Source organism: Canis lupus, chromosome 17 (genome assembly GCF_011100685.1).
Source record: "Canis lupus familiaris isolate Mischka breed German Shepherd chromosome 17, alternate assembly UU_Cfam_GSD_1.0, whole genome shotgun sequence".
NCBI lineage: Eukaryota > Metazoa > Chordata > Mammalia > Carnivora > Canidae > Canis > Canis lupus.
In genome coordinates this window covers 37,357,113-37,489,576 of record NC_049238.1, presented here as the reverse complement: position 1 = coordinate 37,489,576, position 132,464 = coordinate 37,357,113, and the positions used below count along the sequence as shown (strand labels likewise).

The window sequence follows — 132,464 nt, the reverse complement described above, 5'->3', positions numbered from 1 at the left end:
TCTGCACCTCTCTCTTGGCCAGGGCTAAGGGCTGGGTGGAGTGGAAGCCAGAAGCTCCACCTGGTGGTCATCGGGCCTTCCTTTTGCCTGCTGCTGAGAATGTGTGAGCACCCCCCAGGTTCTCCTCCGATGGATCATTCCTTCGCAGCCAGACCAACTGACGACAGCTTGACAGACATTCCCAAGGGCCCCTGCGGCTCCTGGGGAGTGAGCTCCAGCCCTGCCCCCGGGCAGAGCAAGGCAGTATTGCTGGGGACCCACTTCCCTCCCTCGACAGCCCCTGCCAAGCCAGGTATGCGGCCTGCAGCCCCAGCCCACAGCAACCGAAGAGTCCCTGTGGCAACCCCCCCGAAGCCAGCATGGAGGTGCCCTTTCCGGCCCCCCGCAGCCCTTGCCCCCAAAGCCTGACTGTAAATACTGTAAATGAAGCTCTGTTTGGGTCAAGCTTCCCTCTTTCCACCCCCAGACTTTGGCCTCTCAGTGAATTGTCTCCCTGCCATGTCGGGCTTCTCTCCTTGATGCTTCTTCCTTTTTTTTAAAGACAACCCACCATTACCACATAACTCAATAAACCATTACTCTTCGTCTCAGGCTTTGCAGTCAGCTGGGGAAGGAAGCACCCTGGGTCTGGGCTTTCTCCAGAGAACCTCAGAGCCCAGTGGCCCATGAGCTCACTTTGGGGGGTGGAGAGTTGAAGGGCCTTCTGCTGCCCAGGAGCCCTGACTTAGCATCCTCTCTCTCCCTCTGTTAACAGCACAGCCGGGCAGCCACTTATCCTAAGCTTTGATTTCCACTGTGAATGAATGCGAGGATAAAATGAGCACATGGCACGTGCCGGGCCAATCAGAGACTCCCCACAAGTAGTTGCTCTTGTTATTCACAGGAAGCCAGAGAATCAGTGGGGAGGATTGGTGAAGGTTCTGGGAACACTATACTCTGGAGCCCACTTACCAGCTCCCATGTCCCCTGTGCTGTGAGAGGGGGAGGGGAGGAGACGCTTCCTGGGCTCTACTGTGTGCCAGGCTCAGTGTGAAGGGCCTCGCATAAATTAAGGTGGGATTAGCCCCATTTTGCATTTGAGGAAACTGAGGCTCAGACAGAATGAAACAACTTGCCCAAGGTGGGGGAAGTGCTGGATTCAATCAAGTCCTCTTGGAAAGACTGAGCAAGAGGCCAGGAAAGGCCGAGGGAACCTGCAGGGACATCAGATGATCCCTGTGTAAGAAATTCTGGAGAACAGGGGTCACATAAAATGGTGGCCACAAGGGCTCTGCCCCCATCAGGGCACTTGGCCTGTTGGCACTCCCCCTCCCCCCGCCCTGCGTGGGGTGCAGTGGGAACAAGGGGCGGGGCTCTGGAGCAGGGCGCCCAGGTGAATGCTAACAGCAGGGCAGATGACTGAGATGGAGTCAGATGAAGAGAGGACTCCTCACCCACCGGGCATTCCCTGGTGACTAGGGAGGGCTGAGGAGGAGAGATAGGGCTTTTACCCCACCCCTGGTCCTCCCTAAAGAGAGGCCAGGGATGCTCACTGACCATGGCACGAGAGTAGAGCCATGAGACTGTCCCACAGAGAAAACCTGTCTCTTCTCTTCCGAGGGGATCTAAGATGAGCCTCATTTTCCAGTAATAGCACTTCCTTCCAGCTACAAGCATGGGAGCAGGACTGAATCCCATCGTATCTGAAACGCCTTGTCATCCAAACTCTCAGTCCCCGAATGCCCTAAGATAGCCCCCAACCTGGTTTGGGAGCAACAATTACTGCCCCCGCCAACCATCCAAGATCACTTTGAGAGGCATGGTGCCCCAGGGAGCCTGCAGAGCGATTTTTCATTTGCAGCGAAAACCCTCTCTGGGAACACTTGGTGCCCTTGGCAGGCCTTCTCCACGGGAGCTGTGCTTTTGCCCAGGGTGACCATGGTTCAAGACTCCCCTTCCTTTCTCTGAGGTGGAGTGAGCATCCCAGGGCACTCTGCTTAAAGTAGGTGTTGGTATGTGGTGTGGGCTGAGGGCAGTGTGTCCTGGCCGGTGCCTATCCAGACATTCAATCCACGGTCAAACCATGGTCCACCTTTGGGGTTCGGAAAATACAGTCCTCTATGTGTTGGGGAAAAGCAATGATTTGAAGTGCCCCAGCATGGGGGCGCTGTTGAGAGCAGTTGGGGAGGCATAGGCAGGGCGCAGCAAAGGGCTATGAGGAGAGTAGGGAGATGTGTTGGAATGTGGGAGGCACTGTGGGGAGCTGCGTGACAGGTGGTTGGTTTACCTTGTGGCAAAGTCTCTGTGGAGGCTTGTGGGAGCAGAGCATCTGGGGAGGAGAATTTGGGACGAGGCATGCACAGGCCTGTGCATCCCAAGGCATAGAGGGGGCCCAGCCTCACCCACCCTGCAGAGCCACTGGAGTAATCCCCATCACAGCCTGTGTGGGGAGGCCTCCTCAGCTTTCCAGGCAGCAATCCCTGCTCCTGCTCCAGCATCTTCACCCATCCCCTTCAGTGACCCCCGTCCTCCATATCCCACCCCTCCTAGCTCGGCCAGGCCAGCCTAGGGTCCTGGTAGCTCACAGAGTATGAGCCGGCCAGGCAGCCCTGTAGGTGACTCAAACCACGGGGGCCACAAGGTGGAGTAGAATCCATCTTTCTAAGGTGGGCCAGAGCTGTTGTGACCACCTGGCCCCTACCACACAGCCTGCAGGGGTGGAGATGGGGAAAGTGGGGAGTCCTGTCTCCAAGGTCAACCCTGGGCTGGTTCCAACCTCCCCACCCCCTACCTTCTCCAATATTCTTGCCGTGAGCTGTTACTAAAGAGAGTGTATGTTCCGTGGGGGCACACACTCCACCCTGGAGACAAGCACAGACAAGAGGAGTTAGCAGCCACAGTCTACAGAAAGAAATAGGAGACCAGGGAAGTTGAGGTGCTTACTAAGGTGGCCCTTCTGCTTGCCCTCCCCATCTGCCTGCTTCCTTCCTCAAATGCACACACCTTTTCAGGTGTGTACACACCTCGGTCCTCATTAGGCAATTCCTGATGTCCTTTTCCTTTGGGGTGGGAGCAAAGGAAAGGCCCAGAGACTTCCATGCCCCTTGTTAGTGGGAATGAGCTTCAGGTACAGAGGGAAGCCAGTGGGGATTGGGGCTCCTTCACTCCTTACTTTACTGCCCCCCCCTCTTCTTCCTTCATCCTCAAAAGATGTACTAACCTTCACATGGACTTAGTTTCTAGTTATAAAGCTCATTCACATCAATTTTTGTCGGTGATTCTGGACATCGGCCCCATTTTGCACTTGGAGAAACTGAGAAGAAAAGATCACCTGACTTTCTCAAGGTCATTCAGAGGAGCAGGGACCACAGCCCCACCCCTAATCCAAGGCCAGCTCTGCATCCTAATCTAAGGCCTGGATGCCTGGGTGTGGCCAGGCCTCCGCAGAGACCTCAGGCAGCTTTGACTGTGTAGGGAGGAACAGAAGGTCCACGACCGCCTAGGGCATGGCCACGCACTCCCAGATGGAAGTCAGGCTACAGGTGGAGAAGGCATGCAGGGCCAGGTTGATCCTGCTCCCCCTCTGTCCCTGGGCCTGAGTTTCTCCTCAGGCCATCCCTTGGCAGCTGTCCTCCTACCTTTAGGGTCACAAAGCATTTCCACCTGTAAGGGATCTGATTGTTCTCTGCCGGTGCTCAGGTTTACGTGTCACGCTCCACAGGGAGTGAGCAAGCTGGGTGACCAGGGTGCCCCAGGGTGGCTGTGATTCTGGTGGAGAACCCTGTGTCCCCCCACCTCTTTCACCTCTTTGTCCTGACACTTGCCATCTCTTAGCCTCTGTCCTTTCCCTCCTCCGTGGGGTCCAAAGCAATCGTTCCTTTGCCCACCCCCACCCCTACCCCTTTGGTGTCTGCAAAGTTGTGGACACGTGAGAGGCGGCCCTGAGTCCTGCTCCCCTAATGCCAGAATGCTTTCCTCCTCTCTCCATCGCCTCATCTTTTGGCTCCTTGTTCATGACCTTCTTCCATTCCTCTTCTGTTCCTCTTGCTCTTTGGGGCACTCGGGGACATCGGCACAGAGGCCCTGTCTCCCAAAGGCCCATATACCTGCCCGCTGCCCCCCCCCCCCCCCCCCCCCCCCGACTCCTGCAGTTGCACCACCCCCCTGCAGCCCCACCGCCACATGTCAGCGACCCTGGGGACAGAACCAGCTGCCCGGCCGTCTAAGGAGCCCAGGGACGCAGGCAAGGCGAGTCCCCTCCTGGCCAGCATCCTCGGCCGCCGGCAGGCACCCTTTCTCCTGCTCTGGAGGAGAAGCAGCCGCAGAGGGGCCGCGGAGAGGCCGCCCAGGGATTTGGGGCGGGACCGGGCCGGGCGGCAGGGACGCAGGGGCTCGGCGAGGGGAGAAGGGACAAGGGAGGCCGGGCCCAGCTCCCCCGCAGCTGCGCCTGGTGGCAGCTGGCCAGGCTGTGGAGTGAAGCGCTGCCTGCGGCTCTCGCAGGGAAATGTGATTTCCCCTTGAGTGAAGCGGACTGTGCAGTGTGGAAATTGGCTCTTTTCTGAGCGAGCGCGGCTGTTGTGGAGTCGGGGCGGGCTGGGGCCCGCGGGAGGCCGCGCTGGCCCCTGGAGTGAGCCGGGAGCAGCCATGTGCTGAGAACTCATTAGGGATAAATCAAACCAGTACCAGCATGAAGCCAACACCCGCCCCCCCCTCCCCTCCCCTCCCCTCCCCCTCCCGCCGAGACCCCCACTCCCTCCTCCTCCTCCTCCTCCTCCTCCGCGGCCCGGGCACCCTCCCCCACGCCAGGGAGCCGAGCCCACTGCACACGGACCGTCACGCGCAGCACAGGGGCGCGCAGCCTGCCGCGCTCCAGGAGCCACCCGCGCCCCCCACCCGCACCCCCACCCCCACCCCCGCCCCGTTCATTTGCAAATAAATCTTTTTGTTGGTTTGGTTTTTGTTTGTTTGCTTTGGGGAAGGGGCGTTGGTTGCAAGCTTAACTTACATACAGCCCCCACTTTGCCCCGAGTGTGGACGGCCTTTCAAACCACTGTCATCTTCCCACCACCGTCACCTCCTTTTTTTCAGGGCTGCCCCTGCCATTCTGAAAGGCCCCCGGCCCCCAGCCAAGTTGGTTCCCCCACCAGGTATGTGTGTGTCCCCACCCCCCGGAGATGAGAGCACCCTGGGGGCACAGCCGAGGGAGTGTGGCCAGAAGCTTCCTTGGGTGGGATCTGTTTACTACAGTACCCCCCACCCCACTCCCAGGGGACTTCACTGCAACAGGACACACATGGTCCAGAAAGGGGTGAGCTTGGTCTGAATGGAAACTCATTTCCCCACCAAAGGAAGAAGGGAAGAGAAACAGAAATGCTTAAGAAAGAAGGAAGGGGAAAAAAAAGAAAAGAAAAGAAAGAAGAAGGGCTCAAGACTGGGGAAGCTGGCTGGAGGGGCCAGGGAAAAGGGGCTGCTCTGCTTGCCATTCCAGAGACCGAATTTGGGGGGTACCAGAACCTGCTAGTTCTTGTCATCACAAGGAGGCCCCCAGTCATCACCTTTGTTTCTCCCACCCCTTCCTCAGAGAGAGGGGCCAGGGATGTAGCTAAGGAGCCCAGAGAGAGCTGGGGTATGGGCCTCTGACCCTGTTCTGTAGCCTCCCCATTGGAGACCCCAGGGGACCTCAGCTTCCTCACTTGTAGAATGCTCCTGGGCCATGAGATGCTGCCCTAACGTTGTGATTCAGTAGTTGCCTGGGTCAGTGAAAGGCATTCCCAGCCTCATCTGACTGGTTCAGGTATGAAGCCTCTTTCTCCCAAATTCCCCAGGTAATTTTCCATGAAACACTGTACAAAACACCATAGTTCCATATTTGGAATCAGGTCTCTGTTGGGGTGGGGTGGGGTGGGGTGGCTTCTGGTGCCCCACTCACCCAGGGCACTGGAGCCCCATCTTGGCCAGGGGAGCTAAGCTGGGCTTCCAAATGATTTCAGGACTGGGGCAGAAACCAAAGCAAGGCTGAGGAGCCACAGTTAAAGAGGTGGGGGCGGAAAAGTCTGCTGAGCCCTGGCATTCCTCCATAGGTTAACCTGGAGTCTCTCGAGAACCACCTACTATGTGCCAGGCTCGAAGACAAACACTTAGCCAAGAGCAAGAGAAATCCTATTGAATTCCATCACCCACCACCTCCACCCCACATCTTTCGGACTTAGAAATAAGACTTTTCCGAAAGTCACTAGGGCACAAGGTGGGAAAATGCTGAAGGCCATGAGAGAGATCTAAAGTGCTTTCAGGTTTCAGATCCTATCCTCAAAATCCTTCTTGCTCCTTGCAGGCCTTTCTTGGGCAGGCATCCCTGTCTTCTCCAAGCAGCAGAGCTAGGAACACCAACTGCAAACCCTAAACCCCCCTGGGGCCTAAAAGGCCCAGATGTCTCTTTCCAGAAAAGGGCTTCCTGTGCTTTTGTTCCCAGGCGGGAGTAGGGTGCTCTCAGTGAGGCACACAGAAAATGTTAGCGACCTTTCAGGAAGGGGAAGAGGAAGAGGGGGCTCAGGGCCTAGAGGAGCTTGGCTTGGCAGCTGCGGCTCCCTGTACAGGCTTGGCTGGTCCCCCTTTGTCCCATCTCAATACTCACCCCTCCCCAGCTCAGCAGGCTGCCCGCCCCCCCCCCCCCCATCTCTGACCACAGCCTGGTGGAACAGAAGGGAAGGGAGAAGGAAGAGGTGTTGACGCTGGGAAAGGAGACACAGGAGAGTGGGCAGAGGGCACACAGGGACAGAGACTCCAGCTGGCTGCGGGTTCTAGGTCTTTGGGTTCTTCTTTCCTGTAAGCTCCTGCTAAGTGGTGGTGACAGTGATCGCAGTCTTGGGGGACCAGGGGCCTCACCTCCCTGATCTCTACTCCCCATTCAAGGAGGGTGGAGGGAGGGGTCCGGAGGGGCTGCAGCACCATGATGGGAGGGGTGCTGTCCTAGAAGGGGGAGCAGGTGCCTTTTCTCATCAGCCGGCCCAGGGTGGGGGTGAGGCTGGAGTGGGGGTGGGCTGAGACCCAGGCCAAGGCTCAAGGCCCATCTGAGCATGTCGCCTGCTAAGGAGGAGCGGAGGCGGGGGAGGGGAGGGCGGGGAGGTGAATAAATAATAGGAAATAAAACTTCATGAAGCAGAAAATAAAAGGCAGATTATACAGATGTGGCAATTTGAAGGATCATTGCCTCTGTCCTCTTTTTAACTGCTGCATCTGGAGTTTTGAAGCAGCTTATCCTCTCCCTCCCTCTGCCAGGTCCCCGCCTGGCTGGAGGCCCCCACGGGGCCAAGGCACGAGTGGGGACAGCGACTCCAACCACTCAGCCAGTGGTGTTTCCTGGCCTCGGCCCTGCTGCTGCCCAGCCTTGGCTGGGCCTGGGGGGCTGGGGCAGTGGGTGAAAGGGGGAGGTGGAGCTGAGTGTTTCGGGGTGAAGCGCTGAGTGAGGTGTGTTTGGGGCTGTGCTTGTGTGAGAAGGCGAACATCTGCCAGACAGCAGGGTCTGGGTGAAGACAGGGTTGGTCACTAGGAGTGTGGACAGGGCAGGGATGACAGGAGGGAACCCGTATGGTCAGGAACTGCGTGCGGAAGGGGACCCCTTGCAGAAGGGGCTTTGGCTGAGGGGTAGCTGGAGGGTGAAGTCTAAATCTCTCCGTATCTTCCTGCAGGCAGCTTCTTTCTTCCTCTTCATCAAAATTCATTTGTTAAGCTTCAATTTGACACTGTGCCAGGTGCTATATAAACAGACACGGTCCCTGCCCTTAAGGAATTTCCAACCTAAGACGCGCACACACATTGACATTTTGTTTATTTTATTTTAAATATTAATGTATTCCCCACCTTGTTCCAGAGAGGATTTGAGACAGCTCACAGGAAACGCATTCGATAAATTAGTCAAATATAAATAGGAAATAAAGCATCAGGACCACAGAAAATCCAGTGAGGGGTCCCGAGCAGCCGCAGTTGAGCTGTAAATCGGCCCAAACCTCGAGCCTCATGGTGGTGGCCAAGTGGAAGGGCTTTGACAGGCGCTTACCTGACCTCGTTCGCTGGATGACAGTCCCTGCTTTTCCAGCCGCATACCTCCTCCAGACCCTGTCCACATCACAGCAGACAAAGACAAAGATGTCAGAAAGCCAGAAGCTTCCATCTGACACCAAAGGTGAGAGGCCCATTTGGCTCAAATATCCTCATAATGCTGGTGTGTTGCCTCTCAAATCAACTGTCACAGAATCATTAATGGAAAACGGGAGTCAGAAGGGGACAGGCTTAGGGGACGCTACTGAATCCAGTCTCATGGGTAATAAGTAACTTCCCTATGGAAACTGACCCTCTCCGGGAAGATCAAGGAGGCCGAGTCCTGTCCAGTTAGACCTCCGGGTCTGAAATCCAGAGCAGAGATCAGAGCTGAAGATCTCAGAGCCGAAGTTCACAGCTTCCAGCCTCCATCGGGAGGCTTTCCCAGCGGCTCTCCTGCAGGCCTCGGAAAGCTGCACATTAGAGGAAGGCTGAGTTCCCGGGTTGGAGGCACAGGTGGAGGAAAGATAGAAACAGAACATAGAAGGACCTGGAGAACGCGGAAGCTGGAAGCCAGGGGTGTGGGGGTGGGGGTGGGGGACATGGTTTCGAGAGTTACACTTTTGGACTGCAGGTGTTGCACCCTGAGCCGTGGAAACCAACTTGCCCTGCTCCTACCTTTGGGAAGTTGGGAGATGGGAAGATGTTCTACTGGGAGCAGAGACAGAAGGAAGAGGGAAGGGGAGCGAGGGGAGAGCCAGGGAAGTGAGGGATGTGGGAAGTCACAGACTTCTCACATGGAGCTGGGCTCGAGGAAAGCTTCCTGGAGGAGATGGCATCCAGAGACAGCTGGTTTCCTCTCCTTTTAGGTACCAGTGGTACTCAGAGTTTCTCAGCAGCTGGTCCCAGTCCCCATCCTTTGGGTGATACTATCCCCACCCGCCACCCTCATCTCAGCAGAGGGACTCTGATTTCCCTAGGCCCCTGACTCTAGTGATGGCTCAGAGATGGGCACACGGTTCAAAGTGGTCAGCTCCAAGAGACTGCATTCCTAGACATGAGTTAGAACTTTCCAAGAAGAGATAGTCTCTATGTGCTGGACCAGCACCACGAAGAGCGGTATTTGGTAGCTGCTGGGGCCCTCTTGGTACCATGAGGGCTGCTCCTGCCTCCTGGGGGGACAGAGCCCAGAGGAACAGAGGGAAATGGGGGCAAGGCTTAGTTGAGAGTCCTAGCTCAAGCCTCATCTGACCTGGATATAGAGACTGTCCCATTATGGGAGTGATCAAATGTCCTTTTTTTTTTTTTTTTTTTTTTTTTTTTTTTTTTTTTTTAGTAAAGCCCATTTGAGTTAAGATTTGTAACTTGCAAATTCCAGGCAGAGGGAAATCCAAGGCCTTGAATTTAGAAAAGCAGAACCCAAACAGCAGCCCCCAAGGACGGGCAGGTGCATGTAGTGAGGCAAACAAGGCTGCGGACTAACAGCTAACTTGAGAGCCTTTCCTTCAGTGCCAGGCATTGTTCTGGGTCATTTTACTTATTCCTCACCAGGACTCTGTGAAGAAAATAGTGTTATTATTCCCATTTGATAAAGAAGCAAATCAGAGTACAAGGGGCTTGGGAGCTGGCCTGTGGTCAGACAGCTAGAAGAGAGAACATTCTGGGACTTGATCCTAGACAGTCCAATTCCAGGCCCTGGCTGGTGAGCCCAGATCACGCTGGGCCTTGTGCAGGGTCAGACAGGTTCCTGAGTCAAAGGTCGCTGAGGGGTGAGGGGCATGAAGGCTGAGAAGACATTGGATTTGATGATTAAGCATCATCAGTGGCCCTTTTGGTGTGTCCCGTTTCTGGGAAGGGTAGAGCAGGAGCCAGTTTGCAAGGTGTGAGTGGGAGCCAGGTGTGAATGGGAGCTGGGTGAGGGAGAGAAACAGCTGGCAAAGACCACACATCTGTGGGTCCCAGCTATAGGCAGCAAAGAGTGAAACTCAGGCTTTTCTTTTTCTTTTTCCTCCCAAGGGTGGTATACTGGAATTTGTTTGCAAGGCGGGATAAGGAAGGTGGTAGAAAGTAGGCCCAAAGACCTGGATGGGACCCCTGAGGGAGAGAGGTCATGGCAGGCAGGAGAAGCAGGGACAGTGTGTGGTCAGTCCCAGATATACAGTGAGCACTTCTTCTTCTAGAGAAGGGAAGAGGAAGGGACAGGTAAAGGTGTGAGCCACAGTTGGACGGCAAGGGGGCACAGACATCCAGAAAAGTTAGCAGAGCGGCGGTGGGAGGAGCCATTATGGAGAGCCATAAGTACGTTGGAGTATGTGCCGGCATGGGCATGCACGTGGGCATAAGGGGCAAGGGGGGGAGGAGGGTCAGGTGGGGGATTGCCAGGTTGTCCTAAGTCTCCAGGCCATTGATTTTTCTCCCCCATTTTCTTTTTTTTTTTCAAATTTTATTTACTTATGATAGTCATACAGAGAGAGAGAGAGGCAGAGACATAGGCAGAGGGAGAAGCAGGCTCCATGCACCAGGAGCCCGATGTGGGATTTGATCCTAGGTCTCGAGGATCACGCCCTGGGCCAAAGGCAGGTGCCAAACCGCTGCACCACCCAGGGATCCCTTTCTCCCCCATTTTCATCTTTTATTTTAGACTTACAGAAAAGTTGCACAGGTGGTGTGGTGTCTCCAGGCCATATTCAGACCCTACCTATTGGCCTTATTCACTCAAGTCACATCATTTTCCTAAAGCAGGCTCCCAGGCTGGCTGCTTCCCAGGCCATGAGCCTGTGCCTCTTCTGCTGATAAAGCACACTCTTGGGCTGCAGGCGAGGGCCTGAGTGACCAGACCCCACCATAGCCATACCACCGTGTTTCCCTTGCCCACTGCCACCGCAATCCTGCAGCCCAGCTCCTTCTAACGTAGCCCACCTGCTGTCGCCATCTGACTCTGACCCTCAAAGAAAAAGACCCAGGCCTTGGGCCTCAGTGGCCTTTTATTCTTTTCTGGTGCCTGATGAATGACCCACAAATGAACGTTATCAGCAGAAAGCCACACAAAACAGAGATTCTGGGAGACCAGGAAGAGGTTACATCTGGGGTGTCACCTGGGTCATGGCAGGCCCAGGCCCTGGAGACTGAGCTTCCCTAGAGGGGAAAGGAGGAGCCAAAGACAAACTTCAGCCAGCCTTGCAGAGCCTGAGCCCATTACCAAGAATCTGTGCCCACCCCACTGTCAGCAAAGAGATCACCAACCCACCTCCCAGGTGGGAAAGGAAGGTCAGACACAGGCCTGAGGGTTGGCGCTGCCCTATGCCTCAGGACTGGGACGGGGAGCTCACTCAGTTTTCACTTTTGTGGGGATAATACTTTGGGGAACTCTAGGCTGCCCCCATATGGCTCTGGATACGATATCCTTTCTCCCTCCATCTATAGGAAGATGTCAGAGTCGCAACCCTCTCCTTGGCGGACTTCTCCAGAAGGTGAGGCCTGGCCTGGATTACTGTGGATTTAGGGAAGTGGAAGGCTCTGGTTCTGGTGATGTTGGGGACAAACAGACTAACTTCCTCTTCTTCAGGGAGCAGAGCTCTGCGGCTGGACACCTGGGCCCCACAAGCTTCAAAGATGCAAGCCCGCCCCCCAGTGGCCACAGGTCAGAACTGCAGCCTAACCACGCAGCCTGCACCTTCCCAGGCCTCCAGGCCAAGGGGCCTAGGCAGCATTGGCCCGCTGCCCCCCCCCACCTCCCCCCAGCCACCACCTGTCTCTGACGGCTTCCTGCGCCCAGGTGAAAGAGAGGTGCCAGTTCTACTTGAACAAAGAAGCATCATAGTGCCACACACATGCACAAATGTGGATAAACCTCTGCCTTTTTTATTCTGGTTTTAGAAATAAGGATATGCGTTCAGTGAGGTCAAATAACCCACTCAAGGCCAAGCTTGTGTCAGTCCTGGGGCAAGTCTCATCCACCTGATGCTCGGTTTTCACCTATTAACTGCACATCAGTGACCCAAGCCGCTTTAAAACAAAAACAAAAACAAAAACATAATCATGCCCTCAACCCAGACCTACTGAATCTGAATCCCTTAGCGTGGGATTTGTTCCTGAGGATGGGAATGCATCCTCAGCATGCCTCCCCAGCAAGATCAAGTGTGCTTCTATACTGATAGCAAGGACCAGAGAACAGGACTGTTACCTCCCAGAGGCCAGAGACATGTTCCAGTCATTTTGGAAATTCCTGTACTGGCCCATAAAAAGTGGTCAATATTATTTATGAAATGAATGAGTGGATGAACAAATGATTCTGAGGTCCCCTCTGGCTCACAGTCTTCCACACATGCACACAGACCTAGACACGCACATACAGACACGCAGAGGTACAGACACACCTAGGTGAAGGGAGACTCAGCCTGGCACCCTGCAGGTGGCTCCAGCTGCTCAGAACAGCCTGACCCTCCCTTCCTCACACATTTGTGCACACCTCCTTCTTCACTTGCCTGCATTTATTGTGCACTCACTGAGTACCTGGCCCGGCCCCAGGCCCTGGCCAGACACCTCTTATGGTCTCGGAGGGTCAGCCCCAGTTGGTGGAGTTCCAGGCCACGGGGCTGGTTACAAACACAGAGGGAGGAGGCCCCCCACCCTCTAGCAGGAAGGCCAGAGAGGCAATGCGTCAGCCAGCAGGCGGCAGACAGGCAGCAGAGGCCCCTCTTGGCGGGCAGCCTGCTCGCACACTTGGCTGAACAGAGACAATGGTGGCTGCTCCTCCAACCCAGCCTCCTTCCCACAGGCAGAGTCTGAGGTCCATGAGTGTCCGGAACCTCCCCCAGAGCCCAGCTGGGAGGCAGTCAGAGGGCAGCACAAGGGGACTTCCCAGGGAGGGGAGCAAAGCCCCCTGTGAGCTGGTGGGGGGAGGGTTCTGGAAGTGGCCCTGGCACCCCTCTTGGGAATGCAACTTTATGGGATGGGGTGTGTGGAAGGGAGCCAGGCTTCTATCTGGCCTTCACAGCTCTCAGCTCCTTCCAAGAGAGCCCCCCGGGGGATGTGTCACATCTTGCCCCTCAGCCCTCTCCTAGGGTCTGAACCTGGAGGACCTCCTTCCCTGCTCTGGAGAAACAAAGGCCCCTTGTTCCCAGGGCTCTCCACAGAGCTCTGGAGGCTCCAACCCCTTCTGGCCCTCACCGACCACCAACGGCTCTGCTCTGATGATTAGCAATTGGGTGTGTGAGGTGGGGCCTCCTTCATTTGCCCCTGGTGCATGGATGATTGTACACAAAGGCCCGGGGCCCAAGAATCAGCCTCACTGAATTTGTTCTTGAAACCCTGCCCTCCCAAGGCCTACCTGTCAGGGGGCAGGGCTGAGCCACCCTGCTGTCACCTGAGGATGGCTGGGGTCTCCCAGGACCTCTCACCACAGGTCACCAGACTCCCAGCACAAGACCACCCTCAGGGCTATGGCTCCACTGGTTTGACTGCCCAGAGGCTTCCGCTGCCTCAGCCTCCCTTCTGGAAGCTCAGAACCCAGGAGTACTCTGAATTTCAAATGAGTGCTGAGCTGCCCCCAGGAGTACAGCCAAACTCTTATCCATCCTCCCCTGAGAGTGAGCAGGGACTGGGGCAGCTGGGGGCCAACCTGGGGGTGGGCACAGAGTACTAGGAAAGTTCCAGTGAACAGGGAGGGAGGATCACAGAGAAATCAGGGTTGTCCTTCAGTGGAAAGGGGAAGGGCCTCATCCCCCATCAGGGACCCACTGAAATGAGGCTCCTCCGTGGGGTCTCATCTCAGGTCCACCCCGGACACGTGGTCAGAGTCTGTGAGGTAGCACCAGCCTCACAGCTGATTGCGGTTCCTCTTGGGTATGATCTTCCGGTAAGTTCTGCGCTCTGAGATGTTGCGCTTCACCTTGGCAGTGGTGGGGGCCTCCTCCTGGTGTAGCGACGGGCTGGAGTGGGACTTCTTCAGGCTGGGCTTGGGCTCCTGAGTGCCTCCGGCTTCCCTCCCCAGGTGCTCTTCCCACAGGTCCAGGTCATCTGAGGAGCAGTGGAGACGGGCCACCAGCAGCTGCACATAGGTCTCGTAGCGGGTTTTCTGCAACACAAGGGACCCGCCACCTTAGTACCACCCTGGCTCCAGGGCTGGAGAAGGCTGGAATCATGGGGGACAGACCACTCACAGTGAACAAGACTCTGGTGGTAAAGATTTCTGCAAAAGGAGTGCTGGGCCAACAGCCAACATCTGTACTGAGCTTGACTTTGTAGACTTTGCAGGACACAGCAGCAACGTGCCCAAAACGTGCAGTTATCTGGACAGTTTTACAATAACACCTACCAGCCCAAGCTTGTTCTAACAGCCACCACCTTGTAATGCTGTAACTAACGCCTCCAGAACACGTTACATCTCTGAGACACTAAAAGATCCATAACCCACTAGGCCTGATCTGTGCAGTGCTGCACACAAACAGCTCACATCTGTACTGAAGCCTAATTGAGTCTGAATAGCATTTTAACAATTGGCATCTGGAGAGTGGGATGCTAACTACCCTCATCTGTTTAACTCTCCGAAGGCCTCCATAACTAGCAGCTTTCAGATGCGGGTGGGGTCCCAGTGTACTGAGTGTATGCTCATCCTCCACCCCACCTGATCCTCAATCCCAGCTCTGGCTGACTGGGTGACCAGGGAATCGTTTTCTCCACCTTATAAAGAAGGGAATGAGATCTAGGGAGGGCCAAGGGCTTGCTACAGGTTGCAGCTGACCATAGGCAGGGAGAGGCTAGGATTCTGCAGGCAGGGATGGGTCCTGTCACCCCAGAGACTCTGGGAAACGGTGCATCCACGGCTGAGGACCACCTACCAAGCTAAGGGATGAGCCAAAAAGGCAGGGAGAGGGCAGTGTGAGACCTGGTGAGCACAGCCCAGGATGACACGGATGCTTCCTTCTCTGGTCTCTGCCTCTGGATGGCTCTGATCCTCTCTGTCCTCATACTGCCCCTCCCCTGCCCCTCTTGGCTTCAGATCCCAGAATGTGTGCACTGACCAGAGGCCTAAGATGTAAGATGAAGGAGGGAGGGTAAGATGCGGGGCCAGGGGATAAAACAGTGCGGCACAGATCAGATTATTCCTTAGTTAAGACTATGAGGCACGGCCCTGCCTGGAATAGGATGTGAATTCATCAAGTTTGGAGAAATTGTTTAATCTTTCCCTGCCTGCTTCCTCATCTGTAAAGGGAGGATGACGGTCCCTACCTCAGAGTTGTGAGACGCCTAAATAAGATAATACCGGCAAGTATTACAAGCTCTATAAATACCGTCTACTAGTACTAGGTAGGTATTAGGGAAAATAATTCAACTAAAATACAGTTTTCCCTTCAATTTAGGTAAAGGCGAATATAGTATACTCTTAGGTGAAAGTGATCAAGAGTCCGCTGGAAGAGTTTGCAGACCATGCCAGGTGCCCCCAGGGCAAGGGAAGGGGTCTGCGTGCACAGGGACACGCACCGTGCACAGGGCGCTGCGGGCCGCCGAATGCGGCCACGAGAGGGCGGCAGAGCGCCGCACCGAGGCGGGGAGGGGGAGGGGGAGGGGGAGGGGGAGGGGCGGGGAGGGGCGGGGACTCAGCGCCGGACCTCATACTCCAGGTACTCCTTCCGCAAGCGGTACTCCTCCAGCTCGCGGCCGCGGCCCCGCCTCTCCGGGAGGTTCCGCTGCAGGTCGAGCAGGTCGTCGGAGGCAGCGTCCAGGCAGTTCTCGTGGGATCGGTGCTGCTCCTCCTGGGGGCGGGCCGGAGGGGAAGCTGTCCCACCGCTCCGCCCGGGCCCCGATGCGCCGCGCAGGCCACCCCATCCCCTCACGCCGTTCCCGGCCCCGGGTGCTCCCGGGCCTAGGTGCTCGTGCTCGTGCTCGGCGCACCCGCTCCGGCTCGCCAGGCCCGGGGCGCAGCCCCGCCCTCCCCTGGCCCGTCCCCTGGCCCGTCCCCTGGCCCGTCCCCTGGCCCGTCCCCTGGCCCGTCCCCGCCGGGCCGTACCAGCGTGCTCTGGGCGGGGCCCACAGGCAGGATGGGCCGGACGAATCTGCGCTGGGAGCCCACGGCGGCAGGGAAGGGCGGCGCCGAGTGCGTGGCGGCCGCCAGGTTGATGCGCGCGATCCAGGAACTCATCTCCTTCGCGGTGCTGAGGGCAGAGGAGGCCGTTAGTCCCCAGGGTGACAGAGTCGGCCCCGTCCCTCTCCCCGCGGCCTCCTGCGGGCTGCACAGTTCCAGACTCTCGAGACCCAGAGCCTCAAAAAGCCAGAAGCCGGTCACCAGCCCAGGTGGCTGACCTCTGCGGGTGGTTTTTATCATCTGTCAAAGAGGAAAATCTAGGAAAGCAATGGATTTTAGATCAAATGCAAAAAAAAAAAAAAAAAATCAGTGGCTAGAGGCTTTCCTGGGATCCTCTGTTCATAAGTAGGAGGCTGGCCCGGGGCTTCCAGGGAAGAGGCCCCTGCAGTGGCAAAGTGGGCAGGGTCAGAGGAGGCCTCAGGTGCAGCCCTAGGACCCCTGCCGGCTGCGGCGGTCTGATGTTCCGGGTCAAGAAGGCAGTTCCCGGGGATCCCTGGGTGGCTCAGCGGTTTGGCGCCTGCCTTCTGCCCAGGGCGTGATCCTGGAGTCCCAGGATCGAGTCCTGCGTCGGGCTCCCTGCATGGAGCCTGCTCCTCCCTCTGCCTGTGTCTCTGCCCCTCTCTCATTAATAAATAAAATATTAAAAAAAAAAAAAAAAAAAAAGAAGGCAGTTCCCACCAAGGCCCCAGCCAACAGCCATCAGAGGGTGAGCGTGAGATCAGGGAGAGGAGGGCCAGGGCCTTGCTGCTTGGCGGGCACCCCCAGGGACTTACGGTGCCTGGAAGAGGTAGAGGCGCCAGTCGGCAGTCCGCAGCTGGAAGACGTGCGGCTTCTTGGTGTAATGGGTGGCCGGGGTGGCCAGTGAGTGGTGCACTCCCACCGGCTCGTCCACCATCTGTCCCACCAAACTCTGACCACTCTGGCAGTGGTCCTCTCCCTGCCACAGGGCACAGGGCCTCAGAAAAGGGGTGCCTATCAGTTGCCCACCCTCCAAACCATTCTGGTTCCCCACCCTGCCCTTCCTACCTTCAGGAAGTAGAGGACCATCCCTCGAAGCAAGGTGTGGAACATCTTCCAGCCACGCTTACCCCACGGTGCTGCTCCAGGGGTAGAACACAAAAGCAGGTGGTGGCACCCCAACCAGACACATGCAGTCCCCTCTCCCCGCCAACTCAGTCCCTCCCCAGGGTGCACATAATGAACACACAGTGACGTACCAACACAAGAAAACAGTCGCAAACAAGCAGATGCCATGCCTCACACCCAGGCAATCTTGCTTGGACCGCACAAACGACAACAAAACCAGATGTCCACACCGACCATCCTCCCTCCAAACACTCCCACCCGCAAGCACAGTTCCACCAGACATCTTTCTGGTCCCATCCAGAGAGTCACAGGGCTCAGGTTGTCATGCAGTAGGTGGCCGGCTTCCCCGGGGTCGCCTCCCGGCCTTGCTTAGGCCCAAATGCTAGCTCCTGGCTGGTCCCACACCCCATCCAATCCAGGATTCCATTACTACTCTGGTCCCATGGCTGCCCTGCCCTAAAGCTCCTGTCTGCAGAATGAGGCCAAATGCACCCCCTGCCATTCTGTCACACCCCTTCTATTCCCAGCAAACCATTCCTGCTCCTTGTCTGAGGGAAATGCCCTCTGGCCTCTTTTGCTCTGAGATTCAACTCTGATACCATCATTTCCCAGAAGCCTCACCAATCCCTGTCCCCCACATCTCACCCTCCAAACAAAATCAAAACCTAGCCCTCCTCCACACCCCCATATTTGACCTCCCCCTCCCTACACCCCTCAGCAATTTCTACCTTTTATCCCAACACTGATGTACTTGTCTCACCTCCCCCTTACCACAGAGGTCCTGGGGGCCAAGGAGTACCTAGGTGTGTCTTGTCTCTGCACCCCCGCCCCCTGGCATCTTACCCAGCACCCAGCACATGGTCCCTATCAAGGAAGGAACACAGGCTGCCTGTCCTTGACCTGCACCATCTCTCTGCATGCTGGCACACACTTCAGCTCATGTCCCTGTGCCAAGCTACTCTGCATGCCTGTATGCACACACACTCTGGTTCGGTGGCAGACACAAGCCCCACACACTCAGCACAGCAGACACTCACTCTTCTTGCCATCCGCATCGTGATGCATCTTCCGAGCCAGGATGCCCTGCTTGTAGGTGGGCGCCGTGGGGTTCTGGGCCAGCTGGAGGAAGGGGTTGCTCATCTTGCCAGAGGGGAGAGACAGCTGGGCCTTTTCTGGTCTGCCTGCGTTGTCTTCGTCCCTGGGCATCAGAGAATCAGGTTGGGGGTACTGACTGGGTAAAAGCCACCAGGAGGGGCCCTCAGCTTCAGCACCTTCTACCTTCTCTCTCACTGGAGAGCCATATCCCAGGACCCCCCAAAAGGAGTCCTTCAAAGCCAGCTATTCCTGTCATCCCTACTCCCCACGGCCCCTGGATCCTCCAGGTATTACCTGGACTCCTCTAGCCTCTTTGAGATTGGCCTCTGTCTGGACCCCACACAGAGGCCCTGGGCTCCTCCAACTCTCAGGTGGGTGGGTGGATGGAAGGAGGATAGGCCCAGAGGCAGGGGAGAAGGGGGGGGAGTAGAAGGAAGGGGAGTCTTACTTACACGGCCCATTCAAGCTTCTCACTTCGGATAGACCAGTAGAGGGCCTAGAATGGAAGTGCACAGTGAGCAGGGAGCCTCTGCCCATGAGGCCCAAACTCAGACGTAGGACAGGGAAAAGCTGCAGTCTGCCTCTTCCATCCCCTTCCTCCTTGACCAGGAGGCAGCTCATCCATGCATCCATGTCCTCATGCATACGTGCAACCATTTATGGAGCGTTCACTGTGTGCCAGGGACTGTGCGAGATGCTGCACGGTGATCAAAGCAATCCTGATCCCTACCTGAGATTCATGAGGCCTGAGCTAGTTCTCCTGAAAAGGAAATGAATCATCCACATACCATCCTGGCCCAGAGGGATCTGACAATGCAGGAACAGCTGACTAACAGGGCCAAAATATGGATGGTGGAAGAATGAGTAAATCAGTGCTGGAACTTGGAAATGATGCAACAAAGAGTACTCGTGTCCATGCATCTTGCTGGCCTTTGTAGCTCTAGCGATGCCTAGCATCATGCCAGGCACACGGCAAGTGTTCGAGAAGTGTCCATCACAGAGACGAAAGAATCAGTGCCATCATAGCTTACTAAAAAGCAGGCTTGTGCCCCTTGTCATGCTAAGCACGACAACCTTTATTTCATTGTGATAACCACACTGTAAAGCAGTCGCTACTCCTGGAGGAACTTCAGCAGCCAAGCTGCCTAAGACTAGAAGAATTCAAACCCTAGAACACGCAGCTCCTAAGTCTTAGACTTAATGCCACTTAAAACTTTGCCTTGGTTCATTTCTGAGAACCAAAGAAACAAAACAAAACAAAACAAAATCTCAGTGAGTCTCAGATTCCCCATGTCTCAGAATCACCTGGAAACTCAAGAGAACATTTTAGGGATCCTAGCCCCAGAGATTCTAATTTAGTCGGTCCAAGGCAAGGGGCCTATGAATTTGCACAAGCCAACAAATTTTAAGGTGCTGCTGCTGCTGACTAGGATGCACACTTTAGCACCTTCCATAAACAAGCCTTGGCCTCCCAAGGACTTTGCAGCAGAGCCAGGCCCAGGCGGGGCATCCCCCCCCAACCCCCCCACCCCCCCCGGCCGGGATGAGGAGCTACACAGGGAGCCCTGGCATCATTATCCCAGTGAGCCACCAGCTCCCCGTGCCTTACCTTCAGCAACTCCTTGGGGAAGTTCCCGCCATCTCGCAGGCCATTCAGGTTGGTTATGAATTCCTGGCAACTCATGCTCTTCCCAATGTTCTGTGGCCATTGAGAGAAGTGGGACAGCTGACACACACTCCCCACCCCAAGAGAATAACCCCCTAGCCGGCCACTCTGGAATCTTCTCCAGTTCTCCAGACCTACTCCTCCCCTACCCCCAACCCCCAGTTCTCCAGACATAACCCTGCCCCCACCCCCTGGGGCCCTTCCATGCTGCTGGTCCCAGCTCCCTTGCCCTCTCACCTGTCCATGCAGGTCCGTGTTAAGGAGCATGATGGCACAGGTCAAGGTGTGTACAGAATCTGCCCCAGAGGGAGGCAAGTGGAGAGAAAGCTCGTTGGAACCAGGACTCTTGCCTTTCCACTGCCGATGCTGGGTGCAGCGACGCCCAAGTGCTTCTGGTTCTCCACAGCCACCCAAATACTCCCACGAGCTGCTACCCAGTGTACTCCTGAGCAGACCCCTGGGGACACTTCCATGCCATTTTCCCAGGCACCACAGAACCCCCTGCCCTGCCCTCAAGGCCTGCCCCTCCTACCTGCGGAGGAGAAGGTCCCAGGATTGCAGTGATGGAAGCGTTTGGAGAACTGGTAGAGGACTCGCTCTCGCTCCTGTGTCTCCCCACTGAGCACCAGGGCCTGGAGGAAGCCCCTGGAAGGAGGGCCAGACTCCAGGACAGAGCCCAGGCTGGGGCAGCCAGAGGGCACCCAAGCTGGGGGACAATCCTATTCCAGCCTCCCCAGGGCCACCACCTCCCAACTGTCGCTCCTCCCCAGAGAGGGCCTGGAGGCATTACCTGAGGGCTCGGTCCAGACTCTGGCCTCCAAATTGGAAGAAGGACAAGTATTCCTCAGCCACAGCCCTACTGAAGTCATTGCTGCAGAGAGAATATAGCAGTGAAGCCCGCCCTGGGGGTGTGGCTGGGGCCCCAGGGCCCGCACATCCCTGGAGGGTAAGAGGGCAAGGGGGCAGCCAGGGTCCTGTCTGCCACTGGCACCCATCCAAAACTGAGTGGGGAGGACACGTGGAGTCGGGTTGGGAGGCAGGGTGGCCAGGACTGGGGGCTCTCGGGTGGGCTGGAAAGTGTGGAAAAGAGGTGACAAGTGGGACTAAGAGGAAGAGGCAGGCACCACAAGAGGACAGGGAAGGGGATGGAATAGGACAAGACAGATGGGATGAATGGCAGCAGGGACACAGGGACCGGAGGGGTGGCTGGTCGACAGAGTCCGCTGACCACTCCTCCCTCTCCTGACAACCTCCAGCCTTGCATACGCTCCAAGCCCCTTACTTCTTCTGCAGGTAGGCAGCCACTTCAGACTTCCGGAAGCCTTCCAGGTGATAGAGGCGAGAGGCCAAGTTCCAGGCCACCTTGTCGGGGCTGACACCATTAGCCAGCTTGTCTCCAGCCTGTGGCCTTTGGCCTTCCTCCAGGGACTGTGCTTGGGGCATGGGGCTCTCAGGAAGCCTGTAGAGGTACAACAGTGTCCTCAGACTACTACGTGGGATGGGCATGAAGGGGTACTGGGTCAAGCGTCCCTATAGGTTAGCCATGGGAGGGGTGCCCAGAGTCCACGCTCAGAGTTCAGCAGGGGAGCTGGAGCTCCCAGGCCTTGAGTAGTGGAGGCAGCAGCTGGACCAGTGCCTTCCTGGGGAAACTGGGGCCTGGCCTGGCCTGAGCACAGGAGGATCCAGAGAGGTGGCATACCTGCCAGGCCAGCAAGCGTGGGAACCAAGCTTAGGCCCCAGCACTTTCTCAGCTAAACCACAAGGACATTTTGAGCCCAGGTCACATTAGCTGTCACGTGCAGTCCTTTGAAGATGCCAGTGGTATCTAATCCATCCCCAGGAGGGATGGCATTTGTCTCCCCGAGCCCCACCAGCCATTTGTCTCCCTCACTTGTCCTGCTGTGCTTGTGATGCCTCCCTGCCCCCTTTCCCCCCTCTAAGCCCCAGCCTCAGGCTTCACTCCTAGAGCTGGAGCCAAGGAAGGTGCAAGGGTGAGGGATGAACAAGAAGCCTGGCTTCAGGCATGGCGACAGCTGGGAGGGAGTCAAAGAGGTGGCTTCTGACCTCTCCCTTCTCATACCCGCAGCCTTGTGGTAAGCAAGCCCTCTCCTCAGGAGCCCACATGGTGACCTGTTGTTATTATCATGAACATACAGAGGACCAGGCCACCCTGACAGACTCGGGGGTTGCTCAGGGTCTGACACTCAGAGCCTTGGAAGTCACCAAGCCAGTCTCCACCCGACTTTTCCGTATCCCCTGCAACATTACAATCGGGGGCGGGGGTATCATCATTAATCTGAATATTCTGAATCCTAGTAACCACAGTTAGGGAGCTGTACAGATAAGCAACACCATGAGAACATGAAAATGTTCACTGGTAAACTGACCACTTATCAAATGGGGCTGCACTCGACCGCCCTCTCTCCTTAACACAAGTGTCCATCTCTGCCCCCAACCGGGCCATGTCTTCACTGTTCATTTCTCCCTGAGTTCTGAGGCTCCCGTACACCCAGCAAGGCGGGGCTGGCATAACGGAGACCTTCGGAGAAGCAACATCACCCATCTTGCCCCCTGCCCAAAACATGGGGCTTCATGAAGTCTGTGTTAGTGAGGCCAGAAGAGTCTAGGAATCACAGGAAGAGCCACTGACAAACAAGGAACTGGAGCAGTGAGTCCAGTGGACAACTGAAGAGAAAAATAAGGACAACTCGTCTCATCTGAAGAGAACTCTGATAGCTGAGCAAGCCCTAAAATGCTTTTACAGAAATGACCTGGCCGATTGGTGTGATAACTAAAATAATATCTAGATGGGGAGTTACTCTGGAGGAAAAAATGATGCAAACATAAACTGTCATTTTGTTGTGGTGTTGTGTACTTAAATGGGTGAATTACTTCTCAAAAAAGCTGTTATTAAAATAAATTAATTGGGATGCCTGGGTGGCTCAGGGTTAAGCATCTGCCTTTGGCTCAGGGTGTGATCCTGAAGTCCTGGGATCAAGTCCCACATTGGGCTCCCTGCATGGAGCCTGCTTCTCCTTCTGCCTATGTCTTTCCCTCTCTCTCTCTCTCTGTGTCTCATGAATAAATAAATAAAATCTAAAAAAAATTTAAAAATTAACTGAGGGGCACCTGGGCAGCTCGGTTGGTTGAGTGTCCAACTCTTGGTTTTGGCTCAGGTCGTGATCTTGGGGTCATGGGATTGAACCCCGTCTCAGGCCCCCTGCTCATCAGGAAGTCTCTTTCTCCCTTTGTCCCTCGCCCTGCTTGTGTGCTCTCTCTCTCTCTCAAATAAATAAATAAAATCTTAAAAAAAGAAAATATGGTTCTCATTTTAGGTGGATTTACTTACTTTTATTTTGAGTTGAATTGACACTAATGTTGGTATGATGAGCCCTCTCTTCTCAGATCCTGAAAGACTCCCCTGATTACCAAGCCTCCGAACACCTCCAGAGGCAGTAATGGTTTTCCAGATGCATGGGGAAGATGCTCTGGTTTTGGCACTGCCTGAGATTCTGTCCCCATCACCCAGTGACACTGAGATAGGGGTGAGGCCGACCTTCCAGTTAGTACAATCTGAACCATCATCACTGGTTCCTCCTGGCCTCTTCAGTATGTCCCCTACCCGGGCAGCCAGAGAACAAAACCCCTCTCCTGGGTGGAGGCCCTGGGCACCGACAGACCTCAGGCAGCCTCCTGGGGCAGGCAGACATCGAGACTGGCTTCCCAGTTGTCCTATTCCTGCCTCGGGCCACAGTTCTATGGTTATTTGATCCCATTATGGGCTCTGAGATCCACTCCCTGGTTCCAGTCAAATTTCCCCTTGGTGTTCTGACTTCTCCTGAGATCTGAGCCAGCACCCTGGGCCTAGGCTCATGGATGAGTTTCTCCCAGACACCTGCTCAAGTTCAAAGCAGTGTGTAATTCACACATCACAAACTCTGATCTTCCCACTCCCCAGCCCTGCCTAGCACGACTGCCATTTCTCTGGACACATAGGCCTGGTCAGGTCCTCTGAACCACCCCCCCACCCCCACCCCCCGGTATCCAGGCTCTTGGGACATTGCCTCAGCACACACCAATTCTGCCCCACATGTGTAATTGTCTGCTTTTTGGTTTCTCATGCTTTCAAATCCTCCAGTATTGCTCATAACTGCTGGCACCCAGTCATACAATCCTGGCTTAATAGATATTAGTATGTTAAATCCCAGTGTGCATTTCTCATGCTCCATCCAGACCAGGGTATTCTTAAATGCATCCACAATTAGAAGTCAGACGACCGGTTAGGCTAACACTTACCCTTCTGTAGAAGTCAAGCAAGTGCCAGGCTGGAAGGCTCCAGCCTCTGCAGTCCTGGCTGGACCTTCACTCCTTACTTCTTCCCTGGGGTGTGGGGCCTCTCCTGCCTCTTCTCTCTCCAGAAAACTTGGTTCTGTGCCATCTGGCTCCAAGAGTGAAGGGCATGAAGCATCTAGTATGCACCCGGGGAAACTGCTGCCCAAGTGGTGGTCCTGGTGCTGTGGGCTGCCTTCTTGGGAGGACACAGGGCTGGGCCTGGGGCCAGGGCCTCTGCCCTCAGACTCGGGACTGCTAGGCTCTGTCAAAGAGGCTGTGCTCCCCCAGGGGCCCGGAGCCAAGGTGTATGGAGCAGACTTCTGGATACACTCAGCATCACTGTCACCTGAGGAAGAGCATGGAGGGAAGCTGACATGGGGCGAGAGGCAGGCTGAGGGCCGGGGGCCTGGCAGAGCCAGGAAAACCGCCTGGGCAGCTACTCCACACACGCCCTCCCTGGGGCTCCTCCCCTGAAGCTGGGCCACATGTTCTGTGCCTCCTTCAGACAGGGACCTCCCCCAGGCACAGGGAGTGGGCAGAGGGTTCCCAGGACTCCCGTCTGAGGCAACCCAGGGCTCAGGACTTTCTAAACCACTGAGGCCCTGGGCATCAGAAATGCTGGGTCTTTTCGACATTTCCTCATTAACTCTATGCAATAAGCATTTTCAAACCCATTGTATGAATGAAGCCACAGAGGGAGAAGCAGGATTTCACCCTTGGTCTGGCTTCAACACAATACCATGGGACTTCTTAATGATATCTATGGATCCAAGGTCCATCTTTGTCCCTACCCAAATCCAAAGCCTCCCACACCCAATTTCCCAGAGTCTCTAATAGATCTCACCTCGGTCCTGGGAGAGAAGAGGCACCTGGGCCCAGGAAGGGCCCTCTTCTGTCTGCCAGCCTTCCGGGCTGGGCAGGGCCTGTTGAGAAAGGCAGGGGATCTCCATGAGCCTGGGAGACACTCAGAGGGGAGGGCAGGAGGGGGAGGGTGACTGAGGAGGGTGACAGGGCCCCTCCTTCTCTGCTCTCTTCCCACTCTGACAGCACGGCCTCAGTTCAGAAGAGGAATCCTGGGTGAGAGAAGACCCGCATCCTAGGAACGCTGGTGCTGGCCCAAGAACCACCGGGGCATTACCTCATACAGATGGGGAAGGGGGGGCCGAGAGAGAAGTGACTTGCCCAAGGTGGCACACGATGTGTGGCAGAGCTGGGATCAGATTCCACTTGTCCTGTGTCCCAGGTCAATGCTCTGTCCACACAGGATGTTGCAGATAGGGCGGAGTTAAGACTGCTTCCCAGCAAAGTCTTAGAGAGAAGGAGAGGCAAGAGGTTTGACCCAAGGGAAACAGTTCTTAGGGCCTTAAACGCATCCCACAAGGATTCCGGAGCCCCTCGTCCATGCTCACTGACTCTTGGTCTTCTCTGCCTCCATCCTCCTCCCTCTGTGGTCTCCAGTACCAGCCCAAGGACGGCCTGGATTATGACAGCTCTCAGGCACGGAGGTGAGAGCAAATGCTACTTGCTGTGAGGATGAGGCTCCCAGGCTTCCCTCTGAGGTCCCCAAGGGCCCTACAGCAACAAGGTCCCAAGAATGTACTCGCACAGGACAGAGCCACAATGCCCCATGCTGGACCTCCCAGCCTTCAGGTGGGGGCAGGGGGGCCTCCAAGAATACCTAGCAGCTCCTCTGATCTTGGGGTCAGGTGAGAGAGCTGCTCTGGTTCACGGCTCTTCTGCACTGTTCTTTGGGACCAGAGAGATTAGAAAGTTACAGCCCAGCTCTCCATCTTGAGTGTCCTTATCTCTTAAACAGAGGGCTCCTTGGGAAAACAGTGCTCCCCACCGTCTCACGTGTCACTTGTCCCCAGAACTTGTCCTAGTTGATATCAAGAACCTCTGCCATTGTTATGCAAGCCTGATCTATGGCCCCTGGGGAGGAGGCGGAGGGGTGGGAATAAAAGACTGTGAACTAAAAGTAACCAAATGCTGAAATATCTCAAGAAAAGAAAGGACAAGACTCTTAAAACAGATATCTCCCAGCCTGGGGCAGAGGTCATCTCGCAGGCTGAGCACTATCCTGTTATAGCTAGGAATGTCCTTGGAAGTAGGAGGAGTAGTGTCTAAGAATGGTCTGGAACATACTGCAATTGGAGGAGCTGTTTGTTCTCTAAATTTGTCCAGACTCAGCCCCCTGGAGCTGGTGAGATGGAGACATTTGAAGACTTAATTGCCATCATGTTCTGATGACATCACGGCATTTATAAAATGCCCTATAATTCTGAAGGTCATACTGGGCCTGCTTTTCTGCTCTATTACTTTAGGATTCCAAAAGGCCCTAGCATCTAAAAAGGGTGTTCTGGGCCTGGTGACCACAGAGAAAGGCCCTTCCTTCCATGCACAGCCTTGGCTTGGTCCCCAGGGCTCAGCTTACCTCACTCTCTGTCCAGCACCCTGGTGCTTCCAGGGTCCCCTTGGTGGCCTCATCCACCACAGTCTGTGAGAAGGAGTGAGGTTTGTAGGTGGGCACAGGGAAGGGAGGCGTGGTGTGGCCACTGGAATCAGCTGTGCCATCCCCCAAATCTGGCTCACTGTCCAGTTCCCACAGCACCCCTCCTCCTGAGGGGGGAGGCTCCAGGGTCTGGGGACCCTGGGGCTCAGATCTCAAATCCATGCAGGAGTCTGAGAACTCCCAGGAAAAGCGAGCTCCAGAAGCACCCGTGTCCGAGCAAGGGCTCTCCAAAAAGAGGGGATTGTCAAAGAACACACTCTCCTCCTCAGCACCCCACTCTGGGGAGGAGTCTGTCCTTCCCTTCCTGGGCCACACAGCATTCTGGTTCTCCCCTTCAGGGTCACTGCTGTCTCCCCCTGGGGCCTCCACCGAGGGTGAGCTGGGATGGAGGCCTGAGCTGCGGGGGCCAGCAGGGCTGGAGGGGAGAGGGGGGAGTTCCACAGGGGCTGCAGGGAGGCAGCATCTCAGCTCAGCCCGGAGCCCCTCTGTCTTCTCCAACTCTTCCTCCAGGTCCAGGACACACATCTGGGCCTGCAGAATGCCTGCCCAGAACATCACCTGGGTGGATGTGCTCTGGCTCTGCCTTGGGCTCCCCAGGGGATGGCTATCCTTGGGTGACCCAGGGGGTGCTGCTTTGTGCCCGGCCCCGCCCTGGGAAGAGCCACTCCCCAGGTGCGGGGGCTCCATGCTGGCACCACTGGGAGGAGCATCTGGCCTCATGCAATCAGGAGGCTCCGAGGCCCAGGTCTGTTCCCGAAGAGGTTCAGGTTTGGGAGGGTCGAGAAGGCTGCACGTTTCCTTCAGGTGTGCTTCTGGACATGGCTGTAGGTTGTCTCCCAAATAGAGGTTGAGAAATTCCATGGGCTGGGGTTTTTCAGAGAGTCTGTCGTCCCCCATCATCCAGAGTGCAAGCTGCTCCGAAGCCCCTAGAAGTGTTTGCCTTCACAATCCCATTGTGAGGATTGGGCATGGGGAGCGCTGGCCCAAGTGGCAGCTGGGAGTCTGCACCTACCCTGGAAACGCCCAAAGCAAATGCAGGTTAGCAAAGGGCTGTCAGTCCATGGACACATGCGTCTTGTGTATCAGACAGGTTTCAGGGTGCCTGTTGTATCCCTGGCACCGGTCAAGGAACACATGCCCTCCATAGCCCTGCCAGGGGTGAGGGGTATACCATCAATGCTGTCCATCTCACAATCTCAACTGCTCACGCCAGGGTGGCACCTGCTCCAAAGACACCCATCTATTGGCAGAAGGTGGCTGAGTGGCTTAGCTGAGAAAGACAAATGGGGCACACTTGATCTTTTTTTTGGGAATCTGGAAGGGAGAACAGAGAAACTGAAGTGGTTGGTAGCAGGAACAGAAGGTGGACATTCCTCAGAGCAGCATAAAAGCAGTGGCAAGCTGAAAACACACATAAACCAAAGTATGGGGGAGCCAAACAGACACACACTGGAGGCGAGGAGCCCTGAGGGAGAAGCAGGCACCCAGGAAAGGAAGGCACAGGCTGCCTTATTTCTACTTTCCAGGGCTCCTGTCTTTGAGGCCTCATCCTTGGCTCAGCTAAACTCACTGGGGGCCCCAATGAGAGGACCCACAGCCCCTGCGGCCTACCCAGCTACACGGGAAGGAGAGGGAGCAGCAGGAGACTTGTGGCTGCACCACATCTGCTCAGACCTGCCCAGTGCATCGGCCACACTAGCTGAAGAATCTTGAAGGATCTTTTCCAGAAGCATGCATCTCCATCCTCAGCATAGAGACGAGTTACAAGACTCTCTGGGCGGCCCTACTTCTTCAGGACAATGGCTTGTTTTGACCACATAGACACTCTGCAACTCCTAACTGGACCCATTTCCTGCTTGGTAGAGTCCCAGGAAGTGCAGGGCTAAGTGCACAGCCCTTTTAGAGTAGATGCCCGATACTGAACATACCCCTGGCTGCACTGGAACTTTTCTGAGTTTCCCTTTGGCCCACATCCTGCACTCATGTGTTTCCATCCTAAAATCTTGTGTGTGCTTGTGTGCTGTGTTAAACTATTTGGGGGAACAAAGATATAAAGAGACACACACCTGCTCCCAACTTGTAACCACCTGGGGCCTACCTATTGGCCCACCATTAAACACTGGATAAATGGGACTCCGCACCCCCCCCCCCCCCCACCAGGCTCAGGTGAGGAGTTACTGTTCAAACCTATCGTTTAAAGTCACCTAGAAAACATGGCTTGGCACCATGCCCTCTTTTGGGACAGTATCTGACAGAAACGACACAGGACCACCAGGAATTTCAGTTTCTTGCTCCTTCTGAGAGCCTCTTCCTAAAAGTCCCTTAGAACCCCTGTCTGGATATTTCCCTCTCTGTCCCAACCCCTACATTCCTCTCTCAGAGCAGGAACCTGTCATTGCTTGGGCCTCAAGATCTGGAGGCTGTCTCCCTGGGAAAGGCTCGTGTCCAGCCTTCGGGGCTACCAAGTTCTAGCAGTGACTGTGTGGACTATACCTTCCTTGAAGGCGAGGCTAGTCCTTATTTTTAAGCTTGTATTCGATGCTCTGAATCAAAGCAATGTGCACCAGTCTTACCCTTGGCTCTTGTCGTCTGGGTCTCCTTGCTCAGCCATTGGTCCTTCTCATTTCTTTGTCTCCACCTCACGCCCCTCTTCCCAGTTATAGGCTGAGGACTCCTATGCTTTGCTCCTTAAGTCCTGCACTGGTCCAACAGGCAATACCAGAACCTTCCTCCCCCCAAGCAGTGTGGTCTGTTTTCTACTCTCAGTCCTCTCTGGGTACTTCCAAGGGAGAAGGACGAGTGAGTCTCACAACCCACTGTCTATATTTGGGCTACCCCACCAGATCCAATCTACCTCCCCAGGCCTGTCTGGAGAATGATCAAATGTGAGAGAGGAGGTGAGATCTCCCCACTGCAGCCTTCTCAAGCAAGCAAGCAAGCAAGCCCACAGGGTACAAAGAACACAGAGAAGGCAGTTCCATTTAGGAGACAGAGGACAGAGGTGGAGGGAAGCACCTTCTTTACAGTTCGCTTATGGATCCCAAGGCCGACCTTTCTTTACCCTCCCTTCCTGCCAAGACCTGGGCTATTTGTGCTTAGCTGGCTCCCCTCCCAACACCCCTGCCCTGGTCTTCATTCCTCTACACGGTCCACATGTTGTACATGAACATGTGCCAGCCTCAGGAGCATGTCCCTGTGGGAATGAGAGCATTTTGTCTGGATGACATCAACTCCCCTACTCTCATCAGTGAACTCACTTGGTGGGAAAAGTTCAAACGCCAGTAACTGGAATGGGAAATGTTGGCAGCGGCCTTGTGGAAAGGAGTTCTGCAATTGCTATGAGACAGGAGTCCCACGTGTTTCTCTTTGCAAATATGTACTTTTAAATAAATATGTATATGAATTAAGGAGCCAAATGGGTAAATGCTCGTGACTCTGCTAGGCATAAATGATCACTGGATTTGCCCTCCCAGAACAAATCCAGATCAACAGGTTCCGGGCTGGGGGGGCAGGGGAGGGGGCGGACAGAAGCTGTAGCAGCTTTCCAGAGACCAAAGAGGAGAGAGCAGATTTCTGGGACCTGAGGGAGGTGGGGTAGGGACCGAGGAATAGAAGGAAGAAGCAGACGGCATTTGGTGACAGAAGAGGCATACAGTTTGGCTAGTCCATGACTCTGAATGGATTAAAATCGACCTGACTCCACCCCACCCCTCACTCTGTTTCAGAGCATTTATCCTGAGGTGTGACTGTTGGTGTTTCACTCACATGGCTCCTGTCTGCCCTTCCCAGAATGGAAGCACCAAGAAAATAGATAGATTAGAAAGCTAAAGGTTACTTTTGACTCAAGAATTCAGGACCACCCATGGGACCCCTGGGGTTACAGAGCTTGGTGGCAGGTGTTCCTGGTTCTAGGCTGGCAGTTCCAAATGGGCAGCACATGGCTTCACAGTAGAGTTGCCACCTTTGGCAAATAAACATAGTGGATGCCCAATATTTGGGACATACTTATACTAAAAATTTACTGTTTAACTGAAATTAAAATGTAACTGGGCATCCTGTATTTTATCTGGCAACCCAACCCCACAGAGGAGGTGAAAAAAAATGTACCAAGCCCCCGCAAAGCACCTGTTATCCAGCTAGGTGCTTCACAGCCATGAGCTCATCTGTCTTGACAGCCACCCCACAAATGAGACAAGTGCTATCATCTCCTTCCTAATAGAATCTAAAGCTCAGAGAGTGTAAAAAATGTACCCAGGTAGCTCAGCTAGTAGTATGTGGCGGAGCTGGAGTCTGCATGCAGGTCTGTGGCTCTCTTATGTATCACCCTCTCTCCCCACCCATAAATCAATTCCCTTGGGCCTTCATGAATTGAATGAAGCATGAATTACTTGTGAAGCAGAGAGTCTCTTGAATTCATCTGTTTTCCCACTGTCCAGTTCAGTGTCTGCTTGACTCAGAAGTGGTACTCCAAAAATGTTTGTGGAAATGAGAGGATGGATGGGTGGATGGATGGATGGAATGAAGGGAGGGAGGGGAAGGAAAATGGATGGACGGATGGATGGATGATGGATAGAAGGTATGGATAAAAGAGAAGGATGGAGGGATGGGTGGATGGATGATGGATGGATGAGTGCATGGAAGGGAAGGATCCTGAAAACCCCTCCTTGACAACCTTACCAAAGGACTGGGGAGATGGGGCTTGGAGGAGATTTAGCATCATTTTGACCTTGCAACTACCTCCCAAGGACAGTCTGCCTATGAACCAATCACATCTTCCTTCCTCCCAGGAAGCCCAGGACCCTTGGGGCAGAGCTCTCCCAGAGGTAGGGTCCTGCCAGGCCAGCAGCCAAAATGTTCACATGGGTCCCGGCTCCCAGGCAGCAGCTGGTAGAGAGGAGGAGACATGAGGAAGACTCATTCAATCACGTGATTTGTGCTCTCCGCCTCTGCAAGGGCTACTGTGACTGAGAGTTTACGTGTCTCTCCTCCTCTGCTCCCTTTCTTCCTCTCTTTCTCTCCCCCTTCTCCTCTCTCTCTCCTTTTTTAAATCACTCCTCCCTGAATGAAGGGGTAGAATGGCCTGAGGGGTAAGCTCACTGCCTATGGTCCATCAAGGCAGCCCTGCCTGGGTGAGGGCAGGGTCAAGGGTGGAGTAGGGGCCTGTTTCCTGGAGGCAACCTTCCTTCTTAGTCAGAGGTGGGCCAGGACCTGGGGACCAGAACTCAGGTCTCCATATCTAGAATTGTCTTGATTTACTTTTTTTTTCAGCCCTGGTGTTGAGTGAAATCTCTTTTGAAACCACTTATCTGAGACCCCTGGGTGGCTCAGTAGTTGAGCGTCTGTCTGCCTTGAGCCCAGGGCGTGATCCTGGAGTCCCAGGATCTAGTCCCACATCGGGTTCCCTGCAGGGAGCCTGCTTCTCCCTCTGCCTATGTCTCTGCCTTCTGTGTGTTTCTCTCATGAATAAATAAATAAAATCTTTAAAAAAAAAAAAAGAAAAAAGAAACCGCTTATCTCAGGTGTTCTAACCAGAACAAACGAGGAAGAAAGTTCTGCTGCATGCCTTACATGGTGAGTTTTGTTAACCTCCAAAATAAAGCGGCCCTTGGATGGCTTGGGAAGTTGAAGTATAAGCTCCTGGAGAAGCAGAATGGCTCTATGGAATCCAACAAAATGTTTTGAGCTCCAGAAGACAGGAAGGAATGGGAAGGAGCTGAGGCTGGAGGAGAGGGAGGAGGTAGGGGGGAGGCGCCCCCTCTCTACTGGAGTGGAGGACAGTGCAGGGGCTAGGCTGGGCCTGGCTGATGGGAATATATAGGACACACAAACTCATCACTAGGGGATTAAGGGGCCTAAGTCCCTCCCCCCTACCGCCCCTCACCCTGGGATTCAATGCAACTTTGTCTTGATCTCGGGGGTGGGGGGGATAGGGGGTGGGGGGGGCGGCGCGGGAGGGCAAGGAGACCAGTTGGCTCTTGGACTGTACTTCTTGAGAGTGCATTTGCTTTTCACCGCCCGCCCCTCGCCCTTGCTGGGGCACACGGCTTTACTTTGAGGTGCAGGGAGGCCACAGGACACTGTGGGAGGGCCTGCCCTGGGCGAGGAGGTGGCAGCCTTGCATGTCTGTAGCCCCCCTATGTCTAGAGGCTCACAGACTAGACTCAAGCTCCAACTACAACTGATGAGCTATGTGACTCTGGTCAAAAACTTCACCTGGTTCCTTATCTATAAAATAAAGGAAATAAGATGGAGTAAAGCTATGCTATAGATTTGTGATAAAGCAGGATGGGTCTGAGAGCTGCTGCTGGCCTGGCCCCCTGCAGGTGCTCAGAAATAGCATGTCCTGCTCAGTTTAACTTTGCTGCTTTGCTGGTTATTTAGAGAGGCCCAAACAAATAAGCCCACAAACAACCCTCCCAGTGGGCTCCCTAAGCTCTGAGCCACATCCCCGAGTTTTATGGCTCTGTGCCTCACTCCCTTGAAGCTTCCAGATTCAGCAGACATTCCTTCCTTATCCCTAGAAAATTTTCCTTCCTATGGAAAAAGCAAAGGATGGGCTCCTGGCCCATCCAGGAATTTAGGAAGTGGCCTGTCCCTACACACCCCTTGGTAGGAGCCAGGTTAGGGATGTCATCCCAGAGGGTAGAGGAATAGAGGAAGAGTTCCTTATCTGTAGTTGCAAGACAGATGCTCCTGCCTAAACCTGGGCAAGAGCACCGTGAGAGACATGCCTAGGGGCAGCCCCACATCCTGCCTACACGGAAGAAGCCTTCATGCAAGTGTGCACAAAGAGAGAGATAGAGACAGAGACAGAGAGATACCAGCAGTGCGGAGGATCCCGTGGTGGGGTCAGCTGGGGCTCAGGCAGAGAGGGAAGAGAATGAGGGTACAGAGACAATGGGGTACAGAGACAATGGGGGAAGAGAGGGTGGGGGAAGGGAGAGTGGGAGCAGAGAAGATGAGGGGCAGAGAGGTTGGGGTACAGAGAGAATGGGGGCAGACCACCAATGTATCTCCAGAGCAGCTGCCCCCTGGGAATGACAAAGACCCCTAGGAGGGCTCAGGGCCAGGCTGGACCACCCTCACCCCTCCTGGGTCTCCCCTCCTTCCCCAAAGAGCCCAGCAGCCCAGGTTCTAAGGCCTGTGCTGGGTGGTTCATTACCTGCAGAAAGCAGCAGCTCTGGGATGTTTTAAAGCCTCAGGAGGCTGGGGATACAGGCCCATCTGAGGCACATTCCTTCCAACCTGGCTAAAGTCCAACAGGCCTGAGGAGTATTTATTATCTGCTGATGACAGCTCACCCTCCCCTGCCTTTTTAGCAGAGGAGTGAAGCCAACCATAGGATCTTAGGCCCTTAGAAGGACCTTCCCTCCGTGAGACTCCATTTACCATGAGGATGACAGCTACGAGCAGAAGGCCTCACAGTGTCCTGAACAGGGAGGCTTTGGCGAGTAAAATGATGGCCACTGCGTATCAGGTCAACGGGCCTAAACCACGGCTGCCCTGGCAAACCAGCTAGTGGGGTCCCTGGCACTAATCCAGCCTCTTGGGGTGGGGCCTGAAGGGCGAGGTAGAGCTGGGAGCCCCCTAATGGCCAATTCTGCGTCTGAGCTCCCGCAGCAACTACACCCAAAGCTGCCTCCGCCCCAAAGCCCAGGCCTGTCTGGCTTCCTTCTCTCTAGCCTCGCTCTCAAAGGCTCACCCGGAGCTTCTGGTCACAAAAGCCCCCACTGGGTACCCAGCCACAGTGGTCACCAGGGACCTGAGGAGGCCCGTAAGAGGTTCAGGAAGGAGCCCCTCCGCCCTTCCTAATTGGAGACCCCCAGCGGCTCTGGAGAGGCCAAGGTACCTAGGGGTCAGAGCAGGGATCAGAGGCAAGGCCAGATTGGGTGGGGTGGGTTGAGGGAGGAGGGGGACAGAGAGAAGGAAGACGAACGTGAGGGCTGCAGGCCTGCCAGGCTCATGGAAGGTGGGCCCGCAGCGGGCCTACAGAGCCCTCCTCCTGCCCACCTGCCCCTGCGGCTACCACAGGGGCCCGCATGGGACTCTCCACATCCCTTGCTCCCCTCAGCTCCCGCCAGGCCGCCACCCCCAGCAGGCCCACCTTGCTCACCTCCCAAGGACCCAGGAAAGGATAAGCGGGCCTTCCCCATGCAGGTCCGTCCACCAGTGAATGGAGAATGTGGCTGCCGGTGCTTCCGACTTCCGCTCCCCTCACCACCACGACACGCTCACCCCTCCCACCCCGCGGCCTCCTCCGGGCCCCTGAGCACCTCGCCACCTCACACTTCCTGCCCACAAGCCAAGCGCCTCCATTCCCAGGTCCACTGCCTCTGGCCCCCTTCCTCAGGCCCCTGCTGCCCCGCGGCCCCCTACCCTCCAGGCGGCCCAGAGAGACGTGGCGACGCCCTCCTCCCCAGGCTAGGGCCCAGGGACAGAAAGGGGAAGGTGCTGTGCCCGGGCTGTGGACAGGCCCCACCCCCTTCCTCCCTGTGGTTCTGTCACCAGGTTCTCATCTCTGCCCCAGCTGGCGGTCCCTCGTCGCCAGGCACCCAGGGGACAGAGGAGGGCCCTAGCCTGGCAGCTTTTCTTTTTCCGTTTCTCACAAATGATATTGCAAACTGTGAAAGGCTTCTTTTCATACAGGTAATAGCGGTGCCTGACACACTTGTCTTGCAGCTACAAAGTGTCCCCCAGGAGCACCGTACTGCACTCCTCTCAGCTCCATTATGAAGTACTGCTATGTCCACTGCAGGCTGAAGGCAGGCTCGGAGAGGTGACACCACTGCCTAGGGTCGCACACCTGGGAAGTCACACAGCGGAGGTTAGAACTCAGAGTGTCTGACCACGAGAACCAACAGTCATCCATTCCCCACTACTGAATTCCTGCAGGATGCAGGTCACAGCTGCCCACGAGTGTGACACAGAGGCTGGTGGGGAGCCTTGCTCGCGTACCATTCTCTTCTCCTTCTGTACAATCTACGTCTTCGGCCTCAGGCACCCCCAGCTTCATGCTGAGGCTCCAAAGCCCCGTCCCTGCCCCAAGCTCTGGTCTGCACAATTCCAAGGGCCCAGAAGACTTTGCCACTTGTGAGCCCCAGAATCAGAATACCTTCTGACCCAGGCTGTCCTGGCCCCTAGTTTAGAGGCCTATTTCCAGCTCTACCCCTCCTCCGCTGTGTCTCTCCCCCAGAAGGTCAGGCCCACCAGGCCTTTCTCCACCATACTTAGAGCACCCAGGAGCCTGGAATTCTCGGCTTCCTGGGCCCATGTGGCATCATCCTACCAAGAGGCCCTGCATCACTGCTCTGTGCAGCCCTAGACTGCAGGGGCGTTGGGGAAGACAGGGAGAGGAGGGACGAGGTTTGCACCTGTGGGCAGGTTGCCCCCTGCAGGCACACATGGTACAGGGTGGAGAAGAGGGAGGGGAGGCTGGCCACAGCAGGGGTTGGAGGCCAGAAGTGGGCTCTGCTGTGGTAGCCACATTCAGGGGAAGCCGAGAATCTCAATTCAAATCTCAACAGGTCATACTATTAAGATGGGAGGTAGGAGGATAGACACACTTCAAAGAACACTTTGTCAGTTGCAGTTCTAATTTTTACATATTTGAACACATCAGATGGGCCCCTCCACCGTTCATGTTCTGGGGCTAGCAAATGCTAGGGGCAGGTTTATCTCCTGAGTGCCTCAGACTCAATGTAATGCTAACCGGGTTCATCACCCCCACCCTCCGTTGCCCGTCCTGCTGTATTTGGGATCTTACAGAACTGTGCCCAGCTGTTACATCTTACATGCCAGAAACCCAAAGTCACCTCAGCCTGAATGCAAACCCTCCCTTGAGGCCTCTCTGGAACATGGCCTCAGCCGGCCAGCACCTACTCCTCCTGTGCTTCCTATGAGAGAAGCTGCTGACCCCTCAGGAACAGAACACAGGACATCTGTCCCCAGGGAGCTTCCAATCTAGTGACAGAGGCAGAAAATAGACAAGTGGCCTAGGTAATCTACATCTGATTGTAAACTGTGGTTACTGGGGAAGGTAGGGGTGGGGAGCCAGGAGGGCCAGCGGCAGGAGACCTGCAATGCTCGTGGGGACCATTACACCTTGGTGAAGGGGAGCCAGCATGTCTAATTCCTTGCCTGAGACTGGAAAGTTCTCCATGGGTTAAGGGGACAGAAAGCAAGCCAGTGTGGCTGGGCAGCTGGCTCAGGGGATAGTGGGAGGAGATGAGGTGGGAGTGGCAGGACCAGATGCCAGGGGGGCCTCAGCAGCCAGCCAGCGTGCAGGCTAAGCAGGGACATGACAGGTCAGGAGCACTGCCATATTGGTTTTTAAGATCAACTACTGCCGTATGGATAACAGACAGTCAAGGGCTCACTGAGGAGCAGGGACCAGCTGGGAGCCCCGGGGGCCCAGGAGAGGCAGGCTGGTGGCATGGAGGGGCTCAGAGAGGGCAGAGCAGAGGAGCAGGGGGGCTTGGGATACACACTGGGCTGAGTGGATGGACCAGCTACTCAAGCAGAAGCAAGGTGTGAAGAGGAAAGACTAGTCAGGGGCAAGCCCCAGATTCCTGACTACAGCAACCAGATGGGTACAAGTGGCATTTGCAAAAATGGCAGGATTGGGGAGAAGATCCAGAGTTTGCTTTTTCAGAGTTCTTTTTTTTTCAGGTTTGAGATACCTGTGAAACTCAAGCAGGCAACTGAAACCATGCCTGGCGGGGATAGGAAGGCTGGGCTGCAGAAGTGAGCGTGTGTGAGCAGCAGGAAGGGGCTACTTGAGAGACTGATGGAGCCTACTAGGGACGAGTCTGCAAAGGAGAGTGAGAAGGGACTGCCAGGGAGGGGACAGAAACATCACAGAAGACAAGAGAGGAGATAACTATAGAAGGAGGAAGTGGTCAGCTATGTCAAATGCTACTAGAAAGTCTAGGAAGATAAGGAGCAAAGTGGCCATCCAATGTGGCTGCACGGGCAGCCCTGGTAGCCCAGTGGTTTAGTGCCGCCTTCAGCCCAGGGTGTGATCCTGGAGACCCGGGATCGAGTCCCGTGCCGGGCTCCCTGCGTGGAGCCTGCTTCTCCCTCTGCCTGTGTCTCTGCCTCTCTCTCCCTCTGTGAGTCTCTCATGAATAAATAAATAAAATCTTTATTTTTTTATTTTTTTTTTTTTTATTTTTTTTTTTTATTTTTATTTATTTATGATAGTCACACACACAGAGAGAGAGAGAGAGAGAGGCAGAGACACAGGCAGAGGGATAAGCAGGCTCCATGCCCCGGGAGCCCGACGTGGGATTCGATCCCGGGTCTCCAGGATCGCGCCCTGGGCCAAAGGCAGGCGCCAAACCGCTGCGCCACCCAGGGTTCCCATAAATAAAATCTTTAAAAAAAAATGTGGCTGCACGGAGCTTATGGACAAGCAGAGGTTGGGGGCACCAGGGGCACGATGGGGGCTGAAGCCAGGCGGTCACAAGGTGAGGACTGATTAGGAGGTGAGGACCTGGGGTCGATGTCCCAGACCCCGATTCCGGCTCTGCCCCCCACAGTCCAGCCTCTACACCACCGCAGTGATCCTGGTGCAAGCAGCTCCGGTGGCTACAAAGCTGCTGGTCAGGCAGGGTGCCAGTGGTCTGCCTCCTCTGTGGACTTATGAGTCCACATGCTCCCCACACTACCACCTCCTCAAGGGAAGGACCAGCCCATTCACCTGTGGAGCACGAAGGCTGTGGACGCCTGGCTCATGCATGCCCACGGCCACTTGAGTGAATGAATGAAAGCTACTCGTCTCCTCCTTGATCGCATCAGGAGGATGCCACAGGCAATAGAATCTGTCCCTCCCTTTCCTCCCAACCAGTGGGGCGTACGGGGGGCTTGTATGTGTGCATATGGGATGTGTGTTTGGTGGTGTGGGGGTGTTTCTACTCACAGCAATCTCCAAGAACAGATTCCCTGACTGCACCAGCCACCAGCTCTCTTCCATCTCCCAGAGCTTTCAGCCCCTTCTCAAGGTTTCCAGGACTAAAACTCTGGAGGGAGGATCCCTGGACACAGGCAAGGAGGGCACCAACTCAGTGGCCATGTGGCTTGGATGGGGACAGGAGGAGGGAACTGGCTTCTGCCCCAGAGCCCTCGCCAGCACAAGCTTTGACCTACCTCCCCTTGCCACGCCCAGGGATTCCCCACCCAGCCCACCATCCCTGCCCTGGGGCCCAGAGGACACCCAGCCCCCTGACCTGACCACAACCCCTGGGCATGCAGCCTTGCCTGGCAGCCCCTTCCTGCCTGCCTGGAGGTAAGTGACTTCCTGTTTGCCTGCGGAGGAAGCAGCTCAGCAAAGGTACGGAGGTATAGCTTACGAGCTAAGCACAGAGAAGGGAATAGGGCCCACCTTCTAGGGGAGGAATCCCCTCTGGGGATTCCAGCACTGCAGTCTGCCCTCCTGAGAGGTGGAGGCATGAGCGGAGACGGGCAGCAGGGAAGGGAACTGGCACCTGACTTATAACTGCCCTTCACCACGCGCTGCCCCCCGCCCCTGTACTGACATTTACCCGGCCCTTTACAAGCTGCAGCACAGATGAGGAGACTGAGGGTCTGAGCAGTTACTCTGGCTGGATTTGAACCCAGGACTGCCAAACCCAAGTGAATCCACTTTTTGCTCTACCCCGTTGCCCCTTGCCTACTGCTGATGTGAATGAAGGAGCAGATCTCTGCAAGTAGCAGCACTACTGACAGTGTAGCCTGAACTACCTCTCCCCATTCGAAGCTTATAGAAACTCCTGAGCTGTCCTTGCAGGGACACCAGCCACTGGGCAGGGTGAGAGCTGAAGCCAAAAGTCCCTCAGTGGGTTCCTGTGTGGCTGAATAACACTTTCTGTTGTTTAGGCAGCTACACGTTTTGTCTTCCAGAAAAGGCCCTATTCCCTCTGAGCTCTCCAGCCTCCACAACCCCGGGGCCCCAGGGAGGACAGACAGGAGGACGCTTGCCTCCCTAAACATTCCTCTCAGGTTAGATGGGGATACCTGCACTGGTCTATGTGACTATGGGCACCCTGGGGGTCTGAGCCAGGAGCTGAGGAGGGAGCACTGGGGGTGGTAAGGGCTTCCTTCCCCTAGAACAGGAGGGAGAAGTCTCTCAGAGGCAGGGAGCCTAGTCTAGTGGTAATACCACCACCACCGACCTCTTGATACCTATGTGGGCACCAGTGCTGCCCCTGGATTCCTGGAAAAAGGCAGGAAGTGATTATTATGACAGTGAATGACAAGCTTCTACCTCTTGGGCTTGGTTGCCCAGTTCCATGGGAGGCACAGTAACTTTGGGAAGGTGTTTCTACACTGCAGGCCCAGATGCCCAGGCCACAGCTCCCTGGCTCTCCTCTTCCTTGGGACTAGTCTGGACCCAGCCTCTGTCTCCCAAGGCTCCCCTTCTCCACTCCCTCCCAACTCTGTGTCTTTGTAGATTGGCACCTTCCCTACAGCCTCTTGTCATGGGTCTGCCCTCCTCCTTAGGCAAGCGTGGGTAGGTTCCTAGCTATTTGCCTCTGTCTCCAGCCCACCCTTGGCACCCAACAGATGCTCACAAGCATCTGCTAAAGTACAAGAGTATGCAGTTCTTCTAGTGGCAAAAGAGCTCACAACCTCAACACCCACAATTGGGAATTGGATAATAGATTATGGTAGAGCCCAGAGCCATATGGTGAGCCTCAGCCACCTTTAACTATCTCAGTTTTAGAGAGTATTTAATGCAGTGGAAAGATGCTCATGGCATATTATTAAGAAAACCAATTATACATTATGATCTTAATTTTTAAAAACATGTTTGTGTATTTAGGCAACAAAATACCAAAGCATTGGTTGATAGTGGCTGAATGCATATGGCAACGCTATACATGATTTAAAGTTCCTGATGCACTTTTTGGTATGTAGCTAAATTTTAAAAACAAGTATGTATTATATTTATCAGCAGCAAAAGCAATAAAGGCATTAGGAGATTAAATATGCTGAATTAAACAAGTGACGATTTCCATGCACTTCAAAGACTGGGATGTTCTTGACCAACCTCGTCCCTCCTTCTGGGTGGAGGCAGGGAGCTAGTATGCCACGAGGACAGTCTGCAATAGTGTGCACTGTTTTTGACCCCTCACTGTCACCACCCTTCAAGTGGCTGCCGGGGTGACCTCTCTGACGTCTTTGACAGGGACCTGTTTAGAATTCCGGAGTTGCTATGAAGATTATTTTAAGGTGAAGACATTTGAGATTTGACAGCGGCAAAAAGAAGTCTTCTCAGAGCTTCCTTTAACTGACTAAATGCAGCAAATTCTGGAAAATACAGGTCCCATAAATTCCTGCTTCAGGGTGGAGCTACCCCCAGAAGATGAAATAAAAATTCTCCCAATTCCCTTCTCCAGGAAAGATTATGGCCCTGAAGGACACTGAAAGATCACCCATACCCTAGAGACAAATGTGCTCACAAACCTTCTCATCTCTCACCTGTTCTAAAAACCCATTTGTCTTTCCTAAAGAAACCGATCTGTTCTTCCCATAGAGACCTTTTGTCTCCCTGCCTGCCCCCCCCCAAGTGTATAGGTGTATACACTTTTAACCAGCTGCTTCTAACAAGCCAGCTGCTTCTCTGGTTGGGTCTCAGGTGCATGCCAAAAAACCTCTCTTGACTGGTAATCTTTTGCCAGTTTAATTTGTCTGTCCCAGTGACTGAATCTAAGAGGGCAGAGGAAAAGTTTCCCCTGGCTCCTACATGGTAAAGATTACTTCCTCCAGGATTCCATGAACCTAAGGCTGTGTTTGCCTAAGTAGGGATGCAGTACACATAATGAACAATTTTAGTAGTTGAGTATTTATTTGAATATGCATTTTAAAAATATAGCTGATACAATGAACCTGGGCTGTCATAGATGTTGTTTCTTAGGGCCATGTGGAAGTAAATAATAGCTATTTTAGTTTCAAATTGTGTGTAGTCAAGGAAAAATATGAAATGAAATAGTATGGATGGAAAACTCTCCCGTCAAAAATCATGGCAAGATATGTAAATGAGTAGACACTGTGTACTTTCACCTTTCCGAGCATTTACTTTGAAGAAAGAACTGGGAGTTACGTATGATAATGCTAATTAGCCTTGATGAGTTGTCAACTGCTGAATGGATATTCAGGCTTACGATTAGCAGGCATGCAAGGCTGTGGTGTTCCATAAAGCACTGAACAGGTGTGAAGGTCCTAGTGAAGGAGGAAGATGACACTTAGGGCAAGGCATTTCCTGGGTCCACCTAAAAGGCCCCAGACTTCCCTGGAGGTGCTGGGACTTAACCCAGCTCAAAGCCACAGAGCCTTGGGCTTCTTGGTCCCTTCTCTGTGCCAGGAGGACCTGATCCATGCTCTCTCCACTGTGGCCCGCAGAGACAGAGGGGTGGCCTGGCATGGCAGCTTCCAGTGGCAACAGCACCAGGGAAGCTCAGAGCTCATCCCTGGGAAGAGAGCCCACACACCTGCACCACCCGAGGTCCTCTCCCTCTTGTCTGTCTCTGTGTGTCTAGGCCTCCTCTGAAGCTGCACTGGGAGACACCAGGAAGGCAGGGCCCTCCACCCCACACCTGCCCAGGCTCCCATGCGGAGAAGAAGCCTCTCTGAAGTCATGCAGCCAACAAAGGGAGAGTTGCAGAGTGTACCCAGCCTCCTTGGCTGGTTCAGCCTGTCCATCCACTTCTACTTGCAGACCTGCCCCAGGCTCTGGTCTGCCTGGGCCTCTCTGGCCCTACTCTCTCCTGGGGTGACCTCACTCACCTCACAGGTTCATCTCCCTCCCACCTTCTTGCTGAAAGCCGGGAGTCCTAACTGCCAGCAAGAATCCTCTAGCCCAATGAGCAGGAGTTAGATTCAGTAGCATGCCCCACAGTATGCCCACATGCCCACAAACACGCCTCCCCATCCCCGTGCCCAGCCTGCCCTCCTGGGTCTTGTCTGTGGTGTCACATCCACCCAGCTTTCCAAGTTAATAGCCCTGACACCAGCCCAGACCCTTCCTGACCCCAGTGCCCCATCCTGCTGCTTTTCCCTCCCCAGCACATGCCACTGCCCTACTCTCACCCAAAACCTCTCTCACCAGGAGAACTGCAGGGACCTCCCGCCTCTCAGAATCATGGGCAGAAGGTTCCAGTTTTCCAGGAGATCACTCTTGCCCTTGAAAATACTTCCTGCTGTCTTTCAGCCCCTGCCTTACCCATGTTGCCATCTGGGAAGGTGCAACACTGGCATGTGAGACCCCCCAGTATCTCCCAGGACCACACTTCCACATCCCGAAGCACAATCCTGAAGTCTAGGGGACTCCCTCAGTGTCCTTGGTACTTTGGCACACTGCTGTGTCCTCATGCTATACTCTGGGTCATCTGTTCCTTTCACCACTTTCATCTCTTAAATCCTCCTCAGCCTCCGAGGCTACTCCCATAATTTCTCCAAACCATCTTTATAGACCAAGCCACTAGCCAGAAAGAATCAGCTATTATGAGAATCCCATAATCCCAGCTAGGGAGCGCCAGGCAGCGGTTGGGAGCGACCAACCAAGTGCTCACACAGCACTCAGATCCATCTTTTTAACAAAATAGCTTCGGGCTGAAAAAGTAAAAAGCACATGATTTGTAGCACAATACAATTTATGTAAGTTTGAAATACATGCCTATATAAATCAACATCATCTATTTCTCTAGAATACATCCAGATCCCAGAATAAACCTACCACAAATATCTCAAGAGTGGCTGCTGCTCACAAGAAGGGAGGGGGGGTGCGAGGGGGCAGTCGGTGGGACTAGATTTGAGGGATGAAGTCTTCTTCTTCACAACAAGACCCCTGATAATTCAATCACAACAACAAAAAGGCAAAAATCCAATTGAAACCGCCAGCCACGGATGTGAACGGTCCACAGAAAGAGAAAGACCAATAGCTAAAAACAGGTGTGAGACATAACAGCACTCCCTATAAAGACTTATTAAAACGACAACGTGGTGCCAGTTGTCTTCATCTGTCACATTGGCAGGAACAGGTTGGTAACACACGGAGTTGGTGGAGCAGTGGGGAAGCAAGCTGTGTCCGAAGTGTGTCATACTGTGCCCCTGGAATGCAGGGCTGACAGCATCGACATCTAAAATACTCGTTGCTCTTTAGTCGGTAATCCCACGTTTATTCATTTCCCCTGCCGATATAGTCACAGAAGTGCACGGACCCATAGGTACACGTGTGCTTGCTGTCACAGCAGACACACACAAAACTGGGGAAAACCACCTCAAAGCCCATAGAGGACCGGCTAGAAAAACAGGCTGCACCCACTCAATGGGACATTGCATGTATATTTAAAAAGGGTGAACTATTTCTTTATGTGCTGAATCAGAATAAGTATCTTAAGTAAAATAATAATGATGATGATAATACGGAACTGAGTATTACTACCATTTATGTAAAAAAAAAAAAAAAAAAGAGAGAAGTTATAGATACTTGGATGCTCCTTTGCAAACAGAACACATCTCTTTTGAAATAGTCTTGAGAAATTGCCTCCGAAGAGGAGAATTGAGGGTCAGAGCACAGGAGGGAGAGGGAGATTTTCCACTGTGCATCCCTAAGGGCTGATAAAATCCCTAGGGTACTACACACACAGGTAGTACCTTTAAAAATACTTTCTAAAGAATTTTTAACCCGTGCAATATTATCTTAAAAAGAACAAAAAGAGGTGGAATGTGCTTCTAACCACTACGGTCTCCTCTAACCATCCCCTGCTGTTAGGCCCTAGGATCTCTTTCTACTGGATTCCTCTCTCCTTTGTGGACAAACATCCCTTCAGCCAAAACCTCCCCCATCCCCTCTCTGTCTCTCAGTGCCTGACTCTAAAATTGTGCCCCTTGATGGTAAATCCTGACTCTTCACTTACTAGCTGTGTAAAAGCAGGCAACTGTCTGTCCTACTCTCTGGGTCTCTCAGTTTTTTTCATCTGTGAAATGGGACAGTACCTACCTCACAGACTTGCTGTGAGGATTTGTGTTTGCACATAAGGTGCTCAAAGGAGAGCCTGGCATAAAGTATGTGTTCAATAAATGTCAATGATAAATGTCTTGTTTTCCTTTTAAGCCTAAATAAGTCACCTAATTAAAGACTGAAAGGTGATTGGAATCTTCCAAGAAGGCAAGTTTTTCTCCCCATATCCAGTTTCCAGAGATTTACTAATTTTTAAAAGCTTGGGATCTGTTTTACCACTTTAGTTCTCTTTGTGTGGCCCCATGATGGTTTTCCTGATGGATACTGGGTGTAAGAAAAGCAAGTGACGCCCCTCGTGCTAAGACACATAATCTCCATCTCTAGTGATCACCTATTCCCCTGCTCACTGTAAACCATGAGGCTTGACCCTGGGTTTGCAGAGAATATGAATCTTCCTGCCTCAGCACCTGGGAGCATCATCTGCTTTCTTTAATGCCTCTGGTCATCAGGCTGTGGCCACACCTTGAGGAGAGCCTCTGAAATGTCTGCTCGCCTCCCAGAGTCACACTGGCCTCTTTCCTATTCCTCCAGCCCATTCAGCATGCCCAGCATGCTCACCTTATTTATGCCTCAGGGCCTTTGCACTTGCTATTTCTGCTGCCTGGAATGTTCTTCCCTCAGATAGTCACATGACTATATCTTATCTACATTCAGGTTTCCACTAAAATTTCATCTCCCCAGCACAGCCTGTCCTGACCACTCTACTGAACACAACTGCCCTATCATCTTCTAACCCCTTAAGCTACTTTCCTTCTCTTAATAGCACTTATCAGATATGACCTTAAAATTGCTGTTATTGTTGTTTATTGTCCATTTCTCCCACCAGAAAATAAACGCCGTGAGGGGAAAGACTATATTGTTCGCTGATGTATCCTTAACACCAGGAATAGTGCCTGGAATATATGGGCCCTCGGTAAGCATTTGTTGAATGAACAAATGAGCGAGTGAACCCACGAAGCCTGTCTTCTGGGGAAGCTTAGAGTTCCGCCTTGATGTAAGCTCCCCCACAAGTGTATTCTGAGGACTCCAGAGAGGAGCTACTCACCACTTATCCATTGCTCCCTGACCCCTCAGAGGCAGCTCAGAAGTCTCTGCTCATGGAAACAGAGGACATCCTAACCTGAGCCCCAGAGTTTTAGGGCCTGAAAATTGTACCACCTTCCCACTTCATTTAGAAAGCTTGTACCTTGGCAGCCTGGGTGGCTCAGTGGTTTAGCGCCTGCCTTCGGCCCAGGGCATAATCCTGGAGACCCGGGATGGAGTCCCACATCGGGCTCCCTGCATGGGGTCTGCCTTCTCCCTCTGCCTGTGTCTCTGCCTCTCTCTCTCTCTCTCTCTGTCTCTCATGAATAAATAAATAGTCTTAAAAAAAAAAAAAAAGGAAAGCTTGTACCTTATCTAGCTAAGGGCCAATTTCTCTTGTCTCACCACCATGCCCGCGACCAGCCAGTTTCTTTTGTTTTAAAATATGCTCTCTGAAATAACGTGATTCACCCACTTGTTTATTTTCTCTCTCATACAACATGTATGTAAACAAGAGCGGCTGCCAATGCCTACATGCCTGGTTAGCAGTCAGCACTCAGTAAATATCTGTTGAATGAATGAATGAATGAATGAATGAATGAATGAATGGCTCTTCGTCATAGGCCCCACACAGAGAAAACACCATGTCTGAAAGTAAAGAATGAATCATTCTGCACTATCTGCTATCAAACCTTGGCCTTGGTGTATTTCTTACGCAGAGGGGCTCACAGACATTCAATTAGTTGCTAATTACATTCAATCAGCTCTGGGCTGGGGAAACGGGCTGGGCTAATGAGGTTCAAGGGCAGGTGGAGTCCCAAACTACTCAGGCCCTCCCTTTGATACTGGCCTCCTGACCTAGCATGCAGGCCACAGACACAGGGGTCTGGGTGAGTGCACTGACCAGAGAAGCAAACTCTATCCTGCGGCATGGAAAAAAACCAGCAAAGGAACGCACATTCCTGGCTCCAGCGTCCCAAGAAAGGACAAGCTAGACTCCATTCTAGGACCAGCAAGGAACCCTAGAGGGAATGTGAGTTTGTTAGTTGAGCAGACACTGTTTACCTTCCCAGGAATCTCCGATGTCTTCTGGCCAGGCACATGGAGATGGGCCAACATCCACGAGGGCAGGGAGGGCAGGGGCCGCGGCGGCACAGGGCAACGGTCATTAGCAGCGAGGCCCTGGGGTCACCCGGCGCTGACACCGGGGCGCAGACCCAGCGGGCCCAGCTGGAGGAGCCCCGGAGCAGAGCCGCCAGCCCAGCCCAGGGGGCACCGTCGCACCGTGCGCCGTCCCTGTCACCAGATGAGGTTGGATTCCGAGGGCGCCGCTCGCTCCCCACCGTCCCGCGGCCCCTCGGCGCAGGGCCCCGCAGCCCCCGCAGGTGCTCCCGCGCTCGGCGCGTCCCGGCGCACGGCCACCGTCGAGGGCTGCGCGGGCGCCCCGGCCCGGCCTCCCCGCGGGCCCCTCCGCACCGCCCGCCGCGCGCCTGCTCCGGCCTCCCGCCGGCCCGGCGGCCCCATGGCGCGGCGCCCGAGCGCGGGCGGGAGCGAGGGCTGCGGGCGGCGGCTGCGCGGGCCGGCGCGGCCTGCTCGGGCGCTCGCGGGAGGGCCCGGGTTTCCGGGAGGGCGGGGAGGGGCGGGCGGGGGCGAAGCCGCCCGACTGGTCTGACGGCGGCGGCGCGGGCCGGCCTGCGCGCTCCGGGGCGGGGGCGGGGGCCGGGGCGGGGGCCGGGGGCCGGGGGGCCTGTGCCTCGCCTGTGCGCGCAGACCCCGGAAGCCGAGGCCGCCCAGACGTGTACGCGCCTCGAGCCGACGCGCGCAGCCCCCGGTCCCTGCACACCCGTTGCTTGTATTTCGCGGGCGCGAGGAGAACTGCGTGGTCCGAGCGCAGCATTTCGGCCGTGACCGCCGACCTCGGTGTGCTTCTGCCGGCTGCTTTGCTACTTGACGGCATGATGGCCAGTACCTGTGGTTTGAGACGAGCCTATTTTAGCAGCCATATCCTCAGACATCGGTCGACATTGGCGGGCAGCTTTTAGTTTCCAGGATTCCACTTGATGGCTCTCGGTTTCTGGTTTCTGTTTCTGTGGCTACGTTAAGGCACCGTATGTGAAAATCCGGGTTAAGTGACTCCTTATCTCCGACATAGCCCAGTCCTAGAGACTGGCACCCGGGGGCAGCCCATCTTCTCGCCTGATGCTGCCTAAGATGGAACCGACCAGGCTCTCCTGGAAGGAACAACAGCTAATGTTTATTGTGTTAATTTTTTTTAATATTTTTTTTTAATTTTTATTTATTTATGACAGTCACACAGAGAGAGAGAGAGAGAGAGGCAGAGACACAGGCAGAGGGAGAAGCAGGCTCCCGGGTCTCCAGGATCGCGCCCTGGGCCAAAGGCAGGCGCCAAACCGCTGCGCCACCCAGGGATCCCTGTTTATTGTGTTAATTATGTGCCAGGCAATCCGCTCAACTACCCGATGATGTAGGCAGCTTTTCACCTAGCGAAGAAACTGAGACACAGATTGATTAAGTAACCCGACCAAGGTCACACAGCCAGAAGGACCTGGAGTCCATGCTCTACATCAGCGTGCAGTGCCGATGCTTTGTCTTTTTTAGAGGGAGCCCCGCCCGATGCTAGCTCAGCCATCCTATAACTTATTAATTCATTAGTTCACTCTGCAAACATACATTATGCACCTGCAGCATATATGTCAGGCATTGAGGAGGCATTGTGGGATAAGGGATGAAGACTGACCATATAGACTGACAGTGGAGAACAATCACTGAATTTCAGTGGGTTAGCTCATGGAGATGGTTATCCTCACCTTTCTCAATGGAATTAAATTACAAATCAGTAACAGTCTTTTACCTGGAAAATGCCAAATCAAGCAAGACATCTCCAAACAACCCATGAGTCAAAGGAGACATCACAGGGAAAAAGGAACACTTGAAACCAAAGTGGCATAAAGACAGAGAAGCAGATCAATGTTTGAACCAGACTTTTCAAGCTATAGATCCACACACAAACCATCAACTGGTACCTTTTGACAAAAGTATTAAAGTAATTCAATGGAGAAAGAAAAGTCTTCCCAATTGTTCTGGAACACATAGAAAGCCATATGGTAAAACGTGAACCTTGGAACTTGTATCTAGAGTGAATAACGATATCTTTCAGTTCAATAACAAAAAGACAACTGAAAGATGTGCAAAGGATCTGAACAAATATTTCTGCAAAAAAAAAGATACACAAATGGCTCAGAAGCACAAAAAAAGATGTTCAACATCATTAGCCATCAGAGAAATGCAAATTAAAACCACCATGAGATACTCCTTCACACATTAGGCTGACTACAATTAAAAAAAAGACAGTTAATCTCTCTGTTGAGAAACTGGAACCCTCATATGTCACTGGTGGGATTATAACATTAAAAAAATGATCTAACAGCTTTGGAAAAGCAGTTTGACAGCTCCTCAAAGGTTAAACATAGAAGTATCGTATGACTTAGCAATTTTACTTTTTGGTATATATCCAAGAGAAATGAAAATGTATCCCCACACAGAAATATGTACAGGAATGTTTCTAGCAGCCTTATTCATAGTAGCCAAAAGTAGAGCAACCCAAATGTCGATTAACTGATGAATGAATAAACAAAATGTAGTATATGTATACAGTGCAATATTATTCATCCTATCTAAATCCATATTGTCGCATCATGTATCAATTTTTTTTAAGATTTCATTTATTTATTTGAGAGAGAGAGAGGGAGAGCACAGGAGTGGGGGGGGGGGCAGAGGGAGAGGGAGAAGTGGACTCCCCGCTGAGCAGGGAGCCCATCACAGGGCTCAATCCCAGTTCCCTGGAATCACGACCTGAGTCAAAGGCAGAGGCTTAACCAACTGAGTCATCCAGGTGCCCCTGGATTTAATTTCAGAAGCATTTTCTCAGTGAAAGAACTCAGTCACAAAAGACCCTGTATTGCATGATTCCATTTATATGCAATGTTCAGAACAGGCAAATCTCTGGGGACAGAAAGTAGATCCGCTGTTGCCTAGGCCTAGGGAAAAGGGGAAATGGTCAGTGACTGCTAAAAATATGGGGTTTGGGTTTGGAGTGATGAAAAGGATGAAATCAATTGTGGTAATAATAGTTGCACAACACTACCCAAACGCTTGTATTTGTGTTCTTCAAAGAACTAGAACCGACAGGATATATATACAGATTTCTATAAAAGTGGAGATTTATTATAGGAATTGGCTCCCGATCTGCCTTCTACAGGCTGGAGAACCAGGAACACTGGTGGTGTAAGTCCCAGTCTGAGCCCAAAGGCCAGGGGAGTTGATGGGCAAGGGCAGGAGAAGAAAAGGGATGTCCTGGCCTAAACAAAGAGAGCAAATTCTCACTTCCTCTGCCATTATGTTCTTTTCAATGGTTTGGATGATGTCCACCAGTATTGGTGAGAGCCACCTTCTTAGTCTACTGATTTAATGCTAACATCTTCCAGAAACACCCTCACAGACACACCCCAAAATAATGTTTTACCAGCTGTCTGGGTATCTCTTAGCTCCCCCAACAATAAAATTAACCATGACAGTACCAAAAACCATTGGATTGTACACTTTAAATGGTTGAGTTGGGGATGTCTGGTGGCTCAGCGGTTGAGCATCTGCCTTCAGCTCTGGGCATGATCCTGGAGTTCTGGGATCGAGTCCCACATTGGGCTCCCTGCAGGGAGCCTGCTTCTCCTTCTGCCTATGTCTTTGCCTCCCGCTCTGTATCTCTCATGAATAAATAAGTACATCCTAAAAAAAATAAATGGTTGAATTTTATGGCATGTGAATGATGGTATCTCAATAAAGCAAATAAAAAAAAAAAAGAATCCCGTGTTTCACCTCACATCACACATAGAAATTAACTCAACATGGATCATAGATCTAACTAGAAAAATTGAAACTATAAAATATCTAGAAGAAAATAAGGAGATAATTTTGCAACTTTGTAAGAGTCCAAAATTTTTTACAATACTAATTGTATTAAAAAATTTTTTTAATTATGTTCACCAAAATACCCTGTTAGGGAAATGAATAAGCAAGTTCTAGATTGGAAGAAAATATTCACAAAACATATCTGACAAAAGAATTATATCCAGGTCATAGTCGACTGCTGCAAATCAATAGTAGAAATACAAACCACTCAATTAAAATAAAGGCCGATAGACTTGAACAGACACTTTACACTGAAAGATAAATTGCCAATAAGCACAGAAAAGGATGCGCAGTATCATTCATGCAAAATAAAACTACAGTGAGATATCACATCATCTCTCCAGGAATGGCTAAAATTTGAACACTCATAATACCAAATACTGGCAAGGAAGTAGAATGACTATTACTTTGCTGATGTAAAAAAAGATGCAACCTTTTTGGAAAGCAATTTGTCAATTTCTTATAACACATCTGGCACTGAACTCAGACATGCCACTCCTAGCAATTTACTCAAGAGAATGAGAAATAAATGTCCCCAAGAAGACTTGTACAAAGAAGTGTTCACAACTGCTTCATTTTTCAAATACGAACACTGGAAACAACCCCAAACTCCATGAATGAATAGTGATTTATTCATAAGTTGGACTAGTGCTCAGCAAATAGAAACAATCTACTGATTGCCCACAACATGTGGATGAATCTCAAAAGCATGATGTTGAATGAGAAATTGTCATTTCAAAGCAGGAAGCAATTTTGTCAGGAAAAAAAAAAAGGAACCTTTGGAAAGGCATTTGGGGCAAGTAGATCCTTCGTTCTGGGGGAAGAATGGAGTCATTCGATTATGCCAAGCAGAAACCATCCTCCAAAGGGGAGGCATTGGAGATTTACTCTGTAGGCGCATGAGCAGGAGAGGAGAGACCGAGTCCCTGCACACTGCTTCCTTGTGTTTCCTTCCCAAATCAGAATCGTGCCTGCAAAAAATTGCTGCCGCTTCTGGGGAATGCTCAAATGATCACAGGCCAAGTGTTTCACTGGGAAAGGCCTCACCAAGTGCTTTTTGGGGAGACAAGTGCCACCTAGTGGTATAAGAGCTGAAGAAATAAACCCTCTTTCCCTTTCTCAGAACCCACTTGGACACTTTGAGAACTGGATGCTCTGGGATGATCTGGAGAGCTGGCCCTTGGTCCAAACAATGATGAATAAGGAGAGGAGGGAAGTAAGGGGTGGAAGGTTTGGGGCTAAGGTCCTGACAGACAAGAGTGTGGGCCCCTTACTAGGTCATCCCAGCAATCCTATGGATTGAGGGGAGGAAGGAAGGGTGTTAAGGGGCAAGCTGGACCGGGATCCTGACACTCGGACCATGTGATTTGCTTTGTTTCCACAGCCTGAAGACATCTGGGGACACTTGGGTTATAACGTCATTTTTTAAAAAAGGTTTTATTTATTTATTCATGAGAGACACACAGAGAGAGAGACAGACAGAGACATAGGCAGAGAGAGAAACAGGCTCCCTGCAGGGAACCTGATGTAAGACTCGATCCCAGGACCTGGGGATCACGACCTGAGCTGAAAGCAAACACTCAACCACTGAGCCACTCAGGTGCCCTGGGTTATAACATTATTAAGCCAGTTTTTATATAAAGCTTTTATGCAGGGTACTTTTACACATGCTATTTAATCATCAAAACAACTTTGAGAAGTACTATGATCTTGGTTTTCCAAATGAATAAAACTAGCTTCAGGAAGCTTTAGTAGCCTGTTCAGAATCCTCTAGCTATTACATGGTGGAGCTGGGCCTTCTTCCTGGGCCTTCTGACTTCAAGTCAGGGACTTCTGTTGCTCTGCTGCCCTCTCCCTGGCAGGCTGGCATATTGGATTCTCTTCAGTAAAATGCTGACCTCTGGTGGACATTTCTTGAACTGTTTTTTTGGGTGGTTTTTTTGGTTTCTGGGTTTTTGTTGTTGTTTGAAAACCCCCACATACTGGATGCAGCAGAAGACCCAGAAACATTCTTTTGAAAGCTGAACATCCCTGTATTTAGGCTTTGTCAGATTTGAGGATAAGAACCCCAAAACACATACTTCAACTATCTCCAAACTTTTCTAAGAATTGGGTTCAATATCAAGCGTGTTACATTTTGCCGCTATGATCAGGGATTTCATAATGTTATGAAGAGGAAACACAAGATTATTTGGTTTCCCCAAGATTTGCAAGACTTTTACCCCAATTTAACATCTACAGTTATAGCATAATTTATGCCAAAAAAAGAAGCTCCAAGTGTGCCTTAACTAGACTAAGTAGAAAACCTTCTACCTTCAACTCAGATTAAAATATAGTCAAAATATACTGCTGACTTGGTAAAGAACCTTTCTCTGAAGGTAAGCATCATTTACCTCCTTTGCATTTCCAGATGCTACCAGACAGGGTTCACTCTGGGGGAGCAGCTGTGAGGACTTGAACTCAGGAGCCTTCTGGTCCAGGGGGATCTTGACCTGAGCGTGCCCAGACCACCCCCAAACCAGTCTCTGGAGATGGAGTCAGCCTTCCATCGGTTTTGGTAAAGCTCCACAGGTGAGCCTAATGAGAACCACAGACCTGGTCTCATCCTCTCCCTTTGTAAGTGAGAACATGGAGGTCCAGAGAAGAGATGGTATTTGGTCCGCTACTTAGTAGGGAAATTCTGACTAGACTAGGAAAACTTTAAAAACCAAATGGAGTCCCATACTTTCAGGTTTGCAGTTTCAAATGAGCTGTTCCATGATTCTGTGGTCTTCCAGGGCAGACCTCGAAGTGACCGAAAAGGCCACATTCCTCTCCGAATCTTGCCCATCTTCCCTCCCTGTGCTTTGCTCTCCTACCCAAGCCTCCGACCTCCCAGCCACCCTGATTGCCTCCTTGTCGCCTTCACAGGCGGCCCAGGCCTGCCTTTTCCGAGCCACTTCACAGGCCCTGTGCTATGTAAGGGAGCCAAAGGTGGCCTCTGCATACTGGCCCCTAGGTCGCTGATTTCTTCACAGTGAGCTGAGACCTGTTCGCACCAAAGCCCACCTGAGGCCAAATTCAAATGTTTACACAACCAATTGTTTTACACATCACCCAAATAAGCTGTGTTTTAGCCATTTAGAGCCTGCCTGCTTTGCATACCCCACAAAGCTATTCCCAACATCTGCTAGCCAGGGATAAGCATCAGGTCATAAAGAGTCCAGCTGATGCTGTGCTGACCCAGAAATTCCCTACTGTGCTGCTAGTGACATCACCTAGACACATGAGTACCCTCTCTCTCTGTCTTTCTCTCTCTCTCTCTCTCCTCCCCATGCCTGCCTCTCCTCCTAAGTAGCAACTTCCTACCTGCCGAGTAGCCCCTGAAAGGACTTCCAAGCCTGCAGGGAAGGGCACCTGTCAAAGGGTAGCCCGGTAAAGCCCGTGTGCATTACTGCCACCTTGTGGCCATATCTTTCTCCCTGATGAGCTCCAAAATCTCTGCAACCTGCAACAACACCCTCATCTTTTTCCCTTCTTCTAGGTTTCTTTCAAAACTTCCCTGGCCTAAGTTCCCTGTCTTCCCAAATTTTCTGACCCATGTAATACATTAATTCCTACTGATGTATCACTGGCCAATTCATTTATTCATCCAATATTTATTGGCCAACCTGTACATATCACTTGCTGATCTAGGTACTTGGGGTGCGTCGTAGAACAAAACAGATAAAAATCCCTGCATGTGTGGAGCCGATGATGTTCTAACAGGACAGAATGGGCTTAAAGCTTTTCTTCTCTGTCTCTCTTTTTAAAAGAGTTTACTTATTTATTTACTTTGTTTTTAAAGATTTTATTTGTTTATTCATGAGAGACACAGAGAGAGGCAGAGACACAGGCAGAGGGAGAAGCAGGCTCCCTGCTGGGAGCCTGATTCAGGACTCAATCCCAGGGCCCCGGGATCATGCCCTGAGCCGAAGGCAGATGCTCAACCGCTGAGCCACCCAGGCACCCCAATATTTCATTTATTTATAAGAAAGAGAGCAGAGGGAGAGGAACAAGCAGACTCCACGTTGGTCATGGAGCCCGACACGGGGCTTGATCTCAGGACACTGAGATCATGACCTGATCCAAGTGAAAACCAAGAGTTGGATGCTTGACCAACTGAGCCACCCAGGCATCCATAAAGCTTTTCTTCTTAAAAACACATTAAGCCAGAGAAGAAGGTCTTAATAAGGGAGTTTGGGTATCATCAGTGAGCTAGTGGGAGGAATGTTGAGGACATGGGTTAGGTTTATGAGAGTCAGTTTAACAAATGCACCTGAGTTTATACACCGCATGAGGGCTGCTCTTTGAAGCAGACCTTCTTAAACTTGAACGTGGATTGAGTTACCTGGAGATCTGCTCAAGATGAAGATCCTAAGTCAGGAAGTCTGGCATGAAGCCTGAGACTCTGCATTTTAACTCTTCAACCCTGCTGCTGCTGCTGCTGCTGCTGATCTGGGTACCACACTTTGAGCACCAAGGCTTTCAAGCAGATTCCCTTGAGCACTGACTCTTCCAGAACTGATAACAGTAGTACTACTACACAGAAATATTGCAAAGATTAAATAAGTCAGCCTTGTGCCTTAGTTATTACCTGCATTTAGAGATGAGGAAACAGAGCATCCAAGACATTAACTCACTTGTCCGTGAGTACTCTTTGCAAACAGGAGAGCCAGAACATTCTAGAGCTCATGTGCATGGCTGTCTCACGGCCTTGTCCATTATTTACCTACAATTGGCTGTTTGATCTAATCACACAAAGTGGCTGAGCCTCATGTTTTCCCCTTCTGTAAGAGGAGGGCAGGGTGGCTGTAGAGCCCCACAAGTGTTGTCGATACTGGTACCATTAAGCCTCGAAGTGTTTTCAGCCCTGAACTTCCCCCTTTACCAAATTGAAATCTATCCGCCACATGCACCCTTCTCTGACACACAGCATTGTACCCACACCAACTCATTTTATCCCCCAATCATCCCTGAGGAGCAGGTGTGGCTCCTTCCATCTTCCATCTGAGGAAGAGAAAGCTGACCTGAGGGTGGCCTCCTCCAAGGAGCCGAGATCTTGACAAGAGCGTAAAGATTTTCTCCAATTAACCAATTGGTAAACAGGTTGCCTTTTAACCTGTTGAAGTTAGTTTTTAGCGATGAAATCTCCTCTTCCATCAAGGGGATGCGTGAAGTCCGGTCTGTAAGTGGAGAGGATCAGAGGGCTTAGCTGGAAGTGGGTTCGAGGCATGGAGCTCAGCCTTGTGACTTAGATTTGTGGAGTTTGGTTCTGTTTCCTGGGCCTTGGAGAGAAGTCCAGGGAACGCTGTTTGCAAAGCCCATCTAAGTCAACAATCTTTGGAAACAAGTGAGCAGCAGGCCCCAACGAGGGGGGCAACCCAGCTGGGCCTGACTCAAGGACTCCCGAGACCACGTCCAGAAGTCAGCAGAACCCAAGCAGAAGGAGGGACTGCACTATGTTTGAGGACAGTCTTGCACTCCCACCTCACAGGGCCAAATTCAGTATTCCACTTGGTGTTCTCATCATTCCCAGTGCCCCCTTTTCTCACACCTCAGAGGGGCAAGGTTTTTTATTTTTTTAGATTTCAAAATTATGAAATATAGCATACACACAGAAAACTGTCTAATCACATTCATGCCGAGAAATAGTGTTGCCCAGATCCTACAAGCCTCTGGGCACTCCCCCCTGACCCTCTGTCTCCCAGGAGTCACTTAGAAACTCCACTTTCAGACACAGCCCCCCCCCCCCCCGCTTCTCCATGTTTGCACCACCTGTCTACACAGCTCTCCCTGCAACTGCTCAGTTTTGCGTTTTAGCTTTATGTAAATGGAATCATGCTCTGTGCATGCTTCTGTGATTCTTGACTCCACACCATGTGGATAAGATGCATGTTTTGTGGATTGCAATCCATCCACTTTCTTTGCTGTTGAGCATTGCATTGTGTGAACACACATGATTTCTGTTTCGTTCTTCCGTGATGGGTGTTTGGATTGTTTTCTACTGGGAGATATTGTGGATAATGATGCTACACACCTTCCTGGCAGGGAGATTTGTTCTCATGTATCCAGAAAGAGTGAACCCCAAAAAGAAAAAGACTCTCAGAAAAGAGGCAGTCAGGCCTAGTCCCTGGGGTGAGAAAAGGCCCATTGGCCTCCTCATTTCCCAAGCTCTCCATGCGCCAAGCCTGGCAAGGCCCTAGACACAGCCAGTGAAGTAGATGAGTTTTTAAGATTTTATTGTAAAACAGAGCTTAAGTCACAGAGAGTAGAAACCTTTCTACTCAACACATACAACACACATTCAGTGAGCACGTGCTAAGGGCCGGAGCTGTGTGCTCAGCCCTGCGGGAGCCCCAAAACACAGAGGTCATGCTCCCTTCTCTTGGGAACTCACAGTCTGGTGTGGGAGACAGACAGAGACACAACCTTTCAAACAAGTCTCAGAGTGTCAGAAGTGCTAAAATGGTCCGAGAGTAATTCCTCCCTCCCAGGAACAGTGGAGCCACATTGATGCCCTGGCCTGCAGCTGGGAGTTTTGATGGGAGAGATGGGGGAGGAGAAGCACTGCAGGTGGCTGTCAAAGGTCTGGAGTGGAGATGGTACCTCGCTGGAGCAGTGGGGCCAGGCTTTAGGAACATCACAGAAAGAAAAAAAGTAGAGACCAACATAACACACTAACTTGTCATTTTTGCAGGTCAGGACGTTACAAAAATAAGAGAAATCAAAAGGGAGAGCTACTTTCATCCTTGCCCACACTTTTCCAGAATGGACATAGTGTCTAAATAAAGGACTCTCCTTGAAACTGGATGAAATTGGCTTCAAAGGAAAGCCAAGTTGAAATCCTTATCTTCCATCTTGGCACAGACTCTAAGGTTTCCCCACAGAACAGCATCGGTTTGCAAAACACAAGGTTTGGGAGGCCAGCAAAGGGGCAGGAGGGATCCAGGACATGGACATGGGGCAAGGGAGGAGAGCAAGGAGTTACGGAGAGGAGAGCAGGGGGCCAGGCTGGCCAAGCAGCCTGGCTTTAATCCAGAAGGCAGAGGCAGCCCTGAAAGGCCTGGAGCAGTGCTGCAGCTAGAGGTGCACTTTAGAAAGACCACTGTGGTGGCAGCATTGAGGTTGGCTAGCTGAGGAGGCTGGAGGCAGGGTCCCGTTACCAGGGCTCTCATACATCCTTCTGAGGGTCCACCCCACCGAGGCTGCTCCTCAGAGCCTCCACCACAGCCAGGAGACCCCAGGCAGAATGGAGAGGCATCTCTGGAGTCATTGATGTGTTGGGAGTGGGGGGGAAGCACGGAATGGACACACTATTATTCCTTCTGGAAGTAGAACTTAGTGACCATCATGGCCTCTTCTGGTCTGTTGGTGAGGCTGACAGGCCGGTCGGCCTCCAGTGCTGTGCAGAGGAACCAGCCAGGGCAGGCAGCAGACTCAAAGCTGGTGGTAGGGCCACTGTCTGAGAGGATGAAGGTAAAGCGCTTGTCTTGATCCTTGTTCTTACTCAGGTCAGTGATGTTAACGGCCTGGAAGCCAAGAAATGAGCAGTGAGAGCTGAGGAGCCCAGAGGTCCCATGCTGCCTCCCTCTCCCCACCATGATTTAGCCTCTGGCTGGCCCACAAGTGCTGGAAAAACAGTGACCACAGACCATTGCAGTAGGCCATGTGTCCCGGGTCTCTAGGTAGCAGCGACACAAAGAGGCTGTCCCATTGTCACACCTTGACTTTGGGAAATCTGGCCACTCTAGCCATGGGCCAATATGTTTGGTGAATGCATGGCATCAGCAGCAGAGGCCAGTGCATGTGGAGGCTGGTGCTCTGTCAGGGCCTGTGCCACCGGTAAGAGGGCATGGCGGAGAAGGTGGGCAGAGAGTACTGTAGTCCACTCAACACGGTACATACAATGTCCTGGTCACTCCTACTCCACACGGAGTAGTCACCCTCCAAAAGAATGCCCCTGTCCACTGGTGGGGGGAAGAGACAGGGCCACTGTTACAGCCACTCACATTGGGTTAAGATCTTATCCAACAAGTCCCTGAGACAAAACCATCTTTTCCCAGGGCTGGCAGCCCATTAATACTGCAGGGATCAAGGAGTGCAGGGCCCTGGATAGGCTGCCAACTTGTGGGTTTGAGTGGATAAAGATTAAAAGAGGAAAGTTCTGAAGCTTGGCTTCACTGAAAGAGGGCAAGTCTAAGTGGGTTGGAGGCCCTCAGGCAAGAGAGTGGCATGCAGAGAATGAGGCCCCCAAATGAACCATCCTTCCTGTCTCCCTCCCTTATTGAGACTAGATTCAGCTACATGACTAGCTTCAGCCAATGGGGCGTCAGCGGTGTGATGTCAGCACAGCAGGGGTTTAACAGGCATTTGCACATTGTCTTTTTGAACTAATCTCTCTGGGAAGCCAGCAGCCATGCTGTAAGGAAGCGCAGGCTGGCAGTGCAGCTCTGAGAGAGCACGTGGAACAAGAGCTAGAGGGTGAGAAACCCCCTTAGGCACACCTCCGCCTACCTCCGTGTCAGCAGAGCTCCCTGCTGAATGCCGCTCTGGGAGGGGTGCAGGCTATGCCAAGTGGAGCACAATTGCCCAGCCTCGCCTGCCTAATCAACCCACAGAGTCCCGAGAAAGAACACAGTACAGTCGCTCCAGCCACCAGGTTTGGTGTGGTCATTATCTGAGACTGGTCCTTACCTCCAGCTGGAGCCTGGTCTCATCTCCAGACTTGACACAGGCCAGGCACAGCTTCCCCCCATGGATCCCCAAGAACACGGCATGAGGCTCGACGGGCACCACATCTAACTTCTCTGGAGGAAGAGCAGAGGGCAGGGTCAGGTTGTAGAAAGAAGAGGAGGCAGCCTAGACTCTCCCAGGAGATTTTTCTGTCTCCCTCCCGCCACCCTCCACCAACTAAAAACCTAAGGTCAAAAGGATGCTGAGGCCACATCATCCTGGTCTGCATTCAAACAGAAGATCAAACCAAGCACTCTATCGAGTTACTCCTCAAGTTCCCTGTCACCCAGATTCTGCTCCTCATGGGTTCTATCCTCCTTTCTCCTCAGGACACATGTGCTCCTGGTCACCAGGGGTGCTGCCCATGGGCAGGGATATAGCACACAGTGGGCCCCAGGGCTACACACAGGGTCTACAGGGACCTGGGTGACTTTGAAGCTGCCTCTTACCCTTGGTAGTCTCTGAGCCCTCACATAGCTATGAAAATCTCAGCCTTTCTGCGCTTTGGCATGTCCATTAGGAGAATTAACAGAAGGACAGGGAAGGCAGGTCTCACGCTCTCTCTGAGGGAGGCAGAGGGCCAAGAACAAGGGGATGGGGCAGGGTGGGAAGGTGGAGATCACGTCATCCTATAGTACCACGTCAGCAACAGGGCCATGAAAACATCCCAGAAGGCTAGCGCTGAAAGACTCTCCCCCATCTGCCATCACACTGGCCTCATTTTAGCAAAGAAAAAACTAACGGATGGAGTAGGAGAAGCCTGCCCATGTTCATGCAGCTTGTTTTGAGCAAGGACCAGAAGGTGGCTGAATATGGTGTCTGTGAATAAGGGGCATAACCCAGGCCTAGATATGGTGTATTCATTCTGGGTGGTAGTTAGGGTTTGATCAACATAGGAACATGGAAGGCTTAATAGTCACAGGAGGGAAAAGGAGCAACTTGCCTTCTGTGCCCTACCCCTGCCAGCTGTGGCTCTGGAACACCGTGCCAGTAGCTGGGGGCTCCTGACCTTTGATCTGACCCTGCTGCCCTCTGGAGGCTGCCCTCAAGTGTGCGCTCTACTGGCCAGGCCTCCCCCAGCTTCTCACTCGGCCACAAACACCCAAGTGGGGATTAAGACTTTGAACCTAAGGTTTTCTGGGGGGCAAGCTGGAGACTCCATGGCAAAGTGACCCAGGACCCACACAACGTCCACTTGCCTGGCAACCACTCACCTTCTAATTTAGTATTTGATCCTTGCAAGTATCCAGCGACTAGTTGGTTATTCCTCAGGTAGAAGGTCTTCTGGTTAACATCCCAGATTCTGAAATGTGAAAGGACCCAGGTACAGTGAGCCACTTCTGTGGGCCCAGCCCTGTGCTCCACCTCTTCCTGTGTCTCCCAGAGCTCACTGAATCTGCATTCAACTTTTGGCCAGGCGTGGGCCCAGGGGTGTGGTATTTTTTGGGGGTGGTGGTGGTATTTTAGCACATCCCTGGCATGGAGGAAAGACTGAGGTCAACACTAAGAGGCAGGCCCAGCTGGAACACAAGGCACCCACATTCTACCCCTCTCTTCATCTTTTCTCTTCACCCTCAGATTCCCAGAGCAGACACATTCTACTCCAGCAAAACATGCTCTAGAGTAGCATCATCCAATACAACTTTCCAGGGGCAGAAATGTTCTATATCTGCACTGTCCAATATGGTAGCTGCCAGCCACATATGGCTATCTATCGAGTGCTTGAAGTGTGGTGTGACGAAGGATCCAAATTTTTAACTTAACTTAATTTTTATTAATTTAAGTATAAATTTAAAGAGTTATCTGTGACTAGAGGCCATCATGGCAGTTTCAAGGGACAAAGCACGCTGCAGCTAACTCACTTGGAACCTTAGATGATGAGGGTCTCTTCCCAGTGCCAGTCTTCCATCACTCAGTGGCTGCTCTGGATCTGACAGGGGCAGCCCTCCCTGGGAACGAGCCAGCTCACCCTGGGGCTCCCAGTCTTTTCTCCTTGGTGAAGGGCTTAGAGCAAGGCTTGCAGAACCCCAGCCAGAATGTGGGCCCTCCATTCCCTGCTGCCCACCCATGTGACCTTGGACCTGTGCCTCATCTCCTCACAAATGAAATGTGGCTGACAATACCCATGTCATCAGGTGACTTTGGGAAGCTCATGAGCTCAGTGAGGGGTGGTTGGACCAACTGCAAAGGTCTTTGTACACATGAGCATTTGACCTTTCCAGATTATTCTGAGTTCCTGGATGAGACTCCTACTGGAGACCTTTAGGTGCATCTCCTGGAGCTCCCAGCCAGTAGGAGGCAGCAGAGGCAAACCTCGAGAAGCCTGGAAAGGGGAGGTACCTGGTGTCTGGAAAGGGGAGGGATGCACCCACCCACATACACACACACAGAGAATCCGAATCCTGAACTGCAGCCTCAAGCTAGGAAAACTCAGTTTGAGGGTGATGTGACTCAGTCCTGGGATATCACAGGACCCAGGGCCCATGAGGACAGCGTCACAGCCTGCCAATTTTCCAACAGTGCTGGTGACATCTCACAAAACTCCTGGCCCAACTTTTAAAAGATCACGTAGTTTTCTGGCACTGTGTGATCTTCACGACAACCCAGTAAGGCAGGCATGAAGGAGGTGATCCTTAACCCCACATTGCAGATGGGGAGACTGAGGCCCCCAAGAGTCCTCCACCATGTCAATACAGATCTGCAGCACTAGTCAGCAGTTGCCACCCACCGTGGCCCTCCTGCTTCCTTGCCCGGCAAAAAGCCCCAGCGTGGCTCCTCCGCATCTGTCTGTCTGTCACTCACTGAATTGCCAGAGTCTATGGGAGAAGAAGCCAGGCTTCTGGCCAAGTTCTGCCCATCTTGAGCTCTTCTGAAGCACAAGCCCTGATGACCACGCATGTGGCTCCCCTTTCACGAATCACGGACATGCTTTTCCAGCCCAAACTCAGCCCAGTCTCAGGCACCGCAGAAGCCAGAGGCCCCCGATGGCTGTGGTGGCTCCATTTCCCGGTCTGTCCCACCCCCCTCAGGGGGGCCGCCTTACCTGAAGGCTTGCATCCTGCAAGGTCTCTTCCCCAAGGGACGGCAGGCTGTCTCTGAATGGGACAGGAAAAGGAGGAAAGAGATTAGGTAGCTGAGAGGACACCTGCAGGTTTCCATTCGGTGGCCACAGCGAGGCAACGGGACACTGCCATTTCGGCCCGGAGTCACTGCTTATAAAGAAAATAGTCACTCACCCAAGTCAGGCTGTTGCCGCCCTGTCCTGCTCTGAGAAACGGAAATGCCCCCACATTTCCAAAATGAGAAACCCTTGTTGTTGTCACTTTCAACCGTGCTGAGTGTCGCAATGGGGTGTTGTAATTGATTCCCTCCCTCTTTTTCCCCTGTGCAATTTCCCCAAAATTAAGATTTCTATTTCCCCTTCACTGAGTTCCTGGGAAGAAAAGCACAATGAAAACTGAACGCCTTTATCTGCCTGACAGGTATCCTGAGGCTGTTTGTTGACTTTTTAAAAAAATAGATTTAAGTAGAAAAGTCCTCCTTCCTAATCAGCCCAGCGGTAGGGCTCCTCAGCACACAGGACGGTCTCATGTCACTTCGTGTTCTCTGAAGGGGGGACAGCCTTGCTGGACTCTGGACCAGCAAACATTCTGTGAAGGACAGGATAGTAAATATTTTAGGGCTTGTCTCTGTCACGATTTCTCAACTCAGCTAGCGTCTATCGTAGCTTAAACAGTAGTAGGTGATCTGTAAATGACACGCTGATCATGTTCCAATACGACTTTATTTACAAAAACAAGTGGTGGCTGGATCAGGTTTTGAAGTTTGCTGACTCCTACTATAGAGGAAATTTCCTAAGAGGTGCTTTGAAGCCAGCGCTTTTCCTACTAGCCAAGTCTTTAAAGTTATGGTCTTGAGAAAATGGGATCTACCCAGCTCAGCAGTTGTGTAGAAACGGGTCCAAATTTCACCCCTTTCATGTGCCACTTGCTACCCGTGTGACCTGGAACAGGTCACTTACCTCCTCTGCCTCGGTTGCCCAGTGGGAGATTGTTCATGTCTTTCTCATGGGTGAAAAGAGGGAGGAAGGAGGGAAGGAAGAAAGGGAGGGAGGGAGAAATTCTAGCCTGCAGTGAGCACTAATAAGCATCACCTTCTTTCCTTCCTACATTCTAGAAGTTAGGGAAAATGTATGCATACTCCTATTTATGGATAGGGAAAACACGGACAGGGCTTCACATGACCAGAGCACATAATGCTAATGCGAAGCGCAGATGGCAGCATTGGAGAACTGGCTGGGAGCTCAGCCTTCGTCCTATCCCACCCTATCATTGTTCTGAAGAACACTAAGAAAGACCCAGAGAGGGAAAGGGACCTGTCCAAGGCCACACAGCTCATGAATGGCAAAGGCATGTCCAGGAATCCAGGTCTTCAGACTCCCAGACGGTGGTCATCCTGTGACAGCAACTGATCTTGATGAGTCTGACTTTATTTTCAACCAAAAAAATCAGTGTCCATGTCCAAATGAGAGTAAAATCCTGTAAGGAGGAAGGCTATACTATGTACTTGAAAGTTGATCACAAAAGTTCTCTTCACAAGAAAAAAGATATTTTTATAACTATGTATATAAAACAGGTGATGGGTGAATTGCTATGTTGTACAACTGAGAGTAAAATAATATTATATGTCAATTATACCTCAATTAAACATTTTTAAAAAATGAAGGTTACAAATGAATATCTCAAATCTTTAAAGAGCTCCTCTTTCAGAGCAAATGAAACATTTCTGCAAAGTTGTATCACCTCCCTGTGTGATTACTTTGAGGGGCAAAGTGACATGTACGTGTCCCCTCTGTTCTCACAAGGTGAGTGACCTTGACAGACATTCACCTTTGAAACACATGTAAGAAATAATATCTACCTTTGAGGGCCAGGGGGTAGGGGTGAGTTCTGTTTGTTTGGGGCAAGGCTGGCTGAAGGACATGACGTTTAAGAACCTGCTTGATTATTTGCCACTTGCAGCATTTGCTGAGTTGGGGGTTACAGTTTCTGAAACAGCTACGAATCATCAGAGGCCTAAACTGGTCACCACCCCTGCTGAGATGGAAGGCAGCTAGCCCCCACTGTGATCAGTTCTCTCCTACTTGTGTTTTAATGCCTTTGCTGAAGCCCTCCTCAATGTTACCTCAGCATCCCTTGAAAAGTGTGCTTGAAGACTGAAGAGGAGGAAAGACTTGCCCAGGGGAGACCGGGGGACTCTGTCCTGACTGCCTGCTGTCAGATAGGTCCCACCCATGCTGTGGCTCCTGGGTAAATGCTCCTCTGTCCCCATCCCAAATTCAGAGAGAAAGATATCTCCTGGAGAGCAGAACCCTGGGTTCTCCACCTTTGCCAGGTCTGCGCCTGAGAAGTGGCCTGGTAGGCCTTTTCCGGGTGGAGAGGAGGGAGTCCCTAGGATCGGACCAAGAAGTCAAGCTGACCTGGGGCTGCACTCTCCCATGTCACTTGGGAGCTGGGTCACCCAGGCTCTGTTCTCAAGGCCTCAGTTTCATTATCCAGTAGATGAATAATGAAACTGAGGCCTTGTCACCGGTACTGTGAGGACTGAGATGTTGCACAGGGTGTATTTCACCCTGACCCTCCATGTAGGAAATACTCACCCAATAGAAAGCTATTATGTCTCCTTCTTCACCCCACATAGAGTGGGAGAGGTGGGAGAGGTCAGTCACAATGCCCCTAACCCCTCAACCCTTCAACCCTGCCCTGTACACCAGGCTGGACTCCAGAGGGGGAGGCCCTCATCTGTCGGGGCTGGAGGGGGAAATGAGTAGGGGAGGAGAGGCTCCTTCCCTCCCCTCACGCTTCTGGCTGCAATTCCACTCTTGGTTCCGTCTTATCAAAAATAGTTGGCGTCCCTATGATTTCTGCCTACAGGAAATCTCTGACTAACCTTATTCTCAGTTCCGGGTGCTCAGCTCTGCACTCCAGTTCCTGAATTCAGGTTAATGACCACACCATTGCTGTGGACCCTGCCTCCCTGGTCAGCACCTTACACTCTCCCTGCAAGCTCCAGACATCACAACTGTATCTAGTGTCTTCTATATGCCGAGCCCTGCCCTATCGGACACTAGTGACAGCAGAAATGACTAAGGCCCCCTCAAAGGGAAATAGGACAGCCATGTCTTTGGAGTGATACTGGACAAGCTCTACAAGTCCAAGCAGTGGGCCCCTGTGGGCGCCTCTAGAGCACCATCCGCAGAAGAAGTGTTCAATAAATGCTATTTCTCAATTTCAGCTAATTGCATCTTTCGATTCTAAGATTTCCATCTGCTTCCTTTTTTTGGTATAGTTTCTGCCAAAAGTCTCAGTCTTGTCTTTCAGATCTCTGAACACAGTACTCATGGTTCTTGTAAAGGTTGCACCTGAGAGCTTCATTATTTGAATCTCTGCTGGGTCGCCTTCTGCCATCTGATTTTGTCTGCTCCACAGGTTGTCTTGCATGTGCCTGACTACTTTTTATCGACTGCTGGGCACCGTAGTGTATCAAACATTGTAGAGATCATTTGAGGCTCTGGACAATATTGTAGTTGCGTAGAGAGAATTCCCTTTTGCTTTTGCTTCTGCTGGGCAGTGAGGCTGGGTGCTGCAGCTCCAGGTGACCATCCACCCCGAGCAGGCTTGAGATGATCACAATGGCACATAGGTAACTATGCAGGCTACTCCATTTCCATTCAGTCCTAATCCTTTAGGGTTCTAGCCCAGACTTGGGGTGTTTATCAAGGCCCCTTCTCCTCAGTGGGAGATAAAGTACAAATTTTATACTCACTCACCCCCTGCCCAGCCTCATAAGATTGTCCAAAACTCAACTGGGGCTTTTGACACCAGCAAATGCTTCCCGGGGCAAAAGGCTCCAATGCTGACTTCCACCTATCCGGACCTTTGCAGTATGTCAGAGCCTTGGTCATCCCTCACAGCAAGAAGTTTGGTGGAACCTGATGTGTATTTTTTATTTTTTAAGTCGTATTATTCAGGGTGGCAGAGTTGGAATGGCATTTGGGGGTAGGGGCAAAAGCGATCGAAAAGTTGGGCAGGAGTGGGAGGAAGAAGAGGCTTTAATGCCACACCGAGGGCCAGGGAATTTATCTTAAAGAAAATGGAATCAGAAGGTAACACTGTCAGGTTTGTTTTATTAAAGATCATCCTGGAGCCAGCGGACAGATAACATTAGACTTGGTGTGTGGTTTGGGGTCATTGAGCCTGAAGGCATGGCAGTGGTGTGCCAGTAAATGTTGACAGCTGGATCTCCAAAAGAGTTCTCATTAGTAGCATTTGCCAATTTTTCTGGTGTAAATACCCCCACCGTGGATGACCTCAAGCCACCAGCCTAACAACACTGAATGCAGAGCTGGGAAGAGATGCTCACAGCAGATCTTGCTGTCTCCAACACCCTACAGAGGTGGGGAGATTGGGCGGCTCTTCATCTTTCTCAAGAGAAACATGAATTCCTATTTCCCAACTCCAGTCTCTCCCATCTCAGCCCAATGTTTCACCCCACAGGTCCTGTCCCCCTTACAGAAAGTAATCCCTCCTGACAAATCCAGTTTATCAGGACACTTCAGTGAATCTTGGTGCAGACGTTTTCAGCTGTGCCTAAGTGGCCTGCATTCATGTCATGCAAGCACCATTTGTAAAAATTTAAGCAGCTGGCTTTGGGTGGACAGGTGTACATCTTAAGTTGTGGTGGCTCAATCTCCTATTTAGGTCCGTCAGGCAACTCTTACATATGTGAGTGTCACGGCACACAGCACACAATACGGGCAGTGCTGTTGTCCAAACTTTGGAAATTTTTACTAAGATAATAGTACAAAGTCTTTGGTTACTCTTTCCAAGAGATGGGTAAATATATCAGTACAAACAGGAGGAGGAAGGGCAAATATGATCTCACAACTTCTCTTTGTCAGCTTCCACCTACCCAGCCCTGCCAGGTAACCAAGTCAATTTTAACCAAATGCAGCAGCATTTGAGAAACTCCCTAGGGCAGCAGGCCAGGCTTGGAAATAGATATCTTGGCATCTTGTCCCACCAAGCTGCAGCCATCAGGGTCAGTGCCCTCCTGGCCCGGGAATGGTGGTCAGGAGATTGTATATGAAGTCAACTGTTGTCAATCACTGCTTCATAAGAAGCATACTGTCCTCCTAGGCCTAAATGGCAAACTCACTGTGAATTTTTTATAAGCTTCTAAGTCTTCTAAGATGGTTTTGCTCCAGCAACTTCTAGATTTGATATGGATCTGAGTTGAAAGCCATTATTTACCTGGTTATTTCGTGCTTCTAGAGGTACATGTTTGCTCTTGCCTTCGTGGCATAGATGACTAGGTTTATAAGGCAGCTAGCTTCTCCATGGGCAAACAGAGAGGGAGAGGGGCAGGAATTAGGTCGGGGTGGGCACAGCTGTGTTTCTGATCGGCTATTCTTCAGACTGTGTGTTCTGTTCTTTCATATGGATCTCAGTCCTCATAACAGCTATGCAAAGTGGGTATATTTGCACCCACTTTCGAGATGGGCATATACTTACACTCAACTTGCAGAATCAGAAATCAAGGCTCCGTGGGCAGTCTGGGTGGCTCAGTGGTTTAGTGCCGCTTTCAGCCCAGGGCCTGATCCTGGACTGCTGGGACCGAGTCCCACGTCAGGCTCCCATCATGGAGCCTGCTTCTCCCTCTGCCTGTGTCTCTGCCTCTCTCTCTCTCTATGTGTGTGTCTCTTATGAATAAATAAATAAAATATTTTAAAAAACAAAGAAATCAAGGCTCGGAAAGATGAAATCACTTGCTCCAGATCGTGGCTGAGGCAGGATTTACACCCAGTTGTTGTATTCCTTCCCACGCTGAAGTCCTGCCAGAAAGGCAGCTGACCTCTTTCCTCTGCTTGGTTGCACAGTGAATGGAAGCAAGACTTATATTTGTATTACAGTGTTCCCTTTGCTTTGAACTCATGTCTTACAGAGTAACGATTTATTCCACAATTGCTTGGAAATTTTAGGAGTTTGTTCGTTTTTTGGTAGTAAGAAAAGGATGATTCTAAAAACTTACAGAGGTTAAAAAGAAAGCTCTTTACCTGGTTTTGGACTAGCATGGCCATTTACCCCGGTTTTTCCAGGACTTTCCAAGGGTTAGTACTGAAAGTCCTGCATCCTTAGTCTCTGGAAAACTGAGATGATTGGTCACCTTATAACACGAATCCTTAATCAGTGCTCATACCATCTGCTGGCTAGTATTGCAAATTGCAGGCATGATTAGCTGCTAATCATTGAGTCTTGCACTGCAGAAATGTGGCCCATTTTATTAGACAGGAAGATAAAGCACATAAGAACCAAGAGCCTGACCCTTCCACTCAGGAAGAAACTATGGCAGATGCAGTATTGATCAATCACTCCCCTTCTGATCAAGTTAATTTTTAGTTTAGCCATTCACATTTTATTTCCTCCAATTATGTAAGTCAAGATATGTCAACCTCTAGTAGTTTAACATTGGTTTCAAACTTAGGCTATAAAAAGAGTTTCTCTTTCATTATCACCATCTGCACCTTCACGTCCTCTTCCTCCTGCCTTGCCTTCTTCACATGCATTAGCGGTGAGGTCAGTGGTGTTAGAGAGTAGGTAGAGGTCCAGTGAGGTAAGCACCATGCCCAGGTACATGCCCACCTCCATCCTTGCTCCTCTGTCCTGGAGCTCCCAGCTCTTGAGGCAAACTCTGAATCTCTCCCTGGTCTCTCTTCTCAAGCCCTGCTCCTGGCTTCCCAGAAAACATGACTTCACTGGGCTTGCACTGCACTCATCTCCTGAATTCAAACTTACTCAGGACCTACTATGTGCCAGTTTAAGATATTTTGGAATGGACTGTTTTTAAGTATAATAGTTTCCTCACATTCTATCATCATCTGGTTCCAGGAGTGGCATCATCTTTACACATTTGAAAGATACATAAGACCATGAGCTGACATTTTAACTCATTCCACTGGAGACTGCCTCACCTACTGGGGTAAAGGGAAGGGTTTGCTGCCCTTGGAAGAACTGCTTGGGCACTTCTCCATCCATGACCTCACTCAGTCTCTGTGCCTCTAGAGCACAATATGGTGGTTTGGAATAGACTGTCTGCAGTAGAGCCTGGCTCCTCCCCTTATAGTAGCTGTCTGGCCTTGGGCAAATCACCGAATCTATCTGTGTCCAAGTTCCCACTTCTGAAACTGTGAACAATAATAGTGCTTCCTCATTGGGTTGTTGTGAGGATTAGAAGAGACAGGCCATGTAAAGAGCTCAGCAGAGTGCATGGCTCATAAGCTTATGGAAGAATTGGCTATCACTGCGCCCGTGAGACCCTGAGTGTTGGCCAGTCTCCTCTTGACACTGAGAAGAGTGAGACCCAGAAAGGAGGAATCAGAGGTCAAGCATATAATTGGAAACCAAGTCTTCAGATCTTTTCTCTGCCCCACACAGATCTTAACCAGAGATTGCAAACCAGTTGCCTACAGGTTGAATATTTTCTTTATTCACTTTATTGTTTCATTTAATCAAAATACTAGATAGGGAAATCAGAATATCTGACTGCTCCTGAAAAAGGAGAAGTTCTAGCCATCTGGGCCTGCATTCTCATGAGAAAACCATCTGCTGGAGTGAATCAGTTCACAGTTCCTACCTTTCATACTACACTTCAGATCTTGTGACCTAGTGCCCAACTGTGTCAGTATTTCTCATTGAACTCACACTGTTCTTTCTCTCATCTGACAGAAATATTTTCCCAATTTCCATGTCTCTATCAATAGTGGAAAATGACCAATAGACTTGAAGAGCTCCATGACTTGTCTCATCATGGTCATACTTCCTCCATTGCCTGCTGTCCTGGTAGTCACTGGGCTGGCAGCCCCTGCCCTGCCACTGCCTCCACCTTGGCCAGGCCTCCCAGACAGGCCTGGAGCTACATACCCTTTACATTTCCCTGGAAGCTTGCTCTTCAGAGTCTGAAAGCATTTGGTAAACACTAACCGTAGATATTTTCCTACCCGTGCTACAGATGGACAAGTAGGAGTGAAAGGAGCTTACGTGCAGCCATGGGAAGGGCCCAGTAGAATCCAAGGTCTTTTTCTTTTTCTTTTTTTTTAAATCCACGGTCTTCTAAGGTCTTCTGGCCTCTGGCTCCAGACTGAGCTGCTGCACAGAAAGAAGCACCGTGTGGTACCTGTGCTGCCAGTAACTCCCAGGATAGAGCTGCTCCTTCTTTCCTGATTACCTGAGGAGAGGAAGGGGAAGGGCCAGGGCCTGCCTTCCACACACCCATGCAGGGCTCGCCAGACCCAGCTTCCAAAAGGGTGACTCAGGCTAATAGAAGCCAGACTGGTTCTTACCTCTGTAAAGCCAGAAGTCTCCCATGAGGAACTAAGCTGGCTTAGTAAGGCTGGATCTCAGCTTTGTGTCCAACCTCACTGCTGCCAGTTCATGCACACATGCCCTTATCATCTAGACAACATGGGCTCACTTGGTCATGTGTGCCAGGCACTCTTCCAAACATTAGGGGAAAGCCAGATAAGGTCTCTGATTGTCTAATGGAGGAAGGCAGACAAGAAGCTAATAGACAAAGAAACTAACTTTGCATAACAGCATGTGCTCTAGGGAAAGTAAAAAGTATGCTCTGTTTTTGAAGGACCCAGGGGTGGGAGCATGTTTTCTGTAAAGTGGCAGGGAAGGCTGATCTGAGAAAGTCACCTGTGGGCTGAGGTCTGCTTGATGTCAAAGGAGTGGAAGAGTGTCCTGGGGGAGGGAACAACAAGCACAAAGGTCCTTGGGTGGGGATCTTCTTGGTTTATTTGGGGACCATGTGGAGGGTTATTTGATTGGGACACAGCTTATGGAGCAGCAGGGTGTCCATCCTTTCTTCCCGTTACCCTCAGGCTCCCCACCCCAGCTGTTGGCATAACACTGTCCACAAGGCTGGATACTCTCTCCTCACCTTCTCTATAAGACCCTATGTTCTAAACTTTCTCCTCTTTGCCATTCCAAGCTTGTTCTCTAGCCTCGTGCCCCTGGATCCTGCCAGCACGAAGCAGACAACTCAGAAATCCTTAAGACCATCTGAGTTGATGCATGGAGAGCAGTGGCAAGGGCCCCCTTGGCAAGCTAGAAGTTCTAGGTCTTGTCCCCAGGCCTGCAACTAATCAGCTCTATGACTCTGGAAGTGTCCCTAGATTAGGGGAAGCCTGGAGGAAGAAGGGGCATGCAGACTATAAAATCCTTTACAAGTTGTGTGCATTGAAACAGGGCCTTGCTCTAGGCAGTGCCTTAGGGCCCAGGGCAAGGGGAGAGTGAAGAGGCAGACCAGCCTACTGACTACCTTCAAGCCTGTCTCTTCTGTTGGAGAAGGAAAGACCATGCTTACTTGCAGAAGGGCTTATCATTCATAAACCCCACAAGACAGGCCTATTGGAGTGCTTCACTTTCCCTTAACCCTGTCTCTGGGGGCTGGGCTCATTCCCAGGGTCCCTTCACTCAGCCCACAGGGCCTGAAGTCGGCTGGGAGGTGCAGAGAGCCAGAGCTGGCCAGGGTGCCCTTTCCTGGGTACTCCTGACCACAGGGACTTCCCACAGGGCCTTCACTTCCTGTTCTCTTCACCCTTGGCTCATCAACTAGAATATCAAGGACTCTGAGTTTGGGCTGGGAATTTCTGAAGCAGCTTTTGCAGAGAAATGCCCATTCGCTAATGAATCAGAAACAAATTTTGTAAACCTGGAAAGTTGGGTATCAGGGCAGCTGGGGAATCTGCTTGTGCACACCATCTTGTCATCGTGGCATGCATGCATTATTACGTTGGGAGGACTACTCGGTGAGGCAGGTTCTGGCATCCAGGGTTTCAGGTCCTGGCCTCACAAACCACATCTGTATGATTTTGGAAACATCTATAAAAGGAGGGTAAGACTGTTACCCACCTTGTAGGATAGTTGTGAGGACTGAGCTGATAAGCATAAGATGCTAAGAACACAAGAAGCATAATCTAAGTAGTAGCTATAATTTCTGCAGAGCACAGGTCTGCTTTCTGCCTGGGGTGCTAAGGGCCCAGCCAGTCTTCTGGGAAGCAAGTAAACCAGGCTCCCAGTCAAGGCCAGGGATGGTGTGTTGATCAGTGCACAAAACTGGCATTCCCTGTCAGGCCTGACATGGGGCACATTCATGACAGAGGGGCCATTTGTGGCCACTGCCAACCCCTTGGGCCTGGCCCACTCCAGAACTCTCCTCTCCAGGCTTGCCACCTCTCCTCCCAGCATAGTCAGAGCACCTGATATGCCCAGAGCCAAAAAACATCCCAGAGATGGGGAAGATTGCATTTGTGGGAAGCACTGGCATCTGGGAACTTGGGAATTCTGGGTGGCTGGGCATCCTCAATGGTGGAGGGGGCTGCTTCTGGAGAACACAGAGGCACTCCACCTCGAGCACAATGACTGACCATTCAGTCAAGCATTGACCTGCCTGGGGCCAGCCTGCTGCACAAAGAAGAAGGGGGTGGGGGACAGATAGAAGATGGGGGGAGGTGGGAGGTAACAAGAAGAGCAGGTCTCAGGAATGGAAGCATGAGATACTGAGGTTCGGTGTTATTTAGAGCCCATGTTTCAGACTGAGACAGCTGCAGGTGAGGTCTCCTGGTAGAACAGATGCCAAAGCTCCAAGGGGAAGTCATCCGCTGGGCTCCTGGAGGGGTCCCTGTGCACTGTGGGAAGCCTACGAGCATCAAAGAATCCCCTCACCACAGTCCTGGGCAAGAGGCATGGAGGGGGCATCCTGCTTCCTGCTAGTTTAGGTCCATGAGGCCAGAGCCATGGATCTGAGTTGTGAAAAGAGACAGCAATGAGCTGTTCCCCAGGGTCTTAGATAAATACTAGTCCTTGCAGGGTTTCTAAGAGTCTACACAACCAGACTTCAGGCTCAACTTGCAAAACAATCTCCTTTTTCCTCTGAATTCTAGCTACACAAGTCTCTTGATTTCTCAATAGCACCTCTTCCTCCTGCCTCAGGATTTTGACATAGGCTCGTCCTCTGTGTGGAACAAGTAGACTATCCTCACCCTTGAGACCTCAGGTCAGACACTTCATTTGTGTGATCCTCTGTGTGCCCTGGCATGTCACAGCAAAGATTGCTCTGTTTATCATTTCATCCCTGACTCACAGCACAGAACCTGCCACACAGACAAATGAGTAAAGGAATACATGGGAAGCCACCGCTCATGTATACAGTACCTCTCTCTCTCTCTCTCTCTCTCTCTCTCACACACACACACACACACACACACACACTTACTCATACATCTGTATAAAAGAGTAAGACTCCCAACATGACATTCAAAAGTAGTCACACATTGAAATATACAAGTTCACATCAATTACGGTTAAGATATGCAGATTCTCCTTAACCCCAAGATCTACTCTTCTGGGAACTACCCTGTCATCACCATCACAACTCTCAGGGCCAGTCGTATAGAAATGTACCTGACTTTGTCCCCAGGCCATGGCTGACAGGACCTCTGGTGGGCAGCTGCTTCCAACCAACTGACTGCCAGGAGGGGGAACTAGAATGAAGAGAGGCTAGGCCATGTGGAAACACTCTCAAACCAAGGACTTCAAAATCCATTACCTTTAGAGTGGCCACTTGCTGCAGAGAGGCAGAGAAAGCCCCTCTGAGGGGAGGGAAGAACAAAGCAGAGAGATGCAGAAGTGAGAAAGCAGAGGCCTTTGCCTGACAGATAATTACGACTGGCTTCCCGTCTCATAACCCCCCTGTTCCCAGGCAGTCTCTCATGAGGTCTGACTGCACATCCTATCACAGGGCCCTGTCTCACCACTCCCCATTATGGTGGAAGCTAGCTCAAGCATGTCTGTCTCCTGCAACCAAAACCTTCAATTAAACAATCCTGTAAAGGCCAACAAGCAAGACGGAAGGGAAGTGAGAAGTCCACCAAAATGAAAATGCAAAGGCACAGACTCGAGCAAGGCACAGGCTGACAACTGGGAGGCCATTCCCCAGCTCTGCGCGGTACACTGCCCTTCACAAAGCTCCTCCTCATGATCCACAGCTCAGTAGGGCCTGAGGTTTTCTCTGTTAGGCTCCTTGCCTCATGCTAGTGAGCTGCCCCTGCTTTTCTTAGCCCTGCCACCTTACCACATCCTCAGCCACAGTGCATGGGATGTGGGACCTGAGTCAGAATAATCTGAATCCTCCTGGTTTTGTTCAAGCTGATCTCAGGAACACAAGCGGTTCCTCTGACTTTCACAGCAGCCACATGGTAGATGCTGTCAGCCGGCTCAGGGTGGCGTTTCATCCCTTGTGACAACAGCTAACAATTGTAACAAAGCCCAGTGTACATTCACTCCACAAAAATTTATGCCTCTCCCCCAACCCCCACCACTGCCAGGTGCTAAATGTCAGATCCTGAGGGGACAGAGGTAAGCAGGGCAGGTGTGTCCTTGTCCTCATGGACTTAATCTTCACACCCTTAGAAAACTACATCACAGGGTAACATGTGCGTGGATAAGGGAAGCACAGGGTTTTATGGGAGCATAGACCAGGGGCACCCTACACAGGCTTGGGGGAGCAGCCAGGGGAGCAAGATGGGACAGGTAGGGAAGGAGGAAGGAAGAGAAGCTCCAAAGTGAAATGGGGGGTTAGGCAAAGCAGAGCTGAAGTATAGTGCTTGCAGGGAAAAGCAGCAGGAGCAGCCTACAGAGTTGGAGCCTCTGGCCTCCAGGCCCTTACCCATCTATATCATCATGGGCTCTAGATCTGGGGCAGCATTAGTGGCTCAAGAACTTGTGACAGGGAAGACTTGGGGTGCCAGTCTGGAGGCAAGAGAGGAATAGGCTAGCAAGTGTTCAATTTGCATTTTATCTTTACCCTGTATGCTTACCTGGGGGAGGAGAAGATGGGGGACCTGATGGTAAATATGGGGTCCTATTCCCACCCCCTCAAAATAATTTGAGCTAAAGTGGATCTCTGTAGGTTGTTTCATGTAACAGAGTGTCTGGGTCCTGGGAAGCCCTACCTCAAGTGTTAGTCACCTGAGAAAGCTTCCTTTTCTGAAGCCAGGGGCTTTTATGAGGAAAGAAGCATTCCAACCACAGTGTCTTGCGGTGCGTCAGAATTCCTGGAGAGACCGAGCCACAAGCCTCTCTGTGCTCGGTAACAGGAACACGATTGACCTGTGGTCTGTTGCAAAGAATTGCATCACTGGGGAAAGAAGGCTGTGCCCAGGAACAGAACAACCCAGAGTCTGGGGTTGCTCAGACCTAAAGGCTTCCCCAGCTGTCTGGATCCCAGGGCTGGAGGCCAGGGTCATGGACTTAGAACCCAGAACTTGCCCGTCCTAGTCTGTTGTAAGGACACGGGGTGCACACCTGACCAGGCCAGCCTCTCTGCTACCCTGGGAAGAGGGCTTTGTGTGGATGGTTCCATGCAAACCCACTCCCCTTTGTGGTTCACACCTGATTGAGGATGGTTTTCACACATGCGCACAGAGCCCAGCATGATACAAAGACTAGCACACAGGGCACTGACTGGAAAGTCAGCTCAGGATCTACCCCTGCATGGTGTGAAGAAAGGAGGAGTGAGCAGAAGGAGCTGAAGTGCCATGCAGTCACAACACTAGCCCATCCCTAGGATATCCCCCATCCCTCTGGAGCTAGGGTGGACCTGGAAAGTGAGCCAGGTCTCCACATCCCACGCTGATTGGCCATTGGATGTAGGTTTCCCTTGGAGAGCAGCCACAACTTCTTCAGGTGTAGGCCATTCTCATGGGGCGGCGGGGGGGCAGGTCTGGGCAGCACACACCAGCATCTACAGCAGCAGCGCCCAGTGCCAGCTGCCATGCTACCATAAGGACTATATCCCTGAACTTTCACAATAGTTTCAGACTGTGTTACTATTATCTTCACTTTGCAGATGAGAAAACTGAGGCCCAGTGTTGTTTGGCTCAGAGTCTGCTTTACAATAACATCTGCTTCACCAGCAAAGCACTGGATGTGTAGTGAGGAAACGTCAGCACAGAACACCTTCACTTCCCATCTAGCCACTGACTGCTTCCCAGAGAAGTCTTTATTTCTCTCTTGGATGCAATTTTCCCAGCTCTAAAATGAGGATTCTAATACTTGATCTACCTTTTGCTGAGTGTGCTTTATGAACTGCTAACCCCTAGACAAATATTAGATGGAATTCTTATTACACATGAAGAACAATATGTGATCTAAGAAATGGCAGTCATAAGATCATCCCCAAACCTCTAAGCATGGCCAGAAATGTAAACCTTTTGGGTACTTCAACTGGCAGAGGGCAAATGCAAACACCTCCATTTGGCAAATGGTTGGATGGAGGTAGATGACAAAGAAGTCTGTAGACAGAATTGAGGCCAAAAATTGATTCCCAGAATCCATGTCCAACAGGGCCCTAGCCTGTATCTGATGACACAATGGAAACAAGAGCTGGCCCATCCAAGAGGATATGGACTTCCTGAGAGAGGTAGGAAGGAAGCAACATTTGTCAAATGTGCACCTGTGCTGGGCGGCACCATGCCAGGTGCTTTATTTATATAGATTATATTTTCATCCCTTCAATAACCAGAGGCTTTTGACAACTGACCATCAGAGGTCCAAAGGTGAAGGGTAACTTGTTAAGGACACAGAGCCCAGGAAGGGGTGGGAACTTGGCTTCTCCAGCACACCTACCAGGTAAGGAGCTTGCTCCAATGCCACAGAAGTACTGGGAGATTTATAGGCTGGCCAGCATATGAACCTGTCTCTGCCCCAAAGTGCAAACTGTGGAAGAGAGTGAAATGTTTGCCTCGTGCAGCAAGACCTGTTTCTTTAATTTGGGTATTGCTCTGAGAACCTTTCTGGGGTTAATTTGCTAGGGGTCTGATGTGGGTGGTTAAAGACAGTTGTAGGCTATGGAGGCAAGATTTGCAAGCCACATCCCAGAAAGAAACCCTGGGGTGAGGACAAAGGGGAAGAGAGAAGAGGTCTTCCTATAAGACCCAGAAGACAGTTTCCTCAAAGAATCCAGAATAGGACCCAGGATCTGAGTGTGGGCATTGCTGCCAGGCCAAGAGAAGGCTGTGGATGCATATGTGCATGCAGTGGTTGATCTGGGATCAGACATACTGCATAGCCTCTTGATTCATGTGCGACCAGAGAAGCCTCCTTCCAGATCAATCTAAACACACTTGAGGATGACTGTTGTCCTTTGGTAAAGGGACACCACCTGCTTGTCCTATGATGGGTGATGTGAAAAAGATCTCCAGGTGAGGTGTGGGCTCAATTAGGAGGGAGTAGAGCCCAAGAGAAACCAAGGCATGGCCCAAATATAATCTCTGCCTGTAATGGGAAGTTTTCTCCATCTGTGAAATGGGAATAATGTTAGCACCTTGATAACACAGGCAAAGCTTTCTGTAGAGTGACATAGACATAGCATGTCAGCTGATAGCGATGACTCATCCAAAATTTCATGTGTGTTGAAGTTTTTTATTATCATATTTTTGCAGCCATACAAGTTCATAAATGCCCTATATTTGTGGCAAAAAAAAAGAGCTGGTTGCTCTGCTGTGGCCAGCCCCTTCCTGTTGGTCCTCTCTCAGTGAGATTCTGCTCCAACATTTAGAGTGACCCAGCTGTCTTTTAGTTAGAGCCTGGCTATATTCTTTCATCCTTGTACTTAGAGCTTTTATGTTTAATATTTTAGGCATGTGTCTTGGACACATCACCAAACCAGATTTTAAAATCTAATCTGGCGATCTGTCTTTCAGCTAGGAAGCCTAGTTCACATCCCTTTTTTGGTAATCTTTAATATATTTGGACTTGCTTTATTACTTACATTTTCGTTTCTATTTTAGCTCTCTTGCAGTGCTTATCTCTCCTCTCTTGTCAGTGACTGCTATTAAAATTTTACCACAAATGTTTTACTTTACAGGGTCTAAAGGTAATGAATATCTACACATCCTTACCCCCAAATACATGGATCTATAAGCATTTTAAACTTCAGTCATCTCCTCCTCAACCTCTATGCTATTGTTCTATGGCATTGTAGTTTTACTCTGTCACTAACCCCACATTTTTTTTAAGATTTTATTTATTTATTCATGAGAGAGACACACACACACACAGAGGCAGAGACACAGGCAGTGGGAGAAGCAGGCTTCATGCTGGGAGCCCGATCCCGGGTATCCAGGATCACACCCTGGGCCGAAGGCAGCACTAAACCGCTGAGCCACCTGGGCTGCCCCCCCCAACCTTTTTTTTTTTAAATAGACAAGACAAGGCTTGTTTATTTTCCCACATGTTTACACTGGTTTCTTGGCTCACCATTCTTACTAATAGCCCAGATCTCCTGGGCTTCCCAAAGCTGTCTACCCCCTATTCTCTGGGACCTATGAATGTGTTATGTTACAGGACAAAGAGGAATTAGGGTTACAGATGGAATGCAAGTTGCTGATCAGCTGACCTTAGAATAGGGAGATTATTCTGGATTATCTGGGTGGGCTCTATGTACCTACCTATAAGGGTCCTTCAAAGTAGAAGAGGGAAACAAAAGAGGAGTTAGAGTGATATGATGTGATAAGGACCCAACACCTGTTACTGGCTCTAAAGATGGAGAAAGGGACCACCAGCCAAGGAATGCGGGAAGCTTTTAGAAGGTAGTAAAAGCAAGGAAGTAGTTTGTCTCCTAGAACCTCCAGCAGCCCTGTGGACTGATACATTTAGTCTAACCCAGTGAGACTTGGATCTGAATCCTGACCTGCACAAATGGAAGATAATTTTGTGTTGTTCTGAGGCAGTATATTAGCGGCAATTTGTTACAGCAACTAATGAAAAACTAATATACCTTCTTTCTGGACTCATTTTCCTTCTTTTTAAAACACTCTTTACTCTTTTCATGAAGGCTTGGTGGTGGTAAGCTTATTTATTATTTACCTGTAAATATCCTTATTGCATCCTTTTTTTAATAGTTTTCATTGGTATACATTCTGTATTAACAGTTAATTTTCTCTCAGCACCTTAAAGATAATTATGATTTCTAAAAACTCAATTTAGTTCTTTCCCCAAACTGCCAGGTCATTTGTTATTTTTCTCTCTTGCTCACATTTTGATTCAGTTTTTTTTTTGTTGTTGTTGTTGTTTTAAATATTTCAAACATGGTTATTTAAAATTCTGAATCTGATAAATCTGAAGTCTTAGGGGCCTCAATCTGTTAGTTGTATTTCAGACTCAGGTTCCTATGTAACTCGGATCATGTCATACTGAAGTTGGAGGTCTAAGTCATGAAGTCAAATTCCCTCTGGGACTCTGAAGTCCACCCAGTGATAGGCTCAAAACACTGGGGGGAAAAAAAGGAAAAGAAATACACTGAATTATTCATAACATTAGACTTCTAACACAAAATATAATAATGCAGCTTTTTGCTAAGACAGGCAAGAATGAGTAATAATCAAATGAACATTTTAATTAAAGTGCTTATTATAGAACAAAGGATCTTAACCTGAGAGGTGTCTGTGTATAGGCCTGAGTAGGTCCACGAACTCATTTAAATTTTATGCAATAGGTCAGGTTCATTTCAGAAGTAAGGACCCATATCGCAAAAAGATGTATAATCTAAAAACAATTTAAAAATCACTACTCTGAGGGCACCTGGGTGGCTCAGTCAGTAAAGCATCTAACTCTTGGATTCAGCTCAGGTCATGATCTCAGGGTTGTCAGATCGAGCTCCCAGTCAGAGATAGCCATAGTTTAAAAAAAGGCATTTATACCTAATGAATTAGTGAAAATTAGGAAAAGCACACCTCCCAACACTGATGAGGTTGCACAGAAACTTGATGCCAGCAATGGGCTATTGTTCTAAACTTTTCAGAAAGTGATTGTGTAACATGTACCAAAAGCCATAAAAACATTATCAATCTTTGATCCATTAATCCCATTTCAGGGAGTTTTTCAATAGAAAATCATCCAAAGAATGAAAACCACATGGGTTATTTCATGATGAAAATAGTGAAACATTAGAAGAAACTTCAATGTGTAGAAAAGGGAAATTAATTAATAATGCCATATTTATGGAAAATGATGCAGCTCTTTGAGATGTTTAATTTTAGAGACCAAATAGCAAACACAAAATATGTTTATTGCACACTGGTAGTGTCATTTCACCCAACTGAGGCTCAGAAAAAGCATGGAGATTTTGGAGGTGCACAGTTCTCAGAGGATGTGCAACTAGATGCCAATTTCCCTGTATTTTAAAGAAGTCTGAGCAGCTGGCTGTGCCTCATGATCAGATGACCTTAGTGTATGAGCAACAAACTGAGAAACCTGTGACTACATGCACAGAGTTTATATCCTGATCAAACAAATCTCACCAAAAATGTTACCCTGACACGTACTTAATGAACAACATAATTATTACTGAACAGAATGATAAGCAGGCCCAAATGTTCACCTCCTTGGTTCTCCTGAGGGACAATGTATAAGCAGCATGGCTTTAGGACTTAGCTGGAAGTGTTGAGGGTTTTCTTTTTATAGAACCTCCCGTCTTCATCCATGTCAACAGTATCCCTGATGTCATAAATTCTTGACTCATCATCTTCATTGCCAGACTACACATTCTTCCCAAACACGGCCACTATCTTCACATCTTTGCCTGTTTCTTGCTCTACCCTTCTACTGGCCAGAAACTCATTCACCTCTGAGCTCTGAGGTCACCTCCTTCGAGAAGCCTCCCCGTTACATCTCCGTATCAGTAGTAGGGGTTCTTCCCTGGCCATCCATACACTTCTTTTTAGCTCCACATTACTACACTGTGTTATGGTAAACTGCAATTATCTGTTTCCCCATTGTGACCAGGAGTTTAATTCATAGCAAAATGTGTCATGTATGGGATTTGGAGTTGGATAAAACTGGTTTAAAGTTTTTGCCACACCTTTTACTAGCTCTGTGACCTTGGACAAGTTACTAAATCTTTCTGAACTTCTGATCCTTATCAGAATAATAGGGTCAGAGAAAACCTGCTTTGTGCGGCTATTGGCACATGTTAAGTGCTCCATAAATGGTAGCTATGTACTCAGGTTTATGAATCCCTGGAGTAGAATAAGACCAAAGTCTTCTGGGTCCAAGCCCAGTGCCACACTACATGGGCTGGGGAAGGTATATGAAGTACAGAAGGCTCCAGCTCCTTGAGCCAACAGGAATCCAACTGTAGATCTAGAAATTAGAAGTTGCTTCTCCTGTCCCTTTGGAACCTTCAGACATTGGGGAAATCCCTTCACGCACCTCCTCCTGCCCCCACAGTGAGGAAGTCTAGGAATAAAGTACTGTAGGGGCAGAGGACTCAGATCCCTGGCCACTGCCTAGTCTCCTGCCCTATCCCTCTGCTGGGCCAACAGACAGTGAATCACTGCTGTCATCATCCATGACACCCACTGGTCTTGGAGTCAGTGACCCCACAACGTGAAGAAACTTTCCTTCTGAGAAGCATCCTCTCCAGGTTACCAAAAATTTGTCACCCCTCCTACTACCATTGCTCTAAACTTTATTTACTTCTAACCTCTCAAAGTGGCCCTTTAACCCTGATGCTACCTATTTGGTGACCTCATTTTCTGTGTTCCTGAGAAGAATCAGGACATGGATAAGAAATTGCCCTGATTTCCTCCTCCAGAACTGCAGTAGAACCATAATGGTAAAAGTGACACTGTCTAGAATTAGATTGGACCCAGATATGAGTCCTGTTATTAGCTGGGTAACCTTTAGCACATCTCCTAATCCTTGGCCATTTACCTGGGCCCCTTATTTGTGAAAATACGTTTTAAAAAACTTACCTTCAAAAAAACAAAACAAACAAAAAAACTTACCTTCCAGATGTAATAATGATTCAATAAAATAACTTGGTGAAAGAACCAGAAACCTTGTAGGTACCCAACAAAAAAACGGTTATTATGCATTTCTCCTCCTTTTAAAATATTGTTGTTCCTTCCTTTCTGTCCCTGAAGTTCCAGCTGTTGGATGGACATATCCCCAATAATATGCACCTTACACATGACATCTAGAATGCCCCAAGGAGAGTACATTAGCTTCCCACTCCACCCTTCAAACTACTAAATTTCAGGGATGCCTGAAATGGCTCAGCAGTAAGCGCCTGTCTTCAGCCCAGGGTGTGATTCTGGAGTCCTGGGATTGAGTCCCACATCGGGCTCCCTGCGTGGAGCCTGCTTCTCTTTCTGCCTGTGTCTCTGCCTCTCTCTCTCTAAAAACACAGATTTGTTATCTTATAGTTCTGCAGGTTAGAAGCCTGACACAGGTGTTACTGGGAGAAAATCAAGGTGGCAGTATGGCTGTGTTCCTTCTAGAGACTCTGAGGGGGGATGTCCTTTTCCTGGTCTTTTCCTGCTTCTAGAGGCTGCCCATATTCCTTGGCTTGTGACTTCATCTCCTTGACCTCTTTTTCTGTTGCCATCTCTTCTCTGATTTACACTCTTGCTTTTCTATTATAAATATCCTTGAGGTTACATTGAGTCTGCCAGGAAAATCCAGGATCATTTTTCTTACCATTTTGAGATCCTTAATTCCATCTATAAAATCCCTTTTTCCATGTAAAGTAACATGGAAAAGTAAAATAACATGTTGGCAGGTTCTGGGCATTCTGTATACATTGATGTGGACATGTTTGGGGGCCAGAAATCTACCTACCACACTTCTTCCAGAATCCTGGGCCAGAATCATCAGGAATATTAGTGACCCCGTCTCCATCCCCATCCCCATCTCCTTTCACAGGAAATCACCCAATATAGTAATAGCAAAGATGTTTGGGGTCACGTGTCCCCTCTGATCCACTGGTGCAGGCTGCCTGGAGTATGGTACTAAGGACTGTGAGACTGTGTCTTGGATCCCTTAAGAAAGAGTGATCTTCTCAATTAGTCATGTCATCCGTGGTCATCAGAGGACAGAACACAGCAAAAGTGCTGTGCATCTCCATCCAGTATCTCTCACATCTGACCTCTCCTTCCCATGCCCACAGGCCTCCCCTGCTCTTAATTAGAACTGCGTGTTCAAAGTACTGCAATAGCCCTTAAGATCAGAAATCTTTGCTCTGCCTGTGACCTTTTGCAGCATCAGTCTGCCTTCTATACATGACCAGATCTTTCAGAGCTGTGGTTTCTACATGTTGGTCCTTAGGCCTGTGCTAGTATAATAATGGGCTAAATAAAATGAGGAAAGTGAGAGACCTTGATATTTAAGTGTATTGAAGTACTGTTGACAACTCTCCTTTTTTTTTTTTAAAAAAAAAAAAAAAAAAGACTGACCTTTCCTCTGAGATCATATCTTTTGGGAGGGGCACACAGAATAAACAATGATTTTATGAGGTAATGGGGACATAATTTGTTCTTTTCATTAAAGTCCTTGTCAAAATTCAAAGCTGCTTTCCTGAATTAAAAAAATTTATAGAATAACACCTAGTGCTCATCCTGTCAAGTGCCCACCTCAGTGCCAGGTGTTATTCTATATGTTGGCAAATTGAACACCAACAAAAAATAAATTTATAAATAAATATATAAATAAATAAATAAATAAATAAATAAATAAATACATACATACAAAAAAATTTGGCATCAGTTGTTCAAAAGAAAGGTCTACAGATATCGGTTTTAAATCATAGCTCTGATCATCGAGCATATCAGGCCGCCTGCCCCCAACTCACTCTCAATCTGAAAATGCCCCCCCCTTAATACAAATCAAAACTGAAATGAGCTACCACTTCACACCAGTCAGAATAGCTAAAATTAACAACTCAGGAAATAGCAAATGTTGGCAAGGATGCAGATAAAGGGGAACTCTCTTACACTGCTGGTGGGAATGCAAACTCAGCCATCAGAAAAAACGAAATCTAACCATTTGCAATGACGTGGATGGAACTAGAGGGTATTATGCTAAGCAAAGTAAGTCAGTCAGAGAAAGTCAAGTATCATATGATTTCACTCGTATGTGGAATTTAAGAAACAAAACAGATGAATATAGGGGAAGGGAAGGAAAAATAAAGTAAGATGAAATCAGAGAAGGAGACAAACCATAAGAGACTCATAACTATAGGAAACAAACTGAAAGTTACTGGAGGGGAGGGGGGTGGGGAGTGGGGTAACTGAGTGATGGACATTAAGGAGGGCACATGATGTGATGATCACTAGGTGTTATTTGCAACTGATGAATCACTAAACTCTACCTCTGAAACTAAAAAAAAAAAAGAGAAAGAAAGAAAGAAACAAAACAAAATAAAACAAAAAATTCTCTAAATCAATAGGCCCACATACTTAATAAATAATGGTAATTAATTAAAAAAATAAAAATGCCTCCCTTGCCTGTGGAAGGAAACTGTTTCACTCTTTATGCCCATCCAGGTTATAGCAGGTTCCCCAGAGGAGGTCCCCACCTGCTCCTTTGCCCTCCATGCATTCCCATAGCTGTCACATGGACCCTTCACTGTCTCTAGAACTAACCCCCCTCCACCTTTCTGGTTCACTTGGCTTGTTTCATGCCTTCAAACTGCCACATCCTCCTTCCTACACATATTCACCTGCTGATACCCTAGTGAGCTCACAAGGCCCATGTGGAACACTGCTTCCTTCATGAAGCCTTCCAGATTTCCCAGCTGCTTGCTATCTCTAACTCCTCACAGGTTCTTTGAATCTTCCCTGTGGCATCTACATCCTGGATCATTTGAGATTCCTAAACACAATCTCCAAAGGAGGAGAAGAAATGCATAGTGTTCACAAACACGACTTTCAGTTGGGAGGCTCTGAATTGGAATCTTGTCTGTGTTGCTTACTAAGGCAAGTGCCTTAATTCTCAGGCTTGGTTGCTCCATTTCGATGATGGGGTCTACCAGTAGACCATCTTCATACGTTTAATAAATACCAGGACACACTCCTTCTGTGCCTCCCAGTGTCCAGCACTTGGTCCAACATACTTGTGTCCTGATACCACATCTTGTCATTCTGGGCATTGCTTCTCTGGGCATAGGACTCAACTAGCACCTGTTGTGTGAATGTAAATGTGTCTAACCACAAAATACTCTCCAGTTTGCCAGTGTTTAAGAAAGAACAGAAAGCTACAGCACAATGCCCCTTCCCCTGGGAGCAGCCTTTCTCTCTACCCTTTCTTGGCTCTTATTTCTGCCTGTTTTCTGAGCCAGCTCTGCAGCCTTCCCATGGATTCTGGGAACCACTTGATAATATTTTTCAATAAACTATTTTTCTATTTAAACTAGTCTGAGTCCAGAGGCACCTGGGTGGCTCAGGTGGTTGAGTGTCCAACTCTTTAATTCTGTTCAGGTTGTGATCTTGAGGTTGTGAGATCAAGCTCTACATCAGGCTCCACCTTCAGCATGGAGTCTGCTTGAGACTCTCTCCCTACCCCTCTGGCCCTCCCTACTGTTCATAATCTCTCTTTATTTCTTTAAAATAAATAAGTAAATAAAATTAAAAAAAAAACTAAGTCCATTTCTATTCCTTGTCTCTGGCTGACAAGCATGGATCTGCCAACCATGACAGGCTTGTGACACTAATATTATGACACTTCATGTGCCATGTGCACATGTGTTCAACAAGTGTGTGATGGCTATCACTGGTGGTATATGAGACAAGATCAGATACCAGAATATATTTTCATATTTCAGTAGTGTTATTGTGTTTAAGATGTAACAGAAACAAATATAGCTAGAATACAAAACTTGTGATTTCAAGGGTGTTAATATTCAGAAGGAGGCTAAAATGGATAATTTCTATTTTAAAAATATGTCCAGGGGATCCCTGGGTGGCTCAACAGTGTAGCGTCTGCCTTCGGCCCAGGGCATAATCCTGGAGCCCCAAGATGGAGTCCCACATCAGGCTCCCTGCATGGAGCCTGCTTCTCCCTCCCTCTGCCTGTGTCTCTGCCACCGCCTGCACCTGCCCCCCCGTCTCTCATGAATAAATAAAGAAAATGTTTTTAAAAATTTTTAATTAAAAAAATAAAAATATATCCATAGCGTAGTGGCTTTTAAATTTTCTATTCACCAACTAAACATGCTACCCATGAGGGGATAAATACCCCACTGGTCTTGGTAGGAAGTAGCGCTCTCTGCGTTCCATTTCAGAACTGGAAAGAACCAACTACTCCTCTCTTGTTCCCTAGACAGTAAGGAGGGTTTGGGAATATGTTCAAAGACGGGCCAGTGGATGCTCCCCGTGAGGACTTTGAATTTGAGGGACTGATTCAAAGAAACAGCACCAAGTTACTCACAGCAATGGTGGCAGCTGTTATCCTAATCCCTCATGTTGAGCATGTTGAGGACATGAAGCACTGAATGTGATAGAGAACATTGAGGTAATTTGTCTAAGTCCACAGAGCTATTGAGGAGTAAAGCTCACTGTGGGACAAGACCTTCTGCCCACACCCCTCCCCTGGGCCCATGCTCCGCCCACCACACTCCCCCCTAGGGGAATACCACATCTATCATTGTCGGTCAGCCATGACATGAGCACTAATCCCACACATGCTGGTTCTAAGTTGGACTGTGAGCTGTAAGGTGGGAATCCAGAGAAGGAGCATAGGCTTCAGCAGAGAGGATTGACCCTGAGACCCAACAGACCCTGCCTGCATTGTTGAGCAGAATGGCAGGGGAGCAGGAGGAGTGACCCTGAAGACAGCCTGGGCTCATCTCTCCCACATAATACGGGCCATTTCTGGTGACTGTGGCTCTACCGAGGTGGGAGGAGGCAGTGCATATGGTAGCTTGGCTCCTCTGCCTAATTATAGTGGCTTTCCAGCTGTATTTGCACCACCTTTTGCTTCTCAAAAAGCAGAGAACCACATTTTGCAGACTCTGTTGCAGTGAAGGTTCCAGATGTGACTTTAGTTCTGCCAATCAGACACCTCCATGGGAGACTTGAATTTGGAATGCATTATTTGGGGAGAGCCACCCATTTCTTCCCTGCAGATTTTAGCAAGCATGGCATGCTTCAGGTCCCCAGATCTGGGTGAGGCTACATGTTCTTGGAGCCAACAGCCACGGCAACCACTTCCTGATTTTGCACTGGGCTCTGGTGGTGTGAAGCTGGAGACAGAATTTGTGACAGCATCTCCCAAATTGTGGCAGAGATGATGGCTCCCTCAGCAAGCCATCCTCCAGAGATTATTTCTGAATGCCCAGCGTAAAGCTCATTCCCCTATTCATTCCGTTGATTCTGTAAGCGTACAGTTCTTGACACGAAAACATTTCCCTATTAAATCAGCTGTATTAATTTCCTGTCACCTGCAACTGAATCCTGAAAAATAAACCAACATCTCTCCATCTTCCTTATCTCTGTGCCTGCGTGTATTCTCAACTATGTGTAAAAATCCTCTTGCCCTGATTCTGTCTGGCTAACTCCTACTTCTACCTCAACATTGGCTCAAATATCACCTCTTCCTTGAAGCCTTTACTGCCTATTTCTAGTATGGTTTAGTTCCTGTTCTTCTCCATTCTCATGCACTCTCTACCTCTCTCTCTCTCTCTACCTTTCTCCCTCCTTCTCTCTCTCTCCATCTTCCCCTTATCCTTCCTTTCATTCATTTTTCATTTCTTTCACTTACTCATTTATCGCACATTTACTAAGCACTTCCTACAAGACTCTCATTGAGATACAAAAATATATAAGGCACAGCCTTTGCCCAGAGGTTGCTTATAGATTAATCAGAGGTTCACAATTAAAATGTAGTTTGGCAAGTGCTATGACAGGGTTTATCCAGGGTCTCAAAAGACCATAGAGACCATAGAAAAGAGATACACCTTGTGGCCACAGGGTGACACACTGTTTCCCTGAGGGCCTGAGTCCTTAGTTGAGCTCCAAAGTATGAGTAAAATTAGCCAGGGAAGCTAAAGAGGAATAATTTTCCAAACAGAAAGAGCAGTCTGTGCAAGGACAGACCTTGGATGTGAGAAAGAGCATCCTGGGGGGTGGGGTGGGGGCTGCAAGAGGTTCCTGATGGCTACACTGTGCTGTGTGTGTGGGGAACTGTGACCACAGCTGGGAGATGACCTGAGGATTGGCTGAGCCCCAAACGTGAAGTATCTTGTCTGTGCTAAAATCATATGGGAACCATGGAAGAAAAGGCATAAGACCACCCAGATGTAGCAGTCTGGACCAAAGTTTAGGACAAGGCAAAACTGTGGTAAGGCTGCTGGTGGGGAAGTCACCTACTTAGCACCACAGATGAGGAGACAAGGGTCTGAACTATGGTGCTGGCCATCAGGATAGATGGAAGTACCTAGAAATACTTAGGAGATCAATTCACTAAGACTGAGTGACTACTGAATGTGGATGCAACACGTGAAAGTAGAGGGACAACAGAGAGCAAGGATGTTCTTATTTGGGGGCTTCGGTAACTGAGAAGACAGTACAATCATTTACTAAGAATAGATATACATGAAGCAGAGGGAGCAGATTGTTTCTGAAGGTAGTGGGGTTAAATGAGCTCAGTTGCATTGTGTTAGCGATGTAAATGGGCCACCCAAGGTGGGGGTGTCTAGTTGGCAGATGGACCCACACACCTGGAAGTTAGAAGAGGAGACTGCTCTAAATATAAAAATCTGTAAGCAATAGTCGAAGCCTGAGAGAGGCCTAAAAGAGAGTGCAGAGTGCAGGATAAACCAGTGCTTCAGCACAGAGTAGTTTGTAATGTCATTTTTAAAGACAATTGGTTCTCCCTACTGCATTATGAACTATCACGTTTTTATCTTTGAGTCTCTGTTTTCTACTACAATTATCTTGAATATAGTAAAAGCTCAAAGGCTAGTAACAAGTGAATCAATATCGATTTACTTACTTTTAAAGGGAAGGGCTTTAACCATAGTTAGAAAAATACGTCTTCTTCATTACCTCAAGTGACTTCTTCATTATCTCAAGTGAATAGAGCATGAGGACATACAAGACTATAGGATTCCTGATAAAGGAAAATCGGGCAAGGGGGCAACCATCTGGGCTCAAGTGGCATTCCCAGCACCCCAGCCAATCAGGGCATCAGAGAGGATCACAAGAGCCCAGGGCTGTTCTTGGGGCCACCTGCACCGAGGAAGCTTCCTCCCCTAAATCCTAGTCCTCATTATCAGTCAGTTAGCTCTTTCCACTGGGTATTGTTCCTGGTCTTCCTCTAACCTTATTTAGAGACCTATTAAGAAAGTAAATTTCCTGTATTTACTAACCCTGGTAAAGTAAAGCTTCCTTTTCTTTGCTGTAAAAACATCTCCTCTAAGCCTCAATGAATGTCATGTCTGAAGTGCTAGCCACTTCCCTTTGCTCAACTTCAAGAACACCATTGTTTCCTGAGTGGCATGCAAACTGTCTTACCCTAGAGGTTGCCTCCATTCCCACACAGTAAGTGTCTGCTCTGGTTTCCAGTAGTTCAGTGACCTGTGAGACCTGTGGGGCCTGTGGCAGGAATTGTTAAGTGTCTGTCCTTGGCCTTGGGGTCAAAAAGATAGAAAAGGTCATGCAGTGGCCATAGCTTTCTCAGGGGGCTATGATGGGAAAGAATTGCTGCAAAAACCCTCACAGTTATTTTGCAAAATCACACATCCCACAGTGATGGTTTGCAAACCCTAATGTGCTTTCTTCCATCTGCTATTCAACAAAATTATTTATTCTAATAAGCATTGATTCTATAAAATCTATCTTGGCTTACTGTCGACACAACTCCCACTGCACCCTCCATTCCCTTTGAAGGACACAATTTGTGACAAATAAGTTCCCACTTCCTCCACACACCCTCTACTTTCCAGCTAATAGCCCTATTTTTCTCTTTCACAGCCTGTATCATCATCCAAAAGTTTATTGTGTATGTATTTGCTCGAGTGTTTATCTCTCTGTCTCTTGCTACTGGAATATAAATTACTTTTCTTTAAGATTTATTTATTTATTTGAAGGAGGAGGGGCAGAGGAAGAGGGAGACAAGCAGACTTCCTACTGAGCAGGGAACCTCATATTATGGCCTGAGCTGAAATCAAGCGTTTGACACTTACATGACTGAGCCACCCATGTGTGCCATGGATACATCCCAATGCCCAAAAGAGTATCACACACATAGCAGGTGCTTGATCATTATTTTTTTTTAATGAATGACTCTCTTTCCATTCTCTTTTCTAAATATTCCCCCAGTTCTTGTGTTGACTGAACCCTGGCTGTCCTCTAGGGACCGTGCTTTCCCTGTAGCTTTCTCAAGGAGAAAGAACCCAAGCCCCCCTACACCAGATATTTCAGAGCCAGGAAGTTGGGACCAACATTGGGTCACCTCTCCACTGACATCAGATTGTGACATCTGCAACCTTTGTTAAATGAACAACCAACAAAAGCAAACAAATGAAAACCCCAGCCCTTTTGAAGTTTATACCATCTTGTACCTCTCTTTGTAGCTTTCAGCCACTGACTTCCTTATCATTCCCCTCCATTTATTAAATATTTGGTACTGGAACCAAGTCCTTTTCTTTGCCCTAAACCCCAAGGGACCTTGACATTATTTGGATGACCCACACCATGACCTCTCAGGCCTTTGACTTTCTCACTTTCAATGACTTCCACTTCTACACTTTTTCACCCACCCTCATTGCTATACCCTATGACTTATCATTTATCATAACCTCTTCACTTCTGAAAAGTTCAAGCATCTTACTCTCTGACCACAAAAGACAGACTTTATGGCCTGTTTTTCCTTTCTTCCTTTCTCTTTCTCTCTCCCTCTGTTCCCCCATTCTCCATCTTTCCCACTGCTTACTTTTTTTTTTTTAATTTATGATAGTTACACACAGAGAGAGAGGGGCAGAGACACAGGCAGAGGGAGAAGCAGGCTCCATGCACCGGGAGCCCGACGTGGGACTCGATCCCGGGTCTCCAGGATCCCGCCCTGGGCCAAAGGCAGGCGCTAAACCACTGCATCACCCAGGGATCCCTCCCACTGCTTACTTATTCAATCACCAGAGACCTCTAGTCCTTTGACCAACTCAACTTTGTTCTATCATCTCCTCCTATCTTCACTTCCTTCCAGCCCCTACTTGGACCATTCTTTTGTCAATATTCCTCTCACTGTACAGCCCTCTGCTCACCCATTGCACTACTTGGCAAAGCTCTGGATCTGTCCAATGTCTGCCTCCTCATTCTGATTCTACATCAGAGCCAAGAAGCTTGGGAGAACATGGCAGATCTGTACCATTGCACCTTCATGATAGCCAACCAGCTGTCCTTTATAGTTGCTTAGCATCCTTTTCTTGTTTCTTATAATTTTCTAGCTGTCCCATCTCCACAGAAAATATTTCAAATCTTCCTTACTTTCTCCAATCTCCTACCTAATTTCTTCTTCCTTTTTATAACAAAATAATGGAAACTGGTAGAAATACTTTCTCAACTCTCCATCAGCCCACATTAAAACCCATTGAAACTTTCTTCATCCTTTCCTTTTTCTTTGATCTTATTCAAGGCTAGTTCCTGGATGTTTTAGCTTTGGGTACCAACCCACTCATCCTCCTCAAGGTTCTGACATTACCCACCATTCTTAACTATTGAGTGAGCACTCTGTGTGCCTGGCCTCATGCCAAGAGCTTGGCATGCATTAACTTACTCAATCTTCCCCCAAATGGGGGAAGGCTATGAGGCTATGATGAGGCGCTCACATTAGTATACACCCACTTTATTTCCCCAAGTTTACATCAAGTGGAAGAAAAACACTCTATGTTCCTTATTCCACTATCATTAAATAAAATCCTTTTTAAAATTCTTCCATTCTGCTGTTAAAATTAAATCCAAGGGTCTGCTGTTTGCTTATCATACAAATAATCTTGCTAGAGTGCTAGTCCTCATAACTAACAAACAAAAAAAAATCCCAGCAATATGGGAGGTATCCCCTCTTCCTTACAGCTTCAGGGGGACAGATACAGTTCTGCAGCATAAACTACTTCAAAGAATCCATTTTAAGCAACATTAAATCAAGAACAGCCACAAGACTATCACTTTTGTTCTACACATTATGAAGACCTGTATGAATATTCATTACTGTCACAAACTTTTCTATTCTTAGTTAAAACAAATATGCCCTTGCAAGTATTATTTGAACAAGCAGGTCTTATAAAACACTTCAGGGTTTAGAAGTTATGTAAAACTAATCCTGATAAAAAAAACCTATAGCTTTAATTTGTCTTAATTGGCAATGTGTTGTTGTTGTGGTTTTAAAATATGTCCACACATTCTTTGAGACATTTCTCATTAGGAGGTGGAATCTAATTTCCCTCTTTTTCAATATAGGTTGACGATGTTAGTGATGCACTTCTAATGAATAGAATAATGCAGAAGCTATGTTGAATGATTTTTAAGCCAGATCATCAGGAATTATTCAGCTTCTGCCTGGCTCTCTTTCTCTCTCAAGATACTCACTCTTGGAACCGAGTCATCATGTGTGGGGAAGCCCACTCTGTGTGGAGAGGCCATATGAAGGTAATTTGGCCAATAGCCCCACTACGGTCCCACCAGAGAGCCAGTCTTACCTCCAAACCTGTTAGTGAAGGAGCCATCAGATGACCCCAGCTTTTACCTTTGAGTTCCCTTAGCTGATGCTGGGTGGATCAGAGACAAGACTGAGCCCTGTTCAATTGCAGAATCACAAGCAAAATAAGATTGTCCTTTTTTTTTTTTTTAAGCTACTAAGTTCCAGGATGCCTTATTTCATAATAATAGATAAATAAAACAATCACCTTGGAAATAATGCTGAAAAACATTTCCATATCTTTAAATGGCATAAAGGCTTAAAAGATTTCTTGTTAAATCTGAGGAAGGTCCTTGGCACTTTTCTTTTCTCCCAGATGCATCATCGAAAGAAATCGAACTCCAATAAAAAAAAATACAAAAAAATAAAAATAATAAAAATAATAAAAAATAAATAAAACCGGTATTGCACAATATAAAAAAAGAAAAAAGCATATGACTCTGCTATATAATTTTTAAAATAACCTCAGTATGACAATTTCATTTAGTGTACTCACAAGAGAATGAGCAGAACAGGAATTTAGTCACCCAGACTTACTCCAGAGCTCACACACTTACCTACAAACCCATCCTCTCTCTGCCCCTTCCAACCCATCTTTCTCTGTTAGCTCCTTCCTCTCAGCTGTTTAAACCTGTCATATCTTGAAAAATTCTTCCCTTAGCCACATGTCTCCCTCTAGCTATACCCATCTGTCTCTCTCCCCTTCACAGCCAAATCTATTAAAGAAATTGTCTCTACTCATTGACTCCATGTTCTCACCTTCCACTCACTCCTGAAGACCCTTTATTTCTCTTTTGCTCTACAGTCACCTAGCTCCTAGATCCAATGGACACTTCAAACTTTACCAGGCTTGATGTACTGCTAGTGTTTGACACTGTTGATTCTCACTTTGAAACCCTTTCTTCTCTAGATTTCCCTACTTCATGTCTCCCAATCTTTTCTCTACCTCTTCAGGCCTCTCCTTCCAACCTTCCTCTGTGTCCTCCACATCTCCAAATCCCTCTGTCCTAGACCATCTTCTCTTTTAAACTAATCTTTCTCCCCATTTTACTCACCCCACAGATTCAATTATCTCCTTTATTCTGGAGACTCCAAAATTTTAATCTCCATTCCAAATTTCTCTCCTGAATACCAGATCTGCATAGATAGCTGCCCACTGAGCACCTCTATCTGGAGTTCACACATACCTCAAAATTCAACTAGTCAAAAGCAAAGCTTATCATCTTTTCCCCAAAAACTGCCACTTTCTCCTCTATTATTCCTTATGTCAGTGAATGAAATTGCCATCCACCAATAGAGTGGTTGCCAATAGAGATGCCAGGGGCACCTGGGTGGCTCAGAGAGTTGGGCAACCAACTCTTTGTTTGAGCCTAGGTCATGATCTCAGGGTCATGGGTTCAAGCCCCACACCAGGTTCTGCTCTCAATGGGGAGTCTGCTTGAAGATTCTCTCCAATTGCCCTTCCATCCACTCTCTCTCTCTCTGTCTCTCAAATAAATAAATAAATAAATAAATAAATAAATAAATATTTTTTAAAAACTAGATCTACTACCCATCAGTAGAAACATCCATCAATAGACAATAAAGTAGTAATTTGTTAAACCATCTCAACAATTACCCCTTCATTCTGCACACAATAAATCACCAAAATCTATTAACTCTACCTTCTTACTATACCTTAAATCCATTCACTTTCCTCAAATCTCCTTGACAATTGTTAGACACTCATCTCTCAATTGGATTAAAGGCAAAAAAGGAAACCACTTGAGAGACTTGTGCCAATACCTGTTCTTCAGCCAGATGCCAGAAGCAGCTATTGGACGAGGCAAATCGAATCATGTTATCCCTCTGTTTGAAATTGTCCATAGGGAATCCATGTTGTCCTCCTGTTAAAGAGCAGGGTTTAGCATATATAGCCTTAATAAATTTCATGATTTGGCCCCTATTTTCCTCTGAGCCACATCTCTTGCCTCACTCCCTTTCCTTGTACTCTTTGCTCCAACCACTTGTGGTTCCTTGGAATGAATTAGCATAAAGCTTCCTTTTTTATTCTCATCAGCTAGAAAGTCATTAGAAATACTGTTGGTTTTTTTTTTTTTTTTAGTACAGGTCACTTTATTGTCAATTACCATAACATTGTCATAATAAATATTCAAGTCTGTGATATCAAAATGTGAGTGGTGTCTTCTAGAGCCATGCAGCATAAAATCTGCACATCCATATGAGGTGATGTTAGCAGTTTTGTGCTCGTTTATGAATGTATAGGAATAAAAATGCCAAGTCTCTGCCCTTTAGGAGCTCACAGTCTAGTGCCTTGTAATAAGAATATTGATAAAGGGTCAAGCATTCATCTACCCCCAGCAGTGTATTTAGAATGAGTGGGTATGGGCTTCTATTCCCATATTCTCTTGTCAGGACCTCGGGTTAGTAGCAGGAGCTCCTATCCCTTTGGTTAGAAGGTTGGTCAGGCCTACAAAGTGCCACCTACAAGGTAAAATACAAGTGTACCCGAGGACAACACAGTAAGGAGAGATACCCAACTTCCAGAAGAAGAAAGGAGGTAACATCAACCTTGAACTCTCACCTAAAAACCATGTCCCTAGCCCCCAGATTAGCCAATCTTAGGCAAAACACCTCCTGCCCCAGTGGAGTCTACTCTAGTGAATTCTCAGAACCAGGGCTTCCCTGAATTTCCATGTTGGTCACCCACTTTGCCTCTCACACAAAGTGTCTGGGGGAAGTTACAACTAATGAGCAGCCCCTCATAATGAGAATGATTTTCCATGATCTTCTATGACTAATGAGCCTGAGCAGAGAATGACATTTTAGGTCACATTTGTGGCACATGTTTTTGTATAGAGAGTTATGTTCTGATTCTCAACTTCCTGTTTTAGTTATTCCCTTTTTTGTCATGGAAATATACACAGACAGAGCGCCATGTCCCCCGACTGGGATTTACTTCTGTGGGGCTGATTGTGGAGGAAGTGAAGTTTCGTTTACATTGGAGATCCTCAGAGACTTCTGAAATATCACCCACCAGCTCCCTAGAAATTCAGGTTTCTAGGCTTAACCCCATAACTCTGTACCAGCTGGTTTGAGATGGGAACACAGGAGTCTTCATTTTTAACTAGCTGATCCTGATATAAGTGGTTAAGAGATTTTGAGACCCTCTCTTACTCTGAGAACAAACTATTATTTAACCTAGTAAGCATGCAAATCTATACTACCTACAAGGTGATCAACATCCTAGGAGTTGTATGATGTGAGAGAGAGATAGTCTTGGATGAGGATCAGCTACCAGAATGTCTGTGAAGGAATATCTTAGGAAGATACTCTTTGATCTTCCTTTCAGTTTGAATCTATAGCCTAGAATCATCTCAATCCATTGATTAAGTCCTCACTACATGATCAACAATGAATTCAAGATTTGAGAGTATGAGGTTGAGAAGGCTACAAAGTCAAAACCTATAGATATCTTCTAACAGAATCTTTTTTTATTTTTTAATAATAAATTTATTTTTTATTGGTGTTCAATTTACCAACATACAGAATAACACCCAGTGCTCATCCCGTCAAGTGCCCCCCTCAGTGCCCATCACCCATTCACCCTCACCCCCCACCCTCCTCCCCTTCCACCACCCCTAGTTCGTTTCCCAGAGTTAGGAGTCTTTATGTTCTGTCTCCCTTTCTGATATTTCCCACACATTTCTTCTCCCTTCCCTTATATTCCCTTTCACTATTATTTATATTCCCCAAATGAATGAGAACATACAGTGTTTGTCCTTCTCTGATTGACTTACTTCACTCAGCATAATACCTTCCAGTTCCATCCACGTTGAAGCAAATGGTGGGTATTTGTCGTTTCTGATGGCTGAGTAATATTCCATTGTATACATAAACCACATCTTTATCCATTCATCTTTCGATGGACACTGAGGCTCCTTCCACAGTTTGGCTATTGTTTCTAACAGAATCTAAAGTAGGATTCAGTAAATACAAATAGAAGAGAGAGAAGGAAGAAAAAGAGAAGGAAGGAAACATTGAAGAACAGCATTTCTATCTTTATCATAATATTGGTAGGGCACCAGAGGTCAGTTGGTTTGAGGCAGGTGGTATTTACCTATTTCAGAACCCATTCCTGGGGCCATAGGCCTTTTGCTTTCTGCTATTCCTTCTCTTCCTTGGATCTGTTCCTCTCCAGCCTTAGTGATTTGCCTTAACTCCTACCCTCACTTCTACCAGTCTGCCTCCCACAGATAAGAGCTCTAGTTGGACCACACTTCCCTCTGGACATCCTTCCAAGAGCTAACACTCTCCTTGGGTTCCCAGTTAGCCTTAGAACCACTAAGCAGGATAAAGAACATCCTAGAGGGCTTGAGCAACATGGCTTTCCCATTTTCCTTAGAAGCATCAAGTGCTGGACCCCACTCATTTCTGTATCCTCCATGCCCAGCACTGCACTTGAACACAATGCGTACTCAGTAATGTTTGATGAATGAATGAGTGAATGAATGAATAAGAGTTTACTGCCCTTTGAATTTCTTGTGAAGGCAGGGTAACATGAAGGTCAAGAGTGCTCATTCAATCTGGGTTTAACCCCTCCTTTTCTATTTCAAGTGACTTTGGGGACAAATTTTTTGCAGTGCTTCCCATTAAGAGGTGGAGTTTATTTCTCCACCCACATTCCCTTAAACCTGGGCTGGCCTTGTGAGTCACTTTGACCAGTAGGATATGGCAAGAATGACAATATGAGTTCTAGAGCCTAGGCTTCATGAAGGCTTGCAGCTTCTACCTTTCCTCTTTTGAACAGCTGCCCTAAGATTTGTCACATAAGGAAGCCACTCTAACCTGATGGAGGACAAATGGAGGAGAGCCAAGGCCCCCAAACAACAGTTCATATCAACCACCAGACATATGAGTGGGACCATCTTGGATCTTCTAGACCAGCTAACCTTCAGCTGAATGTGTCCAAACCCAGGAAAAATCGGCAGAGGATGCACCAGCCAACACACAGTCATGAAAAATAATAAATTGTTGTTTTAAGTTCCTAAGGGTTAGATTGGTTGTTACATGGCAATACGTAACTGAGATACCATGAGAAGCACTTTAGACATTGACTAGGAGTCCTGAGACCCCATCCACTCCTACCAGCTCCCCTGGAAACTAGACCCTTCCTCCACTACTCCTACCCACTACCAACCATTCCTAATAAATCTGGGAAAGTGTCCTGGTGCTATTCTTCATAGGGCCTGACCTCCAAATTGGACCATGTTGAGAATCCTACTTGAGTTTCTTGGGACTGAGCACCATAGTGACCTGAATAATGAATATTCCCTCAGCTTACTTGTTCATCTATTCCCGTATTTATTCAGCAAATGTTGCTAAGTGCCTGACACATGTTATAAACACTTTTGCATACTCATGATATATAAACAAACAAAACAGATTAAAACTTCTGCCCTGTATAACTTGTATTCTAGTGGAACAGAAAGGAAAAAAGTAAAACAAATAAAAACTAAATCATAGAGTACGATAGAATATGATAGTATTATAGAGGATTCGGGAGTGCTGAGATGCGGGGAAGGGTACATGTTGCTATTTTAAATGAAGTGATCAGGGTAGCCCTCGTTGAGGAAGTGAGACTTCCACACAGAAGGCTAGTGCAAAGGCCCTGGGGTGGCATCAAGGCTGGAGTGTTTGTTTTTGGAGAGCAGTGAAGAGCTTGTTGTGGCCAAAGCGGAGAGAAAAATGTAGGAGAGTAAATCAGAGATAACTGTATTAGGGTTCTCCAGAGAAACAGAACCAATAGAACAGATTAAATAGACAGATGATGATCATGATAGATAGATAGATAGATAGATAGATAGATAGATAGATAGATAGATTATACAGAAATACTGAGATACAAAGATATAAATACTCATATCAGCCCATATATATCTATTTATCCATGGAGAGAGAGAGAGAGAAAAAAGAAGGATTTATTATAGGAATGCACTCATACAATTATGGAAGCCAAGAAGTTCCACAGTCTGCCATCTGCGAGCAGGAGAACCAGGAAAGCCAGCGGCAGAACTCAGCCTGGAGTCCAAAGGTCCTAGAACCTGGAGCTTCAATGTCCAAGGGCTTGAGAAGATGGATATCCCAGCCTGAGAAAAAAGAAAATTCACCTTTCCTCTGTCTACTTCTTCTTTTGGGGCCCTCAGTGGATTGGATGAAGCCCACCCACATTGGTGAAGGCCATCTTCTTTACTCATCCTACCAATTCAAATGCTAATGTCTTCCAGAAACACTTGCACAGACACTCCCAGAAATAATGCTTTACCAGCTATGTGAGTATTCCTTAGCTCAGTCAAGTTGGAACATGAAACTATAATAATCCATTTCCCCCATAAACCCATGAGCATTCGTTGAAATAATGTTCTCTGTAAGATGTCTAGAAAATACTTAGCTAGGAGATACCCAAGTCTCCAGTTCTCTGAGTAGACAAGGTCATGGTGGCTGTACTATTTATTTGTTTGTTTGTTTGTTTGTTTGTTTGTTTATTGATTGATTGATTGATTTTCTCAGATCTTATGGCCATGGGTCCTCAGAAAGTATCAGTGGAAGATGCTCCAGTGAAGAAGGGCTTCTGCCAAAACTCCAGGCTTCCAGGCTTCTTTGTCACTCTACTTTTATGATCAGAGCTTAGGGGTGTCCCAAAGGGGTTGGAGGGGACGACTGCAGGAGAGGATGATTCACTGTAGCATCTCTGTCACCAGGAGAAGGAATCAGGTGTATATGTTTTGCTCCTTCACACATATACACAAGAAATAAAATTGATATGTGTTCAATATCCATCTTTCTTCCTTCTTAGGCTCCAAGCTTCTAGAGCACCTAGAAGGTTCTAGGAAACTTGCCAGAAGGAAGGAGCATGCAGGGCTTTGTGACGTCTCCCAGTGATTTGGATCTGCACTCACACACCATCTGAGAAGGATGCAACTCTTGTAAGTGAGGCAGAGATTTGGTGCACGGGAGTTAACACACAGTGAATACTAAATGTAGGAGGAATTAAATTTAATTGTTCACAGCCTCAAAAAGGCAGTGAAGAAGGTTGATCTTTGTTGCCACCTGCAGCCTGAAGGCTTCACTGCAAGCTGTTGGCCTCAGAAACGGGCTCCAGGACCAGATCCTGGATTGCATGGAGTTTGTGCCTTTTAGGGGCAGAGATTGGAATTTGCTTTAAGGATAGACTTTGTTTTGGCAGAATCACTAGGGAACATTAATAGTTACGCAAATGTAAAATCCAACCAGCAATGTTATCAAATAACTCAAATGCCAATGCTTCTAAGATGTTAACTTTCCTGTTTATGCTCATTTTGTTCATTTTTGTCATGCTCATTTATGAAATGGTCATATATTTTAGCCAAATGGTATCTAGGAAAATTTAGCTCCCATTAGAGTCTTCTTTCTCACTTTTATTTTCCTCCCTGATTCCAGATTTATACCTCCCTAAAACTGCCTTATGTTGTGGAGCCTGTGGAGTTTGTGTCAAATGTTTTGAGCCATTGTTTGTAGGGGCTATAATGTAGGAGTGGGATCATGAGATGAAAATTGGGGTCAAAAGGTAAGTGTCCCTAGATTTTAAATCCTGCTTGGAATGACATATGGGTTACAGGAAACCCTGAACACATTATTCTCTTGTATAAAGTTGCTCCAGAGCTTCTTGGAATAAAGACAAAGTCCTTTATCAACAGCTGCCTAGCTGTCTAGCACATCTTGCAGGCACACATAGAGCACACACACCCAAACATTAACGCATATATACAACACACAAATGTACACATGTGGACACCGGTTCACACGTGCATACATGCACACCATACATATATACGCACATGTACATGCTTATGAGCACACACATACATGTGTGTACTAACTAACACACACATGCTGCCACACTCAGGACTTCCTGAAGGCATGTGACTGTCTCCTCTGCCTGGAATATCTTGACCTGCCCCCACAGCTCCTCCTGTCCCTCACCTGGCTGGTCCCCATGGATGCCTCACTTTCTCTAAATCCTTTCCTAACCCTCTTGAATGGAACCATTTACTCTCCCCACCAGCCTGGCTCCCTGGTGCTACCAGAATGAGAGGTTACTACACTGTTTTCCAATCACTTGTTTCCTAGCTTCTGGCTCCCAACTACCGTTCACCCTGAGATGTAAATAGTGGCTGAAATGTAAAGTGTGCCTCTCCCAGAAATTTACACAGTAATAGCTTTGATTGGCTGGGGTTTTTTTTTTTAAGATTTTATTTATTTATTCATGACAGATACACAGAGAAAGGCAGAAACATAGACAGAGGGAGAAGCAGGTTCCCTGTGGGGAGCTCAATGCGGGACCCGATCTTAAACCCCAGGATCATGACCTGACCAGAAGGCAGACTCTCTATCACTGAGCCACCTAGGAGTCCCTGACTGGGTGATTTTGGAATGAAACCTTTTTTGTGGTCACCAGGGGGAGGAAGAATTAAAAAACAAAGTCTTGGGAGTTGGAGGAAGAACATTCCTAGCATCTCTGAACTGTATTTATCAGAAGTTACTTCCATTTCCTACTCTTAAATTCCAGTGTCAGAACATCCCATCACAATTCATAACAGAGCCCTGCAGAGTTTCAGTCCAAAGCTCCTTGAGTGCTGTTTGGAGTGTCTTCTAGTCATTCTGTAGAAAGCAAACAACAAAACGTGTTGTTTTTTATTCCTAACATCTAGTTTCCCCATACTACACGATCTACACCTTTAAAGGATAGAGACTCTGTCTCCTGAGTTTCTTTCAACCTTTTCATCTCCCAACCACTAATAAAGAATTGACATATATTAGAGGCTCAAAATGTGTATTTTTTTCTTTTTTACTTAAATAGAGAAATTGATCCAATTTACCTTTCTCTTATGAACTTTGTCCACAACCATCTAGGCAAACCCAGTTCTTCTCCCATTTGTGGACCCTGTGCCAAGTTGGGTCAAATTGAGTTACCATGAGTGAAGGGGATAGGCAAATATGGGGAGGTGACAGGGGCTAGACAAACCTTGGAACCAAAGCACCAAAGCTGATCCCAGGGCAGTGCCAAACAGAAGGCAGGTGGGGGAAGTGAAGAGGAAGGTGGAGGTACTGCAGCCCTAGTAGCAGCTGGATTTGTCCAATGTTGACCTCAGGGGGTCAAGCTTAAAATCCAGTCCTGCTTTGGATGAGTTTTCCAGGTCTCCTGGATAAGGTGTAACCTCCCTCACAAGGCACTCATAGCCAGGCCCTTCCTAACTTCTCTCTTTTTTTTTTTCCTTCCTAACTTCTCATCTTAATTTTTGACAACTCCTCAGCCACAAGCCCTGGGGGCCAGCAGGTGGTGTCCCACCATGCCCCAGAAGTACTAGGAGCTCTTTTCCATCATACCTCTCCAAATTGTTCTGTCTGCCTAGAAATGCCTATACCCACACTCTCTGCCTGGAAAACTACTCTTTCTTTGAGACCCAGACTAAGTGCCCTTTCCTTTTGGAAGCCCTGTCCAGTCCTCTCTGCTAACCCCACCTCTGTGCCGCAGTGGGGAGCATCCACCTGGCTACCATATGGCTCTCCTTACACTGTATCTTGAACAATCCACAAGACCCAAGTGATCATCCACTAATCTATTGAAGGCATTGTACTTCTGCATCATCTTTGGTGTTCTAGCAGCTACTCTGGATACTGATGACCCAAAATTTAACAGAACATGCCCTCTAAAAGCACAGAGTGGTCTCAACACATAAACACAATAGTTATGACATGGTAGCCAGGTGATAAAATAATTGGGGCAGATGCAGGCCCTGGAGAAGCAGGGTAAGAATCTAAACTCATTAAAGGCATAAGGCCAACATGTCTCTCCTCTGCTAAATCCATTCCTATAGGGGTACCTGGGTGGTTCAGTGGTTGAGCATCTGCCTTTGGCTCAGGTCATGATCCTGGGTCCTTGGATCAAGTCATGCATCAGACTCCCCACGGGGAGCCTGCTTCTCCCTCTGCCTATGTATCTTCCCCTCTCTCTGTGTGTCTCATGAATGAATAAATAAAATCTTTAAAAAATAAATTAAAAAAATAAAATCTTTCACATAGCTACCTTTCACACTTAAAGATAAACTGAAGCCCTCACTTTGCCTTTAAGACCTCCATGACCCAGTCCCTGCTGGTCTTGCTCACCTCCTAATTTTCTCCCTTGTTCCCCAGGCTCCAACACCCCTGTCCCCCACTGCTATTTGAACACACCAAGCCACTTCTGTCTAGGAGCCCTGTATGCTTGCCACTCCTCTGCCCCATCACTCCCAGTCCCCCTTGCTCTTGTCCTTCAGCCTCAGCTCAGATGTCACCGCCTTAAAAAGAGTCACTGCCCCAGACCACCTTCTCCAATGTTATATCTTTCAATACCTACCACCACCCTTACCCTCTATCATATAAACTGTTCTTATTTGTTTAATGTTTCTCCCACTCAATGATCAGCTCCAAAGAAGCTTGTTCTTGTTCGCCCTCTTTTCCCCATCTCCCAGAACAAGAGTGGAATAAAAATGTGTGGAACAACATTGGGGTCAGATGGGCCCGGATATCTTGGGTTTCATCCTGTACAGCTCATGCGACCTTCAGCAAGTTATTTCACCCCTGCTGTTTCAGTGTCCTCATCTGTCAAAGGGATACAAATGTTCACCTTGCAGGGCAGCTCTGAAGGTGAAGACAGCCTGTCCTTGGCTACCTTGGTCCCTGGTGCATGTTGGATGGACGTGGAGTAGTTACACAGGAGAGAAAGAGTGCCAGCAGCCCATCACTCTGAGCACTGACACCATGGGCTCTCTGCCCACGTCTGTGCCTGACCCCACATTGTCTGTGAAATGGAGAGGGATCCTGGCTCTGAGGACAAATGTCAGTCCTGACTGCAAACTCTCAGCCAAGTCCCAACCCTGTATTGCTGGCTGGAACAAGTCAGCTCGGCCCTGCTCCACTATAGCCTTAAACTCAACACACTCAGTACAAACTCGCCATCTCTCCCTCGCTGATCCTCCTTGCTCCTCACAAGTCAAAACTAGCAGACAACCAGGGGCACTGATCAATCGGTTGAATGACTGATTAACTATGAAATATCTGATAGGCAAAGTACAAGATTTAAACTAAATCTACTAAAAATTATGAGCAGCCCAAGACTTTGTCCACCTGTAGACAGAGGGGGAGAGCTGGGTTCTGCCTGGAGCTTCTGGCTGTTTCTGGAAGTTGTAGAGCAGATGGGCTGCAGGAGAAGCTGTGGCAACCTTCCAAGAATTCACTGAGTGACTCATTCCCCTTTCAGTAAGCACTGTTCACAGGGATATACTAAGACCTTGTACTATTTTCCTATTGTTACTATAACAAATTACCACAAACGCAGTGGCTTAAAACAACACAAATTTATTATTTTAAAGTTCTGGAGGTCAGATGTCAGAAATGGGTTTCAGTGGACTAAAATTCAGTTGTTTCTCCTAGAATCTCTAGGGCATAATCCATTCCTGTGCCTTTTCCGGCTTCTGGAAGCCACCTGCATTCACTGGCTGGTAGCCCTCATCCCCTACGTTTGAAATTAGCAGCACAGTATTTTCCATTCTCTGGTTCTCACCCTCCTTCCTCACTCTTAGAAGGACCCTTGTGGTTATACTGGGACCACTGTGATAATCCAGATGCTCTCCCCATCTCAAGATCCTTACCTTCATCACATTTGCAAAGTCCGTTTTGCCTTGTAAGGTAACATTCACAGATTCTGGGGATTAGGATGTGGACATCTTTAGGAGGGGCATAATTTTCCTACCACAGATCCTGAGCAGGATGAGCTTGGTGCGGGGGCATTGGCCTGGAGCTCAGCCTCCTGCATCCCTACCGACTCTGCTCAAAGTAGAATTCAGTGCGGGCCAATGGCTCACTCTCCTTGACAAGTTGTACTGGCTGCTGGGGCTCAGCTGGGCCACAGAGAAACCAGCCAGGCCAGGCAGCAGCCTCAAGCTTGAAGGCTGAGCCTGAGCTTCTCTGGAAGAAGGTGAAGCGTGTAGCCTGTTCACCACCCTTGTACAGGTCCTCGATGTTCACATCCTGTGGGGGCAAGATGGCTGCTGCAGGATGAGGCCACTGGTTGAAGTGTCAGCCCTAGAGGCCTCTGGGGGTTGGCCAATGAGGGACTTTACAGGGAGGGTCCATACCCAGGGAAGGGCCTTCTGTAGGTTCTGGAGGGCAGGGGTCTTGGCACTAGGTGTAGAGGGAAGGGGAGGAATGTGTGGACCTGGCCGGGAGTCCCACAGATGGGTGCAGAGATGTCAGAGCATCCTGGAAGCCAGGCCATGCCTTCAGGGTCCCCCAGAAGAAGGTGTGGTTTCTCACCTCCAGCTGCAGGGTAGGCCCCTCTCCTGTCTCCACACATGCTAGGCAGCGACTGCCTCCCTGGATCCCCAGGAAGATGGGGACTTTGGTACGGTCCAGGCCTCTGTTGGGAAGTATGCAGATCTTCTCTGGGAGGAAAGAAAGAAGAGAGCCAGGAGATAAAAGGACCCAGATTGTAAGTTCTCAGTGAGCTAAGCCTGGGCAGGAAAAAACTGGGCCAGGGCACACCTGGCTTGACCCCTGCATGCAAGCTGCCAGGCAGGCTGGGACCCCTGCAGCGGTCATGACACTCTTAAAAGGAGAGGTCCTCAGCTGCTCCCTGCCTCTTCTTACTGTCACCAGGGCAGGAGGGAAGAGGAAAGCCAGTGGCAGGTGGAGCATGAATGTGTCCAAGGGGGTGGAGGCCCCAGATGCTCACCTGCACAGCAGTTGTCCACATTGGGATCTCCCACCAGGAGCTGGTCACCTCTGAAGTATAGAGCCTTCTGATCTGCATCCTTAATTCTGGAACAAGATGGTAGAGCTGACAGCCTGCTCCATTTAGGCAGCACCAAGCCCCAAAGTCACCCCCACGCTCTGAAGGATTACACTGAGCATTTAGGTGTTCTTCTCTCCTACAGGAGGAAGTAGGTGTATGACTCCACCCAAGAGTAGGTGAAACCAGGTCAGCCTTAAGGCAAGGGAAGGTCTTCTGGAACTCATGATTCTCAGAGGCTCCCTTTACCAGCGTTAGCCTCTGTCAGGGCTCTGGGCTAGCGAGGGAAGCCAGTGTCTTCTCACTAATGGGTAGACAGTTTTCCTGATTATGCTAGCCCCCTTTTCATGCCCTTCCTGAGAAATTTCCTAATGAGGCTCAGATGTCTCTCTAGAATAGAGTGACTCTTTTCCCAGATTTTCTGGGCCTGAACCAATTTTGCATAAATGTTTATTCCCTTCAAGGAAGGAATTAATTGAGTGTATAATAAAGTGTGGTTTGTGGGGCACCTGGGTGACTCAGTCAGTTAAGCACCCAATTCTAGATTTTATCTCTGGTCTTGATCTCAGGGTCATAAGCTCAAGCCCCATGTCAGGCTCTGTGCTTAGCACAGAGTCTGCTTGAAATCCTCTCTCCCTCTCTCTCTACTCCTTCCCTTCGAATGTGTGCTTCCTCTCTCAAATAAATAAAATCTTTTAAAAAAATAAATGTGGTTTGCTCTTCAAATATTTTAAAGACTTTCTTGTAGAGTAAAATCCACAAATCAGAAAAAAAAAATCTTATGTGACAGAAGGTTTGGCAACATGGTCACCCTGTTCCATGCAAGGTGTGTTCTAGGGTGAGCCCGTGCTATGGGTGCCAAATTTAGGAGGTCAGTGAAGAGCTGGAGGGTGTGATTACAGTCATTTGGGGTTGGCAGTGGTTCCAATGATCGGCATGGGAGGGTAAATACATGCAGGGGAGCAGGGAGGGAACTGTGGTTGAATGTACACAACATCAAAGTTCCCGCAGGTTATTAGCTCGGTCACTTGGGTGTCTTCAAAATGTCTGTCAGTCACTCTCAGGACCTTGGGAGCCCACCCTACCTCCAAGGGCAGAACCTCTGGGCCAATGCCATCGCCTCCAGGAGATTTTTCTCTCTCAATAACAGCTAATTATAATATCCTTAGCTAATGACTGTATGTGTTTAAAGTAGGTTCACTTGTACAATAAAAATAAATTTCTGAAAAGACCTTGGACTTGCCAATTGGCATTCCCTCTCCAACCTGGGCAATGAGGACTTGTGGGTAATTCATCTGCCAGCAACATTCTATTTGGAGACCAGAACCCAAGTTAGATATGCCAAAGTGCTGACACCTGTTTTGTCATTTGGGTGCTTCACACACATGTGTCTTGCCATCCTAGGCACGTTGAAACTTCCTGGAGGCCCCAGCTGGCCCCCTCATGTCTAGCACAGGGCAGGCCCATGGTGGAACTGAGGAAATGCAGCCCAGAAGTCAGTCCTGTTTTATTTGTGTTATGTCTCATCTTGTTTCTCAAAGGGCTGGAGGCAGTTTACAATGAAAAAAATCACAGGCAATAAAATATACACTCTAAGTAGTGTCTCGAATGTCAAATGAGGTAAAAGTGACAGCTGGGAGTGCAGACAGGGAATAAAGGCCACGGAGGCTGACATATAAAGATGCTGTCACTGAGATTCAAAATTGTCTCTGAGTTCCTGGAGAGAGGAGGACGGAGCAGCACAGAGGGTGAATCCTGGCTCTGTGTGACATGAGGTAATTTATGTAACCTCTTTGAGCTTTGGTTTGAATGGACTCAGTCATGTCTCCCTTGTAGGTTACTCGGGATGGAGGCAAGGCAGTAGAAGGGCTGGCATCTTGAGGATGCTCAGGAAACAGAGCTATTGTTATGATCATGATGAATAAGCTTAATTATGGGTCACTTGAGATTTTTTGGGTGAGAAGGAGCTGCATCCCTATCCTTAGCCTTCTTTCCCTCTTCCCATGTCATCCCTAAACCCCTGGTTCATAAAGGAAGGACTCCAGGAAGACTTACATGTAGTATCGTGTCATGGGGAGGGAGCACATTCCTGTGATTGTGGGTGACTGGTCCTTGCTGAGAGAGAAGGAGAGAAGGGCTGTCAGAGAAGGAGGGTATGTAGAGCTGGGGGCAGGCTCCCTAGGGGTCCCCAAATCATTAAATCACAAACTGGAAAGATCTCACTAGGCTGCTTATGTATAATTGGCCTGCTGGAATCCACCATGGTCTCTCCAGCCCAGCAAGCTCCAGGCAGCTCTGCCTCACCCTCCTCTGGGGCAATCTGGCAGGGGTGTGAGCCCATGACATGTGCATGGTGCTAGCTTGGGGAAACCAAAGAATGGGTTCCTCAAAGATTTTAGACAGGAGTACTTCCTGGGGATGAAACTGAGGTGGCATGTGCTCCAGCCTCACAGTTTGGGGATGAGCTGAGCTCAAATCATGTCCCACTGCCCAGCCTGGTCCTAGAGTCACCACACTACTGTCCTCCCCGACCTGAGCTGAGGGAATAGCAGCGCTACCGGGAGGCATCACCAGCCTGCTGCTGGAGGGTGTAGGATCTCCCTTCAGGGTTAGCCTCATTCCTAGAGATTGGAACATTCTGCCAAGACTGTGAAAGAGAGACCACCCACCCCACCCCACCCCCATTCTGCTCCAGATGTAAAACAGGACAGGCCTGAAATATAGAGACTTGTGTGTTTGAGGATGAGTGATCTAAATTGTATCCTATTATTAATCCTGGACCACTCAAATTTGAGGATGAGTGATCTAAATTGTATCCTATTATTAATCCCGGACCACAAAGCTTCACACGGCTCTCCTCTCCTTCTGGTTGGATTGTCCTGCCCTAGAGCTTTTCCCCAAAATGACCACCTTCAGAAAGGCCATTCCAGAACCTAGCAAGGAAGAAAACCCAGAGTCAATCAGGGCAAAAGAGTGGTAGCCATTAAAAGTAGCCCAGAAAAGTAAATGCAAGGGCGGCTGGGGCTGAGGTATACACAGTAGGTCTGATTCTCACTGAGTAAGAAGAGGAAATAGAAAAAAAAGAGGGGATAGTAGAAACTAAGAAGGAACAGGGGAAAGAATGGGGACAGAAAGGAGCAGGGCTCAGAGGGAGAGAGTTTGACATGGAGGGACATTTTGAAAAGTGGGTGAGGAGGAACAGGTTGATGATGACAGCAGGGCTTCTGGCCACGCCAGTAGCACTGAGCTCCAGTGCCCAGTGTTAGTACTGGATCTGCCACTTAGTCACTGTGGACAAGTCATTTTCCATCCCTGAACTTGGAGGTGGGCATTTAAGTTTTGGTGAGAGCAAAGAATAACAGGGTGCCTCTAGGAGTGCAAATTCTGATGGATGTCGGTGACATGATTAAAATCTTAAAACAGGGATCCCTGGGTGGCGCGGTGCATGGAGCCTGCTTCTCCCTTCTGCCTGTGTCTCTGCGCCTCTCTCTCTCTCTGTGACTATCATAAATTAATTAATTAATTAATTAGTTAATTTAAAAAAATAAAATAAAATCTTAAAACATTCTACACATACTTTAATATCACCTGTTCCCCTTATTATAAGGAAAAGTAATGGATTGTCCAAATGTTTAATTATAAAGATGTTCACTTTATTCAGACAGTAGTAAGAATTTGGAAATAAGCTAAATGTCCAATAGCACATCATTAGTTTAAAAAATGATGGCAAATTAAGTAAATAAGAAACATGTACATTAAAGATGATATTGTGGAAGAACATTTTACAACATCAAAATATGGGAAGTGGAAAATTCAGGTTATAAAGAATGTGTGCCTTATGATCCCATTTAAAGGCACACACACTGAGAGATACACCCAGGGATAAAGACTGTCCATATTGTTACACCACCTGTCTTCAGCAGGCAGAATTATGAGTGATTTCCTTTTAAACATGTCTTAACATCTTTACTATATGAACATGAATTTCCTTTGCAGTATAAAGCAGGTTTTCATTTTTTTCAAAAATTGAAATCCTCAAAGAGTTAAAAATAGAGCTACCCTAGGACCCAGCAATTGTACTGCTGGGGATTTACTCCAAAGATACAGATGCAGTGAAAAACTGAGACTCCTGCACCCCAATGTTTATAGCAGCAATAGCCAAACTGTGGAAGGAGCCTCGGTGTCCATCGAAAGATGAATGGATAAAGAAGCTGTGGTCTATGTATACAATGGAATATTACTCAGCCATTAGAAATGGCAAAAACCCACCATTTGCTTCGACATAGTTAGAACTGGAGGGTATTATGCTGAGTGAAGTAAGTCAATTGGAGAAGGACAAACATTATATGGTCTCATTCGTTTTGGGGAGTATAAAAAATAAGAAAGAGAATAAAGGGGAAAGGAGAGAAAATGAGTGGGAAAAATCAGTGAGGGGGACAGAACATGAGAGACACCTAACTCTGGGAAATGAACAAGGGGTAGTGGAAGGGGAGGTGGGCAGGGGGATGGGGTGAAACGGTGATGGACACTGAGGGGGGCACTTGACAGGATGAGCACTGGGTGTTATGGTATATGTTGGCAAATCAAACTCCAATAAAAAAAATTGAAATCAGTTAAAGTCATTGGCTCCCAAACATGCTTGCCCACCAATCACCTGGGGGCCTCTGGATAAGTACTATTTTCTGGGCTAAAGTTTCTGATTCTCCAGTGTTTGAAGTGACTCCATGACTAGCCAGGCTTGGGAACTGGTACACCATCTCGATTTTTCTCACTCTCAGTAGAACATATAAATCACCTGCCGATTTTGGTTCCCTAGGTCTAGGCTGGAACCTGAGACTGTGCATTTCAAACATGAAACCAAGTGATATGAATACCGCTGGTCCCTGGCCACACTTTGAGTGGCAAAGGACTAGTAAGATGGACAGGCTGCCAGCAGCGTGGCCTCAGTGCAAGCACTCTTAATGCTGTGCCATCTCTCAACTGAACCACTGGGGCTCCTTTGGTTGTAGCTGCAAAAATATGGGAAGCCTAGTAGCTTTGCCAAAGTCTGGCTGGGACAGATCAAGTGGAGGGCTCTGTGTGTGAGGATGAGGACTCCCACTCTTGGTCACTGTCAGCACATGGGGAGGCGGGCAGAAATTCAGTGCTGGTCCAGTCCAGCTGGATCCCTGGGGGCCCCAGAAGCCTTTTGTCCCGGCCTAACCCTAAATCCCAGTATTTTTCTCAAAGACTCCCATATCAGCCACCCCCTACCTGGGTTCTGGCTAGACTGTGATGAGGTGAATAGGAGTGAGAAGCCGGCCTCTCGTCCATCAGAGAGCCTGGGGTTCTGGTGCTGAGTGTCTGCCATGATCCCTCTCAATGCACCACACACTCCATACCTTAAGCTTTCCCTTCCCTATCATCACCAAGTGACCTTTCCCTGGACTTTGGCCTATAGTCCTCTCTGGACACCACTTCTGCCTGTCTCAGACTTCATCAATCCACCTGTCCTGAGTCAAAAACAATTATCCAAGTAGTGCTAGGCTTTCTCCATCACACCCTCTCCTCTTTCTCCTATACATTTTCTATGTGGACTATGTTCTCTCCAAACCCATATGTTAACTTCTGTGGAGCCAAATCTAAAGACTCTTTTGATTCCTCTAATATTTGGCTTCTGCCTCTTCAGAGCTCTTGACATTGATTGATTCATTCACACCTCCATTTTCCCCTTCTCAGGTTCATGTAGATTCTCCCTTCCATTTGGCGGTGTTCCTAAGGTGGAAGTCACAAGTCTAAGTCCTAAGCACTTTCTCTTGTACTGCATGGATTTGCCATTCACTCATTTCCAGAGCTGCAGTGATCATCTTGGTCTAATGCTTCCCAAGCCCCAACTGAACATGCTATTTTATCTCCAACAGTCTATAGGACACCTACCTTTGGACATCCTGCCATCACACTCAACCAAACAGATATGAAATCAAATCAATCTTTTCCTCCTCTCAGCCCATTCATCTCCCCCCTTTTCCTTATTCTAAGTCTGATTTACCAACAAGTACTGATAAGTTATTCTTTAAAATGTAATTTTGTCAGGGCACCTAGGTGGCTCAGTGGGTGAGCATCTGCCTTCAGCTCAGGTCATGATCCCAGGGTCCTGGGATCATGTCCCACATCAGGCTTACCATGGTGAGCCTGCTTCTCCCTCTGCCTGTGTCTCTGCCTCTCTCTCTCTCTCTCTCTGTCTCTCATGAATAAATAAGATCTTTTATAAAAAATGTAATTTTGTCTCCTTTTTAAAGATTTAGTTATTTGAGAGAGAGAGAGAGAGAGAGAGCATGAGTAGGAGAAGCAGAGGGAGAGAGAGAGAATCTCAAGCACACTCCATGCTGAGCATGGAGCCCGATGTAGGGCTCAATCCTACCACCCAGAAATCATGACCTGAGCTGAAATAAAGAGTCAGATGCTTAACCAACTGTGCCACCTAGGTGCCCCTAAAATGTAACTTTGTCTTCCTAATAGCCACTGGACCTGTGCCTGGATTCCTGATTTTTCTACCTTTAATCTAGTCCAACCTATGTGAGGTACCTGGACCTATATTCTAGGTATTGCTTTCACAACATCCCCACCCCACTCTAGAATCTACAGTGGCTGCCCATTTCATCATCATTTGGCCCTGATTCACTTTTATGAGTGTATTTACTTTTCTGTGGACACTAAACCACCCCTCTAGGCACGTGCCTTCTTCTTATCTTTCCAGTGGGCATGCTCAGAGTTGTCTTTGATTTCCATGGCTCAAAAGCCATGCCCCATCCTTTCCATCCATTCAGGTCTTTTGGCATTAGAGCCACTGGATATGTTATCATTTATCCATAGATTGAGTCTCTGGCTCTACCAAATTAATTATCAGGTCAGAGTAACAGCTCAGACATATGAAGTTATGTCACTTAACCTCCAGTTCTCAGTTTCAGCATCTATAAAATCATAGAATTAGAGTCTGTGGTTATTAAGATTCTTTCCAAATCAACCTATCTATGATTCCATGACTCAGAGTTTAATGAATCTTTACTCTTGTAACCCTACTCTGAACTCCTATTAAATTTCACTGTATTGTGTATTGTTCTATATACAGACATATTTTCCCTTATAAAAGTTAAGAATATCTTGATCCATGAAGGGTAGCATGTATCTTCTTCCCACCACCATGACACACACATATACTTACAACCAGGACATAGAAACACACATGGGAGATTTCAACCGCGGTTGGGTTCTAGACCTAAATCTGCTACCAATTTGTCTTGCCACCTTAGAAAATCCCCTGTAGTCCCTGGGCCTCCCACTAGTTATTACAATGAGAGGCTAGGCAAGGTCAGTATTTTTCAAAACTAAGTTTCACAATGAAAATTTACAAGGAAACCTAATGAAAGTAAAACAGATAAAGGGGAGCTTGCTTTTGCTGAAACAGAGCATGATGGTGACACCAGAACCCTGCGAACACTGTACTGTCCTTGACCACTACAGCAAGCACTGGGGCATACCCCAAGCCTCACCACACACTTGAATTCCACTGGCCTAGCTATCTGAAATTACTTTTTAAAATCTTCTTATCTAAGTATTTTTAAATCTTGACTTGGCTTAACCAATGCCTTCTCTCAAATTCTTTCTATGTGCTCCCAGACTTATTTAGCATCCCATGAAATTCTGTGCAGGGGGTACCTTGTTATCTAGAGAGCTTGCCAAGAGGCATTGAGGGAGGGGATGTATCAGAAATATTGACAGAAATGAGAAGGAAAACGAGAAGGAGAGATAGAATACTGCCTATCAACCACTGACCTGTAATCCTGGAAGCCTGGAATGTCCAACTGATTTCTCCAGGGCATCTGCCCTGAGTTTATACTGTCTGGTCAGGGTGGGTCAAGCCTGCAGCAATCTTTATAATTGGCTCTAGGATGGGAAAGAAGAGACTAGAAATTTCACAATGCCTTTAGTACAGAGTGGATAATAAGAAGGTGGGGCATTAATGAGTGTTTGTTGAAGGGGGAGAGACTCATCCATTAACCCCTAGCAGAAGCCAGTCGCTGGGCCCCTGCTCATAGCTACTGTCATTGACATTGTTATTGGTGTTTTCAATAGCCAGGTAGACAGTCTTGGGGTCAGATGTCTTCATATTACCTTCCCTTTGGTGCCCCCATGGGGCTCTGTCCTAGACTTAGAGAGGTAGAGGAGGCAAGAGGGGATGCATCTGAGGGGCCCAAAGACAGAGCAACCTTTGGTGTTTTAAGCCAGGCTGCAGCCAGTGAGATAAGAGAGGGGACTGATGGCATTACATGTATGGCCCAGTTTGGAAAGAGGGGAGGGAAGCTTTTCAACAGGTCCTATATTAGCTGATACTAGGTTGATGACACAGAACATCTAAGGAAACCCACCTACAGAGGACATTGACCTTAGATACATGCTGGGACTGAGCAGCCATCACATGCCCTGAAGTGCTTGGACACATGACAGTGTGAGCAGGGCAGAAGTAAAGAGAATACTCAAGCCTCTAATCAACATTACTTAACTCAGTCCATCCATCCACCTATCTGTCTGTCCAATCAACCAACGATCCACCCATCCACCAATCCACCCATCCACCCATCTATCTATTCACAAGGGTCAGAGAAGCTTAGCATAGTGTTCTCTGGGGACCATCTGCCTTATGGTAATTTTCACTCTAAAGTCATTTGCACAGTTCCACAAAGGGCCTGGTAAGAAAGTAGGAGAGGTCCTCATGCAGATGCTTAAAGGGTGACAGATAAGAAAAGATGGGAGGGAGGGGACCCAATTTCTGTTTCTTAAGGCCAACAGTCATTCTTCACCCCTCTCCCAATCTCTTATCTCTCTGGAAAGGGCCAACACATGGGGTATTATGCCAGGTAATCAATGAGCATTTACTGAGCATTTCACTGCTGTGTGACAAAGACATGCAGTGCATAGTCCCTGTTGTTAGATAGCTTTACGGTTCAGCTGGGGAGCTAAGTCATAAACACTTAAAAAGATAATTAAGAAGGCCAGACTCTAATCTGTGGGACAAGAGCACATTGGAAACGATAGAGGCAGAGAATCTCCTTGAATAAAAAAAAAAAAAAATTCCCAGAATTGAAAGGGCCTGAGTCATGGCATATAGGCTTCCTCCAAATGGAGAAACCTGTGCGACGGCACCCCTGAGACATAGTTAATCAGGCTCTTCTTCAACACTTCCGCAACCTCTTAAAGGAACCCTAACAGTGTATGTGGTCCTTGCGGTTAAAATTTTTGGGTCACACATAATTTCTACTCATTAGTCCTGCTTGTGCCTCCTAGAATTACACAGAACAAGTTTATTTTTCTATGAGGCAGAGCTTTGAGTGTTTGAATGGAGCTCTCTGTGCTTTGCTTCTCCAGGATAAAGAGCTTCAGCATCTTAGCCTCTGCCCTTAGGATTTGGTCTTAGGACACTCTCTATTACTCAGAACACACTTGTAGTCCTCAATGCCTATAACTGGCACCAATGCATTTCACCTCTATAAATACAGGCCAATCTGGGGGCTTATACTGAAATTGAAGAAATCTAAAACCACTATGTCTCTTTCAAAAAAGAGTCAGGATGCCAGGGTCCCCTAGCCTATACATTCCTAAAGGCAGCATTTAATACTCCTTCCTTTTCTATGGATTCATATCAGGTTATCTCTGCTGAAACCGTTTTGAACTCTACCATCTTACAAATGATGAATCAATCACTTTAGGCTGGAGAAAGCTTCCAGGTTGAGGTGAAATTTCAGCTGCTCCTTGAAAGGTGGGCCCATTTAGATGGGTGGAGGAGAGAGAAAGAATATTCCAGGGTGGAAGAATAGTTTCCACCTTCTGTACTCACTGATTTCCAGTTATTTGTCAAATATTATTTGAGGTGCTTAGAAACAAATTGATACAGCCTTGACCTTGAGGTCATTTCAGGGGCCATAGAAGTTGGCATAGCAATGTAGCACAGAGTAGATAACCAGAGATCTCAATTCAGCAAAGCCTTCTTGGAGGAGATGATGATATGAGACTATGAATGGGCCTGTGGGCAAAGAAAGAGTGTGAACTGGATCTGTAGAAACAAGCTTGATGCCCGGAGCTCATGTTCTTGATACTTCTGAGAGGTCTGTGATACAACTTATGCTGTCTGCTACCTGAAGGCTTTGGCGGCATCTGGGTCTCAGTAGCTCCACGGAGACAGACCCTTCTGGTCTGGCCACCTCCTTGCTAGTGCCTCAGCAGAATATGAACCTGCCAAGCTTGTCTGACTGGTGAGGTGCAGGAAGAATGCCTGGGGCTCAGATTTAGACCTCTCCTCTGGCTTCTGTTCTGATCCCCTAGAGTTTAGAAGGTAGGGGTGCTGGAGTGACAGTCCTTGGCATGTCAGACTGGAACTGCAAAGGTAATCAAGGAGGAACTAAATCTTGCAGGAACAGAGAATATTCAACAAATTTAGTATGATCAACTTTTAAACAGAATGTTTGGGGAAATAAAAGGTCAGATGTTAATTTTGAGAAGGGAAATGAAAATATTGGAGAAAATTGTAACCATAATAAAATAAATGTATTTCTTTCTCTTTCCCTCTGTATTAGTTATCTCATTGCTGTATAACAAGTGACCCCAAAATTTAATTGAGGAGTCTGAGTGGCTCAGTCAGTTAAGTGTCCAACTCTTGGTTTCAGCTCAGGTCATGATTTCAGGGTTATGAGATCAAGCCTTGTGTCAGACTCCATGCTCACTGGGAGTCTGCCTGAGATTCTCTATCTCCCTCTGCCCTCCCCACTTATGTGTGCCTGTGCTCTCACTCTCTCTCTCTCTCTCTCAAAAGATGAATAAATCTTAAAAAAAAAACCTTAGCAACTGAAAGCAAAAACATTTATTTTCTCAGTTTCTGAGAGTTGGGGATCTAGACCCGCTTAGCTGGTTGGTTCTGCTTCAGAGTTTCTCTTGAGGTGGCAATCAAGTTGTTGGCCAGAGTTGTGTCATCTGAAGGCCTGACTGGGGCTGGGGAAGCTGCTTCCAAATGCACTTATGTGGCAGTTGGTAGGAGGCTTCATTTTTCAACACATGGGTCTCTTTTTAGGGCTGCTTAGGAGATGGCAGCTGGCTTCCCCAGAGCAAGTAAACAAAGAGAGAAAACAAGATAGAGGCTGCAGAGTCTTTTGTAATCTAATCTCAAAAGTGGCATAATATTACCTCTGCCACATTCTGTTGGTCACAGAGAAAATGTGGGTACAATGTGGGAAAAGACACACACACGATGTGAGATGGGATCAGCAACGGCTGTGTTAATGTCATAGGGCCACCACAACCAATTACCACACAGCTGGTGATTCAAAACAATAGAAATTTGTTCTCTCACAGTTCAGGAGACTAGAAGGCCATCCTCCCTCTGAAGGCTTTGGGAAAAAATTCTTCCTTGCCTCTTCCTAGCTTCTGGCAGTTGCCTCAATCATGGCATTTCTTGCCTTATTGCAGTGAAAGTACAATCTCTGCCTCCATCTTCACATGGCCTTCCTGGTCTCTGTGTGCCTACGTGTCTTCTCCTCTTCTTGCACATGCAGTCATGTTGGATTTAGAGCCTACCCGAATACAGCATGACCTCTTGACTAATTGTATCTGCAAAGAACCTAATTCCAAATAAGGTCACAGTCTAAGGTATCCAGAAGGAAATAAATTTCAACCAGCACAGGATCCTTTGGAGGCTGAAACCCACACCTTGCAATCTTAGGGAGCTGTGACCACTCTAGGTCCAGAATTGTTCTTTCTATAAATTCCTTCTCCAGGAGATTTCAACCATGCTAACTCATCATATTCTCTTTCTTTGCAGGTTTGAGGAGATCTATGTTCTGATTCTTGCTGCTGCTGACCAGCAGAGTTCAATTCAATTTGAATTTCACTCAGGGAGTGCCGAGGATGGTCACAAATATTGTCTGCTCTGTTTTCCCCAAGATTAACTTATTTATTACACAAGGAGTCCATCTTCATCATGGAAGAATTAGAAAATGCAAATAAATAAAAGAACAAAAAGAAAAATCACCTATAATTGCTAAATTGATATTGCTAAAATTGAAGTAAACTCTTTCAGACTTCTATGCAGACACATATAGATATTTTTTAAATTAAAATGAAATTACAAGATATGCTACTTTGTAATTTGCTCTTCTCACTTAGAATGCCACGAGCAACTTTTCATGGGAATAGATACCAGTATCTTGGATTTTAATGGTACCTCAGGCTTCAAAAGGTAATGCCTGGACATTCTTCAGCCTTCTGAGCTGGAGTCATTCCTCGGACATCACCACCCTCTGCTGCCATGGCTAGAGCACGAGGGTGGATATGGAAAAGATAGAATATGATGGCAGCTGAGTTGTAAGGAAGAGGGATGGGGCTGGGCCTTGGGTCTCTAACTCTATGACCTCCCTATTCTGCATACTGGTGGATGACAGGACTTCATGTGAGCAGCTGGTGGCCCTAATAGGCTCAACTTGGGATGGACTGGTCTGTGGGGCTCCGGACTACTGGGTAAGTTACCATGAAGCATGAAGGATTTCCACAATTCCCTCAACCCTGACCCCTTAGGAACCTTTTTATGTGATTTCCAATTCATCTTGAGTGGTTTTTGCAAGATTCCACACAAGTAGCACCACTCAACAGGGAAAGAAAATGTGGACAAAGCCCCAAATCTCAGAAGGATTTACCTAAACTGGGAATCAAAAGGGAGAGTGGCCGAGTGCCAGCCAGAGGTGAGGCCCTGAGAGCAGATGGTGGGTGGCTGCCATCAGTGTCCTCCTCCACCTCTGCCCCGCCTGAGCTGCCTCTGCTCAGGTAGGTTCTGAGGGATGCATTGCCCTAGTCACACTGCTGGAAGTAGAAGTCTGTGATGGGGTTGTCCCAGCTGGCATCCTCTGAGAGCTGGGTAAGTCTGAGAGGCTGGTCTGCTTCAGGCACGGTGCAGAGGAACCAGCCTGGGTAGGCAGCTGACTCAAAGCTGGAGGTGAGCCCCGTGTCCCGCCGGTAGAAGGTGAAGCTCTTGGATTCCTTGGCACCAAGGTAGAGTTCCATGATGTTTACTGGCTGTGAGCAGAGGGGCAGGTGAGGGGAAGGAGTGGAGGAGGCAGGAGAACTGGGCTGGGGGCATGGAAAGGCAGGGCTGCAATCACAGAACCCTGTGAGGGAGAGGAGCTCAGGCCCTAGGATGCATGGCCCAGTGGCTTCAGGATCTGCTGGCTTATGAGGTCAGATAGCAAGGAAGCCCCCACAGGACTCACCTCTAGTTTCAGAGTTGGTTCCTGCCCTGTCCCACACGACAGGCACTGGCTTCCTCCCTGGACGCCCAGGATGACTGGAGACAGCTTGGCATCCAGAGACCGGTTGGGGACAACACTGATCTCCTCACCTAGAGAAAGGGAGCCATATTCAGGGGAATCTTCCCCTACATCGTGGACTTTGGAGAGCAAGACCTGCATGAGACATCCTGTCCCTAGACTGGGAAAAGGGAAGCCTGTTAGCCGCTGTCATCTAGGGAAGGGTGGTCTCTTGCCAACTGGCCCAATGACATTGAGGCATGTAAGGACATTGTACCATATTCCCATCCCTAGGCCCATCCTCTTATCCAGGTTCAAACCTTCAAGTCTTTTCTAAGCTCTAGGGAAGATCTGACCATTTCCTTTAATGCCTCTTGCCCTTCTGGCCTTGTTTTGGAAACTTGATTTGGTAAGACTATCATCAGATTTATTCAGGCATATTTATACCTTCTGTGATATTCCTGAGAACAAGAGGGTCTCCTTCTTCTCTGTACCATCCCCCACCACACATACAAACACATACACATTCACACATACATACATGCATGCATACACACATACACACAAGCACACACAGCCTGGCAGGAGTATCTGCCTGGCTCCACAGCCCAGTAAAGGTGTCCCAAGTGGGCAGGTATGTGCTATTTTAGAAACAAAACCTGTCATAGTGTATGGGGCAGAAGAAGTAAGCATGAGGCCAGATGGTACCACCTGCTATCTGGGTTGCATCACTCTGAGTAACCAAGAATCCCCACAGAGCAGAGGGGACCCTGTGTAAAGGGGTGGAAAGTCACTCTCACATGGGAATAAAGGCCTAGAGGCCTGTTTCAGATCTCTCCTCAGTACTGGGTCCCAGGAAAAGGAAGGTTTGGCCTAAGTCCACCTATGAGGGAAGAACAAAGCATTCATCCTGGAAAATATTCACACGTTTGCATAGAGGCTTCAGGTGGCACTGGGGCATGTGTCCTCACTTTGGTACAAGGTATAGTATTTTAATTGTCCTGCTTTTATGATGTCCCCTCTACTGTGTCAGGTCTGGGATCTGTAGGCCTGTGCCAGTTTGCATAGCTATTCTAAGCCCTCTTCAGGCCCCCTCCTCTCAGTGTATAGACACCTAGGGACATAGGGTCATTTTTTACCACCAACCTTTGATGACCTTCCCTGCATGCAGCCCTCCAGCTAGAAGCTGGTTATCATGCAGATAAAGTACCTTCAGTGCTGCATCCTTCATTCTGAAACATCAAGACACTTAGTTAGGGGAGGGATGGGTGTTTGTTCAGGCTGGCTGGGCTCTACAGAGTCCCCCAGTATCAGGCATTGTCTCTGTCTCCTCCCACTGTGCCAGAAGTAACTGCCCAACCTTCTCTGCCAGCCTGCTGGGCTCATACCCTACCAATGAGATAATAACACAGCCTCCCATCTGACTCTTGATTTTGCTCCTTCACCTTATTCCATCTTTTCTACACCAACCAATATTCTCCATGTGTGGACTGTGAGTCAGAGTGCTGGGTTCTTGTCTGGCTGTGCCACCATTGCTGCTGAGTCACAACAGATAAGCTGCTTGCTCTCTCTGGGCCTGAGTCTCCCCATTGCTAAATTAAGACAATGGGTTAGATAATCCCCAAGCCTCTTCCAGATGAAAATATGATTCTTCAATCATTTTTAAAGACATGAAGTCACATTTACTTCCATTTATTAAGTGAGGAATATCTTTACATTTAAAATTCTTGGGGCGTCTGGATGACTCAGTCAGTTGAGCATCAGACTTTTGGTTTCCAGCTCAGGTTGTGATATCAGGGTCATGAGATTGAGCCTTGTGTCAGGCTCGAGCTCCGTGCAAAGTCTGCTTAAGTTCCTCTCTCCCTCTCCCTCTGCCCCTCCCCACTATGCACACTCTCTCTCAAATAAATAAATAAATCTTTAAAAAGTACAAAAAATTAAAATTATTTCATTTTACTTTTCAAACTTATTTCTCATCTCTGATCACAGTTGATTTTTTGACATCCTGTGAGGTGAAAAATATATCCTAAAGTGGGTTTCTTCAGAAATTATATGGAAATAAGTATGCTATGTGAAAACTGGTTCAGTGATGGCTAAACACAAACAAATCTCATTCAAAGTTACTAATATATTGCATTGCACTGTGGTTCTCTTATAAGAAGACACAGTGGTATTTCCCACATGACTTGATCAAGGAGCAGCACTGTAAAGCCACTCATAGGATTGGGGATCTACAGAACACACGTTGGGAAAAGCTATGGTAGACTCTGAGTTCAGAGTAAGCAAAGACCATTTTCAGTCACTAGTGCAAAATCCAGAACGCAGCAGACTGACTGGCTCAGTACACGCCAGTGGACAGAGAGATTGATTGACTAAATCATTTTGTTGTTGTTTCGCCCTGAAGGGCAGCAGGGAGGTAATGGAGCAGAGTGGCTGGACTGACATCAATTCATCCCAGTGGGTGGTAACAGCTCCGACTGGGTCTCCTGACTTCCCTTCTCATTATGGATACTCAGGGCTGCGGCTGCACACAGACTGATGCACTTGCTCCCTCTTCTCATCAGGGAACCCCCATGAGGTGGCCAGCCTCAGCTTGACAGAGGCTGGAAAAACTTCTCTTAGGACAATGAAGGGCTGTTCACAACTTCCGAGCTGCCCACCCACCCATGAGAGCCCCAGCTCTGGGCAGCCACAGCCCTTCTCTACCCAGAAAGGATGGACAACGGGTCTACCCATAACTTACTTCCCCCAGAGGACACACCCAATCAGAGGTTCAGATACTCACCGGAAGCACAGCGCCCCACTCAGGACCATCTTTAGCTTCAAAGTGTGTAGACTCTCTTATTCTGAAATAACACAAAATCTTAGGTGGAGATATAGACTGAGCTGGCAGGGGCCTGGGTAGCAAACAGCCTTCTGACCCCGCCCACAGTATGTGAACATCCCCCACAGAACAGAGGGTTCTAGAGGTGCGGAGAGCCTCAATCCTGCTGGGGAGAATGAAACCCAGCTCCCCAAAGGACACCTCAGAATGCTCCTTTCTCCTGGCAGAGCCTGTGTATCTGCCCGTTCCTCTGGGATGCCTCAGCCCTTTTAATAATGCACTAGGGAGGAGCCCCTGAAACTGCCAGAAGCTGAGGAGGAGCAGGGTTTCCCAGGTATTTCACACCACCCTAAGCCTCTGGAAACACCTACTGTTCATTACCTCTCCCAGGGAAGGAAGGTTCTGCAGATAGCATTCTTTCAGCAATTCTGATGAATTTCCAAGGGGCTTTCCAGCTCTTCAAGAGCACTCAGCTCCCAGACCTTAGACACTTCCAGACCCAAAGGCTTCAATGCAAATAGCCCCTCAAGGAAAGCAGATTTCAGAACAAATTCCCCCTTTCTCCTCCCTTCTTCTCTTCCTTCTGTCCTTCCTTCCTTTGCCAGGCCTATGGAAAATGCCAGAGGTGGGGCTTTCCTGCTCAGGCAATGTTTTAGTCTACATTTTCATCGTAGAAAAAACCTGAAAGTCCAGATTGGAAAAAAAATCCATGAAAACTTGTCTTCTAAAAAAAAAAAAAAAAAGAAAGAAAGAAAACTTGTCTTCTTTGAGTGTACCATCAGAAAACCAATGACATTTTTCCTCTGTGTACATATACATGTGACTGTCAATCCTGTCTCCCACAACTGTGTCATAGAGCCTACACTCTATTCAACGTGCTTTTTTTCATGTAGCAAAATAGAAGAATATCTTTCCATACCGAATATGAATTATGGCATAACATTGAATAGCTGCACACACTTCACTGTATAGACGCATCATTTATTTATAATGATCAATTATCTATAGTCTATTATTATTTGCTATTGAAAATCATGTGATGACAAACATCTTTGTATCAACCTCTTCACTCATGTGTCTGATTATTTCCTTAGAAAATAAAATCTAGTCCATGCCACCTGTACTCAATCCTTCTCCAATACCTAACTGGCAAAAAAAATATGTGACTGGGAAAAAATTCATGTGGTTTCAATACCTCCATACACTCTCCGTGATGGAGCTGAATTAAAGGTAGAGGGCAGTGCATAATAACAATTTAACGACCAACAATTTAATGACTGATAGCCATTTATTGTTAAGGTACAAATTTTAAAGAAATTGTGTTCCAGCTTATAGGTAAAAAGGCCTTAAAGCATTCAAAAATAAATAAAATATTGAGGTTTTCTAATGTGATAAACACCTTTCAGAGAACTTTAAAATATAGAGGCTACATTATGCAAAATCATTAAATTGGCCAAATGGAAATGACACTGAAAATAACTACAAAAAGGAACAAAATGAAAAAGAAATACCAGAAGGTGTTGGCCTATAGACAGAGTGGTTTGTTTGTTTGTTTGTTTGTTTAAGATTTTACATATTTATTTGAGAGGGATTGAAAGAGAGATGGGCAGCCTGGGTGGCTCAGCGGTTTGGCACCTGCCTTCAGCCCAGGACATGATCCTGGAGACCCGGGATCAAGTCCCGCATCGGGCTCCCTGTGTGGAGCCTGCTTCTCCCTCTGCCTGTGTCTCTGCCTCTGTGTGTGTGTGTGTGTGTCTCATGAATAAATAAATATAATCTTTTAAAAAAAATGAAAGAGAGAGAACACATGAGTGCTGGGTGAGGAGGGGCAGAGGGAGGGAATCTTCAAGCAGACCCCTGGCTGAGCCCAGAGCCCAACTGACCAGGAGCTCTAACAAACACTCATGAGATAACAACTTGAGCCAAAACCAAGAGTCACACGCTCAACCAGCTACACTGCCCAGGCCCCCCAAAAGTGGTTTTAAGCAGACCGACTTTCATTTGTAAAGTGATTCTAGAGAAATACATATTGTTTCACTTGAAAAGGCTGCCCTCTCTGATCACCTGACCTCAGTGATTTGCACCCATGTACCTACAGGACACATCTGTGGGGCTTCAGAAGCTCTGTCCTCATTCTGACTAAGATAGAATGATACCAGTGCATGGCTTCCCCTCTCCAGATGGGGCGGCTTGCTGAGGGTACAGGGGGCTATGTCTGCCAGCTTCGTCTCCCTTGCAATGTGCTTCATGGTGATGGGTACAGGATGAATGGATGGAGAGGTGAATGAATGAGCTAAGATGATGCAAGTGACAAAAATAAAATGAATGCCATGAAGAAAGTTAAGTTCTTCAAACTTGAAAATAAGACAAAATGGTGACCACATGTGTTTCCAATATCACACTAGAGCATGGTCAAACAGGCCCCACCAGCGATTACTCAATTCTCTAGGAAACAGATGTCTTTGGCTTATTGATGACTATGGATTAGATAGACTCTGTGAAGTTAGGTGTGAACTAAGAGGAAATTGATAAATTGCAAATCATTTCTGCCTAGTAATAAAGATGGCCCTAGAGGGTGCAGTTTTATTGCCTTGCAATTCATTAAGCAGGGTGTTGTTGTTGTTGTTGTTTTAAATCTAAGTCAGCCAACCCATTCCACCATTTATTTCCTGACTGATCATGTCTTTTGAATCAGTTTTATCATCCTGCTAGTTCCTTCACTTATTAATAATGATAAATCCTTGGCACATGCTCACTCTGTGTTTGTGTGAGAGTTGTGTTTTGGACTTTTTTGAAAATTGAACTGACACTACTTAAGATATGTTATTTTGCCCCAAGTCATACATCCTGTGTGATGGTTTTAAAATCTGTCCACAAATTCTTTGATACTCTACCATTTAAGAGGTGGAGCTTAGTTTTCCTTTGAGTGTGGGCTGGGCTTCGTGGCGTGTTTCTAAAGAATATACTACCTGGTGGAAGTGGCAGGGTGCCACATCCTGATCTCTCCTGGCTCTCTCTCCGCTGGGGGAAGCCAACTGCCATGTCAGAAGGACACTCAAGCAGCCTATGAAGAGGCCTGTCTGGTGGGGACCTGAGGCCTCCTGACAACAGCTATGTGTGAACAGTCTTAGAAACAGGCCTTACAGCTCCACTCCAGCCTTCTGATGAGGAAGCCTGTGACATCTTGACTATAACTTCATGAGAAGTCCTGAGCCAGACCACCCAGTAAATGTCACCTTTCTGATTCCTTATTCTATGAAGCTGTGTGAAATAATGCTTGCTGTTGTAAGCTGTTGCTAAGTTTTGGAATAATTTGTTACACAGCAACAGGTAACTAACACACTTTGTCATCACCATGGGCAGTTTCTTCTCCTGTTCTCTTTTCATTCTCCTCAGGCTTCAGCTTGTATCCTTCCTTCTTAGGAAATATCTCAATTCTTCATGGACTTTATATGACCATGGAGGTTGTTCCAAAAGCTGTGCCAGTCTGCAGAGGAGTAATGTCCCCCAAGGTGATTCTCACCACTTTTGTGAGAGTGGCAGTGCCCTAGAGGTGAGGGTGGCTCCTGCTCTTGCTGTAGAGATGAGGGAGGAAACGGTAGAAGAGCACACACCTGTATCAGTATTAAGCACACATTCACAAGCAGTTTATTATAGTAAAATAGTAATTTTTTATTAGGCAGATAAATTGAATATAATTAAAATAACCAGTATTCTTTTGGTGTCCACTATGTCCCTAGAACTATGTTTAATGGGTTTTTTTTCTATTTCATGAGAATTTTCTCATTTTATGCTCATAACTGCTCTATATGGTAAATGTTCTTATTATCTCTGTTTGATGGATGTGGACACCAAGCATAGAAAGCTTAATTATGTTGCATAATATGGAACCAATAATCAGAACCAAATTGAGGAAACCTGAGTCTAAAGCTATGGACCCTAAGACACAACACAGCACCCAGAGGGATCCATTTATAATCTGCCTCAGTTCATGTCACTCTTGTGCTCCCTGAGTCTCTGAAACTAAAAGGCAAGTCTCTGCCACGCTTGCAGGCCCCTCAAAACTAGGCTGACATTAATTCTTGACCCCATTCTTTTACCACACCATGCAGTACACTCAAGTCAAATGGACCTCTCGCTCATTCTTGAACAAGCCAGGCACAGTCCTGCCTTAGGGCGTTTGCACTGACTCTTCTCTCTGCCTAGGAACCTCTTCTCCAAGATATGAGCATGGCTCACTCCTCACCTCTGTAAAGTCTTTGCTAAAATATTACCTTCTCCATGAGACCTATACTCACCATCCTATGCTTTCTTCTCCTACTGCCACATTTCTTTTACCATGCTCTATTTCTCTCCACAGCTCCCCACATCTGTTAACACACTGTATATATAATTCAGCTATGTGTTAGGTGTGTTATTTATCTGCTCCCCCACCCTATATTGCTGGAAGATAAGCTCATACAAGGGAGGGGTTTCCTGTCTATTTTGTTCATTAGTGTATTCCAAGCACTTAAGGTGATGCCTGGTAAACAGTATATCTTTAATAAATAAAATCGTACTAACACTGAATGAGTTGTATGCTGTAGCACATTGGAAAGGCCAGAGAATTGTCTCACATTTTGTTTGCAGCTATGATTCTTATTTCTCAGAGAGCTTTGATGCTTCTGGGTCCACATTCTCTTAATATAGCAGTTATGACCATAGTGCACACTCTCTGGCCAGTGTCTTTGGGCTAACATGGTCCCACTGTTTGTTTTCTAAACAATGCTTTATTGTAACCATGCTCATTTGTTTACGCAGTCTGTAGATCCTTCTGCACTACAATGGCAAAGTTGAGTATCTGTGACAGAAACTGCAAAGTTTGCAAAACCTGGGATATTTAATATACAGTCCTTTATAGAAAAAGCTTGCTGAACTCTGGTCACAACGATCCTGATTCAAGTTCTAAATCTGTCACTTATTAGCTTATGTCCTTAGTCAAGTTGTTTAAACTTTCTGCATTTTGGAGTTCTCATCTGTAAAATGGGAATTAAAAATAATACTTACTCAGGAGTGGTTGTTAAGATTAAAGGAGTTAATGTATATGAGGTGTTTAGAGCCATACCTGGCACAAGTAAGTGCTTAAATGTCAGCTGTATCATCATCATCATCATTGGCCACATGGCCTGAGGGAATTTGCCTCATCTCTCTGATTTGATGATTCATCTCACCTCATTTGCATTTCTCTGTAAAGAAAGGAGGAACCACCACCTCACTGGACTGTCATGAGGATGGGTGAGACAGAGGCTGTGAAGAGCAGTGTAAGCACTTAGCACAAACCCACAGACAACCTGCTTCCCACACCCTCTGTTTCTCACCTCTCTGGCCCTCCTCCCCAGGTATGTGAAGAGGACCCTGTGAACATGGCAGAGGCCATGTTTACCCTGATCTAAACCTGAGGCCAGTTTAAGACCAAACACTTCCTTGTGCTTGTGCTAACACATCTTACCTGACCCAGAGAGGGAGAAGGCCCCAACTCAGCCTGGCTGAATGACCACAGCATATGCTGTAGATTCTCAAATCCCTTACAAGAAAGGTTAACATTGTCTGTGCATTCAAGCATTACCTCAAAAGCAGTACAGGCATTGTGCCATCAGACCTGTGAAGTGAGTGTAATTTTTATTCCCATTTAACTAACAAGACAAAGCCAAGTATAAAGAAGTTAAGTAACTAACTCAAGGTCACAAGCTAGTAAGACCTGATATTAGGACTCCGGCAGTTCGATTTCATACTAACTCATCCCCATCCCCCGCTGTGAACAAATAAGCCACATAACACTTATAGACTCAAGCAATCAAGAATGGAGGGCAGAGCTGGAGGCCAAGGAGGCTCCCTGCCAGGAGTCTTTGGCAGGAAGGACCAAGGGGCTTCTTGAGAAGAGCAGAGACTTCAAGAAAGACAGCAGAAACCAATGGAGTTAGTCCAGAGACACAGGGCTCCACCACAACAGAGTGTGGCACACATCAGGACAGAGGGAATTCTTCCCTCCCTAGAGTGACTTTTGGTGGCTTTGAACAACCATGAAGGCCCTGCCTGGCACAGGAGATATGGTGGTGATGCAGGGAAATGTGAACAGAAAGGGACTCCTGCCAGAGCCCTGGGCACCCGCCCCAACTACAGCCACATCCTATAGTCACTGTGTGGAGCGACAGAGGAGAAGGTGCTACCCAACTCGTAGCACTTCTGAGTAACGCTGGAATCCACGTGGAATTACAGGCAAGTCTGTGGGTCAGAGCACTGCAGCTGGGTGCTGAGCCAGAAACGTGTTGCTTTGTTCCTTGCTTAGTCCCATGGCATCTTCCAGGGCGGAGGGTCTAGGGAAGGGCCAGTTCTACAGGCTGGGACCGGGGAGTGTGTAGGCAATGGCAGGGTGAGACTGCGGTGTATGTCACACCCACAGGCAGTTTCTCCTGACTGAGTCACCAAGGGCAGGACTGGAGACACAGGCAACTTCCTTACCTCAGATCCAATTAAGGCCCTCCAGAGCAGGTCCAGGTGCTTCATGCATTTGTACTTAAGAGGCCTCCAGAGTCTGAGAACCCACCTCCCACAGATAATGTGGTTTGGCCATTTCTGAACCTCTGTCCACAGAACAGCTTGGACTTGAATCAAATTCTGCAGCTGAAAATTGGAAATAAGCCAAATGTGGAAGGAAAAAGTCAATAGCTTGGGAAGAGTACCAGTCTGGCTCCATCATTCCTGCTCCCTGGGCCATGGTCCTTCTGCTTGGGCAGAGTACAGGTTCTGTGTGCATGGCTACGACCTCACAGAGATGGCACTCTTGGCCAGGCTGGATTGAGCAGGCCACACTTGGATGCATTTCTTCCAAACATCTACCTGGTCAATCCATGCAGTCTTTCCTATTTTTTTAAAAAAATCTCTTTCCACAGAAGACTTGGAGCAGTGAATACCCATAGCAGAGTTAGACAGGGCAAGGGGAACTACATTGGGATTCCTCCAGAGGAGACCCCAAGCCTTCCTTGGATCTGTCTGTGGCACTTGGCACTGACAGAGTAGAATCATCTCCTTTCGCAAACTCCTCGAGAACCAGGGATTACTTCCTTTAATATATATAGAATATATATATATATATATATATATATATATATATATACACACACACACACATATATAATAATTATGTAGGTAACAATTATTAGTGAGTGCTTACACATTTGTTTTTTCTATTTTTATATTATATTTAATTGTAGTAAAATGCACATAACAAATTTACCATCTTAACCATTTTTTATTATAAATTTATTTTTTATTGGTGTTCAATTTGCCAACATATAGAATAACACCCAGTGCTCATCCCATCAAGTGCCCACCTCAGTGCCCGTCACCCAGTCATCCCCACACCCCACCCACCTCCCCTTCTACCACCCTTAGTTCGTTTCCCAGAGTTAGGAGTCTTTCATGTTCTGTCTCCCTTTCTGATATTTCCCACTCATTTTTTCTCCTTTCCCCTTTATTCCCTTTCACTATTTTGTATATTCCCTAAATGAATGAGATCATATAATGTTTTTCCTTCTCCGATTGACTTATTTCACTCAGCATAATACCTTCCAGTTCCATCCATGTCGAAGCAAGCGGTGGGTATTTGTCGTTTCTAATGGCTGAGTAATATCTTAACCATTTTTAAGTGTACAACCACGTATGTGTCCTTTACATCCTTTGTTAAATCCTTTCCTAAGTATTTCATTGTAAATGGAATTGATGTTTTATTTCATTTTCTAACAGCTTGCTGCCAATATATAAAAAACATAATTAGTTCAAGGATAATAAAAATAAACTTAATATTTTTCAATCATCATAGTAATGAGTGATTCAGGTAAAAATCATCAACAGATGTTAAAGCCTTTATGCGACTGTCTGATGACGAATAAGAGCTATGCGTTGTCTTAAAGAATCTCCTCACAGATTGCTTATCAATTCAAAAGGAATATTGGTCATTTTGCAACAGAGAAACCTGGCCAACTTCATCTTAACCACGTGGCCAAAATTTCACTTACCAGTAATGGCGCAAGACAACACAAGGTGCCTCTTCATAGGAGATGGCACATTTAGAAGGACACATTACCTCTTCTGTAGCACTCCTGCCAAAGGTGTGTAAGCTGAATCTAATCATGAGGAGACACCAGACAAACCCAACTTGAGGGGCGGCCATAAAGTCACAAGCTCTCTCCCATTGCCTCTCTCCTCCTAAGATTACTCCCTCACTTTCCAGTGGTTGTGGTTGTCCCAATTCTGTCCCCTGGTTCTTCAAGGAGGACTGTATGGTTTTCTATCAGTTTTAGTTGTCTCATGCCATGCAGCTTAAACCTGACCTCAATGTGTAAAAATAGGATATATAGGAAACGGACACATTCACAGCATTTTTTCCAAGTAGCTACTCCCCTGCAGAATCTACCTATATGTGTTTGCTTGTGCTCACTATCAATGCATTCAAGTTTCCTACTCATTTCCTTCCAGATCTTATAGCTGTTTTTGTGAAAGCTTTGGTCCAGTCAGAGCCTACTTGGCACCAAAAAAAAAAAAAAAAAAAGCAACAACAACAAAAAACCCTCATGCCTTTCCGTTGTTAAGTATGTTTCTTTTAATTAGCACATTGCAGTATTTCTTTTTCTAGTCTGTTAAATTAAATTGACCAATTACTGAAATACGTCAATTCATTTCTACCATCCTTTTATTTTTTCTTTTCATTCTTTTTTTTTATTTGTTTCTTTCTGGTGTCTTTTTTTCTGTTTCTTTTTCTCCTTCCTTTAGTGCCTTCAACTGGGTTGAGTGAGATGGTTTTGTTTGCCTTCCCTTTGCTCATCCTTCCCTCAAATTTGGAAGTTACATGCTCTCTGTTATTTTGATAGTTACTCTATTTTGACAATCTTTCTTAACCCAACTAAATAAAAGTTAATCAATATTTTTTAGCTGGAGAACTGTGCCCTAGTGAGGGTGGCCACAGGGATAGGATGGTGACCACCTTTTGGGGTATCTGATTTTCCCTCCTTGAGTCTTGAGTTTTGTGATGAGGGCATACAGTGGAACTCTCTGCCATTTGGGTAGTAATGATGAAGGGTCAAGAAAGAGCAAATGGTAAGTATTCATCCTTTCCTACCATTTATATCAACATGAATGAAACTGGAGGGTATTATAGGGTAGAGTGAAATAAGTCAATTAGAGAAAGACAATTATCATAAGGTTTCACTCACATGTGGAATATAAGAAACAGTACAGAGGATAATAGGGGAAGGGATGGAAAGCTGAATGGGAAGTCATTAGAGAGGGAGAAAAATCATGAGACTCTTAACTCTAGGAAACAAACTGAGGGTTGCAGGAGGGGAGGTGAGTGTGGTGATGGCATAATTGGGTGATGGGCATTAAGGGGGGCACACGATATGATGAGCACTGGGTGTTATATGCAACTGATAAATTATTGAACACTACATCTAAAACTAATAATGTTGACTAATTGATTTTACTTTTTTATTTTTTACATTTGTTTTTATTTAAATTCAATTTGCCAACATATAGTATAACACTCAGTGCTCATCCCATTAAGTGCCCTCCTTAGTGCCTGTCACCCAGTTACCCCATCTCTCCGCCTACCTCCCCTTCTGCAACCCTTTGTTTCCCAGAGTTAGGAGTCTCTCATGGTAGGAAAAATTAGAGAGGGACACAAACCATGAATTTAAATTAAAAAAAAAATAAAGAAAGAGGGACTCCTGGGTGGCTCAGCAGTTGAGCGTCTGCCTTCAGCTCAGGGCCTGATGCCAGGATCCGGGATCAAAGTCCCACATCGGGCTCCCTGCGATGAGCCTGCTTTTCCCTCTGTCTCTGCCTCTTTCTCTCTGTGTGTCTCTCATGAATAAATAAATAAAAATCTTTAAAAAATAATAAAAATTAAAATTAAAAAAAAAGAAAGAGTGGAACTCAAAGTTGATGCCTGCCCCATCTTACAAAACACATACTGATTACATCCTTGAATACCCAAGATGCCTGGAATAAGTCTGGCATCCAGAGTCTTATTACAGTAGAGACAAGATAATATCCAACCTAGAGACAAGAGGACAGATGCATAAATCCAAGACTACCCTACCCTTCCTCTCTCCTCAGCCTTAGACCCATGGCTATTTGCCTTCAGTCTGGTGACAAAGGGAGAAGATCCCAAGAGGACATGGTTTGTCTGGTCCTCTACGGGCAGTTTCTCACTGACTCACTCTCCTTGGTGAGTTCTTACCTGAAA

The 132,464-nt window shown here is 48.4% G+C and overlaps 4 protein-coding genes and 1 long non-coding RNA gene across 9 annotated transcripts; 1 reads left to right on the top strand and 4 right to left on the bottom strand.

Moving 5' to 3' along the window:
- Nucleotides 1-11,852: 11,852 nt before the first annotated feature.
- On the bottom strand, nucleotides 11,853-47,236 carry PSD4 (pleckstrin and Sec7 domain containing 4). 4 transcript variants are annotated; one of them, XM_038561494.1, is made up of 17 exons: nucleotides 46,898-47,236; nucleotides 26,710-27,800; nucleotides 25,458-25,583; nucleotides 25,120-25,198; nucleotides 24,240-24,621; nucleotides 21,226-21,402; nucleotides 20,734-20,814; nucleotides 20,476-20,588; nucleotides 20,181-20,239; nucleotides 19,887-19,976; nucleotides 18,730-18,773; nucleotides 18,220-18,380; nucleotides 17,123-17,193; nucleotides 16,870-17,033; nucleotides 16,022-16,166; nucleotides 15,624-15,767; nucleotides 11,853-14,089 (listed from the first exon to the last, which is right to left on the bottom strand). In XM_038561494.1, exons 2-17 carry the CDS (start codon nucleotides 27,685-27,687, stop codon nucleotides 13,832-13,834), a joined length of 3,072 nt encoding a protein of 1,023 aa, XP_038417422.1. In that variant the 5' UTR covers nucleotides 27,688-27,800; nucleotides 46,898-47,236; the 3' UTR covers nucleotides 11,853-13,831. The 4 variants fall into 4 exon arrangements, with proteins under 4 accessions (XP_038417422.1, XP_038417420.1, XP_038417421.1 ...); XM_038561492.1 differs by lacking the exon at nucleotides 46,898-47,236 and adding an exon at nucleotides 34,901-35,052 and having other exon boundaries at nucleotides 13,832-14,089; XM_038561493.1 differs by lacking the exon at nucleotides 46,898-47,236 and adding an exon at nucleotides 34,892-34,949 and having other exon boundaries at nucleotides 13,832-14,089.
- LOC119869695 lies at nucleotides 46,978-100,776 on the top strand. Its single transcript, XR_005372431.1, has 4 exons — nucleotides 46,978-47,143; nucleotides 53,229-53,389; nucleotides 100,025-100,154; nucleotides 100,648-100,776. It is a non-coding gene; the product is annotated as an uncharacterized LOC119869695 (long non-coding RNA).
- On the bottom strand, nucleotides 57,734-62,782 carry IL1RN (interleukin 1 receptor antagonist). Its single transcript, NM_001003096.2, is given in 4 exon segments — nucleotides 57,734-58,368; nucleotides 59,534-59,646; nucleotides 60,787-60,875; nucleotides 62,616-62,782. Coding segments are annotated over 4 exon segments (531 nt in total). The 5' UTR covers nucleotides 62,732-62,782; the 3' UTR covers nucleotides 57,734-58,155.
- Nucleotides 100,777-104,588: 3,812 nt separating the features above from the next.
- IL1F10 (interleukin 1 family member 10) lies at nucleotides 104,589-122,440 on the bottom strand. 2 transcript variants are annotated; one of them, XM_038561490.1, is made up of 9 exons: nucleotides 122,384-122,422; nucleotides 122,144-122,204; nucleotides 120,569-120,590; nucleotides 119,323-119,450; nucleotides 113,849-113,959; nucleotides 108,092-108,151; nucleotides 105,980-106,065; nucleotides 105,562-105,689; nucleotides 104,589-105,276 (listed from the first exon to the last, which is right to left on the bottom strand). In XM_038561490.1, exons 5-9 carry the CDS (start codon nucleotides 113,893-113,895, stop codon nucleotides 105,064-105,066), a joined length of 534 nt encoding a protein of 177 aa, XP_038417418.1. In that variant the 5' UTR covers nucleotides 113,896-113,959; nucleotides 119,323-119,450; nucleotides 120,569-120,590; nucleotides 122,144-122,204; nucleotides 122,384-122,422; the 3' UTR covers nucleotides 104,589-105,063. The 2 variants fall into 2 exon arrangements, with proteins under 2 accessions (XP_038417418.1, XP_038417417.1); XM_038561489.1 differs by having other exon boundaries at nucleotides 122,144-122,440.
- IL36RN (interleukin 36 receptor antagonist) lies at nucleotides 116,910-122,467 on the bottom strand. The gene is made up of 5 exons (XM_038561491.1): nucleotides 122,384-122,467; nucleotides 122,144-122,204; nucleotides 120,505-120,590; nucleotides 119,323-119,450; nucleotides 116,910-119,128 (listed from the first exon to the last, which is right to left on the bottom strand). The coding sequence occupies exons 2-5, from the start codon at nucleotides 122,170-122,172 to the stop codon at nucleotides 118,904-118,906; spliced, it is 468 nt and encodes a 155-aa protein (XP_038417419.1). The 5' UTR covers nucleotides 122,173-122,204; nucleotides 122,384-122,467; the 3' UTR covers nucleotides 116,910-118,903.
- Between the last annotated feature and the right edge of the window lie 9,997 nt (nucleotides 122,468-132,464).

Coding starts and splice junctions, on each gene's coding strand:
- PSD4 (XM_038561494.1), bottom strand. CDS start 27,687: ATGATGGGGGACGACAGACTCTCTGAAAAACCCCAGCCCATGGAATTT. Junction 20,815..21,225: donor GCTGCCTACCTGCAGAAGAA/GTAAGGGGCTTG, acceptor TTCTCTCTGCAG/CAATGACTTCAGTAGGGCTG. Junction 16,167..16,869: donor CTCTACCTCTTCCAGGCACC/GTAAGTCCCTGG, acceptor CTCTGCCCTCAG/CACCGCGAAGGAGATGAGTT.
- IL1F10 (XM_038561489.1), bottom strand. CDS start 113,895: ATGCCCTGGAGAAATCAGTTGGACATTCCAGGCTTCCAGGATTACAG. Junction 105,690..105,979: donor TGTGGACAACTGCTGTGCAG/GTGAGCATCTGG, acceptor CTTTCCTCCCAG/AGAAGATCTGCATACTTCCC. Junction 105,277..105,561: donor GGCCTACCCTGCAGCTGGAG/GTGAGAAACCAC, acceptor TTGCCCCCACAG/GATGTGAACATCGAGGACCT.
- IL36RN (XM_038561491.1), bottom strand. CDS start 122,172: ATGGTCCTGAGTGGGGCGCTGTGCTTCCG. Junction 120,591..122,143: donor AGTGGGGCGCTGTGCTTCCG/GTGAGTATCTGA, acceptor TTGATGTTTCAG/AATGAAGGATGCAGCACTGA. Junction 119,129..119,322: donor AACCAACTCTGAAACTAGAG/GTGAGTCCTGTG, acceptor CTCTGCTCACAG/CCAGTAAACATCATGGAACT.